Below are 143,481 nucleotides of genomic sequence, written 5' to 3'. Positions count from 1 at the left end.
ACAGACAAGCGTCAACAATCTTAAGAAGTATGAACTTATACTTCCAAACATATGAGCCTTTAGAAAATCATATAGTCTTACCAGTGTATTTTTTTCTTGCACGTTATCTGGAGTAGAGCCAGAACCATATTTCTGGTTTAAATGGGCAAGAATAGCAGCATGTACTGACGGATCTCGAGCCTGAAATACAAAATATTTTATTATATCTAAAACTAATCATTTTTGACACATTTCTAGTAGTCGGCAGGAAATTAAATCGGATGGCAACTTACATATGAATATTTTTAACAAGTTTTAATGCAGATGTAAACAAATGCTTTTATGCTTAGTTCTTTGAAAAATTGTTAACCAATTAAGGTAAAACTTGAAATAGAAAAATCTGTTTGTACAAAAGAGTGGAACTTCTCAAATAGCGTATAATCAACTCTCTTAAATGGTTTCTTAATTCTTTTCAAAAATCCCTGGTAAAAACCGTTAACTGTACTAAAAAAAATAGATGAAGTATAAGATTCTGTCCTACAAGTACAAAAGGGCCATTTATCAATAATAAAAATACATACATACATTTGAAACCATGGTGGGTTTGCATTGCCGCCTTGTGAATGGGTCCATCTGTTGGTTCTTGGAATTTTGACCTTCAGCCTTAAAGAGATTCAGAAGAGGATTATTAGAAACAGCCATATCCAGAAAGACAACAGGCATCTTTGAAGCTTCAAGACCTGTCATCACTAAAGCAATATAGAAAACTAAGACACCAGACACAGTGTGCTTCTTAAAAAAACACAGTAGGGGTTCACATGTATCTTTTATTATTGTTATTATTACATGTTTACTATGAAACAATCCCTATTAAATCAAAAGGAGACGCTTATTTTTTAAGTGTCATTATCTTTAAAATGTATTTATTGCTTAGAGAAGTGGATGCATGCAGAAAGAAAATTAAAGAGCCAGCACATATGCAAAAGACAAGGTGATCTTGATTCAATAAGTAGTGGCCCAGCCTGTAGGAGTTGAGCAGCAATCAAACTTCCTTTCAGGTTTTTGATTAATTATTACATCTGCATTACTGAACATATTTCCCATTCTTCAATTGTTACAGATTTCTTGGCCTGCTTAATGAACAGACGACTGGTTTGAGGCATAAACTGATTTTAGCCATTCCAAAACATCATAATCTCTCCCTCTCGCTCATATATATTATATTTTATTATATAAAACCCAACGTCTGTCTGTCACGAAAGAACTACTTAATGGATTTAGATTGTTTTTTTTTTCTTCTATAGTTTGCTTGAACATTCCAGTTGATTTTGCGACTTCCCTCATCGCGCTAAAAATCATAGTTTGCTTGCGGCAGTGATTAATAAGCGTGAATCGAAGAGACAGGCTGTGGGCCGAGTGGAGGGGGAGCTAAGACCTCAGGAGTAGGGAGCCAGGAGGTGCCATCCACACTCAAGTGGCCGTCTCCATTCGAGTCGAGTCTGCATGTCTGTCTGGTTTTCACAAGAGAATTATTTAACGGATTTAGATCAGGTTGTTGCTTGAACATTCCGGTTGATTTTGTGACTTCTCTCATCGCGCTAAGTATCATAGTTCACTTGCAGTAATGATTTATAAGCGTGAAGAAAGGGGCTGCGGGTAGGTTGAGGCATAAAATTAATCAATTGGTACTCAAATTATTTGGCACGTTGTCTTGGACAGAACACAAAGATACAGTTCATTATCCTACAGAATTTTTAAATTCCATTAATCCTTCTGGCATGCCGCCCCACAACTTAGCATTGAAAGTAGGAACACCGATTACCTTTTTGTGAAACCTGAGCCCATCCAAATTTTGCAATGGTACCCGTCTCCAGGTCTGTCAACTTCAGAACAACATCATAGATGTGATAATCATCACAGGATGTAGCATTAATCCTGTGTGTTCCTCTAATTGCAACAGACATGTCCTTTCAATTCAAGACATTACAGTTCCAGGTGAAGCTTTGCCTTCCAATGTCAATTAACAAGGCCCAGGGACAGACACTGAAGTTGGCAGTAGTTGATCTTAGCTCACCAGGCTGCTCGTATGGTCAGCTTTACATTGCTTTCTCCCAGGTTAGTTCACCAAGAAACCTATATGTCCTCGCCCCGATAACAAAACCAAAAATATTGTATATCAAGAGGCCCTTAGATAGGAAACTTATCAATATAAATTGTTCTCAATACAAATTACATTTTATTTTTTTTTTTATTGATTTTTAAAGTTTGTTCCGTTTCACTACTACGTGGGCAGAGCCACAGGTGACAGCTAGTACATTCCTATAATGCTTTTTTGTGGCCAGATTTGGTGTAATATGGATTATGGAGGATCATCATCTAGCTGGAGGATGTATTTTTTAATCAAAGTCAACTTTTAGTCAAAGGTGGTTTAGCTCTGGGAAAAACAAAGCCATGTATAGGTCCATGGGCCAGAAAAGAGACGTAATCCTCGACACTGCCATTATCATGGTTATCAACCCTCTCATTAGCAAAAAATGGAAATGAAAATACTAAGCATCAGTTTACAAAGCAATTTTAACCTAATTTCTACAGGACACCATGAAAGTGTGATTTTTCAAATGACCTACACAAGATACACTATAAGTACTGCCTGATAGAAGGTTAACCAATGCCACATTTTCCAACTTGAAAGCCATCCTTAAATTATCTTTTATGTTGTATATTTACAGGTTTCCACTTTGGTTTATGAGAGTGTTTTCTGTAGGTCAGGGCTTCTAAAACCTTTTCAGACCAGGGACACCTTAGAAGTGGGTGCTGTAGATTATGGACTCAAGCCTCCCTTCCCATTAGGAAAACACAGAAAAATCATTTCTTTTCACAAAAGGTAAAACACATTTTTCATGTTTCTTAGATTTAGGAATGTACTACACCACATTTATGTAGAGGCTTGACCCAAGAAACTTTTTTTTTTTTTTTCTCCAATCTCTTAATTAGCTAACTATTTTCATTGTGACTGAGCAAAGAAGGGTAATTAGTGATTAATGCTCATGTATCTGACAGCAGTATATACAAAATGAGTGAAGCAAGGCTTTCTAATGATTTTTATTGGCTCAGAACATTATGGGAGTGACTGGCACAAATGTAAGCTTGTGTGCTTATGCTCATGCTTGGTGCAGTGGGTCTCAGCATGTGTTTAAAAGGTATGTCTTCTACATTACTGTATTCCCCCTTAAAAGTTGAAACACAGTACAGAGCAGCTAGTCAAGTTCCACTTGGCTGTAGGAAAATGTTTAGGATCTGTTGACAGCACACATGGCAGCACTGTCTGGAAACATCATCGTCGTTTGCCATTTTTTAACATTCTAGTCAGATATCTTGTGGTGACTATTTAAGTGAAACTGAGAATAAAGGAGAAAAGAATAACCAAATGGTTGTTACACTAAGTATGTGTCATTTATGAATTACATACCATATTTTACCAATTATATTGGAGACGTCCTTGTCATGTACTGCACTAGGTAGTTTATTTTATAATCTTTTAGTAAACACACACACACAAAAAAAAAAGTAAGTGTGTGGGACGTTCACGAAATGTGGATTATGTGACCCGAGATATTTTTCATATTGCTTTCTGTTGTCCAGTAATGTACATGTAAACACATTAAAAATTCTTGCCCACAACTACAAACCACAATGGGTAAACATATTTTTTCTTAAAATTCATTTTTTGGTGGAGTTTTCCTTTAATACCAAATATGGCATCAACAAAGCGAACCAAAGACTGCTGTTGAACACTTCTTTTAAAGGCAACAACAGAGATTTATACAGGTGTCAACATCTTATATAATGCCAAATGTGTTTTTGATGAAAGACAATGAAAAATAAAGGGAGAAGTAACAACAGACTACATCAAACAATGATGCATTCTTGGAAGCTAAGCTTTCAGACAACTTAAATGTACCTTTCGATTTTAATAATTTTTTGTGTTTCCACATTGTAGTGGTGGCCATTACATGGTTCATTTTGAAAGCTAAAACAAATACTGTTGCAAGAATTAGAGCTTTTTTTATTATTCATGATTTTAAAGAAATCTAAAAGTACACACCAAAATGCTGCACACCTTAATTGTCGAGTTCAGCCCTAAAATGGAATAATAAATGGTGGCTGGAGGCTTTAGAGTATGGCTGCATCTAATCTAGAATTTTCCACCAACTGAGAAACAAAGTGCACCAAGCAACTGTTAAATAAATACCCATGCTGGCTCTTTTGGAAAACATGCACAAGCCACAGTGGGAACATAATTAAGAAACATCTCACTTTTTACCAACAGCTGCACTACCTGCTCCCTACACCTTACTGTGTACTCTAAACAGAACTTTACTATTCTCTGGTACAGCATCAATAAGTACACTCTTTGATTTTCTAAGATTCAAAAACATGGAAAGCTATATGATCAATTCTGCATTTACATGTACAGGTGTGCATCTCAAATTAGAACATCATCTTAAAGTTAAATTATTTAAGTAATTCAATTCAAAGAGTGAAACTCATATATAGATTCATTACACACAGAATGATATATTTCAATCGTTTCTTTCTTTTCATTTTGCTGATAATGGCTTATTGCTAATGAAAACCCAAAATTCAGTATCTCAGAAAATTACAATATTGTGAAAAATTTCAATATTGTAGACTTCTGGTGTCCCACTCCACTCAACTAATTAACCCAAAACACCTGGAAAAGGTGTCCTGAACCTTTAAATGGTCTCTCAGTCTGGTTCAGTAGGCCACAGAATCGACTTGACAGTTGTCGAGAAAAGTGTCATTGACACCCTCCACAAGAAGGGGAAGCCACAAAAGGCCATTGCAAAAGAAGCAGGCTGTTCACAAAAGTGCTGTATCCAAGCATTATTAATGGAAAGTTCAGTGGAAGGAAAAAATGTGTCAGAAAAAGGTGCACAAGCAACAGGGATAACTGCATCCTTGAGAGGACTGTGAAGCAATATGAAGCAAAAGTATCCAGGACATGGGCTACAACTGTTGCATTCCTGTTGTCAAGCCACTCCTGAACCAGAGACAAAATGTCAGAAATGTCTTACCTAGGCTAAGGAGAAAACGGACTGGACTATTGCTCAGTGGTCCAAAGTCCTCTTTTCAGATGAAAGTAAATTTTGCATTTCATTTGGAAATCCATGTCCCAGAGTCTGGAGGAAGAGTGGAGAGGCACAGAATCCAAGTTGCTTGAGGCCCAGTGTAAAGTTTCCACAGTCAGTGATGATTTGGGGAGCCATGTCATCTGCTGGTGTTGGTCCATTGTGTTTTATCAAGTCCAAAGTCAGCGCAGCCAGCTAGCAGGAACTAGCTGAGCTAGCATGCTTCCCTCTGCTGACAAGCTTTATGGAGATGCAGATTTCATTTTCCAGCAGGACTTGGCACCTGCCCACACTGCCAAAAGTACCAACACCTGGTGCAATGACCAGGGCATCACTGTGCTTGACTGGCCAGCAAACTCGCCTGACCTAAATCCCATAGACGATCTAAGGGGTATTGTAACAGGAAGATAAGAGACACCAGACCCCACAATGCAGATGAAGTGAAGGCTGCTTTCAAAGCATCCTGAGCTTCCATAACACCTCAGCAGTGCCACAGGCTGATTGCCTCCATGCCACGCCGCATTGATGCAGTAAATCATGCAAAAGGAGCCCCGACCAAGTATTGAATGCATACATGGACAAACTTTTCAGTAGGCCAACATTTCTGTATTACATTTTTTTTTTATTGGTCTTATGAAATATTCTCATTTTCTGAGATACTGAATTTTGAGTTTTCATTACCTATAGGCTATAATCAGCAAAATGAAAAAAAAATAAATGCTTGAAATTTATGACTCTGTGCGTAATGAATCTATACGAGTTTCACTTTTTGAATTACTGAAATAAATTAACTTTCAATGATATTCTAATTTTTTGAGATGCACCTGTATGTGAGAAAGAGATCTCAGCTTTAAATAATATCTATATCTGAAGAATAATTCCAAGAAAGAGAATGTTTCAATCTGTGTTCCAGTCTGTAAAAATGAACACATCTTTGATTGTGACACACCTGAACACCTTCAGTTCACCTTGCCAAATTTTCTGTATCCAAAACTGTACTAGAGCATGGCAATGATACCTCCAAGGCAACTTAACTTCCACCATTTTGGAACATACATTCAGAACAATATACACTCTAATAATAAAAGTTCTGTCAAAATCAAGAGCCCCCTACAATCAAGACAGAAATGCTACTCCCTAGAAATACAATTTTGTAACATGTAAACTGTATTTAGTTTGTTTTGCTGAAACCATTTCAGTTGTCAGCTATGTACAGTGGGTACGGAAAGTATTCAGACCTCCCTCAATTTTTCACTCTTTGTTATATTGCAGCCATTTGCTAAAAATCATTTAAATTGATTTTACACACAGCACCCCATATTGACAGACAAAAAAAAAGAATTTTTGAAATTGTTGCAGATTTATTAAAAAAGAAAAACTGAAATATCACATGGTCCTAAGTATTCAGACCCTTTGCTGTGACACTCATATATTTAACTCAGGTGCTTTCCATTTCTTCTGATCATCCTTGAGATCACCTTCATTTGAGTTCAGCTGTGTTTGATTATACTGATTGGACTTGATTAGGAAAGCCACACACCTGTCTATATAAGACATTACAGCTCACAATGCATGTCAGAGCAAATGAGAATCATGAGGTCAAAGGAACTGCCTGAAGAGCTCAGAGACAGAATTGTGGCAAGGCACAGATCTGGCCAAGGTTACAAAAAAATTTCTGCTGCACTTAAGGTTCCCAAGAGCACAGTGGCCTCCATAATCCTTAAATGGAAGACGTTTGGGACAACCAAACCCTTCCTAGAGCTGGCCGTCCGGCCAAGCTGAGCTACCGGGGGAGAAGAGCCTTGGTGAGAGAGGTAAAGAAGAACCCAAAGATCACTTTGGCTGAGCTCAAGAGATGCAGTCAGGAGATGGGAGAAAGTTGTAGGAAGTCAACCATCACTAGAGCCCTCCACCAGTCAGGGCTTTATGGCAGAGTGGCCTGTCGGAAGCCTCTCCTCAAGACACATGACAGCCCGCATGGAGTTCGCAAAAAGACACCTGAAGATTCTCTGGTCTGATGAGACCAAGATAGAACTTTTTGGCCTTAATTCTAAGCGGTATGTGTGGAGACAACCAAGCACTGCTCATCACTTGTCCAATACAGTCCCCACAGTAAAGCATGGCGGTGGCAGCATCATGCTGTGGGGGTGTTTTTCAGCTGCAGGGACAGGACGACTGGTTGCAATCGAGGGAAAGATGAATGCGGCCAACTACAGGGATATCCTGGACAAAAACCTTCTCCAGAGAGCTAAGGACCTCAGACTGGGCCGAAGGTTTACCTTCCAACAAGAAAATGACCCTAAGCACACAGCTAAAATAACGAAGGAGTGGCTTCACAACAACTCTGTGACTGTCCTTGAATGGCCCAGCCACAGCCCTGACTTAAACCCAATTGAGCATCTCTGGAGAGACCTAAAAATGGCTGTCCACCAACGTTTACGATCCAACCTGACAGAACCGGAGAGGATCTGCAAGGAGGAATGGCAGAGGATCCCCAAATCCAGGTGTGAAAAACTTGTTGCATCTTTCCCAAGAAGACTAAATACTGAGCAAAGGGTCTGAATACTTTGGACCATGTGATATTTCAGTTTTTCTTTTTTAATAAATCTGCAACAATTTCAAAAATTCTTTTTTTGTCTGTCAATATGGGGTGCTGTGTGTACATTAATGATTTTAGCAAATGGCTGCAATATAACAAAGAGTGAAAAATTGAAGGGGGTCTGAATACTTTCCGTACCCACTGTATAATCACTTATTAATTGCTCATTTATAGAAAGTCTTGAAATTTTTCATTTTAAAAATTGATAAAGGAACCTGTAAACTAAATGTTACAGAATCAAACTTCCAACAAGCAAATATTTACTCATGTAGTCTTAAAAATACATGATAACATTTGCTGTCATTTCAAAGTAGGCTTATATTAAAAAGTTACTACTAACCACAAGTGCTTTTTCTGATTCAACAATGTTCCAGCTTCTGTTCCTCTGATTAATATAACTAAAAAAATGTAAAAATGACTAAAATTATTTCAGGTATCAACACAATCAACTTCATGAACTCTGCAAAAGCACTAAAATAAATTATTTAGATAATGAAAATTATAAATATTAATAAAGAACAGATTTTTGACATTTTAGGAAAAAAGAAAATAACTTGCTGGGTCTTACTACAACTAACTGTAGCTGACAGAAAATGATTTTAAGTACCGTGGTTGAGAATATCTTTCATCATCCAAAGGATGTGAATATCTGAAATTCATATGATCCTAAAACATTCTGTATATTTTCAATATCAAACTCAAAACAAAATGTGAACACATGGCAGATAAACTGAACCATTATTAAAATATAAATGGTAATCATTATTATTAAAAAAACAAGTACTTGAACAGTAGATTAGCTCTGTAACAAATCCCCAGTATGATTAGCAAGTGAATACACATAATATAGAGAAAACTCCAAAAAGTAGCACATAATGGCACCAGTTTGAGTAAAAATAACTTTGTACAGTGGCTATTTATTTCTTTTTTCAAGCATAATACAAAACTTGGGAGCAAGGCCAGAGATTAAATATCATCATGCTCTGCTTGAAATTTGCTACATATTCCATTCTTGTCTCACCTGATAGCAGAGATATTTTTTGTTCTTTGGCGGTCCAAAGCCTCAGCTCTTTCTTCGAGCTCATTAAGCTGATCCTGAATTTGCTTCACTTTTTCTGTATCTCCTGATTCTTCTGCCATGGCCTAAAAAAAAAAAAATTATTAATATCCAAAAAAAAATCAAAAACCAAAACACACACACACACACACACACACACACACACACAACCCAATGACAGAGCAAGCATTTAGATGAACCTTGAAATTACAGCTAGTGTCCATCTCTAAGAATTTAAATGAATGTCTCTGACTTTAGTCATTAGTGTAGTTAAAATACTGACATTTCCCATTTTCTCATAACTGTTAGAAATAAAAAGGCAGCAAACTCTATATTCATCAGGTTTTTGAAATTTGTTAATGTGTAAACTTGAGCATAAAAGCCGGCAGACCGCTATGAACCACTGTAAGAGTTAGACAAACTTTCTTCTGTCTGAATTTAGTCAGCGTTTAAACCAGGAAAAGTTGGTTTCCAAAACTTATTTTCAAGTAAAATGCTAAATCATTGATCATGTGGGAAAAAATTAATACTCAACATAACCTTTAAAGATGAGCAACATATTTGTTGCATGATAAGACAGACAACTAAATATCACCATGTACTACCTTCTCCTTTAACAGCTGAGTTTTCTTCATAGCATAATTAGGAGGTGCTTTGCGAAATCTGTCCTTCTCTTTCACAATCTTGAAAATTAAAAGAAAAACAGGGATGTCATTCAAATTATGGTAAAATTAGATATGATTTAGTTAAAGAAAGTTAAAAAAAGTAAATGCATTCCAACATATTTCAAGACAGAATAAAGCAGTGATGTGAAATTTCTATAGATTAGTATCATGGCCTGAGATACATGTCAAAATTGTATTACAAGTTGTTGTTGCTTCTGTTAAAGTTATGGCTGTATTTCATGGTTATAGGAATGAGAACATCAACAGTACTAGATTTTTAAATATTTTACTGCAGTTCCTTACTGCTAATGATGCAATGGAGAAAAGGAAATGTACATTTTCAACTGTTTTGTTTGCTTTAACAATGACACACATTTTATGAATAAAACAGTCATTAAACATATTGTAAATAACTCGAAATCCAATTGTCAAACCACAACGAAATAATGGTTCATATTAAAGAAAATTAAGTATTCCAGAACATCTTTTTCAATGTGGAGATGGGTAACTGTTCTTCAAACATCATCATTTTTAACTCAAAACTGTACTCTATAGAAAAAAAAACCTTTACAAAAGACAAATTCGCTTTATCTCCTACTATAAGGAAAGAGACCTTACATCTTCAATGTCCTTATCATTGAATTTGTAGTTTAGTGCTTCTTTAATGGCTTGTTCCTTCTTAGTGATTTCATCCAATGTAGGGACTTGCATTCCTGCCACCACCATCTATTAATAATAGTTATTTAAAAAAAAATTACCCACAGACACCCTGCATAAACAGCTTTCCTTATAATCAAGTAAAATCGACAACTCTGCTTTGAGTGCATAATAAACAACAAATTAGCACCCCATCCACTTCAACATAACATTCAACCCTAGCACAACCACACTCAAATCATGAAAAAACTCCAGTTTGGGATGTTAAAAGTCTATCACTAGGACCTTGCGTCTTATTTAAACTCCTTTCACTTACAAAACGTGCATGACAAGAGGTGCAAGCTTGAATTATGTCAAGTTATACAGAAAAGAATCCAGCTGTCTAGAATTCTCAGAGTAGTCAGCTATCAAAAAAGGAGGCTCAAAGACCACTGAGAATCCACTTTACAGTAATCTACAACCACATGAATATCAAACTAAAGTTTTTCTTTATTGTAAACAAAAAAAGGAGCCAATTAAGCAATTAAACCTTCATGTGTAATGCTTAATATGCCTCCTCGAAATATGTGATTTTTATAGTTTAATGCTGTGCGTCCCCAAACCAAAAAACACACACAATAAGAATCACAAGCAACAAAAATTCAAGGCATGGAAAATCTCACCGCTTCTTTCCATTTCATGAATTCACTTTCTGTAAACTCCTGGTTTGATACAAATTCCAGGCGAAAAACGCGTGTGTCATTACCATGCCTGAAATACAACACAGAGATTTTTCATTTACTAATGAAAATTTGTTTTCAAAGCATTAAGATCATATGCAATGGCTGAAATCTAAAGGCAATCATGTATTAATTATATGGTTCACTTTAACATTTTCTTAAATCAGTTCTTTTAACATATTTTTAGCACAAATTGGCCTAACTGGTGAAGATGACTACTTTGATTTTTGGGTCTACCACTTGATTGAGGCAGCAAGATCTCCCATATGAAATTCACAGAGATGTGAATGTTAACAATGTCTTTAATGTACAATTTCTTGCACAATTAAAACTTTTTTTTCTATCCATTCTTAATTTCAAATCTGATTTGCTAAGGAGTGATGAGTTAGCATTTTTGTTTATATAGGAAAAATAATGTTAAGTATTAGTATTATTAAGCATTAAACTGCCTTTTGCAAAACAGTCTAAAATAATGTTCAATACAGTTTGACATTCCATTATTCAAACTACATTTCAGATACACAAATGATACCTGCGAAAATGCCTAGATTATCATTATTCATTACGTGATCTATAAAGCGTACACCAAATGTGTATAGAAAATAAAGGGCACGATAAAACACAGTGCCTACCTCAACTGCAGACCTTTGTTTGTTCTCGTTGTTCCCAACTGGTAAACTTTCGCCGTTTCCACCACATCTACTATTTCAGCCACCTAAAAACATATGATTTGCAATTACAACCAAAAAAAAAAAAAAAAAAAAAAACATTTCCATTGAAAACTAATTACTAATACCAGCAGCTATCTTGGCACTCAAATTATTTTTTCAATTAACCTTTTATGGTATCCATTATTTTGCATCATTTAATTACACTGGGCAGTGAAGATTTTTCTTCCTGAACAGTTTTGGGTGTATCTTTTGGCCTGCCAATCACACACACACACAAAAAAAAAATCACTTTAAAATTTTCCTGTCACATACCATATATAGCAGTTGACTAATTTTGTGATTTTCTCTCATGTTCCAAGTATACATATCAGTGCAGCATCCACACCTGGAACATCAGTGCTGATCTAAAAGCCGTAGCATTGCTACTAGGATTACAGCTCAGATATCCCAAATACTGCAAATGAGATAGCCGCGCTAAAGTGTCCGATTATATTTTAAAAACTGGCCGTTCAAGTAAGCATTTGCTTCCACTATTGAACAAAATCCACTTGCCAAAGCAACAAAGATATGTGTGCTTCCTAATAAGACTTGAACTGATGAAAATTTTCAAGCAATGAACAAGAAAGGTGAAGGACTTCAATATTTGAGACAGTTTTTCCAAAATAATTGAAACTAAGACTAATAAGGAAGGCATTTTTGTTCTTCCACAAATCAGTCACATCAATGACAAACAGCTTCAAAGAACTGTTAGTAGGGTCAGACGAAATCTTACAAAAGGCATTAAAGGATATTACTGCAAATTAGCTTGACAGCTACAAAGTACCAAAACTACAATCAGCTGGTTGACAGCAATCTTCAGACATAAAAAACCATGAAGTACAACATGTCGCCGAAGATTCATTTTCTGCATTCACATTTGGACTTCTTCCCTGCTAATCTTGGAGCTGTCAGTGCGTGCTGAACATGGGGAAAAGTTTCACTAGGGCAGTGCAACAATGGAGAAAGTAGCATCAAGGCAAGTAGAATACATTAGTGGTGACTGACTACTGAAGGACACTGAAATGAGAAGCAGTCGATGCAGAGTACAAATGATAATCAGCAGCAAAAATTTTTAGTTCAGATGAACTAATGCAATGTGCCAGCATCATTACACAATTAAAAATGCTTAGGCCAACAGAAGTTAATGTCATATGCCATGCCTTTAATCTGAAATCTTTGTGTTTAGCTTGAAGCTGTACATCATAACCACCAAAAACATTTCAGGAAGCAAAACATTTGAAAAAATTTAGCATCTAGAGTTGTTCATAATTGTTCTCTAACCATGTGTGCCTTTCACAACACGATTAACACACTAGAGAATTCAATAGAAGTGCATCAAAACAGTTTTTGTAATGGCAGGAAAACACTGATACAAGTTCTGATCTCCCAATTATACACACATACCCTATACACTGGTTTACTGCTGCTGTTTCCAATTCCTATCCTAACAAAACAGCCCGTTACAGTCTTCGCAAAAAATGGCATGTGACACCATCGTTCAAGTTTGTGCCGTGATAAGCGAATCCTGTTGAGCTCTTCTGGAAGAGATACTGGCAGGGATTTGGGAGGACTATCTTCTGCCCTGAAATAAAAACAGTACATCTGAATCAAAATATTCTAACCTACTGGTACTCTTCCTTTACCAGTTCATTTTGTGCATTTTTTATGTAAACAATTTTATAATAAAAAAAAAAACAATAAAGGTAATGAAGCATCACTTGTCCTAATGATAATTTGCCATTTATGAATTACAAACAGCAATAATGAACTCCATTTGTTCTAAAGTATCTTTAACAGTAACAAGTAGTTGTCTCTAAAATTGACATACAGAAACTGGGAACTCAAAATATCCCACTGACATTAAGTAGAGCTGACAGTATGCTTATCAGTGGTAAAACATTCTTGATAAATGTGTGATCTGAATAGAAGGTTTTGTATTTTTATAGTAAAGAAAATAACATTAAATTGTAATTTTATTTTGCACAACTAAAAACAAAAAGTTATACACTTTCACTTAAAATATGACCAGATACATACTCCTCTGCTTCATCAGATGATGATGACCTTGAAGATCTTTCTGACTTCACACTTGATTTATCTTCATCCTCTTCCTCTTCATCATCTGTGTACACTTCACTCATTTTTAAGGGTTGTTTTTTTGCTAAAAGCTCGGCTGAAACAAAAGATAAGACATTTTGAAAGATAGCTTTTACATAATATATTAACAATAAAATTGATATGAAAGTGTGAATTAGTAATGGAAAGAAAAAGCAAAAACAAGCAACAGAAATGTTTCACAGTTAATCTCAGTTACACTGTAGCACAAGTGAAGACTACCATTTAAAAGTATAAAATGTACAAAATGTATAAAATGTAAATTACAATATTACAGAAAGTCAGCAGTATTCATCTGAAGTTGGTACTTACAGCTGTGCTTGACCATATGTCTGCAGACTATGTGTGATATGACAGCAAGGATCTTAAGTCAGCAAAGGTGAGATTTGAAAAGTTTTCAAAATTACATTTATAAACGCTACTACAAGGAACTGTATACAAACATTTACAGGTTCTGACCATAAGCTATGCATAAATAAATAAAAGGATGGATGAGGAGCTAGGATACTGAAAAACTGCATATAATAAATGTGTTACCTCTCCTGTCATATCCAATGAGCAACAAATGGAATGTGGCTGTGCCAAGGTATTAAGAATGATAAAGCAATGTAGAATCTAACTGCCTCACCATTTAGTGCTGCAAATTTACATCACTGAAAAAAGGTGTCAAATGTAAAACAACTAAAATGTCACCCACCCAAGTTCAAAAATAATTGCCATCTCTGTAAAAGGGTATGCGCTATTCAATACTTTAAAATATTAACAATATAGAACAGGGAAAAAGTTAATAACCTGTCTTGTTTTTCTTTTTCTCTCGCTCTGCTTTTAATTCCTCCATTGCCTGAGATTTCTTATCTAGCTTTTCATCTCGTTTAGACCGTCTCTCTTTGTTATGAGACATCCCCTGAAAACAAAAGATTAAAACATAAACAAAGAAAGGTTGACTGACATTTAACTACACCTATAGCCAAACTGCCACAATCCCTCTCATTTCTTAGAGTTTCATACAATTAAATTTTGCAAGGTGGGGATAATAAGCTAAAACAGTCCTCACAAGTCAAGTTTCTCTTGGGTAGACATTTCCAAAATTTTAAACAATTTAAAAACTAACCTACCAAATAAACCACTCCTTACTTCATTTTGTAATAAACATATTAAAATACATCACCATTTTAATTTAAAGAAACATTATCCTTGTTTTTTGAGAGTTCAGCATTTATTTGTATCATCCAGTGCTCTACATGATGTCCTGTTATATACAAAATGCTTAAAATTTCAACAACAAGCCGCTGACATGTGTAGTATTTCTAAAACACAATTCTTGTCTAATGGACTCTTAATACTGTGAGTTTTTTAGGTTTTGACTTGTTATACATAGGACACTAAAACATACTACCATGAAACTGACAATACATTTTATCAAATCCATTCACCTATACTGTTGTACTTACTCCCTGAACATCTTGAATCTGAGATTGCTTCTTCTTCTCCTGCTCCTCCTCTTGTTTCTTTTTCTTCTCTTTTTTCTTTGCCATTTTTAGCTTTTTCTTGATTTCAAACCTAGAAAATTGGTAATCATCTATAACAAACAATGTGACATACACCTATGAAAGTCCATGTATTGAAAATGTTTTCATATCAGTATTTAAAAATGTTTCTGTTCCAGTGAGTAAACAGTTTACCACTCTGTCATAAAAAATGAAGGTAAACGGAAGTGATCCTGTGTGCAAAATAAAAAGCAAACACATAGAGGCTAATTAGGAGGCGGCCTCAACAAAATTAACACTTAGATTAATTACATTAACTCTGGAATGCCATCATATTCACATTCTGTACCCAACTGAAACATAACCTCAAAACATTTTCAAGTGCTGACTCAATGCTGTGCTTTCCAAGTCTTTTTCACTCATCTCTGTCATTTGTGCTCTGGATGTCAAATTTTTCACCCTGAACCTTTTGATAGATCATCTTAAATTGCAGCATTGAAGATCCTATGTTACATAACAGATGACATTTAGGATGCTGTAATGGGATGTTAACAAACAGTATCCTAAATAGAGAATAAAACCTGCTAAAGCAGACAGACAGACAGCTAGTACTTCATTTGTCTCACGGGGAAATATAGCTTTTGTATAATCTCAAGAAATAGAGAACTAGGATGGGTCAAAATTAAACTGAAGCACAGGGCAAGGTAAAAAATTTTTTAGAAGAACTACACATTATAGGATTTTTATTTATTTTTTTCTCATTCATTAAAATGGGGAAATGCAAGAAAACCACAAAAAATTAATCTGGAACAGATTATATTTAGAGTGCTTTTACAGATTAAAAAAAAAAAAAAAATTTCAACTTTCACACAAATATACTTGTCAGGTTTCAACTCAAGGCCTTCCCAAAAAGCTCCAGGCTCAAAAAATTCACAAAGCAAATTCCAAATAGTTGGGGTCTAAACATTAAGGCAGCACCTTAATTCAACAATTAAATTCATGTTAACTGTTCCCATAAAAAAAAAAAACGCACATAATTGAATATGTAAAACAGGGTGTGTACACAAAATAAATCATAAACGTATTCATTATGAAATTATCCTATCCCATTTTTTAAATACCCAAACAGTTTTCTGGGTGCATACATTATACTCAATCAGAGAAAGACAATTTAAGGAAGACTTAAAGTTTGAAATGATACAAAGGCATTCAATCTTAGAAAAGAAAATTTAAAAGGCAAGTAACCAGCTCACCTCCTTTTCAACACGTCTCGCTTCTCAATTCGATTGAACAGCTCCTGCTCTCTCTCCTTCTCGGTCATTTGTTCAAGACGTGCCCGATCCTCCTCATCTCCCATTAGATCCTCTCCATACCCATCATGAAACTCCTCATCTTCTGAGGAGGACTCTGAATCTGAACTAGATGATGAGCTGTTACTTTCAGAGTCTGATACCTCCCCTTTAAAACAGAACACCGGATTCAAAGAGCACAGGTTAGCGCAAATTCAATTAGGCTACATAATTTCTTGAAACAAATTCTTGCATTTTATGAGGTCTTCCCCACCTTCCTCTGGAGCAGAGCTTTCAGCTGAACTGTCTCCATCGGAACTGCCTGATGAAGCTGCTTTGTTGATTCGTTTCTTTGTGGCTCCTTTCTTCTCTCCTTTTCCCATTTTAGTCTTCTTTTTAGACTTTGTTCCTCCCACAGTCCACTGCACCAAAAAAGACATATGAAGCTACTATTTCTGAAAAATCTAAAGATACAAAGGAAGTCATGCTCATAGACGATAAATGATCCGTTCCCTATTTTAAATTACTGCTTACTTCAATGCAGCAATTCCAGGAATAATAAACATTATGGGACTATTAATCCTTTATCAGCAATGTTGTATGTTAGACTTTAAGCAATATTATTACACTTAATAATGAAAACATCTATCTTAAGTTTTATTAACCGATCCATGCCTACGCCTCCACTTGCTGATTTTAGGGCACATCTGCATATGCATGTAATGGGTTTGACCCCTGAAGTACCCATCATAGGAACAGAACCTATCAAAGAAAAGAATCAAATCCAGTTGACTTTAATAAATTAATTTTGACTGTTACCCAACATTACAATAGTAACAATAAACTTGACGAAAACTGGTTGGATTCACGGAGGTTTAAGTACTCACTGAAAAATACTTCTCTGATTTTAGAAAGCCATTTGCTCCTGACTATTTCAGGAATTTATCAGTAAATTTCTGAATAAAGCCACTTTCTTGTTCAAGCCTTGATAAAAATCTCAGAAATTTAAAAGATTGCAAAGGTGTAAGTAAAACTGGAAAGGTTAAGGAACCAAAATGTTACAGTAGCCATATTCAAGATATTAGAATATTGATGTTGAATATTTGACAATGTTGGTTGCAGACCTCTGGATCTGAAGTGCATCATTCAACATCTCCATCCTCTTACATTTATGATTGTGGAACTTTAGTGTCACTATGATGGGTGAACAAACTAATCCCAATAGTTTCCTAGAATGGTTCATGGAGTTCTTTCCATAATGTTATATTTAAAAGGGGCTTTGAATAAAAAAAAAAAAAAAGTTGATGAACTAGCCCTCAAGTTCCACCTAGTGATAACGGATTTTATAAATACCTCTGTTCTGCCCCACATCTTGTTAGTTGAGGCTGTTATTAGTTGAACTATGCTCCCCCTTCATCTTGTCATTTATTAACACACCAGTCAGTCACGTCCCACACTCACAGTGGTGTTATAAAAGTCTATGAAACTCACATAAAGCATGTATGTCCCATAATATACATTTGAATACAATACACCCCATGTGTCTCACGTAGGCACCCCTTTAGCTCTTGTTTCGGTCACGTCCAAAACGTATCTTTAGGGTATATAAACCTCTGTGTCTGGTTAGTTGTGGTACGCAGCAATTTGAACCTCTGTCTACACACTTCTCTTTGTCTTGATCCAGCTGTGGAAATCACTCGCCTTGCTAGTGTCTTTTAAAGCTTTATTGTTTAATGTATACTGTGCTATGTATTGCTTTGTACATCATTCTTTATTGTCTTTGATTGTACACCTGTATATACCTGTATGTTTCTTGTGTGTATATATTTATATTTCAGTTTACAACGAGGTACGTCCAGTAAAAAGTCTTCAAGAAAGCTCGCTCACCTCTTGTCATTTTTTATGTGGATGTGCCAAGTTGTTTAAGCTCTCTGTGGCCATGTTGCACATAGAGCACGGAGTGAGGCAGAAAAACCTCCACTCTATTTTTTTTTCAGTCTGAATGTATATTTACTCTTGCACAGTATAACTCAAATGACTATAAATACTACTTATCAATCTAGTGTGTACCTATGAATCGAACAAACAATGTTAACTTATTGGTTATACCAAAAATGATCAAGGCAACAATACCTCATCATCACTGTCTGACGTTTCCGAATCTGTAGAAGCTGCAGGCTTGCTGACTGGCTCCTGTTGTTCTTCCGAGTCATTCCTTTTCCGCTTTGCTAAAGACAAGAGCTCCTAGAAAAAAGGAGAGAAACAAGCACAATGATGGGTGAGTAGACTTTTCTTTAAAACAGCAGTTGTAAAATATTTAAAAACAAGATTAAATTCTCTACTAACATTACTATTTGTGACCTTTCATAATAGTGAAATTTCAAGAGAAGAATAAGAAATAAAAATCCAGATAAGGGTGAGATGTCTGTAAAAAGTGAAAAAGTACTTAAACTAAATGATAAATATTTCTACTTTTTATATATAGAATTGACAACAAAAATCTTTAAAAGGTAAAGCTACTTAATTAGCAATCGTAGCTTGTTTAAAAAAAAAAAAAAATGCAGTAAAAACACCATTATGCTTGAACCTACAGGGTGAAGAGAGTTTGTGGAACTGGGCACAGGGCAGCATAAACAACTGTAGGCAGGATACCAGTCCATCACAAGGGTCATTCAACCACCACTTATGGAGAACTACCCATATCTACTTGTCATATAATACCAGCGTCTTGCTTCATTTCATAATATAGAAAAAATATGTCTGCATACAAAAGCTACATGTTGCTGTTAAATTGCTTTTGGAGGAATACAAAACATTCCTAATGCATTTCCTTTGTTTTCACATGCAAAAATATGCAAATCTCTTTCTTTGGTGTGAACTTAGTAGCACATTAATAGTAGCCAATTTTTTCTGTCATCAATTTCAGAAGCATGGGAAGTAAATAAAATGTGATATCATACATGGAAAGTCTGAAAACTCCCAAGCTACACAAACACAGCACTGAAGTCAGTCACAATATTCACACGAATTCCAGCAACACAGGAACTAGCTCTCTGCTCAGCTCCAGTAGTGAAGTCTGTATTCCTGCTGCGGGGAAACAGTAGAGTGCTTCCACATAAGATTACTAGGCGGCGAAAGTTAACACAGCTCCGAAACAGCAGACGAGACATCTTACTGCTCTGCGGGAGTAGTTCTGTTGCAGCTGCCCATAAGAAGGCTTCTCACATTATGAAGGAGAATGGGAGGAAAAAGTCCCCAGGAGCTTTAACCCTGGAAGAGTTTATATAAAAAAAAAAAAAAACAACAACCAACAGAGCCAATGGGGTCAGGCCTGTTGGGGATCGAAACTAATTGTGGTGCAGAGGCATCAGCCTCTACATGGTAGCACTCCAGTCCCAATTTGAGGCGGCCTATCCAGGTGGACCATATAGAACTCCTTTGCTATCTGCCATGATGATGATCTTCTGCTGTTGGAGGAGTTTCATAAACTCTGCATTTCAATAGCTACACTATCTGGGGTACACAGACCTGGGACTGGCTAGATCTCTGTAAAAGGGTACACCTTTTATTTTTCTTGTTTCTCTGATGTCCTTCATACTCGGGTAATAGCTGTTGCTGTGGAAGATCAGCTCTTTCTGATGGTGTCCAATGTCAATCCTTTCAATGAGTGTATTATGAGAATCAGATTAAGGCACTCACTAGGTGTCTTGTCTGTTTCAGTGTATGCGCCAACTATGGAAAGAGTGATTCGGTGAGGGAGGCATTTTATTTGCAACTGCAATCTGTGGTTGATGGGTGTCCACGAGGGGACACTCCTCTGGTCATGGGCGACTTCAACGCGACCACTGGCACGGACAGGGCTGTCTATGAGGATTGTGTCAGTCCCCATGGATCTGGCAACCGTGGTGAAAGTGGCTCCATGTTCCTTGACTTTGCAAAAGGTCAGGGGCAGTGGATCGCTGCATCATTGTATTTGGTACACCAATACCAGTGCGGCAGTGAAGATCGATCACATCCCCTGGGGTAGATGTTGTAGACTCCTACAAAACGTCAGGGTCTACAGAAGTGCCCAGTTTGTAAATTATGATCATGGACTTGTTTCTACTCCAAAGATTCAGTACCACATACTAGGAGAATGAGGCTGGATCTGGCCACACTCCAAGATCTGGCTGTCTCTAATGAGTTAACACACAGTTTGTGTGAGGAACTTACAGACTTAGCTGTGACTGCCAATCCTAATGTGATGTGGGAGACCTTCTGTGACAAGGCCCAAAAGGTTGCAGAAGGTTGTGTTGGTGTTGCTGGCGATCCCAGAAGGAGGCGTTTCATCTAGCAGGACACCCTGGATATAATTGAGAGGAGTCGCAGTGCATGGCTTGATGGCAACTCTGGTCCGTACCATGAACTGAGAAGGATGGCAGCAGCGGTTTAAAGCTGATCCCCCAGCTAGGATGCTGGACATCTTTTGAGGCTGATGTTCCAATTAGCTGTGAAGCAGATTGCACAGGTGGTGAACCAGCGGAGGATAAGGAAGGCTGCAGAGATCTATGGTATCCGGGGTGAACATATCCAGGCTGGTGGTAAGGCTGTCCTCCCATTATTGCAAGCAATCTTTGTTTCCATTTGGGAGACAGGCATCATCCCAACTGGCTGGAAAACGGGACTTGTCATCCATATCTGGAAAGGGAAATGTGAATGCCAGGATTGTGGCATGGGATTCACGAGGTCACTGGAAAGGGGTGTGAGGCGCTCCTGATATCTATGTAAAAGGACGAAGATCCAAGTTTTGGTGTTCCCAGTTTAGCTATACAGTTGACAGTCTAAGACGCAATCCAGTGACCTGAGACGATGACTGGACTCCTCTGGTACTGTGTCTCTTCAGAGAAACCTTGGGTACCACCGCTGGTTTGCACTGGACTGTGTGTCTGCCTGGTGGTTGTGTGTTGCTGTACCAATGCATGTTCCCTGACCTGACCAGCCAAAGTCATTTTCATCTTTGCAAGTTTCACACTTTCCTCTGAGAACTTCTGTAGTAGTTGATCAACAAGAAGATTCTCCTTCCCTGTCTGGAAAACTCCTGCAATCCTGGCAGAGGACAGAGGCAAACTGGAAGTAACAAAAGAAAGGTGAATTGTGATAATGGAGATGTGTGCCACACCAACTGACAAGCATGAGGTTCAAATGCTTGTGGGAGTAAGCCTAAGTCTCACAAAATCCAGCAGTTCATCATTTATTAAAGTTACAGAAACAACATGGGACACATTTGTCTGTTGCTCCCGTACATAATAATCACCTATTGTAGCTTTCTTTAACCTATGTAAACTGCTCAAAAAAATTAAAGGAACACTTTGAAAACACATCAGATCTCAATGGGAAAAAGAAATCCTCCTGGATATCTATACTGATATAGACTGGGTAATGTGTTAGGAACGAAAGGATGCCACATCGTTTGATGGAAATGAAAACGATCAACCTACAGAGCCCTGAATTCAAAGACGCCCCAAAAATCAGAGTGAAAAAAATATGTGGCAGGCTAGTCCATTTTGCCAAAATTTAATTGCAGCAACTCAAAATTGTACGCAGCACTTTGTATGGCCCCTGTGTTCTTGTATACATGCCTGACAACATCGGTGCATGCTTCTAATGAGATGACAGATGGTGTTGTGGAGAATCTCCTCCCAGATCTGGACCAGGGCATCACTGAGCTCCTGGACAGTCTGAGGTGCAACCTGGTGGCATTGGATGGACCAAAACATAATGTCCCAGAGGTGTTCTATTGGATTTAGGTCAGGAAAGTGTGGTGGCCAGTCAATGGTATCAATTCCTTCATCCTCCAGGAACTGCCTGCATACTCTCACCACATGAGGCCAGGAATTGTCGTGCACCAGGAGCCACTGTACCAGCATAGGGTCTGACAATGGGTCCAAGGATTTCATCCTGATACCTAATGGTAGCCAAGGTGCCTTTGTCAAGCCTGTAGCGGTCTGTGTGACCCTCCATGGATATGCCTCCCCAGACAATCATTAACCCACCACCAAACTGCTCATGCTGAATGATGTTACAGGCAGCATAATGTTCTCCATGGCTTCTCCAGACCCTTTCACTTCTGTCACGTGCTCAGGGTGAACCTGCTCTCATCTGTAAAAAGCACAGGGCACCAGTGGTGCATCTGCCAATTCTGGTATTCTGTGGCGAATGTCAATCGAGCTGCATGCTGCTGGGCAGTGAGCTCAGGGCCCATTAGAGGACATGGGGCCCTTGGGTCACCCTCATGAAGTCTTTCTGGTTGTTTGGTCAGAGACATTCACACCAGTGGCCTGCTGGAGGTCATTTTGTAGGGCTCTGGCAGTGCTCATCCTGTTCCTCCTTGCCCAAAGGAGCAGATACTGGTCCTGCTGATGGGTTATGGACCTTCTATGGCCCTCTCCAGCTCTCCTAGAGTAACTGCTTATCTCCTAGAATCTCCTCCATGCCCTTGAGACTGTGCAGGGAGACACAGCAAACCTTCTGGCAATGACACATATTGATGTGCCATCCTGGAGAAGTTGGACTACCTGTGCAACCTCTGTAGGGTCCAGGTATCGTCTCATGCTACCAGTAGTGACACTGACTGTAGCCAAATGCAAAACTAGTGAAGAAACAGTCAGAAAAGAGGAGGAGGGAAAAATGTCAGTGGCTTCCACCTGTTAAACCATTCCTATTTTGGGGGTCATCTCATTGTTGCCCCTCTAGTGCATCTGTTGTTAATTTCATTAACACCACAGCAGCTGAAACTGATTAACAACCCAAACTGCTACTTAACTGACCAGATTAATATCCCATAAGTTTCATTGACTTTATGCTATACTCTGATTAAAAAGTGTTCCTTTAATTCTTTTGAGCAGTATAGTTATCAATCAATGGAAGTCAGTGATGCTCAGATTGATTGATTGGCTAAAAAACTAAGCTGGCCCATTTTCACTTGATCTGGGATAAGTAAATTGGCGAATAACAAAAAAAAAAAAAACTTTTTTTTTCATGTGCATTTACATTTAAGCAGTAGCTCACTGCCAATTTGGGGTATGCAATATTGGCAAAAACTTATATTTTCTGGGAATTTGATGGTAATAATCAGACAATATTTTGCACCCTTTAAAAAACGTGTTTGTAAAAGTCTTATTGATCTAACTTGTTCTTGTTAATTGTGGCTTACTAATGAGATTAGTGAAAACAGTTAAGGAAAACGGGTCTTATTTTTCTACTTAAAACTGAAGTAAAATAACACAGAAACATTAAAATCACCAAAGTATTACAGAGATCAAACAGTGGAAGTATGAGTAAACCATTTCACAGTGGCCTACCAGATTTACACAAAAGACCAACAAAACTATTATACTGAGAGCATTTTATATAGGTACTTACCCTTAATGTAAACAAGATATGAATCCAAAGGGAATAAAATACTAATCATAACTAAACTAGAAAGGCAAACACACTGCACTGCAGCATACAAGCAAGAACAAAAATATCTAATATTCTGTACTATTGTGAAAAATCCAAAGTTCTGTCAAACACCGCAGAGGAAAAATAAAAATTATAGCATTTGTAAACAAGATCTGTCATATATTGCATGAAGATACAAAAAAACTATAGCATTTTTTAACAGATTACTAACTTAAAGTTCTGTCCCATATTTCACAACGAAAATAATTTGTAAAATTCTACTGAGGAAACTTCAAGTTGTATGACAGAAACACCTGTCTGTCCACAGCATTGGGATTTATAGGCAGGCTCAGCGTCTCTGTTCCACTTCATCATTGCTTTAACATTGTCGTCATTATTGTACATAGCAGGATAAAGCTGTCCTTTTATGTTACAAGGGGCAGTGAATGTGAAAGGTATGTTTTTGATTGTTTTTTTGCAAAGTGAGTGACATATTCATTAATTTCAGCTTACACATTGTTAAAACAATCAATTAAATCAATGTGTCAGAATATATATCTTGCAATAGACAAATGATGAAAATTATTATTATTTTTTTTTTAAAATTAAGCTTGGTTTCAGTTAAGTACATTATAGAAGAAATTAAACAATAGGACAGCTTGTAATATTGAAAAACCTTTTAATTTCCTTTAAATCCATTTTTTACTATTGATAAATATTTTCTGTACATTTTATTAATATTTATTTTTAAGAAAATTGCATTTTAGTACTTTATGGTCACTGAACAATAAGTCTACAGAATTTCTTTTTCTTAATAAAAATGAACAGTTAATACCCATGGTCTACAGTTTAATTATAAAAACACCAAAGTTAGCACTTTAATATATAACATAAAGCTTGGAATTGGCCGAGGCAGAAACATAAATTGGAGAAATTAGAGATTATTAATTCTTCAGTGATGCACTTTTTTTTGTATATGCAAAAATAGAAACTTCAACAAAATCAAACTACCTGACTTCTCTCACCTTTCACCTATATAAATCCTGGCTAGTGTGGATCAAGATTCAGTGTGTCTCTCCAAAGGTGTGGGTGTGTGCATAAGAATTATAAATTCATACGAATTCACCCCTTATGGTCTTAGTAATGATGGGAAGGGGACCTCGTATTTCAAAAAAAGCAAAGAATGTAGTAATTTATAAAATGTACTGTAACATATATCAAGCATGACATTAATTCAATTAAAAGTCTTTATTATTCATGTATATCTATATATATATATATATAAAGGGCTAGACCTAAACTGTCAGCAATATCATCAAATTCATGCATTGCTATGTCACATTTTCTGAGAATGTCCTAAACACAAAACCTACTTCACACATACCCTTGGATTCCAAATCACTCCTAAAACCATAACAGGATCTGCTATTACTACAAATATATGCTATCTCATTCCACACTACTTCCACAAAGACTGCTTTGATCCTCCATTCATAACTTGGATGGGAAAGTGATATTCTATTTCATGATGGGTTGCTAATCTAAATCAGCCTCTTCTTACTCCAAGTGACTCTATCAGTGATTGGAACATTGTTTCTTTTTTTTTTTATTTCTGCCAAACGTTTTTCTTGGCACTTTAGCTTTAGTGCTTCTTTATGCAAACTAGTACTTGAGAATGTGCTTCTGAATTTTTTGCTGCAGAAAGCAACCAGGAAGGAGAGACATAAGACAGTAACACTGGCGTTTACATTAAAGAAACTAAATAAATTGAAAAAAAGGGAATCTGGATTTTTCCAGTGCATGGAGAAGAACACCAAACATATATGCTGTCCAGCTGAACTAGGAGTGGAAGATAAGGAAATCTTAACAAACAGAGAGTTTAACCTTTAGCAGAAATTAAGAGATGCTGCTTTAATTAGTTCAAAACTGACATTTATTGTCTGAGTGTGAATAGTGAGCAAGCTTGTGTTTAGTAAGCAGCTCACAATTTTAATCAGAAAAAGAATAGATAAAGTATTTGCCCTGACTGTTTGGTAAACAAAATACTTGTTGGCTTAAGAGCCAATGTGTTGATATATTATGTGTAAACGTCTTAAGAATGCTTGCATTTTATCTGTATAATGTAAATTTTATTTGAAGTGGGGCTTCTAATTTATGACAAGCAATTTATTTTTCAGCATACGTATTATGGATATCTATACTAATAAAAGGCAAAGCCCTCACTGACTCACTCACTCACTGACTCATCACTAATTCTCCAACTTCCCGTGTGGGTGGAAGGCTGAAATTTGGCAGGCTCATTCCTTACAAAAGTTGGGCAGGTTTCATTTTGAAAATCTACGCGTAATGGTCATAAATGGAAGCTGTTTTTCTCCATATACTGTAATGGAGTTGAGCTCGAAAGCCGTGGGGGGCGGAGTTTCATGTGACATCACGCCTCCCACGTAATCATGTGAACTGACTGTCAACGCAGTACATAGAAAACAAGGAAGAGCTCCAAAAAGCGCTGAAGAAAACATGCATTATATAATTGAGAAGGCAGCGAAACAATAAGAAGCGAGCAAGTGACATATACAACCATATTCATGAGTGCTGCTACTTCGGAAACAAAGTACAGTGTAAACCTAAAGTTTAAATTAAGTTCATAGACAGGCTGCCGCTGGCGTTTGTCATGCCCACGGGTAATGCGGGATACAAGTTTAATAAGAGGACGCAGGATATAAACGAGAGTTTTGATCACTTTGTAACTAAGTTAAAATTGCACGTGAAGGGCTCTGCTTATGCAAATTCCGAGAGACTGTGTTTGTGGGGGATTGACAGTTAAGGCGGGTGGGGGAGTCACGTCATCATCTCCCCTCCCATTCACCTCATTTCGCTCTGTGCTGAGCTCCTCAGCTATCTTACGGAAGCGACTTTGTGACGCTGCCACCAAATACTCACAGAAAAATCCACAAGTTAATACACACTCTGAATCCTCCAGGCACTACTTACAAAAGGTTACATTGACAATCGTGCTACGTTATTTTTAAAATGTTTCCTTAGCACAAGCACAGCTGAGAAGCTTCGATGCATGTGCTCCATAACGCGTTAAAAATAATGCATTTAATCACACTTTGCTTTCCAAGCAAAGGGAACTTCTGTTAATGCATGATTTCCTGGTACACTGATTACATTGATCAGCGCTTCCCGATTCATTTTACCCTCGCACCCCCTTGGTTTGAGAAGTATGAAAAAATATGAGGTTAACACAGAAAAACAGATCACCAATTGAAGATTTATGAATAATCGATACTTTATTCGCCATCAATTATTGTTTTTGTAAAGCCATACTCAGTGTAATCCTCCTTCCATTTAATAACTTTTCCGCCACTAGCCATGATTAAATGAATGGTAAAAAAGTAATAGCGAAGCGAGGGTGACTTATTCAGGCAGGCAGGCAGGCGACAGCTCAATAGCTCGAATTTGGATATAAGTAGGTTCTATTTAGTCGCCAGAAATATATTTGGTAGGAATGGAAGTTGAATTTAGTCTTTAAATTTCTATGGTGAAGAAAAATGTATGCAATGATGACTAAATTTAACTATATAAAGTCAAAACTTGTATGTATAAAGTCATTCCGGTATATATAAAGTCAAACCTTGAATATATAAAGTCATTCCCAAATATATAAAGTCAAAAACTGAGTATATAAAGACAGCGTTGGAATATTTAAAGTAAGTGCTGGAATATATAAAGTCAAAACTTAAATATATAAAGTCAGCGTCGAAATATACAAAGTCAGCACTGGAATATCCATCCATTTCCCAACCCGTTGAATCCGACCACAGGGTAACGGGGGTTCTGCTGGAGCCAATCCCAGCCAACACTTGGCGCAAGGCAGGAACCAATCCTGGGCAGGGCACATGCATCATTTTCAAAACATTAACCGAACAGTGTTTTTTAATTTATTTTTCTGAATACGTTTTTGTTAACTTAGTTCAGTTCAGAGTCGTTTCAATCAATATATTTTGACTTTGACTTTAAATATTCAAGAATGAGTTTATATACTCCGATGTTGACTTTATACAATCAGGAATGACTTAATAAATTCCGACGCTGACTTTGTATATTCCGGTTTTGACTTTATATATTCCGACTCTGACATTATATATTCCGACGCTGACTTTATATATTCAGAAACAAGTTTGACTTTATATATACACCAACGCTGACTTTATATATTCAAGTTTTGACTTTATATATTCTGACGCCGACTTTATATATTCAGAAAATCAATGTATTTGCACCCCATAGTATATGTGTGTGTGTATATATGTACACATGTATGTATGTGTGTGTATGTATATATATCTCTATCTCTATATAGATATAGATATTATATAGATAGATATTACCAGCAACACTCATGACAATGACAAAACAATTACATTGTCAATCATGTTACGTTATTTTTAAAATTTGTCCTTTTCTTTTTCATAACTTCTTTAACACACTACTTCTCCGCTGCGAAGCGCGGGTATTCTGCTAGTACTGTATAAGACGAATGTTTAAACACACACGTATTATAAGGAGAGTTTAGCCATTTATATGGTCACTGAACAATACACCTAATGAATTTTATTAATAAAAAATTAACACCTTTTGCCTGCAGCTTAAATGTAAAAATATCAGGAATAATACTTTAATATAGAACATAAGATTTCTACACATCTAGTTATGCAGGAATAACAAAAATATACTAGAATGAAGAAAAACTAATCTGAATTAACCCATTCTAGTAACATTAGATCGGTGATTAATAGGACACCCTCCCCCAAAAATGGTCATAGTCTACCTAGTTCTATCTCAAATTAGAAAAAAAAAAAATTCTTGGCAAAGAGATGTTGAGAATTTTTTTTACAACTTGGCAAGAATTCATTTAAGCAACTCTAAAGTGACAATGTTGGACCTGTTCAGAATTTTATTTGCTGTTTTAACATTTGCCAACAAACATTTTAGACAGGGACCTCTACTCATACAATCCGCCCAATTAACATAATATCTAGTGCAGCATTTTCATGGATTGACCTCAGTATGCTTACTACAATTATTACTAAACTAGCCAACCCGTGGCGTACCATACACCGCATAACCAGGCTGTTTTTTTTAATGATTTTTAAGCACAGTGAGAAAATTAACATTTGAAAAATTGGTAAAGTAACAAATCAGCAAAAAAAGCAACATTGTAACAATGCACGGAACGAACCCACACACAATCGTCCGTGACTGAAACTGGCGGACCGCCATCGCGCCTTCTCCTTCCAGACGGAGGGATGGGGTGGACGGCGCTCAGGCACGGAGGGTGGAACGGGAGGAGAGGAGAAGGACGTCCATTCCGCTCCCTCCGTGTAAAACAGTTTGCTATGGTGCACGCGGTTGTGCGTCGTAACCGAAAACTCGTTTTTTAAAGACTGCTTACTACATTGTGTTTTAACCTCAGTTGTAAAGGATTGTTTTAAGGATCTCATGGAATACCCCTCGCAAACCGTTTTACACGATGCATGTGGCGATTCACCTCCGTGAGAAACATGCCTCTATGAACAGTCAACGTGGCCTCTACGACAGACGAATATAAATGACGCCGTTTTTTCTGTGTCGTCGCGTCTGAGTTGGTAGGTATGCATGCATGTATGTATGTGTATTGTATTATATATATATATATATATATATATATATATGTATATATATATATATATATATACACTAATAAAAGGAAAAGCCCTCACTCACTCACTGACTCATCACTAATTCTCCAACTTCCCGTGTGGGTGGAAGGCTGAAATTTGGCAGGTTCATTCCTTACAGCTTCCTTACAAAAGTTGGGCAGGTTTTATATCGAAATTCTACGCGTAATGGTCATAACTGGAAGCAATTTTTCTCCATTTACTGTAATGGAGATGAGCTTCAACGCCGTGGGGGCGGAGTTTCGTGTGACATCATCACGCCTCCCACGTAATCACGCAGTACATAGAAAACCAGGAAGACCTCAAAAAGCGTTGAAGAAAACATGCATTATATAATTGAGAAGGCAGCTAAACAATAAGAAGCGAGCAAGTGACATATAGAACCATATTCATGAGTTCTGCTACTTCGGAAACAAAGCACGATGTAAACCTACACTTTAAATTAAGTTCATAGACAGGCTGCCTCTGGCGCTTGTAATTTAGTGCCTGCCCATATAAGGCCGTCCGTCAGCGGCAATCCAATAGCAAACTGCCACGGGTAAATATTCACGGGTGAAGGACTGTGCTTATGGAGAGGAAGATGAGATGGTCAGGGTGGTGTTTGACACAAACTCAGCTAAACTGCGAGAGAAAGTTTTAAGTGCCAGGACTAAGGTAACATTAAATACAGCTATGGACATAGCACGAGATGGCACCAGCACAGCTGGGAAACTTCGATGCATGTACACCGAGTGGCTCACGTGAACTGACGCAGTGCACAGATAAAAGCAACAGTTCCAAAGAGCTGAACAAAACCGATTACACAATTGAAAAGGCAGCAAAAATATGAAGCGTCTGATACTTACAAGCATATTCATAAATCCAACTACTGCGGAAACAAAGCACATGTTGGAAAAGTTAATGTCCCGCTAAAGGAAGACAGTGTAAAAACCCGTGCATGCAGTGTGTCAGGTCTCAGATAAAGAAGACGACGAGCTGTTTATTGATGCAGTAAGAAACGAATCGATGAATGAAACCGTCATCTTTACAACGATTGACAAACACGGAATGTAACTTGAACACAACACATCCTACAAATACGAACCTGATTGAAAGAAATAATGATAATCAAATCCTTGATGACAGCAACACTCAGTAACACTCACAAAACAAATACTGTATATTGACAGTCATGTTACGCTATTTTTAAAATGTTCCCTTTTCTTTTCTAGCTTTTTAACACACTACTTCTCCGCTGCATGCGTATATATATATATATATATATATATATATATATATATATATATATATATATATATATATATATATATATATATATATATATATATATATATATCCCCTATCTACAATAGATACTTTAATCGCCATCAATGATTGTTTTGGTAAAGCCATACTCAGTGTATTCATTAGATGAACGGTAAAAAAGTAAGAGCGAGGGGAGGATGACTCATTGAGGCATGCAGGCTATAGTGCGCGTCAACTCTATCTGAATTGCGCGATCACATTTGAAAAATACATCTTTTCAAGTTCTATTTAGTCCATATGTGTCAAACCCGCGTAATTATATCCGCCCGAGATCATTTTATATACTGTATTATTGTTATTAATGGCCCGGTATATGAAGCGCTGGTAACACAATAAACTACAGATCCCATAATGCAGCGCTTCAGCTGCAAGTTATTGCGAAGCTAGAGTTATTGCGCACTGAGTTTGCACGGCGCTTTGGTGACTTTGAAGAACAAAAAGTCCGCTACATGCGCTCGAACCTTGTGCATGTTTGGTAGCACATATCTGTGTGAGAAGCTCTTCTCAGTGATAAAGACTAACAAAACAGCACACAGGAGTAGCCTCACTGATGAGCACCTGCAATCCATCCTGAGAATCTCCACAACACAGAACCTCACACCAAACAGAAACGAACTTGTGGCCAAAAAGATGCCAGGCGCCCAGCTCTAAAATGACATATGAGCAAAGACAACTGAATGATTTGATTTGTTATTGCACGTAAGAGCGGGAGTCAACCGTTTTAACAAACAGCGTATTGCACTGATACGAAATAGCTGTGTGTGTGTGTATATATGTAGATATGTATATATATGTTTATATATGTGTGTGTGTATGTATGTGTATATATATATATATATATATATATATATGTATATATGTGTATGTATATATATGTAGATATACATATGTATGTATATATGTGTATATGTATAGATATGTATATATATATATATGTTTATGCGTGTGTGTAAATATATATATATATATATGACAACAACACTCATCACTCACAACAGTGACAAAACAATTACATTGACAATCAGGTTACATTATTTTCTCGCAAGCTGGTATTTTGTAGTATATATATATATATATATATATATATATATATATATATATATATATATATATATATATATATATATATATATATATATATATATATATATATATATATATATATATATATATATATATATATATATATAAACTGCTCAAAATAATTAAAGGAACACTTTGAAAACACATCAGATCTCAATGGGAAAAGAAATCCTCCTGGATATCTATACTGATATAGACTGGGTAATGTGTTAGGAACGAAAGGATGCCACATTGTTTGATGGAAATGAAAATGATCAACCTACAGAGCCCTGAATTCAAAGACGCCCAAAAATCAGAGTGAAAAAATTATGTGGCAGGCTAGTCCATTTTGCCAAAATTTAATTGCAGCAACTCAAAATTGTACGCAGCACTTTGTATGGCCCCTGTGTTCTTGTATACATGCCTGACAACATTGGTGCATGCTTCTAATGAGATGACAGATGGTGTTGTGGGGGATCTCCTCCCAGATCTGGACCAGGGCATCACTGAGCTCCTGGACAGTCTGAGGTGCAACCTGGTGGCATTGGATGGACCAAAACATAATGTCCCAGAGATGTTCTATTGGATTTAGGTCAGGAAAGTGTGGTGGCCAGTCAATGGTATCAATTCCTTCATCCTCCAGGAACTGCCTGAATACTCTCACCACATGAGGCCAGGAATTGTCGTGCACCAGGAGCCACTGTACCAGCATAGGGTCTGACAATGGGTCCAAGGATTTCATCCTGATACCTAATGGCAGCCAAGGTGCCTTTGCCAAGCATGTAGCGGTCTATGTGACTCTCCATGGATATGCCTCCCCAGACAATCATTAACCCACCACCAAACTGCTCATGCTGAATGATGTTACAGGCAGCATAATGTTATCCATGGCTTCTCCAGACCCTTTCACTTCTGTCACGTGCTCAGGGTGAACCTGCTCTCATCTGTAAAAAGCACAGGGCACCAGTGGTGCATCTGCCAATTCTGGTATTCTATGGCTAATGCCAATCGAGCTGCATGCTGCTGGGCAGTGAGCTCAGGGCCCATTAGAGGACATGGGGCCCTTGGGTCACCCTCATGAAGTCTTTCTGGTTGTTTGGTCAGAGACATTCACACCAGTGGCCTGCTGGAGGTCATTTTGTAGGGCTCTAGCAGTGCTCATCCTGTTCCTCCTTGCCCAAAGGAGCAGATACTGGTCCTGCTGATGGGTTATGGACCTTCTATGGCCCTCTCCAGCTCTCCTAGAATCTCCTCCATGCCCTTGAGACTGTGCAGGGAGACACCGCAAACCTTCTGGCAATGACACGTATTGATGTGCCATCCTGGAGAAGTTGGACTACCTGTGCAACCTCTGTAGGGTCCAGGTATCGCCTCATGCTACCAGTAGTGACACTGACTGTAGCCAAATGCAAAACTAGTGAAGAAACAGTCAGAAAAGATGAGGAGGGAAAAATGTCAGTGGCCTCCACCTGTTAAACCATTCCTGTTTTGGGGGTCATCTCATTGTTGCCCCTCTAGTGCATCTGTTGTTAATTTCATTAACACCACAGCAGCTGAAACTGATTAACAACCCCCTCTGCTACTTAACTGACCAGATTAATATCCCATAAATTTCATTGACTTTATGCTATACTCTGATTAAAAAGTGTTCCTTTAATTCTTTTGAGCAGTATATATGCCTCCTTCATCTTGGATGTTCAAGGAGGAATTGCATTTACAGGTATTCTTATTACAAAAAAAAAAAAAAAAAAATCAATGATTTGCCTGGAGGTACTGCTGTTGGATCCATGCTGGCACCTTATGTCATTTTAACCAACATAAACAAAAGGTAAGAAAGAAGGATCAATGGGTGCATAACTATCATAGTCCTCACTATATTAAATGAAATCTACAGAAAAAATCACTTTTGCTAGATAAAAACACACTGACAAAGTTGCTGTAAAACCTTATAGAAATCACAAACTAATGCAAGACTGCTCCCGTCATCATCATCGCCATCTTGTGACTCAAGAAAAGTCAAAATTCCTAGCAATTCTTGACTGTCTTTCCCAAGCACAACAGTTAATATCCCAATGTGACTGACTAGTGGAGGATCAGATTTACAAACAATTCTATGATACTAGAAAAAATTCTGATCAAAGTGTAACAACCCTAAAATATTGGATATTCTGAACCCATGTTATACTGCATGTGCTGATTAGAGAGCAGACAACAAGTTACTGAATGTCTTGATGTACATTGCACCATAAAGTCATATGGGAAGCTTTCTGCTCTTTAGAACTGACTGGGGGTCACTTTAGGTTTTAATTTTATGGTGATAACACAGACCATTGGCAGAAACAGTAATGCATAAAAGGCCAAACAAACAGTCACAAATAAACTGAATCAATATTCTAAAACTGTAGGATTAAATTTCACACATGGATATTATTCCTACCACTGTGATTACATACTTAAGGATTAAAGCTTTAAATCATTAATCTCTTGCCATTTCTTTTAATTTATAATTCTCTGGGAATTGAATCCCTTAATTGTACCCAAAAGCTGATACTCAGTAGTAAAACAGTGTTGGATGCTAAAGGGGAACAATGACTTCAAAGCCACTGCCACTTGTCTGCTCATTAAGAAATATTTCTTGCAAATTAGCAGACCAGTTGGTATGGCACTGAAGTCACTTTTCCCCTTTATAGCAGTCAATGTTGTCAGCATTTGGATACAATTAAAGGAGCATATTCTATACAAAATGACAAATTAAAAAGAAACTGTCAAAGGAAACTTTACAATACAAGCTTTGATCAAAAATACAAATACTTTGGTCAGATACCTAAAATAAAATCTAATCTTTTAAAAGTAAAAATAATGTACAGATTGTGAAACAGGTTAGAAAAAAAAATGCATAGCAAGATGAAACTCCCCAAAAAAAAAAAAAAAAAAAAAAACCACACACACTGGTGTAACTGTGTACAATATAAAGAAAGAAAAGATGATTAATGCCTATTTAAAAAATAGAAAAAATAAGCCTTAAAAGATATAAAATAAATCACTTAAGTTAAAAAAAACACTACATTCAGTGAAACCAACACATTTACTACGTACATTTTTTATTCTGTGTGTATGGCTATACTACACGAGTTAAAAAAATAAAAGACACATGAAATGGCTTTGTAAGTAGTAAAAAGTAACCTTGCACATATTTCAAACTTTAAATACTTAACATAAATAAAGATGAGCTAACACTATGACAAATTAGCAGTAATTCCAAAAAGAATTCTCACCCAAGGCTCTATGTGTAACAGAAGACCTGCTTGTGTCATTTGAAAAGTGATCCGTTAAACAATACTTCCTTGATTAGTTGCAAGCAATAATTTAGAAGGGCTGACTGTAACATTTCAGTCACATGTTTCAAAACAAGACAAAGTAAGACCAAAGTTAATTTAGGACGCTGAACATTCTCTGAACATGCCTATAAGAAAACCCTCCTTGTTTTACAATACTGAATCACCGTGGATTGAATAAAGCTTTTTTGTTTGGCACTAATTAGTGACCTTCGACAGTGGCCAACCAATGAACACAGAAAACGTAAAAAAAAAAAAATTCCTTAATTAACTTCTAGAAATTTGTTTTCACTTTTACATTTCATAGGCGGAGCAGTGGCTCTGAGGCTAGGGATTTGTACCGATTGCCGGTTCAAATCCTATAAAAAGGGCCTACTCCATTGGGCCCTTCAGCAAGTCCCTTAACCTGCTCCATCGGGTGGTTCACCGTGTGGTGGGTTTTTTTTACATTTCATAATCTATTTCTAATGAAGATTTTTCAAAAACAAATTAAATCCACTATGATTCAATATTATAAAACAAAATATAGCTACAAATCCAGGTGGGTGGAATATTTTTGGTGCTATATATCTACTGTATATCTCTCTCTATTATAGAAAAAAAATCTTGGCAGTGAGACAAGGTGATCTTCTTGGAAGACAATTCGACATCCCGCAAGAGACACTTTAACGTCACGAGAGACAAGGCAGTGAGACACAAGGGCAGCTGCTGTACAGGCTTTAAATCATCAACGCACAACGCAACAAGCAGAACACGCACCAAGGCAGCAGCAGCTGATCTGTCCGCATCTCCTTAGCGTACATTCAGCTCCCCCTTTCACAACGCGAGCAGGAGAGACACAAAGTGGCAGGAACGTAGCGCGCCTCCAGGGGGGTTGAGCAAAGCGATCGAGACCTGATCATCTCAGAGAAACACTTTGACGACACGCGAGAGTAGACATTACAACCTTAGGAAGCAAAACCCCTAAGAGGGTGACTTTTTCATGACACACCCTAATTACAAACAGTTTAAAACAAGTTCACAGACATCTAACCTAGCAGTTATTGGAATGCTTTTGGCAGACACTTCATGTGCTCCCAGCTCTTAAAACAATGACAAGCAGAACACGGAGATCACCAGCAGCAGCTACAGCAAGCCAGCAGATGATCCGAGCGCATCTCCTTAGCATGCTTTCAGCCCCTCCCTTTTACAACGCGAGTGGCAGAGACGCAAAGTGGCAAAGGACAGCTGCTGTACAGGTTTTTAAATGATCGATGCAAAGCATGACAAGCAGAATACACTGCTTGCCAGCAGCAGCAGAAAGACAGCAGGTGATCCAAACGCATCTCCTTAGTGTGTGTTCAGCTCCCCCCTTCACAACGCGAGCAGCAATATACATCCCGCAAGAAAGAGATTTAACCATGCCCGGGGCAGGAAATAAAGGACAAATCTTGTTTTTTATAAAAGTTTTAAAGTAAAAGTGAAAATAATGCACATGTAACAATTCACATGAAAATTCTCTTTAAATTGTATATCCATGAGACCAAACCCGGGGGAGGACGAGTAAAGCAAGCAGAGGGCGGCGCCCCCTAGTCTATATATAAATAAAACACATGCGTTCACTCTCCTGGCAATTTCCCCTTGAGGATTAATAAAGTATATCATCATTATACATAAGGGGCAATCAAAACGTTTGGCAGCTAAACCTTAGAGGCCTTAATTTCTAAGTGCCCAAAGATTACTACTTCCTGTGTACTAAAATATGTTACCTACCTTTTGTAGTGTATAACCTATACTTTGCTTCAACCAAATTAAGATTGGGATTTTGAAATAAAAATTGAATACTGTGCTACCATTGAATTTCCAGTGCTAGAGAACAACATACCTATAAGATTTATTACCACCTAGTCATCAAAAACCAGGACCATCACACTCCACTCCACATCATCTAGAGATGGGCTGCTCAAATGTGCCTTGCTAGGACAACTCTAAACTAAACTAAACCAAATCAGATGTTTTTCACTAAAAAGACATGATCTAATAAATTAGTAGTGGTAAATTAGCCACAAAATCTGATCTTTGAGTTTCTGCTTCTCTAAGGTTTATTGTAATTTAGTCACAGTGTTCATTTGCACAATCTATTATGGTAGTTGAGCCAGTGAGCTTCACTATTTTCTTTTGCAGCAAAGTTCCTGCAGTGTAAACAAGTCGAGTCTTGTTTTACCAGAGAGCGAGAGACGATTGGAATATTAGCATTTACATTAAAGACAGCGAAGTAATAAACTGAGAAAAAGGAAACAGTGAAATCATCCTGTGCAATTAGACAAACGACAAGAAAGGCTACTTTAATGAATTCAGACCTTTTTATTTTGTCCTTTAAATTTAAATGGACACCGCTTTAGTTTGGACAGCAAGCTTGTTTTAAGTCCAGCAGCTTACACTTTTAAATTGGAAAAAAAACGATAGACGAATTTGAAATACTGCTTAGTAAACAATAGGCTTGTCAGCTTAACAGCAAAATGCATCTTTTACTTATAAACCTGTTAAGCATGTTAGTCTTGTGTCTTCTTCATAAACAACTTATGAAAGAGTTGTATTGTGTTTATTATGTGCTTCTTTGTGTTATACAGCACAAGTTTTGGTAAGAAACAAGTACTGCATTATGAAAATGGCAATCCAAATTTATAAAATTACACGTCAAGAATTACAAACGCTAAGCAGGTACACAGAAGGAAAAAAAACATTTATAAATATAATAAATGTGTATTTTAACAGAAAATGCTGTAGTGCAATCAATAACTAAAAATTATTAAAACCTATAAGAGCAGGTATATTTACATTTAAGCAATGTATAACTGCCGATACCAATTAATTGTATGAGAATATATATATTTTTTTTGCTAGCGAAATGGTAAAAACTGCTTTTTTTAATAAGTCTTGTTTCAGATAGGTATACTACAGAAAAAACAAATATGACAGCTATTAATGGAGTAGCATTTAATTTTCTTTTATGCTGTATAGATCATGGATATATAATTTTGTACATATTTTAAGGAAATGTTACTTATGATATTTTTATGGTTACTTAACAATAAGCTTACATAATTTTATTTTGTTAATAAAAAATGAACAGTTAAAATATGTAGTTTAATTATAAACATACATTTTAATGCAAGTCCTAAGGCTTCTATGTGGTTTATATAAAGCCTGACACACACATACACTCACATTTCTACACAATTTACCTTTATAAATCGCAATCATCTTGTAAACGTGTATTTGAATGCACCTTAAACCCCACCTGGTTGCAGCCCTGAAGAAAACATATGATTCATGCTAATCAATCTTGTACATGTACAATCTTGCATTATCACACCTTTATTGGCTGGTAGAGAAGCCTCTCTCCTGAACCATCATGCTGTGCTCCACAACTGAGTGTGCCAAAAACAAATGTGGCATTATAGCGCCTACCCTCTGTGTTCCGAACATCAGAAAGGCTGAAGGAGCCAGCGTCTTAGTAGGAACCCATTATAACCTTACTCTCATAATAACATAATTGCTGTTACAGTGAATAACATGGGCCATGTGAAAAACTGAGTGTTCAGCCAGTTGCATTAAAAACAAGACAACCACCACATACAGCACCATTAGCAAGGCATTTGATCAATTATCTTTTCCTTCAAAATAAATTAATCACAAGATGACTCCAGCCCGACAGCAATGATGTTTCTCAGTCTCATCTTGGCATTAGGGCAGCACGGTGGCACAGTGGGTAGCGCTGCTGCCTCGCAGTTAGAAGACCTGGGTTCGCTTCCTGGGTCCTCCCTGCGTGGAGTTTGCATGTTCTCCCCGTGTCTAAGTGGGTTTTCTCCGGGTGCTCCGGTTTCCTCCCACGGACCAAAGACATGCGGGTTAGGTGGATTAGCGATTCTAAAATTGGCCCTAGTGTGTGGGTGTGTGTCCTGCGGTGGGTTGGCACCCTGCCCAGGATTGGTTCCTGCCTTGTGCCCTGTGTTGGCTGGGATTGGCTCCAGCAGGCCCCCGTGACCCTGTAGTTAGGATTCAGCGGGTTGGAAAATGGATGGATGGATCTTCGCATTACAGAGGACTTTGGCATTAGGCATTTGTGGACTGTCACTGTCGACAGTTAATAAAAGAAGCTTCATTTTTTCAAGATGCCCTTAATGCAATCTGAGTGGTCAGTAGAACCAGACACTGCAGCAAATCTCCTATTTATATTGTCATTTTTAAAGCACTTACAGCTACAAAGTATAATCACCATTCAGCGGAAGGTGTGTTTGAGGACAGTTTAGATAAACAAACTAACATTTAATTTTTTTGGACAACTCTGCAGTGTTATAACTTCTTTCAAATATTTTTTTCAAATATACATTTGACCTAAAATGGGATTGTATCGTCAGTTAAGTGCTGAAACAGATTTATCAGAAAAAGCAAAACAACATTTTCAGTAACTGGTGTGCCCCTTTGAGCAGAATGGTTACATGCTGCATGTTGTTTAGAACAAGTGAGGAAGTATTTCACTGCACTCCCTAAATGTGACAATAATAACCCTATAATCCTAGAATTTAAGCGAAACATTTACAGTAATGACTCATCAGTCCCATGCATTGACTTCCCTGCACCCCTTTACGGATTAGGGCTCTTTCCGGTAATCAAGGTAGGGTGGTGCAGTTGATCTCCATAATTCTAAAATTCTACAGTTTAGGGCAGTATTCCTGAATCTTATGGAAAACATCACTTTCTAGTGCATTCACTCCACAATCTGTAATGTTACAGTGACTGATCTCAAAAAAAAAGAATGACCAGATATTAAGATTAGAAAAACAAAATGAATTAGTGATCTAAGTGAAAAATGATTCACGTAGAGATCACAACAAGTAGACCCCTGTGACCCTGTAGTTAGGATATAGCACGTTGGATAATGGATGGATGAATGGAATGCTCATATCCATCACATATTAAATTCCAGTCTTGCATTGTAATTTGAGATTTAGGAATACCAATACAAGTTTACTTAAATGAAGGCTGGACAACTACTTGATGGATTTACATTTTTTTTAAATTTACTGCCACTATTATTGTTTTATGTATTTTACTATGCAATGTGGCACATTATTGTCCAGTTGAATAATGGAACTACTTTAAACTAAAATAGGCAATGAAAATGATTTCCGTTTTTGTGATTGTAATAAATAAGTACAGTACAATCCCTCTTAACCGGCCACCCCAGAACTGGACCCATGGTCGGTTGCCGTTTTGGCTGGTTAATCCAACGCATACCTATTTTCATGTAGAAAAATATTTCTAAGGTATGTACTGTACCTCTTCGACATTCCTGAACAAACATTATCCACAAGGCTTCATCCACGATTTCGAACATGGGTTTTTTTCTCGTACAACGACTGGACAGCGAGGTGTAGCGGGTCCACAGCTCAAGTCAAAAAGGACACTTTTTACATAAATAATTGCCACACTCGCGGCTTAGCAAGGGGGTGTGGTATGTGTGGCCGATCGGTTCCTGGGGAATTCGTGATGCGGGCGATCATAGCTTAAGTGCACAGGCGAGGAGTCATCCGCATCCGTAATTGTTCCCGGGAACTGCTAATTGCCACATCTGATCCACGTCCCCATGATAAATAGAAGCGAGAGGTGGCTAGGGGAAGAACAGGAAAGAACGGGAGTTTAATGGAGAAGGAAGCAGGCAGAGGAAAGCCGGTGCAGGAGAGCGAGCGAGAGAGAGCAGATTCGATGGAGCAAAAGCAGGCAGCTGGGAGGTGAACCCCTACAGAGGAATGTTTGGCCGACACTCGGTGGGGCTGAAGAAAGCGGTCGCTCCAGCTGAGCGATCACGGAGCTGGAGTTACCGGTATTCAAGACGACTGGCCGTCGAAGGGCAGTGGCAGTCGTGCAGGCTTTGGGCTGGTTTAGCCCCAGTGTGAACGCCCTGGCCACTGGGGAAAGAACCCAAGTCTCGGTCTGGATGGAGTCCGACGTAGCCAGGGATCGGAGGGCCACCGGACCAGTGTGGAAAGCAGCTGCACCTGCAGGTAGGGCGACTCCCCTGTTGCGAAACCCGATGGGAGAAGCAGGGGAGACGCCAGGTAGAAAGAAGGCACCGTGCTTTGGATTTTAAGAGACTGTTTCCAGCCATTGTTTTAACTTTTTTTGCGTTGTTTTTAAAGGACTTCTTTTTTTTTTTTACTAATGGATTTTAACCTCCACTAATTCACTTGTTTTAATGGATTATTTATTTAAAGAAGACTTTTGATACACTGCACCTTATTTAATTTGAATACTGTTTTGTTGTTTGCTGGTTTTAAAATACCTCACACCTTCCAGGAAAGAAGGAAGTGCATACATATAATATAAAGAAGAACTCAGGATTATTTATTTAATTTTATTTTAACAGGCCGGTCAATCCGTCAACTGGTTAATGCGAGGCCAGTTAAGAGGGATTGTACTGTAATGTAAAATTTCATTTGTACTGGTGTCAAATACAAAAATTATGGTAATGTGTGACATGCCTAAAGTAAATACAGTACATTAAAACACACCTAGAATTGTTTCAAATACAGAATGACTACAAACATGGACAGCTTATTATCTTTTTATTTTATAATATCAAATGAGGTGAAAGCTCGTTGTAACGTCACAATTCAGCTACACTGGTAACAGTTTCTCAGAATTCTTCTGCTAGCAGTTACCACTTTTGAGGGGCATTCATGTGAAATTACCCAATTTAAAATTCAAACACCACCAACTTAAAAGAATTATTTTTGAGCTTAAATATTGCTTTGCATTGGGAGTATGTGTTTGTAATCGTAAATACAGTTCTTTTTTTGTTTTGATGTCTCTGTACGATCTTAACTTTCTAGCGGTTTACTCTGTTGCTATTACTTTTACAATTTCATCTAGACAGATATATTCCAAGTCAAATGGATAGACTAAATAAGGTAACCGCTTCACTTACAAGTTGCAACAGTTTGACTGAAAGAGCATGACGTTGAGTAAAGTATCTGGCTGGAAACATTTCTGCACAGATACCCTGAACATTTGGGTGAACGACTCCTAACCTATTAGCAGCTCTGCTTGGTGTACTTCCAGATGAGCTTAAAGTGGAGAAGGACAAATAGATTGTAATTGCCTAAGCCTCACACTGGCACATAGACTTATCCTGCTTAACTGGAAGAATCCCAACACACCTTTGATAAGTATGTGGTTAATTGAAGTTCTATACTTTTTGAAACGGGAAAAATCTAATTCTTGCTTAGAGGATCTGTTCAAACTTTTTAAAAATATGGCATGCCCTAATTAATAAAATTTTAGAATAAGCATTTTATATTGGGGAAAGGGATTTTCTCCCTTCTTTGTTGTTTTTAAAGATTTGCTCTTGCTATTGGATCTCCTCATTTTATCTTGGGTGGGGGGTGCATTTTGGCATGTTAAGCTCTACTTGATTTTATGGAATGCTATTTTCTTCAAATGAAAAAAAAAAATGGGTTGAAAGTGGAAAACAACCATTCAACAGGCACAAACAACGAATGACAGTTGAGACTTTAAAGCCTTGCCGAAAGAAACAATGTTACTGTATCAAATTATAATTTAGTCATTTGTTCTGTCATGCTTTTACACATACAATCAGGACCATAAGTATTTGTACAGCAACATAATATTCATAATTTTAGTTTTGTACATCACCACAATGGATCTGAAACAAAGCAAGCAAGATATGATTGAAGGGTAGACTTTGAGCTGTTCCATAGCCAGGTGGGAGCTGTTCCCTCATTATTTCATTAACTAATAAGCAGAAAGTAAAGTACAAACAGTCCATCAAAACAAATCCTTCAGACAGATAGCAGAAACAAAGCATTGTCAAATCAACCATTTGGTAACACCAGAAGATCTGGAAAACCATAAAAGACAACTGGGATAGATGATAGCAGAATTCTGTCCTTGGTGAAGAAAAACCCTTGACAACATTAAGCCAAACCAAGAACACTCTCTGCGAGGTAGACCTATCATCGCCACAGTCTACAACCAAGTCAAGACTTCATAAAAATAAAGACAGTGGGTTTACCACAAAGTGCTAACCACTGGTAAGCCACAACCATAGGAAAGAGATTAGACATTGCCAGAAAACATTTTTTAAAAGCCTGCCCAAGTCTGTAACAGTTTTCTTTGGAGAAAGGAAACTAAGATCAGTAAATACCAGAACGAGGGAAAGAGAAGAAATGGCTCATGCTCCGAAGAATACCACATCATCTGTGAACCATGGCGGAGGCAAGGGAGTTTTATGGCATGAAAATGCATGGCTGTGAAAGCAAACCAGTGACTGGTGTTTACTGCTGTAGTACAGTAATCCTTCACTATATCGCGCTTCGACTTGCGCGGCTTCACTCTATCGCGGATTTTATATGTAAGCATATCTAAATATATAACGTGGATTTTTCGCTGCTTCACGGGTTCTGTGGACAATGGGTCTTTTTACTTCCTGTACATGCTTCCTCAGTTGGTTTTCCCAGTTGATTTCATACAAGGAAAGCTATTGGCGGATGGCTGAGAAGCTAACCAATCAGAGTACGCAGTTAAGTTCCTGTGTGCTGAATGCCTCAGCGACGGAGTGCCGAATTCGATTCCGCGGCATTAACCAGGAAGTCTCATCTCGCTCATTCAGCATCAACGTGTTTCGCTGTGTAAAGAGTTAACTTTTGTGTTCATCTTTGTGCATGGCTCCAAACGATCTGCTCCTGCTACTGCTTCAGGGGCTGTGCCCAAGCACCAACGGAAGATGTTAACGATTGCTGAAAAGGTAAAAGTTTTGGATGTGTTGAAGGAAGGGAAAAACTACACCGCTGTGGGACACCATTACGGCATCAATGAGGCTACGATTCTTTTTATTTAAAAAGTAGGAAAGGAATATAAGATCTACGGCTGCAGTGTCCTTTGAACCAGGGTGCAAAACGAGTTGTAAGTGGATGTAATAAGGTAGTAGTCTGTATGGAATCTGCTCTAGGGATTTGAATTGACGACTGCAGGAAGAAGAACAATGCCAGTGCTACACAGTCGCTTGAAGAGGCTCCTTTAGAAGAGCTGTAACGCTCTTCTTTGTTGTGCAGTAAAACTAAACTCATCGTTATCGGACAAGTCATCATGTCATTGTTGGTGAGTAACCATAGTTAATTTTCTACTTACAGTACTTAGTACATGTACGTATGTTTAGTGTCACTGTACACAATTTTTCTTGCATAGTACGTATTTATTGCTGGTGGCCTGTCTATCGTAATGGCTTTAACATATGTAATATCGGAGACACTCGATATCTTTAAAATAATATTTAGGTTTTACTGTATATAAACAGTGTGTTTACATACATAATTTCAATGAATCTTACCTAATATCTAAGAGAATACAAAGGGTTTATGCTGTATAACTGTGCAGGGAATATTTATAAACAGTGTGGGAGAGTTTATAAGGGCTTAAAATATACAAAAATGGACCAGTGGACCATATATAAAAATGCCCCTCTCTTTTAAACAGCTCATGTAATATTTTTGTTAGACCCAATGAATTAAGGATGAAACTCTACACTTCAATCACATCTTGAATTGTTTGTTTATAATTCATTATTGTAGTGTACACAGCCAAAATTAAGAAAATTGTGTCACTGTCCAAATATTTATGGAGCTGTATATAAAGTGTTTTTTTAGAAAGTTTATTATCTTACATGCTATATGACCACCCTTCACGTTTACTTATTGGGATGATGATACCCAAGGTAGCTCACAACATTTGAGATAGACCTAGTTTTCTTTTGGTTTTCCTATTACAGCACATACAACTTAAGTTACTTGCTCATGGTAACTCAGTGTTAGCACTTGCATTTGAATCCATAACCTCAGGGTTTAACTTGGGCGTTAACCAATAAACAACAACTCCTCCACTAAGATCTGCTATTACACATTTTAACTAGCAGTCTGTTGATACCCAATCATTCCCTGAACGGTAATCTCATCATTTTAACTGGTTTGTAAGAGACCTAGGATTGACACTACATTAAAGTACAGAATGACAAGGATAAAAGTTAGACGAAAATGCAATGATAATTCACCTCCTCATCCTCGCTTGACAAGCTTAGACATCTACAGCAAGAACCAACTCAGTCCAAAGGCTCCGTTCGCAAATGTAAACAGGAACTGTTCCAAACTGCTTCCGCTTTCATCCACTACTCTACACCGATGCACCTACCCAGTAACCGATTCCCTTTAGCCTGCAGCGACCATAGTAACTGACAGCCCGATCTCCCGCTGCGCTATCCCCAGTCGGTAAACATTACCTGCTACACCGACGTTCATTCCGGGATCGGTAGCCCATTACACACCTTTCACTTTACCCCTCGTGTTTTGTAAAGTTTGCGCGCCCGCTGGGTCACTGATGTTGCGGCACACACCGCCCACTTCACAGCCAACACTGGCGTCTGCCTCGCTCACTTATGTAAGCCACACGCTTCAGCACGCAAGCCGCCCGTACGAACCCTTTAGACAACCTCCACTCCAAAGTGCACGCCACATCCAAATCAGTGCTCGGAGGTATCGCAGCATCGACACACTCCTAGGCTTCAGAAAGGCCCGGAGGAGCTACGCGCTTCACAGCCAGCTAGTGCTGCTGCGCTCCCCACATTGCGGCCACGCCAGTGCGCCTTCTTACCTGGTCGAGATTGTCGTCACTAGCACTGTCCTCGGAATCGGAATCAATCACGACCCTTTTCCGCTTTTTGACCATGGCTGAGCCAGTCGAAGGAGCCTCCAGCGTTAGCGTAAAGCAGCAGCACAGGCCGCCTCACACAAAGGAAACAGCGCGTACGCCCGCCCCGCACGCAACTTCGCGCCCGCGTCTTGCTTATTATTCTCCGTCCGTCACGTCAGCTTCGTCACGCCGCTCCGTAGGCCCTTGGCCGGCCTCGTGTTTGTCAAGTGAGTGACGTCTACTCGGCGCGGGAAAATGGGCGTTCCTAAATGGTGCCTGGTGACGTCACGACGTCGACGGAGGCTACTTTATTTTCCGACGTCTATTTAGTGCCTTGTTTAGTGCGTCGCTGCACAGCAACCGCGTCACAACCAAGGACGACAACCGTAGTGTGATTTTTCTCCTCTAACTTGGGACAGTGGCTGGATGACTAGTGCTCCGATCTCACTGCGCGGCACCGTGTTACCCTTGGGGAAGGCACCCAAGATTCGTGCTATTCTTGTTCGCGGTGCTGAGGGTGCTGGCGACTAGGCAGGCCGTATGGATTTGGAAGGATGTGGTTTACTCGACAGGAGGCGACTGCAATTATCTTCTATTTTCTGCAGCCCTGAAAAACACCTGAGAGAATAAGGGTCAGGGGTAAAGACTTGCTGGCACACATCAGCCCACCCCTTGTCATTTCTGATCCAGTGCGTTCTTCTTTCGACTGCTTACGTTAGGGGTCGCCACAGCGGATCACCTTTTTCCATATGTTCCACTCCTTTGCGTCGTGCCCTGTCACATCCACCACCTGTATGTCCGCTCTCATGACATCCATAAACCTCCTCTTAGGTCTTCCTCTTTTCCTTTTGTTTGGCAGTTCCATCACTAACATATATATATCCAGCATTTCTCCTCTGTGGATCTAATTAAAAGTGCACCTTCCATCTGTGAGACAGACATGTCACGGAAAGTTCTCCTCGGGGACAAAATTCGTGTGCTGGCTCGGCTACAGAGTGAAGAACGGCTCCACAAAGACAGACTTCGCAGTTGAATGGATGTCCTCTTGGGAAACTCTAGTGAGCACATTGTTTTTAGACTTGCATTTTGCTTCATTCTGACCTGACAGGAGGCAGAAGAAAGTTATAGACATGTAGACAGATAAAACTTTATTTATTCCCCGAGGATTTTTTTTAAGAAGCTCAATAAATAAATCGTCATTTTATAACAAAACCCTCCCAAATACACATCAGAATGGCTAAAACGAAAGAAAACTTATGACCTGGCAGTCGAAGTCCCAATGATATATTATGCAGGCATATTGCCTTTGGTGAGAAGGAGCCGCAGTAGCCTTTCTTTGTGCAATCTGTTAAATAATTAATTGTCTGAAAGTCCGCAGCAGTTACATGCATACATAAAACCAGATGAGGTATGAACCTGCTTTCTTCAAAACTACCCATTTACATGATGGTATGCTCCCTTAAAAAACACACTCATGTCATAAAATTGCTCTAATAAAGATTAATCATCATCAAAGGTCACACTAAATCTGAAAATAAGCACGGAGCCTGTATCTCCCAAGATGTGCCATCAAGCTTAGCACTGCACGTTCAACTGATCGACATAAATGTTAACGATTTCTGAAATACTGAGATACATATATTATTTCAACCAGGAGAAGGAATAATGTGATAGCCCCGACATCTTAATGTGCGCTCTGGTTTGTAAGTCACAATAAGTTCTGGCTTACTTGTCTGAACTTATCATGACTTACAAACCAGAGCACACATTAAGATCTCAAGATGCCAGTCTGCTTATGATTCCAAGGATTAATGAAATAACATTGGGAGGTCAAGCTTTTAGTTACAGGGCCCCTAAACTGTGATAAGAAATGCCCCTTCGGTCTCAGCTTTTAAATCCCGGCTGAAGACTCACTACTTTAGTTTAGCATATCCTGACTAGAGCTGCTGATTAACTGTACAGACTGCATCTCTGTTGTTAGTCATTAGCACTAAAACATAAGTAACATGATAGTTATAATTTGTTACTAACCCTCACCTATTCTGCTTCTCTTCTCGGTACTCAAATGTGGCACTCGGTCCCACAGCACAAGTTGTTTTGCCTGCCTAAGGTAAAGTCATCCCTGATGGAGGATTGCAGGAATCATGGGGTAGAGGGGTTCTTCCATTGGCTGGCCAAGCAATGTTTCAGCTGTGGAATGGCCAAATGGGGGAGGCAGCTTGATGGCTGAGGTCTCCAGGACTCTAAACAAATCCAAATCATATTATGTGATATCATCTACTGTTAAATTCTGGTCTGCACTTGTAAAATTTTTATTTTTATACTGTATTGAGGATTTGTTCTGATCTGTGTATTGTATTGACCCCTTTCTTTTTGACACCCACTGCATGCCCAACCTAACTGGAAAGGGGTCTCTTTTTGAACTGCCTTTCCCAAGGTTTCTTCCATTTTTTCCTTACAATGTTTTTTTTTTTTTGAGTTTTTCCTTGTATTCTTAGAGAGTCAAGGCTGGGGGGCTGTCAAGAGGCAGAGCCTGTTAAAGCCCATTGCGGCACTTCTGGTGTGATTTTGGGCTATACAAAAATAAATTGTATTGTATTGGCCTCGGGATGTTTATCTTTATGGACGCTTCTACAATTTTCTGCTTGTGGCTACAAGATGTGTGTGCAAAGGTAAGCTATAAACAGTCTAAGAGAGTGCAACGGAAATGTGCAGACTATGAATTACTTAATTGTAACCCGGTTCAGGGTTTACATTGCCACATAGTGATTTCTTTAAGGAGAAACCTACCTCTGCTGACCTCATAGGCCAACAAGCCAATGTTTCAAAACGGAATACGGATTTACATGGCATTTTTGCAACATGGGTTTCTGTGAATAAGCAGGTTATTGACAAGAGCAGCTCTCTGTTATCCAAACCAGACATTCTTGTGTGTGATGGTGGTGGTGGTTGTTTTTATTATAATGTTTATATTTTTTGAGCTTCTGTAAAATTTTAAATTCTACTTTGGAACAAATTTTAATGCATCCTCTCTCTGTCTACTAAAATAAAATGCATGTAAATGCATTAAGTTTGCATGTGTCAGAGAGATATACAGCATTGTTCATAAAGGCACTCAAATTTCCCCCTGAAGACAAATAAAATTCTACCCATCTACCTCTGGTGGTGGCGATGGTATTCCAGAATGGGTCCTTTAATTGAGCAGGCCCTTCTAGTTAGCTTGGTGATTTGGCTTGAAGTGATATTACCAGCCCAGAACACCACAGCATAAAATAATCACATTGGCCATCACAGGGTTGTAGGAGATGGGAAAGATGTCACTACCCACATTAATGCAGTCCCCAAAGAAAAAAAGTTCTGGCTCTGCCCTTTCTTTTACAGTTCCTTTGTGTTACTAATAGGCCAGTTTAACCTGTCATTGATGCAGATGCCGAAGTACTTGTAGGGGTGCATCACCTCTGCATCCACTCCCTGAACAATGAATGGACATATAGGCTCCTTGATGTGGTGAAAGTCAATGTTCCTTGGTTATCTGATGTTGAGCTGAAGACAATTCTTTTTGCACCAAGAAACAAAGTTCTCCACCCAACTCCTTTGATTCCATTAATTCAAAGAGATAAACATCTGTTAAAACTTAGAAGACCACGTCTCTACAGCTATTCATCCATGCATTTGATTAAGATGTTTTACCTTACATTCTGCTGGCTGTACAGTGCAAATCATACAATCTTTGTTATGTTGTATGTTATGTGGCCACTAGAGGACACCAAAGAGCCCCCAACGCCAGACACAAGGCCTGTTTATAAAGACTCTACACCTTTCAGATGAACTTAGTCCTCCTCCTCCTCCTGAATCTTACTCCTCTGGATGAGGTCAAGGGGCTTCTTTTATCCCGGACTCAGGAGTACTTCCAATGCTAGGGCATAGCCTGGTGAAGTACTTCCAGGTCAAACAGAATAGGAGTCCCTATAGCACTTCCTGGCAGCCCCATCAAACCCAACAAGGTTGTTCTAGAGGACTACAATATCCAGTGTGCTTTGTGGGTATCTGTACAGGTACAATTGTCCTGGGAAGCTGCCTCTTATTGTGTCAGGGGAGTCTGTAGTCCTGCCAGGTTGTCTCCCCCTGTCCTTTCACTATACTGTCCTTCCGGCCGGGTGCTGTTCTGGGGTCCAACCCAGCTGGAACAGGTGAGACAGGATGATCTTCGCCTTGTTTCTTGGGGTTGCATAGCGCTGGCCTCCTGTACAATTAAGGAACCATGCTCCTTTCCAGCTGGGATGTCCGCCAATATGTGTCGTTCATCACAATTATTATTCTATAACATATATCTCTTTTTTTTAAAGGGTTAAAGGTATTGAGGGTGGCAATACAGCTTGTGGTTTCAGATGCTGCCTGAAGGATTTTGTGTGCAGTGGTCAAATCGAATGTTTTGTGTCTGCAGTTTGCACTTTCTTCCACATCCCCAAAGACATGTTGATTAGGTGATTTCAAACTCACCCCTATGGGACTGTGGGTTGGTATATAAGTGGGCCCCTGTGATGGGCCATCACTCTGTCCAGGGTTGTTACTGCAGCCCCCCACAAATTTTTTTTTTTAATTGACAGGAATAATAAAACAATCTGTATATACTGTATATATATATAAAATCCAATGTCTGTCTGCCTGTATGTCTGTCCGCTTTTCACGAGGGAACTACTTAACGGATTTAGTTTAGGTTTTTTTCTATAATTTACTTGAGTATTATGGTTTATTTTGCGACTTCTCACAACATGCTAAGAATCATAGTTCACTTGCAGGAGCAATATATTCACACTAATCTGAGACAGAGGCTGCGGGACGTCAGGAGTGGGGACCCAGGCAGGACCCTCCTCACTGTCCTGTTTCACTACTCGCGGATGGAGCTGCGGGGGACGGCTAGTTGTTCATAAAATTCACATCAGTTCTATACAAAGCAAATTGGCAGATGGTAAAAAGGAAGCTGTGCCATGTGGCAGCCTTTACAGAAGCTATCACTCTTGTTTTATAATTATTTTTAACACTTATTAATGTTTTTAAGTGTTAATAATTATTAATGTTAATGTTTACCCACTGGCTTGTTACTATACATTTATGAATTAATTTTTAAATTAAACTAAAGACATTCTACTGTTATTGTGGATCCAAGCTTTAGCTAATGTCAATTGCTTTTTGGCAAAGCTGTGAACTTAACAGATGTCACAGGGTGAGCATAAAGCATTTGATGGCTACTTATGTCTATAACATCTGAGAATGTAAGAGGCTCTGAGAAACGTAAAGTGGGATACATTAGACATTTCCATATTCACCTGGTAGCACTGCCATCACTGCCACCTAAGGAGCTCTGTTGCACCCTATTGGAGGAGCTGCTAGTCCAGACATGGAATACGCTGAAGATTCAGAGCAAGGATTAAAGTTACAAGCTCGTCCTTGGATATAGGAGATGAAGATCCGAGAGTGAAGATAAAACTAAGGTGAAAAGTACTTAGAACTGACCTGACTCCATATAATGAGACATGCTTCATTGCTTTCATATAAATTGTATGAGCCATGGCATCTCTTGGTACAGGTACTGCTATATTTTATGTATAGCGGAGAACCGCCTTACACCACTTATTTAAGATGCTGTTTTAATGCTGGACCAGGTTCATCACACTGAGTGGAAAAATCTTTTGAGAAACTGGACAGGGGTGTCATTTGGATTTGCAGAGATCAAGCTCTTAGCTTGTTCTGTGATTTTCTCGTATAGAAAACTTTGTTTTGTGGTTGTTTGTCAAACATATACATTCAAGAAGTGAAATCAGGGCTGAATCAAATAACACATACACAAAAAGACCATAACCTGTCAATATTATTCTTGTATATTCAAGAAAAAAAAGCTCAGAGGCAGGGCACATCACATCAGTGGCTAAAGCATCTGATGCCCAAGCCGACAGCACTGGGACTGGGGATTTATGTGAATGAGCAACAGTCAAACACTGAAATGTGGACTAAATTTGTTCACATTACAGTCCAAGAGATAAGTTACATCATCATGGCTGACTCAGCAACAAGAACATTAATTCTAATCAATATTTTAATGATGAGTCATTCTGAATGCTAGTGACTTCAGAAAAACAAAGGTTTTATCAGCATGTTCCATTCATGAGCATTACAGGCTGAACATGCTCTATTCAAATGTTAATGATTTTAAATATAAAGGTTTGGGACAATCTGAGCAAGTCTGACCTCCTTTTACTGCCACCTAAAAGCCTCCTAATGACAGCAGTAACTTTAATATTATTCAAGGCAAAAGTTCTTATGTGTGCTTGGCAGGAATACTGTTTATTTTACAGTAGTATATTTAAATAAATATATTTTGCATATTTTATATATGCATATATATTTTATGAAAAAGTATATATATATATACACACATATATAAGTGGAGAGAGAGCTTATGTAAAGTTTTAATTTCCCCCAGTGACAAAGTATCATCTATTTAACAATTAGAACATAAGAAAAATTTAGAGGAGAACAGTCTTATTCACTTAAATCTCCAAAAATAACATCCAAGTCAAGTTTTGAAAAGTCCCTGAAGTTCTGTTGTCTTCCATACTACTTGGTCATTTATTCCATGTATCTATGGTCCTCTACTTCCTAATGTTTGTGTGAAATTTACCCTTAAATTTCCAACTGTGTACCCATGTTCATGATGAACTCACTTTAAAATAACAGTCTTGATTCACTGGCATAATTTCCTTCATAATTTTAAACACTTCAATCATGTCACCTCTTAATCTTCTTTTGCGTAAACTGTATAGGCTCAGCTCTTTTAATCTTTCTTCATAATTCAACCCCTGTAGCCCTGAATCATCCTAGTTGCTCTTCTCTGGACCTTTTCTAGTGCTGCCATGTCCTTTTTGTAGTCTGGAGACCAACACTGCACACAGTACTCCAGATGTGGCTTCACCAGAGCATTTATAAAGCTTGAGCAGAACCTCATGTGACTTGTACTCCACACATCAGGGTGCTATATAACCTGACATTCTGTTTGCCTTCTTAATGGCTTCTGAACACTGTCTGGAAGTCGATAACTTAAGAGTCCACTATGACTCCAAAATCCTTCTCATAAAGTGTACTCTCGATTCTCCAACCACCCATTGTGTATTCAAACCTAACATTTTTACTTCCTATGTGTAATCCTTTACATTTACTGACATTAAATTTCATCTGCAACAAATCTGCCCAAACCTTGTATGCTGCCCAAGTCCTTCTGTAATGATATAATGGATTCCAAATTATCTGCTAATCCACCTATCTTGGTATCATCTGTAAACTTAATCAGCTTGTTGCTTATATTCCTATCTAAATCATTTATATATATTAATAATGGCAGCAGACCTAGCACTGCCCCCTGTGGACCACCACTCTTAACATCGGCCAATTCTGATGAGGTTCCTTGCACCATCACCCTCTGCTTCCTGTGTCTTAGCCAATTCTGTACCCATCTACAAACATCACCCTGAACTCCCCAATTAACATATTAAAAAATAATGTAATTAACATAATTTAAAAAGATACTACAGTAATTTCAAACAGTCACCTAATGTGAAGGATGTGGCAACGTGCTGTACCAGTGAATACTCCTAACAAATATAAACTGCAACCGCCAATCCAAAGGGTTTTTTTTTCTTTCTTTTTAGTCAATGTGCTGTATGTTTGATGGGAGTCTGGAGTTTGTTGTTTGTCGTATTATAATAATATTATTAATTTTTTGAGCTTCCACAAAAAGCCATATCTCCCCCATTGATAGGGTGCCATCTATCTATAAACATACAAAACACTTTATTATACTATAAACTTTTGCAGACTTCTCGCATTGTGGTTTGCAGAGAATCTTAATAGTTTTCAAATTAATTCCATAATCCCGATATAAAAACAGATCAAAAAGAGTTCTTTTTGGGAATTTTACATCTACGTATGTGCATATTTGGCCAAAATTAATATTCGGCTAACATTATAAGCCTGCTCTCAGTATTCCAAAAAGCACTATATAAGGTACCAGTAATAAACTTCGAGATGTCTTGCCACAGCTTTTTCGTTTTCTGCAATGCCCACCTTCGAAAGGGTTTGTCACCCTCCTTTAGGTTGCTACTCTAGTACTACCGTCTGGTTCTAAAATGCTAAACCCTCGGAACGAAAGTGTAACGGGAAAGCTTCCGACGGGAGCGCTTTTGAAGACGGACACCTTGATCCTGCCCCGGCCACAGCTTTAAAAAAGTGCCCGGCGAACGTAGACCGATTGGAGTCTTATAAGAGGAGCTAATTGTTTAAAAAGTAAGATACCTACATACTTTAAGTCTTTAATATTAAAAGCTTGCGAAACCTGGATTAAACTTTAAGCGGTGCTTAAACACGCGGGACTTTTTCGTTCATTAAAGCAAATGAGTGTACCTCAGCGTCTCGTCCTGTTCAGTTACAAGGAGAGCTGCACATTCTCTTGGATTGCGCATGGCCTTATCACTCACACCCTAAAAGAGTAGCGACGTTGCCGAACTGGAGTGGAGGGTTTTGGAAAACGTTAGGTGACAGTATGTCTTTTCTTTCAGGGCCATGTCGTGATTTCCAAATAGCCTCGAATGTCCGGGATTTGGCAGTGCTTGGTTGACGCCCGTTCTTAGAGTATTTGCATTGCTTTGAGTCTTCTCTGCAAGTCTAATAAGGTACACTTGCACAGTTTCTCGAGTACGTCCTCCCATGCATTCACTGGTCAAGCTGACAATAGAGCACCTCCATGCATCACTCCATTTACAGAACTCGTGACTAATATCACCGTAGTTCTTTTTACCGCTGTACCAACTGCATTCAGTTCAGTGTGTATACATGCGCTTTAATAGACCGCTTTTGGGGTTGTTTTGTGCATTAGGCTGTGGATACCATACATGTATTGGCTGGAATGTAATTTTATTACAGTAGTCTTAGTTTTGATATAAAACTAAACACAAACTTGATCACAAAAAAGCGCTTGCGGCTTGTAATTGCACATTGACTGTACAGACTGCTGTTATTGGAGAGAACCAATCAGCCATTTCATGAGATCTGCTAATAGAAAGGATGCAGTGACTGCAGCTGATGGTGTTTTTGTACTTGATGAAACATTAGTTTTAAGGGTTTATGGAGATCATGTAGATTTGTTTCATAGTGCCTCATTCAACCTGTTTTTTTTAACAATCAGTGTGGACTACTGCTAAATTCTGATGAATGTAACTGCCTTCATTTTCTCCTCAGCTGTTAATTTTTCCATGTTAAAAATGCAGTTAGCCTTTGATTTTATTTAATGTCTAGCCAATATAAAAGAGAAACTGCAAGCTTACAAGTATTTTACAACTTGGTAAGAAGCTAAAATTGATAAGTTGTTTAGAAAAAAGTAATAAGTATTAATTAATTTCAAAGTATATTTAATGTTCAGTATCTCCAACCGAAAATGGGGCAACCTTGAATGTGTGACTGAGTGCCTTACAGTCTCCACCATCATGAGGGACAAATACAGTAGCAGAGAAAGTAAAAGGCGGGAGAACCCAAAATGAAACATGACAGTTTAAATACAGCAATGGCAATAGATTCATTATAATAATCAAAAGACGATCTTCAGTAAATAAACAGGTGCTAACACACAGCTGAGTGAAATCATATAGTTTCTTTAATTCGAAGGAGTAAATCTTTTTTCCTGACATTTTCTGTTTATATTTTTCCAAGTGGGCTCCATGGTATTGCAGTGGTTCTTGCTCCCGCTTCATTGCCTGTATTCCTCATATTTGGTCAAATGTTATGTAATCTCCGGAGAGATCTACAGGCCAAGGTTTGAATAGCATACCTTGATGTTCACCATGTGACGTTTGCTCATCTTCCTGTGCATGTGTGGGTTTATGTGCCATTAGCCAAATGTTAATTATGAGTGATGTGGATGTTTGTGTCTGACAGTGGGCCCTCTGATGGCAGGCCTTTTCCCTGTTGCTTGACCAGTGCAGCATTCCACACGATAAAGCAAGTTTGAGAATATGATTTTAGATTTTCATTTAATGGTTTTAATTCAAGTCCATCTCCACCACAGTTTCTGCTCGAGCTTCTCTCTGTGCTTGTGCTTACGGCAATGCTTCCTTGTTTGGTGGTAGCGGGACATGGATTCAGGGTCTAGGGATTACAGAAGATCCCTTTCAGTCAGTGGAGCTTGAAGAGAATTCTCATGTTTGCAATGGCTGCTCGTGTTTCTGACTGCTAGGGTGCCTGTTATATCGCAGCAGACGATTGCTCTAAGCCTCAATGCCCTCATCCTGGTTTAACTTGAGCCAGTCCAGGTAGATAGGAGCCAACAGCTAACTGAATCTCCTAACAAAACTAGCAGCTTCTCTATAGGCCGTTGGATGAGACCAGTATAGTAGTAATAATACATTTTATTTATAAAAGTTCTTTCTTATGTTCATAGCGCCTCACATAAATTCAAAATAAACATTAAGGAATATGTAACACTGGAAACAAATAATATCTGCATAAAACACTAACTAAAGACACATGCAAGAAATGCAAAGCTTTGAATTAGAGTAAGAGACAATAAACTAAAATAAAATATATAAAATACTACAAGATGTTTCTTAACTTTAAACATTCATTTATGGATTAAATGCTTTTGATAGATCTTTATTGTCATTGTCACTTTTACAAAGGAACAACAAAAGTGAAGGTGCAGTCGACTCTGTGTGAGGCATAAGAGTTAAAAAGACAAGAAGAGAGAAAATAATAACAAACCAAATAGTAATAAAAGTACTTTACAAAATATTCAAATTGCACTTGTTATATATAATATATACAAATTGCACTGGTTGACTTAAGGTCTATATTGCACATTGGCAGAATGATATGGAGCAATTTTATTTGAGTTCAGGGCTATGATTTCTTTTGAATAAAAGCTGTTTTTAAGGAGGTTTGTTCCTCTCCACAAATCCAAATAACAATGTTACCCCTGTGTGTGCACTTGTGCTTTTGAAGTGCTGGCTGGTTTAGCGAGTCGGCCTTGAGACTAACCCGTCGGCATCCTAAGCGGATAGCAGCCCCACTCGACGCTTTACAGTTTCCTGTTAAACATGGAGAAGTCACTGCTCATAAGTTGACTACACTGATAACCTGTTGCTCTTTCCACATATTTAGCGAGTTTAAAATTTGCACTCTGAATGATACTGAATGCTGTCATAAGTTATAAGTAGCCTTCCTCTTGTCATGTTTGTCCTTTTTTAGCTACATATAAACAAAAACAAATGTGTGGTTAAAACCTTCATAATGCCTGTCAGAGGCAGCGGTCTTTTAAAATCCTGTGCTTTTATAGTACATTTATTAAACATGCAGTCGAAAAGATGTGGTCACTGTCTCAACAGAGTTTGCGCATTATTACTGTTAGTGTGGACTTGTTACAAGTTTCTTTCGCCATCTGAGGTCTTCATGTTAGGTTTAACTGACAAGTCTTAGTTGACCCATTATTATCCAGCGTGCCCTGCAATGGACTCGGAGAATCAGGCCTTTGTCCAGCAGAGTTCATGTCTTCCTTTCTGTAATTCTGTAAAGAAAAAGTAGATTAAAATATAAACATATGAGTACAAATAACAGTAACTGTTCATTGGCATACTAAAATGTTTTGTCTTATTCCTATTATTTATATCAGTCATCTAAACTATTTCTCTTTCTTCTTGCAGCAGGATTATAAAGAAAATGTGGAAGCAGCCATTGTAGGTACTGTTAGGAAAGGATGTTCTGCTTAAAGAATGCAAGACTCCATCCAAAAACAATATGGCACTTCACATCCTATGAAATCTTGCCAAAACTGTGCTATCGCAGACCAGGGGTGCCACCTGATAATACGCCTCCCTGGAAAAAAATTGACTTTAATTTCAGTAAGGGAGTACAGGGAATTAAAAAACACTTTGGCCTCCTAAAGAAGGAAATGTTTGAAAGATTTGAGGGGCCACAAGGAAGGCCCATGCGGGAAATCATGCTGGAACAGACTCGGGTAGTCTGGGAATTCCGGAATCAGGAAAGCCTGGAGCAGTGGGTAGTGTCCTCAGATGAGGCGATGGGTGGCAAGAGTAAAATTTATCTGAGGCTAAGCCGAAACAACCAGACAGCTCTGCTCTATGGAAATCTGTGCACTGAGGTTCCAAAAGATGGAGAAACTAGGTACAGCGGCTACTGCACACTGCGTTCTAAGCAGCTACTGGTTAGTATAATTTGAGTTTTGCATTTCACCAGGTATTAAGATCCTTAAGCATGCACATACAAACAAGTCATTACATGCAGTAAGTGTGTTTCATCACTGAGGGGCTGTAATCCGTACTGACATCTTTCAGAATTGTAAACTACATAATACCATGTTTGCCCAGGAAGGACGATCAGTTTAATGTCCTTGAACCCGAACATGTTTTGTCATATCAGACATTGACTTCCACCAATTTAACCATTAAAGACAAAATCTAGAGATTCTTCCATTTTTCTCATACATCTTGTATAGCACTAGTAGCTACACTATCGTATGAACAAGTGCTACAGGACGAAAATGTTTTTGCACACAGTGTCAAGGGATTTTTGTTCAAGTCTTGCCTCAGGCAGTGTCTACATCTGTTTTCCAGTATATCTCAAACATATACACGTTGGGTTAGCCAAATTCAGTCAAACAATCTTTATTTTTATATAGTACTATTCATAGAGTAAACAACCGTAAGGTATTTTAGAAATCAAACAGGGATACATAGTTGGAAGAATACCCTACTGTGGTCTGAGCCATTATTCAGGATTGGTTTATAACCTTCGCACAGTGTTGCCTGGATAGGTTTCAACTCCCCGGGCCTCAAATTCTAAAACCAGATTTATTTTATATCAACACATCTAGGCTCTTTATGAAAGCGCATTATTAAATGTGTCACAACTAATGGAAACCTGAGTGGTGGTGTGCCAGGTAGGTTGAGGTCTGACATGATGAATATTAAGCTGTGTGGCTATGTGACTGGACTAAAGTTCAGCAAGTTATTGCTTCAGAGTTTGATAGTGTCTCTTCCTGTGCCCCTATTATACATGTTAGAAAGCAGAGTTTGTTAATTAAATCACAAAATAAATGTGTGTTTGATGTAATGACCAGATTTTTTTCATAAACAGGGTGCTTTTAATGCGAAAACACACCACGACTGGAGTAATTTTAATACTCTGTACCTACGCATTCGAGGAGATGGGCGCCCATGGATGATAAACATTGCAACTGAGACTTACTTTCAACATCAGAAGAACGACATGTACAACTACTTCTTGTACACTCGAGGTGGACCTTATTGGCAAGATGTTAAGGTACTGGAAATTAAGTAGGAGTAGTAGTCATACTGTGACATGTACAGTGTATAGTTAATTTCTTACCTGCATATCCGGCCTATCACACATTTCTATTCTCCAATGCTGTGAAAAGAAGAATTTATGAAACCCGAGAATATCATTTTATTTGAACAGAAAGCAGCATTCACCTTACCTGACATATTCTGTACCCCTGTCCAGGTATACTTCCAGTTTGCCTGAGCAAACACTTCAGTATAGTTAAGATACATGCATGCATAGGAGACATCAATTATAAACAGTTTCTTTTTAAAACTTTTTGGTAACATGACACTATAGATAATGTGGCTTTAGTCTTGTACATCAGCAGTACATGAAAATGTACAAGTTTATACAATATCGGCCATTGTTATTTACCAGAGCCAAACTTCTCTGTAACTCAAGCAATCCTGAGTATCCACTTTCAGATATTGTCTTGTCCTTTGATGTTCCACTAAAATAGTTATTAAAAAAAAGAAAAAAGCACACCGTGAATGCTGAGCTCTAGTGCTCTACAGTGGTGCTTCCATTACTCATATCATGTTACGGAATCCAAATGTACTATTTGCATAGTTGTGTGCGTTAGGCTCACACTTTCGCAAAACTACAGTTCCCTTTAAAATTTACTTATAGGCTTTTCAGTACCCCATGTTCTTCTTGTACATTATTTTGTGAGAAAAATATCACATACAATTTAATACAAAGGAAAGTGCTTCTGCAGCAAGAGCTATAGTGAAGCAGGTACACTGAAAGCAGAAAAGCTGTAGATCGTCGATTATTCTGTAAAATATGTCCACATTTTCAGATTCCCTTTCCCATAACGTATACTTTATTGTTTTAATTTGAGTAGGTAAACACTGTGTCATTTTTTCGTAATCATTTTAAATTTAAAACTTCCTAAATTGAATTTGTTTAAAAGGGGAGGGGGGTTGTAGGACAGGCCAGGTTTAGATCTACAGTGCATCACTTTTTCCACATTTTGTTATGTTACAGCCTTATTCCAAAATAGATTAAATTCATTTTTTTCCTCAGAATTCTACACACAACACCCCATAATGACAACGTGAAAAACGTTTACTTGAGGTTTTTGTAAATTTATTAAAAATAAAAAAAGGAGAAATCACATGTACATAAGTATTCACAGCCTTTACTCAATACTTTGTCGATGCACCTTTGGCAGCAATTACAGCCTCAAGTCTTTTTGAATATGATGGCACAAGCTTGGCACACCTATCCTTGGCCACTTTCGCCCATTCCTCTTTGCAGCACCTCTCAAGCTCCATCAGGTTGGATAGGAAGCGTCGGTGCACAGCCATTTTAAGATCTCTCCAGAGATGTTCAATCAGATTCAAGTCTGGGCTCTGGCTGAGCCACTCAAGGACATTCACAGAGTTGTCCTGAAGCCACTCCTTTGATATTTTGGCTGTGTGCTTAGGGTCGTTGTCCTGCTGAAAGATGAACCACCACCCCAGTCTGAGGTCAAGAGTGTACTGGAGCAGGTTTTCATCCAGGATGTCTCTGTACATTGCTGCAGTCAACTTTCCCTTTATCCTGACTAGTCTCCCAGTTCCTGCCGCTAAAAAACATCCCCACAGCATGATGCTGCCACCACCATGCTTCACTATAGGGATGGTATTGGCCTGGTGATGAGCGGTGCCTGGTTTCCTCCAAACATGATGCCTTGCATTCACACCAAAGAGTTCAATCTTTGTCTCATCAGACCAGAGAATTTTGTTTCTCGTGGTCTGAGAGTCCTTCAGGTGCCTTTTGGCAAACTCCAGGTGGGCTGCCATGTGCCTTTTACTAGGGAGTGGCTTCCGTCTGGCCACTCTACCATACAGGCCTGATTGGTGGATTGCTGCAGAAATGGTTGTCCTTCTGGAAGGTTCTCCTTAACTCCACAGAGGACCTCTGGAGCTCTGACAGAGTGACCATCAGGTTCTTGGTCACCTCTCTGACTAAGGCCCTTCTCCCATGATCGCTCAGTTTAGATGGCTGGCCAGCTCTAGGAAGAGTCCTGGTGGTTTCGAACTTCTACCACTTACGGATGATGGAGGCCACTGTGCTCATTGGGACCTTCAAAACAGCAGAAATTTTTCTGTAATCTTCCCCAGATTTGTGCCTCGAGACAATCCTGTCTCGGAGGTCTACAGACAATTCCTTTGACTTCATGCTTGGTTTGTGCTCTGACATGAACTGTCAACTGTGGGACCTTATATAGACAGGTGTGTGCCTTTCCAAATCATGTCCAATCAACTGAATTTACCACAGGTGGACTCCAATTAAGCTGCAGAAACATCTCAAGGATGATCAGGGGAAACAGGATGCACTTGAGCTCAATTTTGAGCTTCATGGCAAAGGCTGTGAATACTTATGTACATGTGATTTCTCAGTTTTTTATTTTTAATAAATTTGCAAAAATCTCAAGTAAACTTTTTTCACATTGTCATTATGGGGTGTTGTTTGTAGAATTCTGAGTCAAAAAATGAATTTAATCCATTTTGGAATAACGCTGTAACATAAAATTTGGAATAAGTGATGCGCTGTGAATACTTTCTGGATGCACTGTATACATGGAAGAACAAACAATGGTCTAGAATTAAAAATGCATATTAATGTAAATTCTAAGCAAACACTTAAATGTAGAAGAAGTAACACATTAAAAATAGCTTGCCTTAATGCTACAAGTATCAAAAATAAGGTAAGTGAGTTGGAGTTGTATGTAGCAGAGCATAATTATGATATTATAGCAATAATGGAAACCTGGCTAAATAACAAAGATGGGGATGAGTGTAACATAGAGGGATACACATTTTTTAGGAAGGATGGACAGAACAGAAAAGGTGGGGTTGCTGTTTATGCCAAACAGGGTTTAAATGTAAGACATCTTCAGTTGGATGATGAGCCCGATCTTAGTGAGGACATGTGGCTTCGCCTGGAAAATATTAGGGAAACAGGTCTTATTTTAGGAGTGTGTTATAGACCACCCAATTCAGACAGTAATTTCAACACACATTTTTAGTAATATCAAAAAGGCAAGTTTCCAGGGAGATATTATAGTCATGGGGTACTTTAATTATCCAAGTATTAACTGGGATAGCCTTGCAGATGGAGGAGCACAAGAGCAGGAGTTTTTAGAAGTAATCGGTGACTGTTTTTAACACAGCATGTTAAAGCACCAACACGGGTGAAGCCTTTCTGGATTTAGTGTTTTGTAATAATCAGGATAGATTTGAGGGTGTAGAGGTGATTGAACCACTAGGGTCAAGTGACCATAATGTAATCTATTTTGTAAGAGTACAGATGCAAAGACTAAAATTGTTAAGTTGAACTTTGGTAGGGCTAATTTTGAGCAGATGTGACAAAGTCTAAGTAGGATAGACTGGGATAAGCTTTTAAATGTGGAGACAGTTGAGGAGCAGTGGAACAGGTTTAAAAATGTTTTACATGTAATGCAGGACAGATACATACCTAAATTTGGAAGTAATAGGAAACTAAAAAACTCCACATGGATTAATAAAGATTTAAAAAGAAGTTGCAAAGGAAAAACTGCTTATAAGGCATATAAGACTAATGACTGCAAAGTGAATCGTAGAGTGTATGAGAACATGAGGGCAACCATTAAGAAGGATATCAGGGAGGCTAAAAGACAGTTGGAGAGGAATATAGCAGATAAGGCGAAAGAAGACCCTAAGAGATTCTTTCAGTATTTTAGTAGTAAAAGAACAGTTAAGGAGGAGGTCAAGTTCATCAGGAATAGTAAAGGGGAATTAAAAGATACATACAATGAAATAGTGACCCTAAACTTACATTTTTCTGAGGTGTTTACAAGTGAGCAAGTGGATAACCTCCCAGAGGTAAACGCAACTACTAAGGAGGTACTGAGGGATTTGGAAATTGTAGAGGGAGAAGTGCTGCTCAGATTAAATAAGATGAAATCAAACAAATCACCAGGACCAGATAATATTTATCCTTGTGTTCTTAAGGAGGCTAGTGAGTACATATATAAACCCTTGACACATTTTTAGGAAGTTACTGCACATTGGAGAAATTCAAAGAACTGGAAAATGGCAAATATCATCCCATTATATAAAAAGGGTGACAGGGCAGATCCAAGCAACTATAGGCCAGTAAGCTTAACATGCATCACAGGAAAATTAATGGAAGGAATTATTAAGGATAAGATTGAGCAACACATGGCAAGGACAGGAGTTATTCTGAACAGTCAGCATGGGTTCAGAAGAGGGAGGTCGTGTTTTACTAACATGTTGGAATTCTATGAGAGGCAACAAAAGGATAAGATCAAAGTGGAGCTTATGATATTATTTATCTGGACTTTCAGAAAGCATTTGATAAGGTGCCACATGAGAGGTTGGGCATCAAGTTAAAAGAAGTGGGAGTTCAGGGTGATGTTTTTAGATGGGTGCAGAATTGGCTCAGACACAGGAAGCAGAGGGTGATGGTGCGAGGAACCTCATCAGAACTGGCCAATGTTAAGAGTGGTGTTCCACAGGGGTCAGTGCTAGGGCCGCTGCTATTTTTAATATATATATAAATGATTTAGATAGGAATATAAGTAACAAACTGGTTAAGTTTGCAGATGATACCAAGATAGGTGGATTAGCAGATAATTTGGAATCCGTTATATCATTACAGAAGGACTTGGATAGCATACAGGCTTGGGCAGATTTGTGGCAGATGAAATTTAATGTCAGTAAATGTAAAGTATTACACATAGGAAGTAAAAATGTTAGGTTTGAATACACAATAGGTGGTCGGAAAATCAAGAGTACACTTTATGAGAAGGATTTAGTAGTCATAGTGGACTGAGCTATTGACTTCCTGACAGTGTTCAGAAGCCATTAAGAAGGCTAACAGAATGTTTGGCTACAAAAAGGACATAGCAGTGCTAGAAAAGGCCCAGAGAAGAGCGACTAGGCTGATTCCAGGGATTGAATTGTGAGGAAAGATTAAAAGAGCTGAGCCTATATAGTTTAAGCAAAAGAAGATTAAGAGGTGACATGATTGAAGTGTTTAAAATTATGAAGGGAATTAGTACAGTGGGCCGAGACTGTTATTTTAAAATGAGTTCATCAAGAACATGGAGACACAGTTGGAAACGTGTTAAGGGTAAATATCGCACAAACATTAGGAAGTTTTTCTCTACACAAAGAATGATACACACTTGAAATAAGCTACCAAGTAGTGTGGTAGACAGTAAGACGTTAGGGACTTTCAAAACTCGACTTTTCTTGGAAGAAATAGGTGGATAGGACTGGCGGGCTTTGTTGGGCTGAATGGCCTGTTCTCATCTAGAGTGTTCTAATGAAAACTTTCATATTTAATACAATAAAATATGTCCACAAGCATTACACACTTTTAAATGACATATTCTAATTATTTTATAGATTCCATTTTCAAAGTTCTTCCTTACAAGTCACGGAAGAATTCAAGATGATCAGCATCCACTCTGGCTTGACAAGGTAAAGTAATTGAAATATTTTGTCCATATTTTTAGTGCAACAGAAAATTGAAAGGTTAGGGGTTTATACAAACCTGTAAGTGAAATGTATTTGACATAGTTGCACTTACATTAGGTGCAGGGGTAGGTTGAGGTATTCTAGAAGACCAGAAACAGCAAATTGAAGTATTGCACTGCTACTATTATTTGGGGTTCCACATGAATGACTGGCTGGACTGGTGTCTTAACACAGAGGAACTATGTTAAAAATGGAAAAGCAGACTCTTCATAGGAGACTGTGCTCCATTCACGTGGGTAGTGACCTCCTTTTCATGTTCTGCATCTCTGAACTGGGCTGGTAACATCACTTCAGGAGAGGCCCACTGACTCAACAACATGATCAAGAAGGTGGGCTCAATTATAGGTCACACTCTGGAACCTCTGGAGGTGGAAAGAATTAAAACAAAACTAAGTGCTACAACACTGAGGACTTTCAGCCAATGAAGTGTTCACAACAAGTGTGACAAGAAACACTACTAGGGCTCCTTTATACCAAAAATAATACACCTGCATAGTTCTACACTGGGACTGCTCTCTTATTATTAGTCAGGTCAGAGGTTTATTTTAAGTAAGTATTTTCTGCATATTGGGTATGGTTGCTATAAGCTTTATTCATTGAGCTTCTGTAAAAAGCCAAATTTCTCCCTTTTGACAAAGCACTTTCATAAAAACCAAATGAGATTTTCAGAAACACAGTGTGTGTTAATGTTTATTTTTCAAATACATCCATTTTATCTGTCTGTTTCCATTTCTATTCTGTAGTTTTGGAAAATATTTCAATATAAAAATTTGTTAGTTAATTTGAGTTGTGTTTAGTATGTATAAATGAATTCACCAAAGCTGGCCGGCTACCTAATATGTCCTTACTATACTTATTTCATTCCAGAGAATGCAATAAGTAAAAGATTTAAGACCACTGTGTGCATTACATTTCATTTTTTCTTGGAGCGTATACCTGTAATAAGTATAAAGACAGTGTTCACAATGTTGGGGGGGAGATGTCAAGGATCCAGCACTAGTTCAGCATTGTTCTAGTGTATGGAGTATTATATCCATTGATGTAGCAGCAATCCCCCTAAAGGCAGAGCCACAACATTGGCATAGCTATGCCAATCAAGATTAAAAACGCGTATACTACACAGTTATAAAACACGATTTTTAAAATTTGAGATTTATGCAGAATATTTACATTAGTTTTTAAATAAACATAAGAAAATACATCTTATTTGTTTTGCATATTCTTTTTAATCTGTGTTATTTAATTCATGTATTTGAAATTTACTGAACCACCCCATCCCCACTGCAGAATTGTTGACCGTCATTATCTCTTAAATCTGTCTTTTCTTTCCTAGATCAACACCCTCGGCTTTACCCTGGGTGACAAGGTAGATGGGCCATTTCACCTGGAGATTGACTGCATTGGAGTGTGTAACGACCACGCACACACAGAAATGTTTGCTTATGAAAAATACAAAAAGAATCCATAGGTGTTGCCAACTTCTTTAGAAAGAAGATAGTGACAAGTGTATTTGAACTGGTCTCAAAGAGCACAAATGTCATTCTCTCTTTATGTATTGGCAAAAGTGTTGTCATGTTTAGGTGGAGAAAAATGGAGGTTTCACTTATTGGAAGTTTTATTTAAAATAAGTGGAATTTATACTGAATGTGTAAATATGAAGACCAGAACAACACATACTACAAACATTGACCACTGTAAGAAAGAAAGAAAGAAAGAAAAAAAAACACACACATACTGGGTAATCATATACTTGAAAATATACTAAAGATATTTAAGCAAACCTGTCTGCTGGTGGATTTATTTTTTTACTTGAAAATTCCAAAGTTGTAATTTACCCTGAAGACATAGTGGGTGGCTACATAGAAAAGGAATAAGCATTAATTACTTTATAAATCAGCTTGCCCTCAAATTTGATGCAAGTCTAAAGGTGTATACTTATTAAATATATTAAAATGCATATACAGAGTCCAGTTTCCCAATGACAAATATCTGAAATTTTTATTAACTTGGAACAATGGTAATAAGATTTTTTTTCTCTCCTAAAATTAGGAGATGCTGTTAAGAAATGTGAAGCTTCAAAATGAACATTTTCAATAACATTATTTTAAAAACATTTTACGATATAAAAAGGTAACTATTACAGTATTTTTTTTCTTCTCAGCTAAGCATTTTTGAAAGGTTTGTGCTTTAACAGATTAAACTCTCAATGAAAAAAATCAATAAAAAGACATCTAAAGCAAAGTAGAACTAGACAAATGTAATAAAAACAAAGACTTGGTCAAGGAAAGCTCTAAAAAGACACTGAAAACACAGACAAATCTACAATAATTACAGCCAAACTGCTTCGATTTTACATCTCAGTTTAGCGCCAAGCCTCTTCGAGCTTCAAGCAGGTGGTCTTTCTTATGCCTCCTTTCTTCAGTATGCTTATTCCGTCGTTCCTCCCTGTAAAAAGAACATGACGATTTATCAAAATGTGTTAAAACTAAACAAAAAAGAGGTTATTGGAGTCATTTTATTGATCAATCATAACGATTTTATAGATGTCTTACGTACAGAAACCTATTAACCCAAAACACATTCATCAGAGAGACCTATGTTAGGTAGGTGGTGGTACACTTTGTTAAAATAAAAAGAGCACTGCAAATATTAAAAAAAAATTACTATACTCTTCTTGTTGGTTTCCAGAACGAGATCAAGTCATTTGGCCCAGCAAAGCTCATTGTTCCTATTTACTTAATTTTCCAAAATAACCACTAAAAGAACAATGTCTGTCGTCACTTACTCCACATTTGTCCTGTGTGTTAAGAAAAATATTCTCAAATGTTTGTCTTAAATCTGCCATTGACCATTGGCATTTATGTCCCTGTATTCTCACAGCACTAATTTTAAAGCCATAGCTCTGTTATACCAATTCCTTTTAAAATGTTTAGCACTTCAATCATCTCACATCTAAATCTCAGTGTTCTGAAATTAAAGAGTCACTTTCCATGGTCATTTTGAAAACTTCAGTCTTGTAATCTCATAATCTCCATTTGCTTAAGGTTTAACTGCTTCAATCTTTCCTCAAAACTCATCCCTCTTATGTGTGTGTGTTTTTTTATGTATACAGCTTTATATAGCATAGGCATAACCTACCTTGACTACACCCAAAGTGCACTATATAACCCTAACATCGTGTTAGTTATCTTTAATTGCTTCTTTAGGCCGGAGTTATACTTCACGCGACGCATGCGTTGTAGTGTTCATACTTGCGTGCGTACTTTACGTAAATCTGGAGGATTCCACCAGGTGGCAGTGCGAGATATTATCACGGTGAGAACATGTTCGGCTTCTCTGTGTTGTGAATTGCCTAGAACACCTATTAAATTCTGATGACACCTTACCGCAATATCTCTAAAAAGGATGTTTATTGATTAAATCCATCAATCCAGGGATGTGTCCATTCCAGCAAGCATTAGGCAGGAGTGAGAAACAGTCCCTTGACAAGGCCTCAGCTCATTGCAAGGTGAATACAAGCACACACATACACTAGCGTCTTTTTAGTGGCACCAAATCCCCAAATCTGCATCACTTTGGAAGGAAACCGGAGCACAGTGTGGAATACAAGCAGAAAATACCACCAACATAACTCCCTGAGAGACAGCAGTGCTATCGCTCCACCACCGTGACACCCCTATGTGTGTAATTAACAGTATTCATTATTTAAACGAAATTACAGTATATGTAAAATGTAACATACACACTTTAATGCATTTCATCATGAAAGTGATATCAAGTATAAATCTAAAGATTCTAAATGTGCAGAGAGTTGGAATATCATACATGTCACGTGTTCTGTGTGGCGATCTATTGCTGCTTTCCGCTGCTGTCAGGTCCAAGAAGCTCGTAGCGATTAAAAACTGGGATGATGTTTACGATGGTCTGCTTTAATGATAAAGTAAACTACGAGGTTAAAGTGGACATTTGGAGATTAAAACTGAAATTTCCACTTTTAATCACAAAATACACGTTTTCACCGTGTCCTTTATTTTTTTCTCAGTGGATCAAATATAACGCTATACATTATGTTGCTGTTGTTAAGTTGCAAAAATAAAAAAGACGACACAAAAGATGGTATGTGAGACTTTTAAAATGTATCGTGTCATTACATTCGGGAACTATCTACATGTGACAGAAAGCCTCTATGCAGATCCTACGGGATGAATGGTTCGAGATGGTGAAGCAAAGTGCCGACATACAGATGCATTCGTGGTGCTTTTATATTCAAGCGTCACATGTTCCCGATCATAATGACGAGATACATTTTAAAAGTCTCACATACCATCTTTTGTGCCATATATATATTTGCAACTTCACATTGGCAACATAATGTATAGCGCTGTATTTGAGCCACTGAGAAAAAAATAAAAGACACGGTGAAAATGTGTATTTTGTGATTAAAAGTGGAAATTTCGCTTTAATCTCGAAATGTCCACTTTAACCTCGTAGTTTACTTTATTATTAAAGCAGACTATCGTAAACGTCATCCTAGTTTTTAATCACTACGAGCTTCTTGGACCTGACAGCAGGAAAAATAAAAAATAGACGGCACAAAAGATGGTATGTGAGACTTTTAAAATTTATCGTGTCATTACGATCGGGAATATGCGACACTTGAATATAAAAGCACCACGAATGCACCTGTATGTCGGCATTTTGCTTTACCACTTTGAACCATTCATCAAACAGCAAAGTGCGCATATCGATCCCCGAAGGATCTCCATAGAGGCTTGCTGTCACATGTAGATAGTAAACAGAGACTCTGACGTCACGTTCCGACTTTTAGCACACTGCCCCGACTTTTGCTGGTACTGCAACTCGCGCACGTGTCGCGTTAATTTCTGAGGACCTGCTCAGAGGACACGTGAAATGAACGCTGGGAACGCGTGGCAGCCATGATGCGGGCGCGTTCTGAGCGTGAAGTATAAATCGGCCCTTAGACTGAACATGAACAGTGAAGATGCACTTTAAAAAGTTCAGATAACATTTATGCATTAAAATCTAACCTTTTCACTTCCTGTGTCTAAAACTTACATTTCATTTGCCACAAATCTTCCTTGGTCTCCATTTTCGATTTGAGTGATTTTATATTGTCTGCCATTCCACTGAAGTATCCACGTTAAACTTAATGAGCCTGCTACTTATATTCTTTGCTGCCAGATTATTAATCTCTCTATTATAAAAAAAAAAATCTTTGGAAGGGAGACGAGACGTGATGATCTCGGAAGACAATTTTAAGTCCCGCAAGAGACGCTTCAACTTGATCCCAGCTCTTAAAACAGCGACAAGCAAAACACACAGCTCGCCAGCAGATTATCTGACCGCTTCTCTCTGGGTGCGTTCAGCCACCCTACAACCCATTAACCCCCCATCGCGAGCGGCAGAGATGTGAAGTGGCAAAAGGACAGCTGCTGTACAGGCTTTGAAATGATTGGGCAGCTCGCCAGCAGCAGAAAGACAGCAGATGATCTGACAGCATCTCCGCACCCCCTTCAGAATGCGAGCAGCATTATATGTCCTGCGAGAAAAAGATGTAAACACGCCCGGGGACGGAAATAAAGGACAAGTATTGTTTTTACAAAAGTTTTAAAGTAAAAGTGAAAATAATGCCTATGTAACAACTCCCATGAAAATAATCTCTTTAATAATTGTATACCCGGTAAACCAAACCCAGGTGTGGGCGAGCGAAGCAAGCAGGGGGCGGAGCCCCCTAGTCTAAATTAAAATACAGTATTGACCACATCATTATTTGATAAGGTACACCACTTTTTATAACTCTTAAGCCATATTTTAATTTCCATTTCTGCATTTGATTACAAACCTCTCAGATGAGATCTTCAAAAGTCTCCTGAAAAATCAAAGTGTGTGCATTAAGTGTATTATTTATGGTTAATAAACACAAAAAAATTTAATAAAACCTAAAACACCTTACAAAGTAATCTCCCAAGGTTCATCATATACCATCCATACTTCCACTCACCTTGTTTGTGTCTGGTGCTGCTTATAATTTTTCTTATGAGACAGTGTGGTGTTTGCTGCTCCGGCATTCTCTTTAGAATCCAAAAATGGTTTCAGCTTGCCTTTTTATAAAATTAAAAATAAGTTGGTTTATTTAAAGAAGAAAAAAAAAAGATTTTGTTAACATTTATCATTTGGATTTGATTTATAAAGCTACAATTTCCTAGTGGTTGAAAAGAAACACAAGGGTAGCAGAGAGACTCGGTGAGAAGATCGATACACCTGGCACCCCGGCAGGCTGGTCAGCTCACTCAGAGTTCCATAACTAAACAGAGGTGTGGGCTGATTCTGTCATGGAGCCTTGTTAATGTAGGACCATTACACTTTATGGATATTTGTGTAGTACGTTAATTATTTTCTTCCTCAAAGAAGATTAAAAATGCATTGTTTTTAGAAGATCGCATAAAAAAGAATAACGTACAAAGTGGCATTTTGAAGTACTTACCTTTATGGGGCTGGTATGCAAGAGGTCGAGCAAGACTGGCTTTTAGGTCAAATGTAGGTTTCTTATTTGTTGCTGGTGTGCTGACTGTAGCCTTGGTGGCATTACCTTCAAACTTGAAAGGAGTGACCACTAAGTAACAGGGGAGAGGAAAAAAAAAAAAAGTTTGACTAACTTGATAAAAATTATAAAGCACATGCCGAGATCCAAAAATATGTAGCCATGTACTTAATATTTTAAAATTGTCATCAGTCTAAAGAACCTTAATACTCATTTCACACTACATGCCCATTCTACTCTGACAACATTGTGAAAAACAATAATACCTGGGATCTATTAAAAATAAAACACCCCTGCTGCAAACAGAGCTGAGCTCTATGGGTACAAACCAAAATATAAATGTTGAAAAAATAAACTAAAAAGTGTTAAATACTAGATGACAAGAAGGTGGTAGTTTCTGTACTCAGTTGCCCAGTGTGCATTTCTGTATATGACACAAAGAAGATTTCTTTGCAAACACATTATTATAAAGAATATAAATGATTCACATGTGATTAGAAATATTTAATGTGATTTACACACTAAAAATATACCTATGGTAAGAAAAGAAAAAAAAAAATTGGTCTTCACTTGTAAGCCACTTCTTCACAGCATCAGAGTAAAAAAGGAACTAGATTTTATATTCATTGAATTGAAGTAGCTTAGAGGGTTCTCTCTTTTTTAAAACTACCTCTGAATTCAATCTGTTTGTACAAAATCTTTCAGTAAGTAAATCACAAGTACAATGCAGGAAGAGGTGGGAAAATAACTCCATAAGAGTTGTACAATTACCAGACGTTTTCAACTTCTCAGTGTAGTTTTACCACATCTTACTGCTCCCTTGAACTCACTGTTGGTTATAAACACTACTCAGAAGTGATGGTATACTTTATAAATTTAAAATTATTTTTAAGGCATTACCAAAACAAAACTCTTATGTTCAAATCTGTGTCACTCAACAACAGAACAAAGCGGGGGTATCCCACAATTTTACTATAAACGAGCCATTGGGTAAATTAATACGGACAATTTATGCAGACACTCGCCTGGAGTGCTTGATTCCTTTATCTTAAGGAAGGATTTTACATAAGTTATTGCATGCTGGTTGTTTTATGTTCAAAACACATTAACTTTAAGAGCCTTGGATTTAAGAAAAATTTAACCACAGAGAACCAAATATGATATCTACTTCGTAGCAAGATTAGTGGCATCAAAAAATAACCAGCCAGCCACAATGCTGAAACTTTTCTGTCATATTTAAAAACAATAAAACAAACCTAATTTAATTACTCCTTTCTTCAAACCTTCATTTGAAATGCCACATATTTCAATTATAAAAATGAAAATTGAAGTTCTCTATTACCTGTTTTGCTGCATGATCCCGGTGGCACTGGCTTTTCCACAGTGCACTTTGAAGTCCTTGATGCTCTAGTTGCTGAACTGTGTTTGCATTTCTCAGCAGATAGGGACATCCTTGCTGGAGTCTTTGCCAACGAGTACTTGTACTCATTATTCTTAGTCGCCTCAGAAAACCTGAATAAATATGTCACAAAGATTGAGAGAGAGAAAAAACATTCATGAACAGATTTCACCTAAGTAGATCTCAGTTCCAAGAGAGACACAAACACCCGATTTCTTCTTTTCCATTCCTATCAAAGAAATGTAGTGTATGGTGATTTTTTTTTTTCTGACAGTCAGTGCACTGACCTGGTTGTTCACAGAAACTCATGTAAATCATTATCCTGGTTAGAGAAACCAGGTTATTGTTCTCTGAGAAAGCTCATTAAAAAAAAAAAGAGGTAAATATCTCTGTGAGTAATTTGGTCATTTGCTCAAGTAAAACCCTTAGCCAGGTTACAGTTAAGTATTCGGAGTTCCGCACATGTCCGTTGTACTCTGCTTACCTGATTAGCTTTGCACTTGCTTTCAGCAGCCACAGGCAGAAGCATCTACAAATACAAACTTCCTACTTCAAATGTTTTAGTGATTGCATTACTGCTTGTGGTTGAAACGATCCGTCTCAGTATTTCTGAAATCACTATTATGTCGATGAGTAGAACAGACAGTGCTAACCTCAGCAGCACAATCTCAAGAGCAGGAGGTTAATTTGTAAAAAGTAACGTGCATTAAATAGTCAGATTACTTTTGAAAGTAAAAATTATCCCGACTCTAACGCAATAAATTGTTACTAATAATATGGAGCATTTAAGTCAGAAAATGAAAAATAAGTGCACAATTGTGTGCAAATTTCTTGAGCTATTTTTTTTTTACCAATCTGTTAAAATTCAACAAATAGTAATTGTGCATTGTAATTTTCAGAAGTACGTCACGATTAAGTTCTCTCATCTGAAGGGGATGTGCTCACTTCCTTTCACTTAGAAAAATCATGTTCATTGATCAGGCATGTCCAATCTTTTGCCCACAACCATATTTCAAAAATTGTGCCTTTCTCATGGATTTGAATTTTTAAAAGAAAAAAAACAGAGATGCATTCCTTGTTATCAAAACATTTTTTTACACGCTATTAATAAGAAACAAATCTCTGTTCTCTGCATTTCCTCAAAGGTTTGCCTGTCCGCTGAAATTACTTTGTGCTGGAAATCAAAGAAAAAGCTAACATCTCTTATACTACTACTACTACTACATTTTATTTACATAGCGCCTTTCCCATGCTCAAGGCACTTCACACAGTGTAAGAAGAACGGCAGGGGATACAGCAGGCATGTCAAACTCACTACCATTGGTGGGCCACTTCGACTGCCATACTGTACGTGTGTCAATGGGCCGCACTGTAACAAATACTATTATACAAAGTTACTGTAGCTTTCTTTCCAATACTGAAAACTTAAAAAAAATGTAACATTTAAAGAAAAGCAATTTATTTCCATACCTCTCCATACAATAGTGTACAATTAGAGTCTTAGCCTATTAGCTAGGTCCTTATATAGGAGTCTTACAGTGTGAGATCTATTTCTTTTGTCCCGACACTTGGCATCTCTTGTTAGTAACCAGTTCATCAATATCAGGCTTGAAATCTTGTGCAGCTGCAACTTTTATGAGGGATGAAAGGTGCTCGACGGTAAGTCTTGAGCGATGTGGGGTTCTGGTAGCTTTCATTAACGAAAACAATTTCTCACAAAGGTAAGTGCTTCCGAACAGACAGTACTCTCGATGACAACTTACGGATCTGCACATACGAGGGTGGCAGGTAAGCATACAAGCCTGGCACACCAACTTCGTTGTATTTTGCCTTCAGAATAGAATCTGACTGCAGTTCAATCAATTCCATTTGGATGTTCTCAGGCGAATTCTTAATGTTGTAAGAGAACAGCGCAAAGTCCTGTTCGTGTGAACTGAAATCACGAAAACGCACACTGAATTCATTGCTCAGTAATTCAAATTGGAAAACAAATCCTCCAAAATTCGAATTTTACTTTACTAAGTTTACTTCAAAGTTTATATTGTAAAATAAGCCCATATGCAAAAAGCCACCTGACCTACACTTATTTTACAAACTCAAAATCACAAAAATATGTTAATAACCAACTCACCAACTTCTCACGTCCACTTCAGATCTTCAGCTGTAGTCTGCACTAACTGTTCGTTACAATACTAGCACAAAATTACATAAAACTAGAGCAAAAAATGTGAAAATACGCAAGCTATTACTACTCGTGATGGTCAGTTCTGCCCAGTGGCCAGTCTCAGCAGCCCAGCCAGTAGTGTAGCCTAGCAGGGGCGGCTCTAGGCTTGTTGGCAGAGAAAGAATCGGTGGCCCCTTCGCCCGCCAATGTCAATATGGTATCTTATGCATGGCGGATGGCCACGTCAGTTGCGGTGCTGATGACACGCTGATATATGCGTGTGTCCGTAACTTGAAAACCAAGTGGCGGCCCATGATATTCTCATTACGGCAGAACGTTATAATACTACATATAGCTTACTGCTCCGACTCTAGCGACATTAGTAAATACAGCGTACTAATTAACAAGAAACGCAATGTTTTTCGGCCACATTGCCGTCAGCTATGTCGTTACTTTCTCTTTCTGTTTTATATTCAATATATATTGGCATGACGGCCCTGTGCAGGTGCACAGTTTGCACATGCCTAAGGCCGCCCCTGCTGCAACCTAGCACGTCAGTTGTGACGTTCAAGGCTCATGGCTATACTAGCAGATGACGTTTCCGGTATCGTAAAGCCATGGGAAAACATGCTTTTGTCAGAAAGCAGAAGTAAGAAAAGTCAATAAGTAACGCTGAAGATGCAGAACGATTCAATCACAAAAGATAGTAATCATTTTGTACAAGTTCAGTGCTAACTAGGATCTGTCATGCGGGCCACACAGATTTCTGTTGCGGGCCGCGTGTTTGACATGCCTGGTATACAGTATATAGCATTATACTAAACCAGATAAATAAATAAAGAAGAGTAAGATAATAAATTCGGAGAAAGGCCTAACAGACAACATAATTGATGGTCTAGCACACACACACAGGTTACATGAGCATCTTGACTTAGAGGTAAACTGAGAGAAGGGTAATAAAGTTAGGTAGAGTTAAAAGTATTCCTGAACAGATGAGTTTTGAGTTGTTTTTTAAAAGAATTCATGGAGTCAGCTGACCCGATTAATTTCGGTAGGTCATTCCAGAGTCTGGGCGCTATACAGCTATAGGCCCTGTCATCCATGGAGTGTAGGTTAGTGTGAGGCACAACAAGATTACCAGAATCAGAGGACCTTAGTGGGCAGACAGGCACATAGTGATGGAGGAGGTCATTGACATAGTTTGGCAGAAGGTCGTTTAAGGCTTTGTAGGTTATTAGTAGAATTTTATATTCAATTCTGTAAGACACAGGGAGCCAGTGAAGGCAGAGCAGGATGGGTGTGATGTGCTTGCTGCTGCTGGTTCAATTCGAGCCAAGTTTTGACACTGGAGCAGTGATATAAGATTAGAATGGGCACCTGCCAGTAGAGAATTACAATAATAGATGCAGAATGTGATAAAAGCATGGACAAGTTTCTCAGCTTTAGAAAAGGAGAGAAAGGAGTGAACACAGGATATGTTATGAAAGTAAGACAGTTTCTTAATGTGATTTACGTGGGTGGAATAAGAAAGGGAGGAATCAAAAATGACACCAAGATTCTTTGCAGTAGAGGCAGGTCTGATGAGATCACAGCCAAGATGGACTGGGAAGGAGCTCATTTTATTAAGTTGCACTTTAGTCCCAATTTGCAGGAGTTCAGTTTTGTTGCAATTTATTTTAAAGAGTACTGCTCCATACAGGTATTAATTTCACTGAGGCCGGTTGTGAGCTGAGAAAGCACTGACGAAGTTTCACTTTTAACAATGAAATAGAGTTGAGTATTGTCTGCATAAGAATGACAACCCAGTCCAAAACTATGAATAATAAGGCCAAGAAGAAGCATATAAATACAGAAGAGAAGAGGACCGAGCCCTGACGAACTCCTTGTGTGACTGGCGCAGAGCTGGATCTGCTGTTGCCAAGACTAACAAACTCTTGCCTATCAGTGAGATAGGACTTGAACCACTGGAGGGCAGTGCCAGAGATACCCAGCATGTTCTCCATTCTGGACAGTAGAATGTCATGTATGACAGTGTCAAATGCTGCACTGAGGTCTAATAGAATTAATAGCCTGGTTTGTCCAGAGTCTGCTGCCATAAGCAAATCATTGGTTACCCGTAGCAGAGCAGTTTCACAGCTGTGCTGCACCCTGAAACCAGACTGAAAAGGGTTCCATCAAATTATTAGAGGTTAAGTAATTGGTGAGTTGGAAGGCTACAACACGCTCAAGAACTTTTGACAGAAAAGGTAAGTGGGAAATAGGCCGAAAACTGTTAAGATTGTCAGCATCAAGACCAGACTTTTTAACATTGGGGTTACAGAAGCGATTGTAAACGTGAGTGGCACAGAGCCAGTGTCAAGGGATGAGTTTATTATTGTGGTAACAGTTGGGATTATGGCATGAAAGCAGGATTTAAGTAGTGTGCTGGGGATGGGGTCCAGTATACAAGAAGTCGGTCTCATCTTACAAAGCAGGTTATTAACAAACGCAGATGTGACTGGTGAGAACTTAGAAAAGGAGCTGGATGGAGTGGGAAAACAGGGAGAGATATAAACAGACAATATATTTATGTTAGTTGAATTTAGGTCTTTAAATTTGGGCCATATGTGGGTTTGAGTAGTTTATTAACTACAGAAAACAAAACCCTTGGGTTATCGTGGCCACTTTCTATTATTCTGCCATAATGGGTGTTCTTGGCAGCAGTGAGTGCTTCTCTGTAAGCTCGTTGCTGGTCAAAGAAAGCCTGGATGTGCACAGTAAGGCCAGTCTTACATGACATTCTCTCAAGGCGTCGGCCAGCTGCTTTCATAGATCGCAATTCTGAGTTGTACCAAGGAGCTGAATGCTTAAAGGAAATCTCCTTATGTTTTAAGGGAGTGGTTTTATCTAAAGCTGAATGAAGGGCTGAGTTATAGTGATCAACAGGACTATCTAGTGTTGATGGAATAGGTGCAGACAGTAAACAATCAGAAATTGATCCAGAAAGAACACAGGGACAGATATGTTTAAGATTTCTTTAAGAAATTTGTCATTTACAGGTAAGAGGAGGGAGAGATAATGAGACAGACTGCTTTATGGTCAGAGAGTCCCAAATTAGTGCTGTAAATGTTGGCAACAGAGAGTCCAGAAATACAGATCAGATCCAGTATATGACCATCAGAGTGGGTGGGAAAATCAACATCATGTGTCAAGTCAAAACAGTCCAGTAAGGATAGGAATTAATTTCTCAGTTTAGAGGAGGTAATGTCAATATGGATGTTGAAATCACCAAGAAGGATAATTCTCTGGGAGTAAGAGCTTAAGTGAGTTAAAAGTTCAATCAGATCATATAAGAAGGATGCATTGCATTTTGGAGGATGATAAAGAACAATGAGTGATTCTGTTCATTTAAGAGCCAGGCACTCAAGACAATGGACAATCAATTGGGATTCTTTTGATGTTTAAATCTACTCTGACAATTACTGCATGTCCACTTCCTTGTCTTGAGCTGTTAGGCTCTGTGTGGAAATCCAGGATGTATCGCCTCTGTGAGAGACGTAAATTCATTCAGTTTTTGTCAAGTCTCCGTTAAACACAGTATACAGGCAAAATTCCGTTATAACGAATATCTTTACACCGAAATTTCCATTACAACAAAGTATTTTTAATGGTCCCGACAGTTTCCCCATATGACGCGAGTCTATAGAAATCTCGTTAGTACGAAGTACATTCAGCAGATACTTTCATTACAAGGAAGTGCACAAAAGACCTTGAAATGCCTGAATGAATCATCCGCAGAGCAGCTAGTTCTCAGTTCTCTAGGCCTCAGCTCAGTTGTGCACACTGATCCCCAAACTGAAACACTAATTTTTTTTTCTTTCTTCAAACTTTCCTCGTACTGTTTTTTTTTTTTTGCCCTTTTTGTTTCCTGCGGTTTTCAATGATACCTTTTGCTTATTGCTCATTGTCACCCTCCTATAGAAACGGCAGACACGAAAAAACTTTACATTTTTGCAGCTCTCGATTGCGGCAAAAAAAAAAAAAATAAATAAATAAATATTCGGAATTTCACCATCTACGCTGTCAACTTTCTTGAAAATCTCGGGTTGCAAACGTATGTGAACTGCTGCATTTAAAGACGTCAAAAAAGCAGTTTATGTGGGTCAGAGATGCTCATTCAAGAAACATTCCTATTAATGCGGCACTCATTCAAGAAAATGTGAGGTTTGTGAACTCTCTTGGGACCTCCCCTAACTGGACGACACACCGAACAGTGTCGCGAAGTCCGATTTCTGTGTCTATGGAAGACTGTTTATCTGTTGCTGGGGCAACAGCTGGCTCAAAGATATTCTGCGTCTCTCCGCCAAAGCAAACAGAAAAGATATCAATGGGTAATGCAGCCTGACTGCTGTATCTTTGTATAGCAGAGTGGAAGGTCACACTACAATAAATAAGTATGCCATTCCTGTTTCAAGCTGAATAAAGTTAGTTTTCCTAAAGTACTGAGTCTCAGCCTTGTGTTTTGGGGTGCAAAATATGGACTTATAGCGCAACCCTGATCTTTTATGATTTGCTTATGGTTCACTTCGCTGCAGCGCTATGAGCCTGTTTTTGCCCTGCCCCGGCAAAGGACAAATAATCTTCCACAGACGCTGCAATCGCGCTTTGGGAAAGTGTATTATCGCAAGGAAATGCTGACAAAAATTCTCGTCAGCATGACTTGTAGACAGGAGGAGATTAAAATTAACACAAAAGAAGCTATTGAAATGATTACAAACACCTGGGCGCAAGTTAAAGAAAGCACTATAGTAACAAATACAGAATCTCATTACAACAACATTTTTGTTATAACGAAATATTTTTTAGGTACCTGGGAGTTTGTTGTAATGGAAATTTTACTTGTATCAAGTTTGTTGTTAGTGATGAATTTTGATAGCACCAATGCTTTGCCACTTATGTACCTCAAAACATTACTTGTTTCCACTTCTTTTCATATATTGTTTTGTAAAAGAACAATATAATAAAATATTATAATTATGCAAATATCTGTAAGATTTAGGTTATTACCATTATTACTGCAAAATAGCTGTTTTCTAAATCTACAATTTCCCTCAAAGAAAGTGAGCATACATTTCCCACCACTCTCAGTGCCTTAGATTTCTATGTAATACAAATACAGTACCTTTGGAGGACATAGCTCTTTTGCACAAATAACATTTGTTATTTAATTTAACATTACAAGTCTCTTATACAGAAACTCTCTCATTCATAGTAAAAAAGTAAACATAGATTAACTTTTAACAAAAAATTACATTAAAAGTTAATGTCCTCATTTGAAAAAAGACAAAATATAATTTTACTTGTTTTTAAACAAAATCAAAGATTTGAAGCCACATAGCAATAGAACAAAATACAAACAAGTGCCTCATATTGACATATACTGTACTTGTTTGCAAAATACTAAAAAATTTAGGAGTTTGAAGATGAAGCGAATTATATAAAGACAAATGATTGTGTTCAATTTTCCCTGTTACACATCATACAAGGGAATGTTATTTACTACATATAATTAAATATCAATAAACATGTAAACTTAAATGAGAAATAACAACAAACTGCTAATTTGTTATAAAAAGACTAAGTAATGCTTAGCAGATTTGGAACTGGAGAAGAAACCCAGGCCCTCACTATCTGCACAACACTGAGCAAGTCACTTCATCACTTCTAATGAATATGTCATTTATTTGTGTAACACTACAGCTTTCATTAAAGTTTGCAATGTACCTCGCCATTTTGGACTGATGTCATAATCTGAAGTCAGACAAACTTGGACTTGACAGACCAGGCCAGAGTTTTAAAGTTTGAAGTCTGACTTGTGGAAATGTTCCAATTGAAAATTCTGAATTTCCAATTTAAGGTGAATGCAGCAATACTTTTCTATTTTTCTTTACTATACATAAAATGTCTTAAAACAGAATTAGCTGGGGGGTTTTATAGGGGGGTTGGGGGAGATGATCCAAATTTAGGTTTGACGGATGTCCAAACTACAAATCTCAGCATCCTCCAGCACATACCTCACATTCATTTTCTTTGTTGAGAAAATGGAAGGTTTAAATCCACCAGGCGCACCTTCTTCTGTCTGAATGGCAGAGATATGTGACGATTTCCTCCTGAATGAAGGGGTGGCAACTGTGCGCCTCCTTTCCAAAGGAGCTGGGCTGAATATTGCACTGCGGTTTTCCGGTTTCTGTAAAGAAATAGAAAGACATTTAGTAACTCTGCTTATCCAACTCACTGTCAAAAAATGCACATCATTTTTAATTGAAAAAAGGCTTTACAATCAAAGATTTAGGACGAAATACTGCAGTGCTTCAACTTAAACGGGTGTAAAGAAAAATGCTTCATACACTGCAATTCTCAAAGTTCTTTACTTCAAACAATATGTTAAGAGGACCGCAGCAGAAAAGTTATATTAATACATTTAAATGTATTTTTACTCTAAAACATCCTTTGCAACTTTACATTTAAAGAATGTGTAATGGAAATGTTACATCATGTAAAATGTCAACACTGGTTCTGTTGTACTAAAAACTAGCAGTCATGAAATTACCAAAACTGTGGTTTGTTTATTTAAGCAACATAATCGGTAGTTTTCACAATGGTGTGCATTTTTCTAGTAAACAGCACACTCAGCAGTAACATCTGCCTACAATTTATTTTCTTTTGATATCATATGTGACTGGTACCCATCTTAATACAGTGCTTGTTAATTCATGGTACTTCTTTTCTTAGACTGTCAATACAGTTGGAGCAAATGTGACTGAAAACAGAAACAACTACACAGATTTTTAAATATTTATTAAGATCTGAAAATGGTTCAGGTACTTTATTATTTCTACCACTACTACTACTATTGCATTCTTGGAATATGTGGTATGGAAACAGGGAGACAGAGTACATCAGGGAAGCTGATTTGGCTTTTCTGTTAAGTAAAATGGGTTATCTTAATACATTCATGGTGCTACTGCTGTCATGTTGCATGTTGTTTAGACATGCAAGTAAGAATTTCATTGCATTCTGTACTTGTAAAAATATTACTACATCTTAAGAATGCAGGGACATTGTGTACTTGCTAAATAACATGTCCACTAGAGTTGTGGGGCAGCACAGATATCCAATGCACTCTCAAACAAGTAGATATACCATTTAAAGAAAGAAAAAAATAGAATTATGAAAACATCTATTGTGCATCCAGATGAAAGAAATGGCACCGCTTTCCTTTTCTAAAACACCTAGTTTGTTTGAGTTGGATACCGTAAGTTACAATAAAACTCTTGCCCCCTCACAAAACACAGTTTATATGAATGACGTTAAAATATTGTAATGCTAAAGTTCAGTCAAAGTAAAAATTAGTAATTAAAACAGTTTGTTTGTTTGTTTTTTTTCACCATCATAAAGCACAGCTTTAAAAACATACCTTTATTTCTTTTACACAATTTTTATTTTCTTCCAGTCTCTTCTTTTTACGTTCAATGTATGAATCAATAGACTCCATCTTTTTAAAATTGGCTTCATGTAGCCTCTTGAAGTCTGTCATTAAAATGAAAAACATTTTCACATTTAGGTAATTAAGCTGAGTATGTATCTTACAAACATAGGTTTTTTTAATGGATACTCATGATTTTTTTTAATGCTTACGCGAGTCTGCCATTGAATTTAAGTGAAAATTTACTTTATCAGGTTCTGTTCATCCAAGAGCAATACTTTAAGTAGATGAAGAAAGCGTAAAAGCTCATGCTGTATGCTTGATTTGCCAATATGCATTATGTGCATCTAACCCATACCACATAGAAAAATTTGAAATAGTGTTTGATACTCAAATTCAAAATGAAATGCACAACTTGGTAATGAGCACAGGTTAACACATTTATTTTGAAATTCTTAAACGTACTTATGTTTATCTTTATTCTAATACTTCAGGACTGCAATTACAATATGTAGAATGAGCCCTAAACTTTGAAATACTCATTAAAGAAGCAAGTTTCAGAATGTTTTAATGTAACTACAGGGTTACAGAATACAGAGTCTTTATCAGCAACAAGACAATGCAGGAAACAAAACTGGACAGGCCATGATCCCTCTCTACACAAACATTGACCAAACCAGAATTTAATCCTACCCTTCAGGAGTGTCAAACTATGTATATAATTCTTAACATCAACTTTGAATGCCCTTCTTTTTTGATGGAGGATATCAGATTTTGAAGGTGCATTACAACATCTTCTACAATGCACTTAATTGAGGGGAAGGAGGGAGTTACAGCTCTTACAAATATAGACACACTCATTCAACTGAACGATTATAAAACATAATTGCATTTAAGCTACAGTATTCCCAACATCAAAACTTTGTGTATATATAACATATACAGTATTCATAAAAGTATAAAATTGACTGATGTTCATCTCAATGACCACAAGATAACTAACAATTTTTAAGCCAACATAATCCAACACTTGCATCAAAGACGTAGCTGAGCACATTCAGGCTGCATTGAATCTTAAACAGGGGCCCAAGTGGAATACCAATACTTTGAATTTTTGGGTTCACAATTAATAAAATTAGTTTATGGGGACTGTAGTATAGTCCCCAATGCCAAAGTACTAGCTGATTATCCTAAATAGATTTTTATGCCTGTGCTCAAGGTAAAATACATCAAAAGGTATGTCAACAACGGTACAAGAGTTGTGTGACTGTAAAGCACCAAACAATATCAGCTCTCACAGAAATAACTGTGCTATACCGAAGGATTCACATTTCTACATGTAAACTGCTAAACAGAAATGACATTTTTTCTCATTACAATAGCACATATTCTGACATCTTGCTCCATCTCTAAATATTTATAGTTACTTTATGGAAATAAATTCACAAACTAAGACAACTTAACTGAACCTATTTCTGAAATCATTTAATACATGACTAAAGCCGAAAAAACAAAATACTAATAATCAAAGCCAAGTCATTCCTGAGGCAAACAAACACTTTAGCTCAATAGTTCAACTTAGCTAAAAACACTCCTCACTGATTAATTGAGATTACATAATTGCATTTAGGCTATCCTTCACATTTCTTGGTTCATTTCAGTAATAAATATGGGCATAAAAGCAAATGCTTCTCACAGTCCTACAAACCTCTGTATCCGTATCCAAAATGTTTTTATTTATAAAAAAAAAAAAAAAATTTATACCACCTCCATCTATTTTTACATACAGTATACTGGCCATGCATGAATCGGCAGAAACAGGAAGATGAAATGTTCTTCTTCCAGGGACAGTTAAACCGCTAGCCAAAGGATGTCTCACAAACTTATAGCGATTAGATGCACATATATGCAGCATTCAAACTGTACAAAACCAATTTAGATGTTTACCAGTAAGTAACACGATAAAAACCAAAGAAAGCAACTTGTTTATGTCCACTATGTTGGAATATGTTTTTTTCCATGAAGAGTGAACGGTCAGAGCATGAATCGTTGCAATAAGTAGAATCCAATCAGGGAATGACCAAATAAGTATGGACCAGTCAGAGTGCAATTAGAGTCTATGCTTTAAAAACTCATCATTTTCACCCATCCATATACTGCAGTGCTGAGCCTGTGTTTTCAGGGGTATACAACTCTGGTGAGAATTTTCAAAACTCTCTATTTTCATGGTTAAAAACACAAACATATAAATAAATTGGCCTAGCCTAATTGGGTGTACAGAAATTCCCACAAAAGTTAAATTGTTACTGAAAAGAATTGTGAGGAAACCCCACAATCAGCATTGCACAATGACAACAATGATGATGACGATGGTCACCACCACCACCATTGTTTCTTTTCTATATATCCTGGTAAGTGTCAAAGTAGCAACATGCTGAGTTAAACAAACCAGGTCACCATAAGCTCAACAACTTCCTTCAAATTCTCCAGAGGAAAATTTCTAGATGTTTCCAAACTACTCCAGACTCAACATTCCACCACAATCTCCTGGGTCTACCCCATGACAATCCTTCAGTGAGCCATACTTTGCAAACCTCCAATAGGTGGCACCCATGAGTCATCCTACCTACATTCCTGAACAACCTAAACTGGCTCCTTTTGATCCCAAGAAATAACTCTGAAGATTTCCAAAGTATACACTTTTTATAATGTTTAATAAAGCATGCTTCTAAATAAAACTATAAAATAGACATTGAAATCAATTTGTAAAAAGAACAAGTTTCTTACTTGGAGTGGTTGGTTTGGTGGTCGATTTCTGCATATTACTTAAAAGCCTTGCATTACGGGGGATCTTTCCAGAGAAGCTCACAACAGATTTTTCACCTAGGGCAGCAAAAAAAAAAAAAGTATTTTATATAATATATACAGAACTGTACAAAAAATTAAGGCAGGTGTGAAAATAATGCTTTAAACGAAGAATGCTTGCACAAATAAAAGCATTAATAGATTGTTTTTATCGATTAATAATGCAAAGTAAATGAGCAGAAGAGAAATCTAAATCAAATCAATATTTGATGTGACTACCCTTTGCCTTTAAAACAGCATCAGTTCTTCTAGGTACACTTGCACACAGTTTTTGAAAGAACTTGGCACATAAAGTACTGTAGGCTGGTCCTAACATCTTGGAGAACTAACCACATGTTCTGTAGATATAGGATGCCTCAAATCCTTCTGTCTCTTCATGTAATCCCACACTCGATGTTGAGATCAGGGCTCTGTGGGCCATACGATCACTTGCAGGACTCCTCGTTCTGCTTTACACTGAAGACAGTAGTTCTTAATGACATTGGCTGTATGTTTGGGGTTGTTGTCCTGCTACAGAAAAAGTTTGGGGCCAATCAGACACCTCCCTGATGGTATTGCAAGATGGAGAAATACGTTTGTATTTCTCAGTATTGAGGACACCATTAATCCTAACCAAATTCCATTTGCAGAAATGCTGCCCCAATCTTGCAATCTACCATGCTTCACTGTTGCCTGCAGACATTCATTAACGTACCGTTCTCCAGCCCTTCGGTGAACAAACAGCCTTCTGCTACAGCCAAATATTTCAAATATTTTCAGATTTTGACTCATCAGTCCAGGACACCTGCTGCCATTTTTCTGCATTCCAGTTCTTATGTTTTCGTGCATAACCGAGTTGCTTGGCCTCATTTCCACATCGGAGGTATGCCTTTTTGGCTGCAATTCTTCCATGAAGACCTCTTTTGGTCAGATTTCTCTGGATAGTAGAGAATGGTTCTACTGAACATCTTCCAGTTTTGAAGGGAAGTAAGCATGATGCGTCTTTCATCTGCCAAACTAAGTTTCCTTGGCTGACCACTGTGACTACAGTCCTCAACATCGCCCGTTTCTTTGTGCTTCTTAAAGAGAGCTTGAACAGCACTCTGCTTTGAAATCTTTGCCTGGGAGAGACTGTGCTAATGTACTATTGTTGCTGTGCTCCTATGACCTGTGACATGAAACAATCTTCCACAACCTCACCTTGGTAGCAGAATTTGGCCGTTTCTCACCCAGTTTTAAGCCTCCTATACAGTTGCTTTTGTTTCAGTTAATGACTGTGTTTCAACCTACATGTGAAAATGATGATCATTAGCACCTGTTTGGTATAACTTATTTAATCATACACCTGACTATGCACCTATAAGAAATGATGCTGGTTTGAAAACCTGTCTAACACACACATACATATATCCATACATACATACATACATATATCTCCAGCAAGTCTGGTAAAGCCAAACAGTTATTAGCTTTTCATTCCATTCTCTTTTGTCTCATTTGCAAACTGCTACTAAATATACAAAAATCACCTTCAACTGGGAATCCAGTGGCATATACCTAAAACAGACTTTAATAATTTACACAGCATTTACATCTATTCCTTTACCCTGTCTAAGTATTAAGCTTCAGTGACATCCAAATTACTGAAGTGTAAATGGTCCCCTGAATAATTACATAAACAAACCATATGATGTGCAGGGCCTAAAAAAACAAATAAAACCCATTAGTCAGAAATTACCCATTCACATGTGCAGCCTTATCCCTTCAATTCTAATAGCACATTACCTTTGTTTTCTTTTTCCATGGCCTTATCAAGAGTCATAATGTCAGCATTCACTTCATTATTCTGTATTTTCTGCATAACTTCTGAAGTTTGCTGCCCCTTTTCCTCTTCTATAACAACCTAAAAAGCAAACACATGCATACATAAAATTAATTTTACTACTTAAAGCTGCTATGAGATTCTTGCTGTTATGTCAATGCCCACTATACAATTTCAAGTAAAAGGTACACCAAAATGAACCAAATCTCAAGTGTATGGCTTTGAAGGGGTTAAACCAAATATTCACTTAATTAGTCCATACAACCATGCCATAGACTGACTCATTTTTGATTTGAAATTCCTAAGCAGACCTCTTCTCTGTTAACTCCCCCATACTGCTCAGCGTTTTGTTTTATGGATTTCAATAGCAGTCACATAATCTATATACTATGTGAATTCTAAAATATAATGCTATGGTTACTTTCTTCATCACTTTTTTTTTTATAACATGTTACATTATTACAGATCTATAGGTTAGGGCAATTTCATATCACAATACACATGTAAGAAAGGGACATTAGTTGACTTGATCTTATTGTTGTTTTTTTTTTTAATATTTGATGCCCGGTTTACTTTCAGTGTCAGCTCCAACTGATGCTCCTCAAGCACTAAGGTGGGACCCTGCTCTATCATGCATGTTAAAACTAATGGTTTCATTTGCATGCATCTTCTTTCTGGCTTAGTGCAAGAATGCACCAAACTAACAAAACTGGTGTAAAAATAAAGAGACAGCAAAACAACTATCAACCAAACATTTTAGATAATCTCATAGGCTGCCAAACACTCCAGTCCCCTGAAGTGTCCTCCATATTTTATTTTTTTAGAATTTAGAACGACAGTTGTGCCTAACATACGTGTGCTTGTGATGTTGGATGAAAACTAATAATGTATACGCACAGAAAAACCCAGTCAGACATGGAGAAAATTTACCAGTGCCTGGTTATGGGATTTAGTTTGATTCAAGAAGCAGCAGTGCTAGGCATTGTGGCACCCAAAATAAATAAACATCTTATACTTGCTTGCAAAAAAAAAAAAAAAAATTCTTGACCTTAAACTTTAGTTTAGAAAATGGATGGCTAGGCTTTTGAATGACTGTTATGATTATAACATAATCCATGAAACCTTTGTAATTAGCATTAATCTTTACTCAGAAAAGTATAACTATACAGCAATTGACTTAATTTACACATTTATTCACTTAATAAAATGACTGGACCAATCATCAGCTATATCTGGCAGTTACCAGTTTCACAAATTACTTTTATGTAGTTTAATTTTCTAGCAGCTCCAAAGTGGAATTCATATTTATTGTGAATCACTGCCCGACACCGAGGCCCCAAACCTTTAGTAATCACCTTCATATAATTCAGACAAATATAACAACATACTTAAGATACTAACCTGCATGTCTTCTTTTTTAAGTGTTCCAGTGGTACGGCCACGTCCACGCCTTTTAGTGACAAAGGTCTGAATAACTGGATCTTCCTTACCAAACTCATTATCATTCTTGTTGGCTGAAGTCAAGTGATTTGATTGGTGTTCTTGTTTCTGCCAATTCAAACACTTAATATCACGTTCTTGTTTTAATCCATTTTCAAAGTAATGCCAATATTTAAAAAAATGCTTATACATTTTAAAATATTTCAATTTCAAAAATTAATACATATTTCAATAAAAATTGAAGAGATATTTGATCTAACATCTGAAAGGCATTTTTTTAAGATAAGAAGCAAATCTTAAAAAACGTATTTACTAAAAATGCCTTAATTGCAGTTGGTGACTAGAGCTGAACTATGCACAGGGCTCTTGGTTAACTATTATCAAAGCAGCATTGTTTGCAATGGACTCTCAAGTGTCATCCTCACAGACTTTTAACAGCCAGATCTGAGAAACACTTGTGTTAAACACTGCTTATTTTAATAGCAATGTTTAATTGGTGTAAACAATGTTAAGAATAAAGCATGCCTTGCTAAACATGCGGCCCCCTATGAAGAAGCCAGTCAAACAGATGGTTATTGTAATAGACACAATTAAGACATATACTACAGAATGTAGATTTAAGTGAGCAGATTTGCATTATTAACTGCATAACATCCCAGCAAAAAAGGTTATTTTTCAAACTGTCATTCATTTGTTTTGTAGCTAAAACTTCATTATAAAACATCAGACAATACTTATATTAGTTGCAAATGATGTTTATATATTTTTTGTCTGGTAAAGCTTAAAATTTATTATGACTTACCGCTTTACCAATCAGTATCTACTGCACAAGGTTGCAGCACCAGAAGGATAAGCAAAAACATTTTATGCAGTACTGTAGGTTATAATGACAATACATTGAACTGAAAAGAAAAGACATTGACTTATTACCTGTTCATGTGAAGGGCCATTTTGCAGCTTAAAGTGTTGCTTGAGTGCTTTAAGAAGTTTATCGGCCTATGGAATTAAAATACACATTAGTTAAATTTAGTTTGTGAAGTCATTAGGTGTCTTTTTAATATAACCACTTCATTATATTACTGAAAAAACATATTAAAACACAAACAGGGCCACAAAAGTAAGTGTATTCTCACATTTGACAAGCAAGCACCACTACCACTGTACAACTGTGTGGATTAACTCACAGCAGACCAGCCTTCTTTTAAATGCCGAGTGGCACAAACCACAAAGTCACAGGATATTAAATGCATACTTTATTATATGACTAAAAGCCTTTATTATTTAACCAGTTTCTGTAGGATTTCTAATAAAAACACAGATACACACACATTTAAACACTATTACATAGAAACAGATATGTAAATAGATAGATAATGCCCTTTTTACAGCCATCATGTTTTCCACCACCTGTGATTTATGCGAATGTTTAGATTTTGAAATACAGAAGTAGATGCAAAAGGCACAATATAAAATGCTAGATAGAAATGAAGAGCAATAAAAAGAAGATCGATATATACTTAAGCAATTAGATACACTGTTCAGAGACGTTGCCTTTTTCAGTGGCTGTGATTTATGCAAACTTTTAAACAACAGGACCTGTAGGAAAAGTAAGCATTATACGACATGGTAGACAAATATTAAATAGTTCAGCAATTGAATACTCCGTTCGAATTCCTGATTAAGGCCGTTTTTTGGAGAAAGTAATACAAGCCTCCAATTAAACACACACTGGGGTCAGGGTTACCTCTAACAAACTAGTATTCAGCGAATCAGATTAAAGATACTGGAAGTATCAGAACCGCGTTTACACCCTTCCATAAATGTAGAAACATAAAACTGAAAAATTATGAACGTGTTTTTAAATAACATCAGTGCCCTCATCAGTGTGATGCTTGAAAAAAAGCGCATAGTCTGATGACAAATGCGTCTCTGTATTTCATTAAAGTCATACCTCCAACTAGAACGATACAAATCGAAATCAAATCATACCCGTTAATAAAACTGGGAAAACATTACATCATGCTTTTCTAAAGCACATACACAGAGAAATGAGCTCTGCAAATTCTGGAAAATAATCTGTTTCGGAATTGTCTCGTGGAAGAAAACAACAAGAAGTCGAAGTTTATCTATGTGATCGTAATATATCAGAGCCACCCCGTAAAGGAGTGACAAGTTCATTTTTTTATTTCAGACATTTTTGCCTATTATAAAAGAAGCTACTCGACATCACTGCTGCAGCTCAGTGCCAACTTATCCTTTGTTAAAAGCCTTCGAAAACATAACCGTAAAACACGTTTACCTTCATATTCGCCTTCAAGCCTACATCCTTCGCGAGCTGCTGTAGCTCCGCATATTTTAAAGATTCTAAATCCAGATTCATTTCTGTCAAATCAACAAATCAGTCACAGAAAGCAAACAACAAAAACTCTTGACGTTTCCTTGCAAGGTCTGCACGATCAAATCTGCGCGCCGAGCCGTTAAGCAAAACAATTTGAAATTTGCGCTCGGCAATTGGCTTCGCTTAAGCCCGCCTTTTTGCGTCGCAACGCCTAGTAGTAGGCAGAGAAGTGGGGCGTGTCTTTATTGTGTGGTACGGTGGCCTTAATGGGTCAAACGTGAACTCGCTTTAAAAAGAATGAAATGTTTAGTTTCAACGTGGTGTGTCATTACATTAACGTGTAATCCACATGGACTTTATGACACACATCTGGGCACTTTTAAGTTCAGTATCATATACTCTAATAAACACACTTTGCACATGTGTCAGAGGGAGAATATTTCTGTACATTGGGTGTTTTTCTTTTTCATTAGGCAAAAAAAAAGTCAATAGATAAAAGGCACCCTTTGTTGAGACCGGAGTGATAAGTGAAAAGGCAAAACTCCTGAATAATTCCGGCAACGGATTATTGTTGATGTCTGTGTGCAAGACGTAGATTTTTACTGGTCTTGTTAAAGAGTCGTGTGCTTTGAAGATTAAACTGCTTTGGATCTCGTCAGCATACCAGATTGTGGTAACTAACAGAACTGCCTGTTTCCTTAAGTTATGAGAATTAACATTGTTCTTGGATCATTGGTTTCTAATCAGCATACAGAGGTATATGTACTTCTTGATAGTGGACAACAATACTCTTTTTATTTTTTTTTTAACCAATTAAAATATGTTCAAACTGTTGATAACGTAAGGAAACTGGTGGAGACTAAAGCAGTTATATACTGTACTTCTGCAGGCAGTGGGTGGTGTTCGGATGCTGCGAAAAGAAAGAGTGCCAGCATAAGGGACAGTTTTGCTGAGGGCCCTCTTTTCCTGCAACTGCATCCACAGCACTCTGACGGAGTACAGTAATGGCCCATTCGGAAATGCCATGTCCTGCTTCTTCCTCCTGCCTGTTTGGAAAAGGCTTGGCTGGGACAAGCAGGGCAGCTCCTACCATTACAACTGGGACCCCCGCCCCTTACCCCCAACCCCAATGGTTCTACACGGACGTCATCTGGTTCATAAAATTGTGGTTCATAGATTGGAAGGAGTACAAACTCAGCCACAGGGTATGCACAAACCAGTGTGTTTCTTCGTGCCGGTCCCAGGCCCGGATAAATGGGGAGGATTACGTCAGGAAGGGCATCCGGTGTAAAATTTTACCAAATCAATATGCGGACAACAATACAAATTTCCATACCTGATCGTCGAGCCCCGGGTTAACAACGACCGCCACCAGTACTGTTAGCCAATAAGGTGCTGGTGGAAATTGGGCTCCTGTTTGCCGAAGAAGAAGAAGGAGAACAAGAGGAGGGAGACGTGTCTGGAGGCATGAGGAGAGGAGGAAAGTAAAGAGAGTGGAACTGAGGGTAGTAACTTTGAATGTTGGCAGTATGACTGGTAAGGGAAGAGAGTTAGCAGATATTATGGCGAAAAGGAAGGTTGATATATTGTGCGTTCAAGAAACTAAATGGAAAGGGAGTAAGGCCAGGTGAATTGGAGGTGGATTCAAATTGTTCTATCATGGTGTGCATGGGAGGAGAATTTGGATAGGAGTTATTCTGAAGGAACAGTATGTCAAGAGTGTTTTGGAAGTGAAAGAGTGTCAGACAGAGTAATGATTATGAAGCTGGAAAATGGAGGTGTGAAGATGAATGTTGTTAGTGCATATGCCCTGAAAGTTGGGTGTGCAATGGATGAGAAAGAAGATTTTTGGAGTGAGTTAGATGAAGTGATGAACAGTGTACCCAAGGGACAGAAAGTGGCGATTGGAGCGGATTTCAATGGGCATGTTGGTGAAGGGAATAGTGGAGATGAGGAGGTGATGGGTAGGTATGGTGTCAAGGAGAGGAATGAAGGTCAGAGGATAGTGGATTTTGCCAAAAGGATGGACATGGCTGTGGTGAATACGTATTTTAAGAAGAGGGAGGAACATAGGGTTACGTACAAGAGTGGAGGAAGATGCATACAGGTGGATTACATCCTATGCAGAAGAGTTGATCTGAAGAAGATTGACGACTGCAAAGTGGTGGCAGGGGAAAGTGTAATTAAGAAGCATAGGATGGTGGTCTGTAGGATGACGTTGGAGATCAAGAAGAGGAAGAGAGTGAGGACAGAGCCAAGGATCAAATGGTGGAAGTTGAAAAAGGAAGACTGCAAGGTTGAGTTTAGGGAGGAGGTGAGACTGGCATTGGGTGGCAGTGAAGAGCTACCAGATAGCTGGGAAACTACAGCAGATGTAGTAAGGGTGACAGCAAGAAAGGTGCTTGGTGTGACATCTGGAAAGAGGAAGGAGGAAAAGGAAACTTGGTGGTGGAATGAGGAAATACAGGAGAGTATACAGAGGAAGAGAATGACAAAGAAGAAATGGGATGGTCAGAGAGATTCAGAAAGTAGACAAGATTACAAGGAGATAAGGCCCAAGGTGAAGAGAGAGGTGGCTAAGGCTAAAGAAAAGACAGAATACATGTGTGTAAATGAGAGGGAGGTCAGTGAAATGGTGAGGATGCAGGGAGTAGAGTTGGCAAAGGTGGATGCGTTTAAATACTTGGGATCAACAGTACAGAGTAATGGGGAGAGTGGAAGAGAGGTGAAAAAGAGAGAGCAGGCAGGGTGGAATGGGTGGAGAAGAGTGTCAGGAGTGATTTGTGACCGACGGAAATCAGCAAGAGTGAAAGGGAAGGTCTACAGGACGGTAGTGAGACCAGCTATGTCATATGGGTTGGAGACGGTGGCACTAACCAGAAAGACAGAGATGGAGGTGGCAGAGTTAAAGATGCTAAGATTTGCACTGGGTGTGACGAGGATGGATAAGATTAGAAAGGAGTACATTAGAGGGTCATCTCAAGTTAGACGGTTGGGAGACAAAGTCAGAGAGGCGAGATTGCGTTGGTTTGGACATGTGCAGAGGAGATGTGCTCAGTATATTGGGAGAAGGATGCTAAGGATAGAGCTTCCAGGGAAGAGTAAAAGAGGAAGGCCTAAGAGAAGGTTTATGGATGTAGTGAGAGGTGACATGCAGGTGATGGGCATAACAGAACAAGATGCAGAGGACAGAAAGATATGGAAGAAAATGATCCAATGTGGCAACCCATAATGGGAGCAGCCGAAAGAAGAAGAAGAAGATTGGAAGGAGTACAGGAGTACACGAATATCTACAAGGTCATCAGTGCCAAAGACACAATGGAAACTGGCAGGACCCTCCCACCTGCTACAGCCACGATGGTCTGGGAAAGCATAATATCCGAGAACTTACCAACAGACACAAGGATAATGGCATGAATGGCCATACAATGGTCACTGCCTCTCCGGTCATTCATGCACGCCAGGATATTGTGCAGATACACTGTCCATGATGTGTCCTGCGGGGAGAAGACACACTGCACCTCTTCTGGGAATGCACAGTTGTGCAATCACTGCTGGAGATGCACTGAAAGGGGAACTGAAAAAGTTGGTACCAAGAGAAAATGTCTTGTACCCATTCTGTGGAAGCCACCAAGGAAGCATGGTAATAATAATAATAATACATTTTATTTATAGGCGCCTTTCAAACACTCAAGGACACCGTACACTTTACACAACACCCAACACACAATACAGTACAGTGTTTACATAGAGAAGGCAAGTTTAAAAAGATGATATGCTGTGTGAAAGATGCTCTCCGGGTTGCCAGGAACCATCTCATTCTCAGAAAAGAAGGGGTTAACAATCCAGGACTGTTGCAGATATTGTACATCCTCAGCCTACTCAGAGACTACTCTGCCCTGGATACTCTGAAGAATCATAGCCATACAGACCCTGATGGGGGAGAGCTCCAAACCCTAACATAAGGAGGGCAGGACTCATCATTCATCCAAAGGATTCAGAACCACTGTGTTTTCATATTCTACTGTAACTGATGTAATAGATTTAAATATATGGTAATAGTGTAATAAATTTAACATATATGTAAATAAAGTATACAATGTAATAGATTGAAGACTGTATTAGACTGTATTATAGTTAATTATAATTGATGACATAGATTGATATAGAATGAAATAGTGTCCAAGTTTTTGTTTATAGTATATTATATACATATAAAGCACGTATAGAAGGAATCGAGTGCAATCCAGTGTATAAATTATAATCAAGAAGACAGACCAACCCCGGCTCATAGATCGTCACAGTGCAAAGAAATGTCCATATAGGTCTCGTCCATTGTGCCACAGAAAGATTTGGTTGTCCCCGAGGCTGCAACCCCAGTCAAGGCAAAGTCCATAAAAGTAAATCCAAATCAACACAGTTCGAGTGAATTGCATCCATGCACTATACATACTATAAAAAGAAAGTGAACAATTGCAAAAAGTTTAAGTTTAACGCGAATTTTAACGAAAACTGTACTGTTGATAACAGTGAACAGCGGCAGCAACATGCGTGTGCCAGCGTCCCCTCCCAATTGCATGGATATATATTATATATATTGCTTGGATGTTGACATTGCCAAGAAGAATTACTCTCTGGGAAAGTAAACTTAAGTGGGTTAATAATTCAGTCAGACCAGATAAAAAAGATGCATTGTATTTCGGGGGACGATAGACAACAATAAGTGAGACAGGACCAGATTTATTAGCTTAAGAGCCAGACACTCGAAAAACAATGGACCGTCAATGGGGATTCTTTTTGATGTTTAAGTTCAATCTATCAATTACTGCGACTTCTCTTACTTGTCTTGAGTTGCGAGGCTCTGTGAAGTGAATGTATCCAGGTGGGGTCACTTCCGTGACGGATGTAAAATCATTTTTGCCAAGTTTCTGTTAAGCATAGCAAGTCAAGTAATGAGTCTGTAATGAATTCTGATAGCATCAGTGCTTTGCCTTTAAGAGATCTTGAGTTAAACAATGCAATATTAACTGATGTGGGTTCGTTGTGCGCAGATCAATGACCAGAGTTTATTTTAACATATTGCAGATTTGGCACACTGACACTCCTATTTCCAAAGCCATGAGTAGGGCGGCATATTCCTGAGCAAATGCTGCCAGTGAACTTTTCATTCGCAGCCCGGCTGTGGCGGCGACCTGATCCACGATGTAAATATTTCGGGCGCCGCACTATACCATTGTCTTTTAGGACATTCCAGTCTAACCATTTGCTCTGGACAAACTGTTTAATATGAAGAAGTTTGTCACGAGAGTATTTTAGCATAATAGAGAGCAATACTTATCTGATAGCAGCAGAGAAGCAGCACAGCACAGCGGACAAGGTGTGACAGGAGGATCGGGTGGCGCAGTTGAGCGACAAGCAGCAGAAAAATCATAGGAGATATTACAAAATGCACACGAATATACCAAAATTCGGAGGTTCCAACATACAGCCACATACATATAATGCTGTGTATTACAGGCGGGATCGCCCATATAGATGCATACAGTATATAAATACTTATAACCTAAATATATGTAAATAAATTATGTTAATATTAAAAAAGTGAGTCAAGAGGATGGTGTGAGAGGGCAGATGGTGCTGGAGGGTAGATGGTTCACCGAGAATGCTGTCAACATCACTCACACTGAGCGCAGGGGCTCGCAGGCAGAGAGGGTACGTGGCTGACAAGATGCAAGGCACACGGACGGTAGCTACCTAATTCCAGAGAGAAAGAGACAGTTTCATCAGATTTGGCTTGGAAATGCAAATACAAAAAAATAACATGTGGTGTACGTGGAAACATTTAAAATGTAGGTGGTAACGATGCATATTAACGGGGAGTCGGGTGTCTTGTATCACCTGAACTGACTTTAAAAGAATATTTATTTATATTTGGCAGTATAACAAACAGTGTCAGTGGGTGTGTTAATGTTATCACAATTCTATTCAATTTCATTGTCCCAGGAGAAGATTTTTTGTCAGCAGGCTTTACAAAGAGACCACAACATGACTTTAAAAACACATCAATGAATGACACAACAATCAAACATGAACTTTTTACAAATAAATATAGCAATGTGCATAATACTGTTCTTATATTGAAACATTGGATAAAACATAAAAATGAAACCAACATTTAAACCTGACTGATGATATATGCAAACGATCTCTGTTCATCCTGCGATTTAAGCTTGTGGATTTTATTAAATTTATTTAGACGATTAATAGCAATTGGGATGAAAGTGCATTTGAACCGTTTGTTTTTTATCCTTGGTACCTTGGACCCTGCATGACCTGACAGCAACAACTGAAATTGAGACTGTATTGGGCGAGTCCTGTCTGACAGAGGACATGCTGCATTCTGTAATACTTGCTTATTAAACAAGTCTGTCATATTTGACTGCTGAGACCTCGTCCATATTACTGCTCCATTTTCCATTTCAATTATTTTGTTTTTGTTGCTGACATTCAGATGTCCAAACCAGGCCAGCAGAACATAAGTAAATACAAAATCAGTACAAGACTTCTTAAAAGAGTGACATAACGGCAAGACTCCCATTAAAAAGACTTGGTAGTCTTAACAGTATATAAAGTAGAAGTGGTGGTCATTATTTTAGGTTTACAGTGGGTGAAGGAAAATCATCCAAATAAAGCTGTTGTAAGAGCCAGACTTAACATTAAATTTACATGTATTTACTTAATTTGAATAGATTATAAGATTCACTTTTGTACACAAGTAATTATAGATTTTTTTAATCCCCCATTTAACTCTAACCTGTAATGAAGTATCCTCATTGCTCAGCAATATTTGTAATGTACGAGGGACATTTAAAAAGTTTCCACACTTTTATATTTTCATTGGAAAGTGAAGATGCATTGCAAATGAAGGTGACTATGTAGAAACATGATGTAATTTGTTTTTGAAATTCTTAATTAATAGAGTTAAAAAAAAGTGCAGAAATTTTTTGAACATCCCTTGTAATAGCAAAATGTTACATTAGTCAATTGGTTAGTTAAGCAGAAACATGGCCCATAATATTTGCCTGCAAATAGGAAGATATAAAAGAATACTCTGCAAGACACATATGTATGTACACATGTGATGATGAATAGAAACTTAAAAAAAATGAATAAAATATGTAAGCTTTGAACAGAAAAATCATATACAAGAAGTTATAATTTTCATGTATTACTAATTTTTCTCTTTATTTCTGTGTAAGCTGTTTTTGCTTTGAATTTCACAAAATACATTTGAATCAAAGATACTTAGGACGGTGAAATTATCTGCATACTGATCACACTCATTGCCTGAATCTTTCTATGACACTAGAGCTACAGAATTTTGGAAACCCTGAACAAACAGAACTACAGCAGTGATATGTTCAAATTCTTTTCCAGTTGTGGGCAGTCTTTTATAGGCATTATTTTGTTTACAAAAAGTGCTTTATATAACTAATATTTCTAGATTTTCACACATAAATGTATTGAATTGGATGAGTGAGTTGGGTGCTTGGCTCGGAAAGACCAACATGTCTACTAGAGCCGGGCTGCCAAAGTCAGATCCTGGAAAGCCACAGTGGCTGTGGGTTTACATTGCAGCCCCTTTCTTCATTATAAGTTTATAGAGTCCAGTGAAATTCATACTTGCATGTGCTAATCAACATGCAACTCGCTGACACTCTCTGATGCCATGATTTTAATCTGAAAGGTTGACTACATTTAAATTGATTTACATTTTAATACATTTTTCTTGAACCAATAGTAAAATAACATGAGATGCAAAGTAAGCCAAAAGATGAGAAACTAATTTGATCCCATATACATATATGTCCCTTGTGATGTATGGCTGGCTGTTCATCCCGGCCAATACCCCCACGCCGCTAGGTGGAGTCCTCCCTGCAGTATGGAGGTGCCCCGAAGACCTGCAGGGCATTATGGACATTGGAGTCTTTATTCACAGCCCTGCTGGATACCATGGGGGCCGCCAGGGGTCGCTGCAGGGAGGCCAAGAGACTATTTGCCTTACACCCAGGAAGTACGTCATAGTCACATGGCCAAAGAGAACGATGTGCTTCCTGGGTGAAGAAAAGAGAAGTTTTTACCTGACCCGGAAGTGATAGAATGTCACATGGACTGAGGGACAAACACTTCCGGGTCAAGGACTATAAAGGACTGTGGGAAATCCCAGACGGACGAGCTGAGTTGGGAGGCAGGGTGGCTAAGCGTCTGGAAGATTGGAGGATTTGTTTATTGTATATTTGATTATTGGAGTATTTGGGAGTGGAGGGTGTTTTGTGCACCTATTATTATAATAAATAATAATTATTTGGACTTTTACCTGGTGTCTGACGTGGTGTCTGAGGGTACAAGGGTGCAAGGAAACCCTTATCTGTGACACCCTTTTATACAAAATCTGTCTTTTTTGAAAAGAAAAAAGTGAAAATCTAAGAAATAGTGATCTGCTCTGGTCCACAAAATCTAGAATGGTAATCTTAGAAAAAAGAAAATAAACAGTTTTAAAAACGCCTGTGTTATGGTATGGTGAGAGAACTAAGAAACAACAGAATTAAATAAACAGGAGTCATTAATAGCATGGACTTCTAGGACTGGTTGAGACCGCCAAGGTAGCTGGTCATCTACTGGCTCACTTTGCCTCTCATTTTTGTGTGGCTGCCAGTTAAGGTGCAAAAAAATAAAAAAGGGTTCTCAATCTTAAAAGGCAAGTTCTTTCAAAGTAAGGCAGAAGAAGCACAGTCATTAGTAGTATTGGGTGACTAATGAAGAAAGTGGCCAAACAAAAAGCCTCCAGGGTTTCAGTTTGACACATCTAGTAGACCTGCCAGCTCTCAGATGATAACCCAAGGTGGATGGTAGTGTCAAGAATTGTTGGATTGTGGCAAAACGTGTGTGATAATGGGCAGAAGTGGAGACATCTTTAGGAAAAACATCAAACTTTTGGGTTTGTGGCAACAAATAAAATAAGAATTGAAGGAAATCCTTGACATGTCTTAAACACTGGATATACTGGGCTTACTGATTTTTATATATATTATTGGAAAGCATCATTCAGAGTTATGTACATATTATGCATTATGTAGTTTTTTATTGGTATTATCAATGGTGTGTGTGTAACAGCGGAACATATCATGTTACAGTGTGAAACACATAAAACAGGAAGAAATTAAATTCAGACCTCTTTACAGTCATTAAACATTAATAGTTTTTACTTTTAAAATCTGATAAATTACAGAAATAAATGTAATTTGAACAACATGATTATATTTTGTCTTACAATTTATATTTTTTGGAGCTTACATTTTAAAGGAAGAAGGAGGACTATAGGTTGGTATGTTTTTATTAACTTAAGCTCTCCACCACACTCCAGTCCAGCTGGTGGCAGTTCATTTTCATTTCACAGACAGGGAAGAATTCTGTTAAGAAACGGTCTGAGGTGTACTATTTGGAGTAAAAGAGGACCCTACTCTGAAAAACAGGGCACAGGCCTGTCTGAAGAACTGAAACTTTGCTGTTTTGTTACATTTAAAAAAGCCAACCATGTTAACTGGAGAGGTCAAACATTGTATTGAAAATAATTTATGGATTGTCTTTGTGGACCTATCAACTGCAGCTTTAGATAGACACATTCCTAAGTCTGGAGTGAACATTTTATTTAAACCTTACATTATCTTTCAGCGAAATATGACTTGATTTTGTGTTTGTAACCAGTAAAAAAACAGCCATTGCTTGGGGGATTTCACCAATTAATGCACAGCAAAACAAAACAAAAAAAAAAATGAAAAGCATTCTATAATATATACAACTTCTAAAAAATTCTACTTTACAGTGTCTTTTTTGGGGCAGTTTTTACCCACCTTTGATGTTCTCAGTATTTATGTTGCACTAACCTTATGGCTGCTTTAACTGCACATTCTAATTATTTAGCATCTCTCTAACACTGTAATTTATTGACAAAGACTGACAAGATGCCACAAGCCTATCTGGGCTATTTTTCTAACTGCATTATGCTGTAAAGTGAAGTCAAAAAGCAAGTATTAAATGCAGTCTACTAATAAATTACAATGCACTACAAGTAAAATGGTATTCTGAATAACAGAATAATGGTTCTGAAAAGAAAAAGAAAGGACTGTCTGCTCCCCAACACCACATGACATACCATTCACTGTCTGCTGGTCCATCAACGAACAGCCCTTCTGCTTCTTACTCATAGAGACACTTTCTGTACTCAGATTCACTGAAGCCAAGTGAGCCTCCGGCATCAGCACATCCAGAATGATGAGAACTCTGTCGATCTTTTCAAAAGTGCCTACAGCTCTTGACAGCACTTCATCAGGTAGTTGTAGAGACCATCTGTCAGCTCCTCATCTTCTAATGTATAGAGGTTATTACCCGGTGACCTTTAGGATCGTCATCATTTTTAAACCATTTGGATGACACCTTTTCAGACACAACAGTCTGTTGGACAAGCAAATACAACAGTTTGGTGCTATAAAGGCACCATAGCTCTTTGCTACAGATTACAATAACAAAGGTTTACTTTACTCTGAACTAAGTTACCAGCAAGTGATCATCTGCTCCATGGCCCTTTATGATAAACTCCATCTATTTTTCATGTTGAGTCCTCCTGGAGGCCCTGCTGATCTCTGCAGCCTCATTAACCCGAGCCCCTTGTTCTCTAGTCAGCTGCCCCTTCTGCAGCCACACAGCCAGTCTGCTCTCCTACACGGTGGACACACAAAAATAAATACATCAAACTGTCATATGTAGTATTTGTCTTGTGTAAGCAATCTGGTTTTGGTCTGAACACTCTTGTTTTCTCATAAAAATGGACACACTATGAGAATTCCTCTGTGGTTCACTACAAAAACTCTCGTCCATGGTTATCTCAATAGTTTTTTTTTACAATACATCAATTTCAGAGTATTATGAATATCCCAATCTGGACACTACCTAAAGTAATATGCAAGTCACAGGCATGTCATTCTAAGATAAAAAGGATAAATACAATGCTCTCCACTATTATTGGCACCCCTTGTAAAAATTAGTACGAAGGGTTAGAAAAACAAATCCCTGTTTGCTTAAGAAATGTCACCTTGCACTGAAAAAATGAGAAACATCTGACTTTTAATTGAAACAATTTCATTCAAAGAAAAACAAAACCCTCATCAAGAAATAAATGTTTTTAAAATTAACATTTTTAAAAGGAGTGTCATTAATAGTGAAGGGCATGTTAAATGAATGCCACAATTAAAGGTATGCCACACATGAAGAAAAAAAAAATATTATCAGCATCTTTAAAAGACTGACAGTGAAATCAAAGGGTTCCTCCATAGTCAGATAAAGAGCATACTGAGAGAGAGTAAGAGAAAAAGTACTGAAATCCTATACAATCTAAACACAAATGCAAAGTTACATAAAGCCTACAGTTCATATTCAAATACCATCAACAGGTCTATTCCACAGTCTACTGAACCAGCAGGGATGTCCTAGGAAAAGAAGGAAAGAAAAAAAAAATACACGTGAAAGTCAAACACTACAAGTCAATTACAAGTTTAAGAAATGGTTGTTTGCAATTTACCTGATTTTTCTTTAACATCCAATTTCCAGAAGATATTCTTGTAGCAAGCTGGCTGAAAGGAAAAAAAATATAAATGTCATTTGTAATTAAATTGAAAAGGCTCTAACATCGCGACTGTCAGTCTGAGCCATATACAATTTAGTGGTGCACTGCCCATTGCAGGAACGTCTTTTAACAATTTAGAAATGGCAGAAATCATCTGCACAAAACTACCATGAAATTCTATTAAAATTGACGGTACAAAAACATCGCAGATTATTTGGTATTACCATTTAGATGCATTACTCCAACATAAGGAACTAAACCGAAAAGAAAAAAGGTAATACAGTATTGTGCACCACTGTAGTCAATCTGAACTTTATCAAAAGCCTACTTCACGACAGAATAACCGATCAAACGTTTCCTAGATGCTTGTAAAAGTTTTTTTCGTTTTCCATGCACAGTCAAGGGAAACTTGCCTTATGGAATTTGAAGAGTTGTCGATACCGCTGAGTGCCGGTCCACTTCAGCTGGCTAAAATGATAGCTAGCAATTTTCAACCATTTTCCATTGTGGAGGACATTGGATTTACAACTTTTGTACAGGCCTTAAACCCCATGTATGTTCCTGGCCTAAAAACTTTTATTCAAAGAGTCATAGTGTTGTGTTGTTGTTGAGATTGGCCTTTATTTGTTTGCTGACATTTTGTGTTAAGTTGTTCATTTAAAGCTTTTATTAAAATGTTAAATAATAGTAACGGTGTATTTTTTGTAATGGAAAAAATGCATAAAAATAGGTAATGTCTGAAAACAATGAATAAGAAATTGCTTATACACAAACCATTCATAATTGCTTAATTAGGCTAAAATATAAGCATCCAAGTGATACTAAACGAAGAGCCATTTGGGAGCCGTAAGAGCCGGCTCTTTAAAGGGAGCCGATCCAAAACAGCCGAAGCTTTGAAAAGAGCCGGAGTTCCCATCACTAGAACATTAAGTCTTTAAATGAGAAAGTAATCTAGGGATAAGCATTAAAATTCTACACCACTTTATAATAAATTATGTTTTCTTATTTAGCCGGTGAAGTAGTGTCAAATGATGTTGCTTTTAAGAAAACTGAGAAATTAAAATGCTTTGCCCAAATTGAATGTTCAGAATTTGGTGCATTAGTTAACAAGTCTAAATCTTCCTTTATTTTCTTACTACATTTGTGAAAGATCTTTCACAATTTAAGTATTATAAATTAGTTTTTTAAATCTTGGATATGTACCTACATTATTTATACTGGCTAATAACCTCTTAAGTTAAAAAAATATCTGTGATCTATCAAATTATAGACCAATTTTCTAATCTTTCTTGTATTTCTAAAATTTACAGAAAGGTGTAGGTAAGCGGTTCTTTATGTTTTTGCAAATAAAAGTAATCTCTTGTAACATTTTTACTCAGGTACTGCTTAGTCAGTATTCAATGATTTGCACTCCACTGACCATGGTTGCATTTTTAGGCCCATAGTATTCCATCTACAGTAAGTGCCACATTTGATACTATAGACCAGGGCTATTCAATTGGCGCCCGCGGGCCAAATGCGGCCCAGAATCAACCTCCGAGTGGCCCAGGCGGTGGTTCCGCCCATAGATAATAAATTAATATATATTATTCATAAATTGTTATTTAATATAATTTAATATAAATATATATATATATATTATATTAATATAAATATATAGTATATTAATATAAATATAAAGTATTTATGTCTATGGTCCCGCCAAAAACGCGCATTCCTACGTAAATTACGTAGCCTGCAACACGCAAACAATGCAGAGCGTGCCGGTAGTAGCTTAGATTACTATCAATATGTCTTTCTCAACACTGAAACGTAAAATTGCCAATGAAAACCGTAAGTTTAACCCTGCCTGGACTGACAAATACTTGTTTATTTTACCGCCACATCCAAACGCCAAACCGATGTGTTTAATTTGTAATGAGTGCGTTGGAGTATTTAAAGATTACAATGTGCGGAGGCATCATGTTGAGAAACACCACACTTTTCGCACCAATTTTCCAGAGGGATCTCAAGAGAGGGCTGCAAAAGTGCAGAGTTTGATTGCATCTTACAACCGGAGTAGTACTACCATAGTGCGGTCATTCACAGCCCAAGAGAGAGCTACTGCAGCATCCCTTCGTGTTTCCTGGATACTGGCAAAAAAAGAAAAGGCCATTCACAGACTCTGAAACAGTGAAGGACTGTATGCTGGCTGTCGTGGATGAGGTGATAAATGGCGATAAAATTAAAATGAGCGTGGTATCTGCTATAAAAAAACGTACCCCTGTCAGATACTTCAAACATTCGTAGGGTTGAAATTCTTGCTGCAGATGTGTATGAAACGCTGTTAGGAGACCTGATGAAAGCTGATACTATGTCTATTGCAGTAGATGAGTCCACAGACAAAACTGATACTGCTCAGTTGTGCATATGTCCGTTTTTTGATGGCAAATGCTTCCGAGAGGAGCTGCTCCGCCTACTGCCGTTAGAAGGACACACAACTGGCGATATAGTCTTTGGGAAAATTTCCGCCTTTTTTAAAGACAGTGGTCTGGATATGAAGCGTGTGTGCATGCTTGTGACAGATGGGGCTCCGTCCATGACAGGGAAAGTGAATGGTTTGGCAGCACGTTGGTCCGCTGTTGCACCTCAGTTGATCTCCTTACACTGCATTGTGCATCAGGCGGTGTTGTGCGCAAAACTAAGCAGGGCGCTCAAAACGACAATGGACAGCGTTATGGCTATAATTAATTTTATTCGCTCCACATCAAGCCTCCAACACCGCTTATTCCGCATGCTGCTGTCAGAAATGTCTGCTGAGCACCACGACCTTCTTTTGCACAATGACGTGAGGTGGCTGTCCAAAGGCAAAGCACTGGAGCGTTTCTGCGGACTCAGAGAAGAGATCATAACTTTCCTCCGCGGCAGCAAGCAAAAAAAGGCAGAATCGCACTTGAGTCGCATACTGGACGACAACTTCATGGCCGATGCCTGCTTTCTGAGCGACATATTCAAACACCTGAACGATCTCAATTTGGTACTACAAGGCAGAGACAAAACTGTCATCGACCTTGTGGAACAGATGCGCGCATTCTAAGTTAAACTGAACCTTTTCGCAAATGATTTGAGCACAGGCCGAATGCTGCATTTTCCGACACTCCGCAAATACATCTCACCCCCCCGCACAAATCACGGATGTGATGACGGATTTCATTGCGATGTTGAAAAATTACTTTGCTGGTCGATTGGATGGACTTGATCTGCCCACAGAGTTGGCCGTTTTTGTCAGAGACCCGTTCACTGTTGCAATAGAAGGGGACTTATCCGCCAGAGCTAAAAAACTGGTCTCTTCCATTGACGAGGGGAAATTCACACTCGAACTTGTTGACATGCAGTCGTCTGTAACCATGGCACAGGAGCTTTCCACTAACGGGCCTGCAATGTTTTGGACTGATGTCAACGCACATCAGTTCCCTAACATTAAGAAAGTAGCGATCGTCATGCTCAGTATGTTTGGATCAACATATACATGTGAGTCAAGTTTTTCACACATGAACTCTATAAAAAGCAACTCTCGTTGCTCCCTGACTGACCATACTCTCCACCAATGCCTTCGAATTGCATTGACAACTTGACAGATTATGAGCCTAAAGTCACTGCTCTCGTTCAAAACAAAAAAATGTCACTTCTCCCACTAAGTCAGCAGGGTAACTGTAGCCTACAATACATCAATATAATGTGGGATGCGTAACAGAGGCATGCCTAATCACACAAGGTGATTTAAAATATGTTCCCTCAGTGTTGTTATAGTTGTGAATACTGTGCACTTTTTATTTTATACACTTTGAGATGTTCCTGTGTCAAATGTGTGCAAGTTGTTTATTTTGTTTCAAAAGGAAACAATGTTATTTCTAATAGCCTACTACTGTGCACTATTTTGTTTTATGCACTTTGTCATCAGATAGGTCAGATATGTAGCCTAGGTCAGTTTTTTTTCTTTTGTAAGTGGAAAAAATAGGAGCTACCTCAGATTCTGTTAATTCAGCTCTTTTTGTATGCACCTTTTGCTCTGCAAACTGACCAAAGTTAAAAGAGAAACAACGAATAAACCTTATGTTTTTCAATAAATTTGTTTGTGTTGGTTTTAAAATTTGTAATTACGAGCTGCTTTGCTGCTAAAATGACTGGCCCAGCTAACCTTCTTGGTTTGGCAATCTGGCCCAACTGAATTTGTAATTGAATAGCCCTACTATAGACCATGATATTCATCCGATCAACTACATGAACCATCTCAGTGTTCTAAAATAGAGGTTTGCCTGTTAGAAAGTAGATTCCTTGAAATTTTCATTTGTTGAATTCTAACAAAACACAAGTGTTGTTATTGTTTCGAAAGTTGCTAAAAATGTCAATCTGAATGTAACATGTCTGTAGATGGCACCCCTATCACTCACAATAGACTAATTCTAAACTTGTGTATATCTATAGTGAATACACATACTTATTTGATACACATACTAAACATGTATCTAGAGTAGCCTTCATTTTACTTAAGAAATTTAGCAAACCTTAGATTATGTTAGCATTACATGATGCTAAATAATCTGTGCTTTTATTACTTCTACATGGATCACCGTAAGGCTTTGTGGCTGATAACAGACTTAATTTAATTCAAAATGCAGTGGCTGAAGAGCTTACAAGAGCCAGGAAATATGAACAGTATATATCACCCCTGTTTTGCTTTCTTTACATTTTCTTTCTGCAAATTTTGTATATCGTATTGAATTATTAGGTACTGGTGATCACCTGTACCACGTTGCATAGTTAAGGATCTCAATATTTGAGTTACCTTTTAAATTCTTATAATCACTCTTACAGGAAATGGGATATCTTGTTGTCTCTAGAATAAAAAAAAGCTGTAGCTGGAAATAAAACTGTAGTTTGTAAAGCACACTGTTTTAGAAATAACCCTCCCAAAGTGGTATGAGATTCCGACAGTCTGTCAGCCTCCAAATCTAGGATAAAAATGTATTTGTTTAGTCAGTCCAATAAGTAAAATTTACAATGAATCTACATTCCTATTTGTTATTTGTCTTTTCTTTTTAAACTTGCTATATTATTTTTATTTTTTGTAAAACAAAACAGACCATTTTTTATTTTGTTCAATAATAATCTGGTACTGACACCAAGATTTTTGTCTCTGGGTTTATGGCCTGGAAATATTTAGAGCTGTTTTGTGACAATACTAATTGTAAAATGCACAAAATAATTCAAAATTGATTGCTTGATTAAAACAGTTATTTAGTATTGTGAGTGATTACTGTAGATACAGAACTTAAACTTGCTAAAGCAATCCTGCTTTTTTTGTTATTTTTTATAGAAACACATAACTATTCAATTGGGAGAGTCAGTACCACTGCTGACTCAATGCAACAGATGGTGCCCCTTGTTCCATTGTCCTTTTTGTAATGGTAATGTTTTTAAGCCCTCCAAACTGGAAAAATTAAAAAAACATTTGAAGAGTCATTTCAAGAAGGCAGTTCTCCATGAAGGTAAGTTCATTTGAGAGTTTATTTTTAATGTATGTGCAGTACTGGTACATATACTTTTAACTTGGTATTCTACATTATAGCAACTTATACTGTTACACATTTAAGGTTTCGCCATCCACACATGTGGTTTAGACTGCAGGCCATCACATCATTATCACTGCCTCTACTGCCAGACTACAATATTTAGGAGAAGTGACTTTGAAAATCACTTGCTTATTTGTAAACACAAACTGAATGCTTTTTCAACCACCAAAGAAATTGCAATAAGTAGAGTGTGGACTGTACTGTATGCAAATAGATTAAATATTAATTTGAAATAATTATTTTGTGTGCTCCACACTATGCTCTGCACCTTACCTTGGATGTGCCATTTGACTTCACAGCTGTAAGCTTTCACTTATGTCTCTGATTATTTGTTAATATCTGTTACTGATTTTAATGTACTTTGTTTTTTCCCCTCTGCATGGCAGTGTGATTTGCCCTTGATCAGGAGGTGGTGGTGGTTTTTTCTATTGGAGAATTTTGCTTTTGGAAGGTCTCTCTTTCTCTCTCTCTCTTTCTCTGTCTCTCTCTCTCTCTCTCTGGCTAACGTTAATATTTCTTACAGGACAAAGGTGTTCACTAAAGGGGCACTGGAGAGTGTGAATGAGACCCAGAGCAGTGAGGAGGTATATATGTAATATCTAATATTATTTAAATAGGCATGTAGAAATACATGTTTTGTTTAATTATCTTTGTGGTCTTTATCTAAAGGAACCACTAATAAAAAAGGACCTCCACACTGCAGTAAAATGGTTGCGCCAACATAGACAGTTGTTCAGAGGTGCCATGTCTGAGCCCCATTTTCTGGAGATGGAGGAGGAGGAGGACCAAAGCCAAGCTCTCCAGGACATCATCAATGCAGTCGAAACTGAAGATTTAATTTTGGCAAAAGAGCCCTTTTTATTTATTTTTCAGTTTAGGGATGTTATGGAACTTTTCACTCAGGAATGTCAGGATAAAATGAAACTTAAAGTAAACTGCATATATAATTAATCAGTATAATTATTGTCTGTTGCTACATTGATTGTTACTTGTATTTTATTGTGCATTAATGCTCTGTTAATTTCAGTTTATAATACTTTGATTTTTCTGTTTTCCTTTGATGGTGGGTAGTTTTTGAAAATAAACAATTTAACTGCAAGTCTTTTTTTGGGTCTGCTGCTTATTTTGAAATATTGGTATTTATCTTTTTACTTATGTTAGTATTTTTAAAGCCCACTTAGTGCTATCTAAAGGCTCTTTTAAAATAATTTTCAAAAATATTTCATCACAGAACAAACACGAAAATTAGTAAAAATATCTCCTTTTTTTTTGAGGGTTTTCTTGGAGGACAGAACATTATTTTGGTACAGCAGTGAAAGATTTGAGGTCTTGGACATTATGAAGATGCTGCTGTGCAATAATGTAATATTGTGGTTTTCTAAGTCACTACACACATTACTGAAGTACACTCAATGATAGTTTTAGATAGCCCCACACTCCAGTCCTTCACAGATACAGTAGTTTACAGACATCATATTTTAATTTCTCTTTGAGAAGCTTGAAAGATAATTGTGGTGAATCTCAATTTATGATTACATTTTTTCTATTTATGTACTATTGAGGGCCTTTTTTTAAATCAGATGGTCACTTTATTTTAACAAGCAATGTAAATAACCCGTTTACTCTTTACCCTCAGATCACATTCTGTGTGTTTATCAAGCAGAACTGAATATTTTCATTTTCTACACAATACTGTAATAACTGTACAGTTCATACAGTGAGACACACAAACACACTCACTATGCATACACACTACAGGTACCCTCATTGGTTCCTCTGTGAATTGGACTGTTGAATCAACACAATGGCTGTATATACTGAGGTCTTTGGCACATGTCGTCCCAGTAGTATGTGAGGTGTCACCAATGATTTACCTTGCTCCTCAAGATGGCTCTGTCTCCTCCCTGTTCCTGTGTCAGTTCAAGGTTGTCCAGATGACAAAAGTATTTTTTATGAGATGTTCAATATGTTGAAAAAATTGCCTGTGGCCAGCATCCAGCATAATGTTTTGTCTAAGTTCTCCACTCCTCTTTTTGTAGCATTAGCATCCATTATCATTTCTGTCCATGGAATCTCCTATCTCTGTGCAGATCACATTGTTCACCAAGGATGTGTCATTTGTTTAGGCAAACGTGAAGGTCTTCACTGGCCTATTCTGTGTGGCCAGCAGTTGAGATGGGAGCTCTGGCTTATTTTTCCTTATTGTGCTAAGCATTGTTACCTTCATCTTGAGGAGCTCCTGTCCTAGTTTGTGTAAAAGTTATTGCATATGGTGTTGTGGCCATGCAGCTTATGTTATGTCCAGGGTAACCCTCACGCCTTAATTTCTCACAGGATTTCCTCCATCTGACTTCCCTTTATTAATGAAATGACATCCTCGGCTCTTCTGTATCTCTGTGCTTCCCCTTGAGCATGTTATTCATAGCTTTGGACTGGGTTATCATTTTTATGCAGATGATGTTTAGATCTATTTCAGTGTTCAAAGTGACACTTCATCACAGCCTTCTCAGCTCACAACTTGCTTCAATGAAATTAAAATTAAAACCTGAACAGAGAAAAACTCTTTAAAATTAAATTCAACATAACTGAATTCCTGCAAAGTGGCACTAAAGTGCAACTTAAGAAAACAAACTCCTCTTCAACCATTCTGGGTGATGATCTCATCAGACATCCTTTTACTACAAAGAATCTCAGTGTCACTTTGATTCCTACTTTTCTTATTTCACCTATGTAAGCCATATTAAGAAACTTCCACCTGTGTCACCTTTCTTATGTTTGCTCATTCCTGTCCTTTTCTAATGGTGAGAATCTTGTCCCTGCTGTTATCACATCCAGCATTGATTATTGTAGGTCACTGCTGGCAGGTGCCACTTCTAATCATATATCACAGCTCCAGCTGATTCAAAACTCAACTGCAAGAGTCCTGACACGGACCACCGACAGCGCGCACATCCCAGCCATACTGAGAAAAGCGCTATATAAATGTAATGAATTATTATTATTATCCTGCTGTACCTTCATTGCTCCCTGTGTCTTACAGGATTGAATATCAAATTCTGTTATTGACCTGCCCACTAAGGTCCTCTCATTCTGTGCCCCACACTAACCTGCACTCTGTGGGTGACAGCAGGGCCTTCAGCTGTATATAGCGCTCTGACTGTGAAATGACCTCCCAAAATTAATGACATCAGCTGACTCCATTTGTTTTTAACTCATTTGTTTAAGAAGACATTAATCAGACCTGACATTCTGCCCCTTCTTTCAGTTTACCCTCTCTATCTGTCCAGGTACTTGGGGTTTGCATTATCACAAATTATGTTATTTGTTCAAAATTTTGTTGTAGTATTATATGTTGTATTTTATTCTGGATTATTGTCTTTTATTCTATTTGAATATTTTGTATATCCTGTATTTATCTTTATTTAGTGGAGATATTTGTAGTCAATGTTATATAGGTCTTGTTCTTTTTGAATTCTGGGCATAGGAAGGGTGCTATATAAATAAATTAGGGTTATTAATAGTATTTTTTGGTGGCTTATAATAATAAGTGACAAAAATGTTTAAATAATAAGTGAAAATAAAAGTTTATTCTAAATTGCTTTGGAACAATATTGCACGCATGCATAGTACATTTTAAAAAATGTAATCACTTTTATTATTAACGTTTTACTAAAATCTAACGTGGTGAAAAGATTGTAATTATATTGTATATTTCGTTTCATGAATGTAAACGAAAAACTATTTTCAAATAACACAAATCTTAACGATTTTAATTTTGTCGACATGTTAAATATGGTTCCCACAGACCCGAACACAACGTAAATGTTAATAGTGTATTTCACAGAAACGATCCTTATTGTTTAGTTTGATATATGACACGACGTGATGGCAGAAACTCTCCGAACTTCACAAGGATATGTATTATTTAGTTTGTTGTACTGTTTTTCCTTCTCAGTTTTATCTTTAAAATTTCAGAAAGGGTCCTTGACCCGACGTTACTTTCCTAGCTTTGCCGAGACCTGCCGAAACCTTCCGAAAGTAATGTTACAAAGTCAGTCCTGAAACGTCACTTCCGGGTCTACAATTGCGGTGTCGCTACCCGATCTGCGGTGCCTACCCGATTTGCGCGCGCATGCGCACGCATGCGCAGAGCTTTACTATTACGACCCTGTCCGATCTGCGTTCTAGCGACATGTGTGTCTGAAACTGCGGTGACGTATGGTGCTGTGGCTCTGCAAGTGGATAGTATTGCCGGTCTGCAGCAATACCCTTCGACAAGTGGATACACTACTCGAGAAACTACCGGAAAACGTATCAATCACTTTTATCTAACCAATCGTCTACAGAAAACAACTGTCAATCATTCTCCCATCATGAACTGCGCACGCGCCTTCCGCCTACCTCCACCATTGGTTAATTTTTAGGGAGTCAGTTGAAAGCTGGCGGCAGTTTGTGAAGTTGAACAGGACACACTTTAAGCATGCAGGCACCATCCAGTTACGAAGGCAGATTCCTGAAAAAGTCGCTTGACTTCGGTGAATGCGTTTTCGAACACCACACCACCGATGTGGCGTTTATCGGTATGTCTACGGACTCGAAGGAATACATGGAGCAGACAGCGGTTTCTGTAGCGCGCAAAGCGGAAGACGATGAAGTGCAGAGCGTTGGCGAAACCTTTTCCATAATGAACAGAAGTGCAGACGAGAACTCTGGCGAGCACACACTGCCCCTTGAAGACAAACTCGCGACCAGAGACAATGTCATCTTCCTCTGCGCACAGTGTAAAAACATATTTGGGGATTGCCTGGCTGTGTGCGGGGAAGAGAAGGAGCTGCGGGTTATCATCCTTGTTGGTAGGCACCCTCACGATGTATTTGCCTTGCCCCCTTACACTTTGATAATTGCTTAACATTAATTCGGTTTAAAGAACCTCTTCTACTTACCCGCGAAAGTAATAAGCCGACTGTACAAGTGTCCGGTCCAGCTGAAGTGACAACAGATCTGTTTTGTATGCCAAGTCTTAGCCTGTGCTGTCCGATGCTCAGACTCTACTTCTGGGTGATGTGGACTTAAATGTTTAGGTTATGTTCACACAAAAGGTAGGAGATCAAAATTGTTTTAAAAATCAAATGATCTCAAGTACAAAATGTATTTTACGACGACAGAAATGTGTACGTGTAGTGCTGTCAGTAACGAGACTTATAGGTAAAAAGGATGGATGGTAGTACTTTTGAGTACACGTTTTTGGGATAAATTAACTCGCAAAAAAGTGATTAAAGGCAAAAAACAAAGTAATTGAGAAATGTGCATTTTGAGATCTGTAAGGGAAAGTGTCAATAATGAAGCTAACAATTAGTATGATACTGATTAATTTATCTGTTAGTTTCTATAATTTTTATAATAATAGTAATGTTTATTTATTTAGTGCCTTTCCCATGCTCATCTTAACAGAAATTCAAGGCAAATAACTGAGATACAAATGACATTGTATTGTGTAGTACCAGAAAACGGAAAGAGGAGAGGAAGCTGGAAGAATGCAGAAAATTTTTGGAAGATAGAGAATTAAAGATAAATGGGAAGAAGACAGAATATATGAGGTTTAATGATGATCAGGATTCAGAAGTTAGCCCGTAGGGAGAGCTACTGAAAAGAGTGGATAAACTTAGATATGTAGGCACAGTGGTGGCCCAAAATGGAGAATTAGATGCAGAAATAACCCATAGAGTATAGTGTGAATGGAGCAATTAGAAGACAGTATCAGAAGTGCTGTATGATTGAAGAATTAAGGTGAAGGTTAAAGGTAAAGTTTTTAAGCAGTGACATATGGAGCTGAAACATGGACAGTAAAAAGAGCACAGGAGAAGAATTTGAATAAGGCTGAATGAGAATGTTGAGACAGATGTGTGGAGTTACAGAGTTAAAAAAGGACAGAATAAGAAATGAGACATTCAGAGGTGTAACAAAAGTGGGAGATATATCTAAGTAAGTACAAGAAATCAGGTTAACATGGCATGGACATGTTACGAGTAGAGACAATGAAGATGTGGGCAAAAGAGTGACTGACATGGAAGTACAGGTCAAGAGAAAGCAAGGGAGGCCAAATCAGAGGTGGATGGATAAAATAAAAGAAGATCTGAAGGAAAATAGCTTGACTAGAAAGGACATGAAGGACAAAGGTGTTTGGAGACGTTTGAGCAAGCACATCAATCCCACATAGAACTGGGAAGAGATGAAGTGGAAGAAGTCAGGATATAAAACGCTTTAAATTAGAGTAAAAGACAATAAATCAGAATACAGTACAAAAATAAAAATACTATAAGAAAACCCTGAACAAATAACATGATGTGTGATACAAACACAAATGTTCCTGAGCACCTGGACAGACAGTAAACTGAAAGAAGGCTCGGAATGTCAGGTCAGTTCAATGCCACCTTGAACAAATGAGTGTGAAGTTGTGTTTAAAGGAATGAATTGAATCCGCTGATCTTGTTAATTTAATGAAGTTGTTTCAAAGTCTGGGTGCCATAGAACTGAAGGGGCAGTCGCCCACAGAGCTCAGGTCAGTCTAGGGGACAAGAAAATGGCCAGAATTGGTGGACATGAGCCTAGTGATGGAGAAGGTTACTGATGTAGTCCAGTACTTTATAGGTTATTAATACAATTTTGTATTCAATCCTGTAAGACACAGATGGCTGTTGTGTGCTCACTGCTGCTGGTCTGCTGGTTTGAATGAACTGGAGCTTTGATATCAGATTAGGAAAGGCATCTGCCAGTAGGGAGTTCCAGTAGTTGATTTAGGGTGTCATAAAAGTACAGGTGAGTTTCTCAGCATTGAGCAAGGAGTGTATACGGGACATGTTAGAAATTGGAATTCAATGGAAGTCAATTAATGTGATTTTATGTGAGTGGAATAAGAAATGACAGGAATCAAAATGACACTAAGATCTCCCGCAGAAGAAGAACATCTGATTGCATCATCACCAAGAGTGATTGAAAAGGAACTCATTTTCTTAAGCTGACCCTTAGCGCCAATTAGGATGACTTTGCCTTTGTTGCAGTGTAGTTTTAAAGAGTTCTATGCCATCCAGGTTTTAATTTCACTGAGGCATGTTGTGAACAGAGACAGCTGTGATTATATTTTACATTTAACACAGACATAGATCTTAGAATCATCTGCATAAAAATGATAACCCAATCCACAGCTACAACTAATACAGCCATGGGGTATGTATGTACAGTATGCAGAGGCCTGTGAACAGGGCCTTGAGGACCTGCTATGGACAAGACTAACAAACTTTTGCACATCAATCACATAGGACTTAAACCACTGGAGGGCCATGCAAGAGATACTCAGAATGTTCTTCATTCTGGACAGTTGACTACCATGCTTGACAGTATCAAATGCTGCATTGAGGTGTAACAGAATTAACTGGTTTGCCCTGAATCTGCTGCCATAAGCAAATCATTAGTAACCAGAAACAGGGCAGAATCTGAATCTGAAGTTCTGAAACTAGACTGAGAGTACCATCAGCTTATTTCATGATAATTTATTACATTATTATTTTTTACAGAATACTGCTTTCAGTTATAAAGAGTTGTAGGAAAACATCAGACCATTGAAACAAAGGCTTGCATTAGTACTTTGAATGGACTTTTAGGTTTAGTCAATGTGTAAAATGTGATGAGAGAGTAAAAACTTAAAGGTACTTGAGATCAGAGATGTACATTTTGACACATGAATAGAAAAAGTGTGAATAATGTAGCTTACATGAGATTGAATTGTACATCTGTTAGTTTCTCAAATTTTTATATTTACTAAGTAATTATCTAGCTCATACACTTTCATTTTTATGCATTAACATTTTAATGGTTGTTATTATTAGAAAGTATAAGATGTATTGACTACTCTATTCAAAAGTTGTACTGAAAATCTCATTACACACAAATAATTAAGTAAGGCAAATGTTTATGCCATTCTGCACGCTGGCCATCAATAAATGTCTGGGAACTGAGGAAAGCAGTTGCTGGACTTTTACGAGAGAAATTTTGACCCCTTCTTTTGTTGTAGATGATTCTAGCTGCCCAACAGCCTTGGGTCTTCTTTGTCATATTTTTCATTTTGTGATGATGAATGTTTTCAATTGGTGAAAGTCTGGACTGCAGGCAGGCCAGTTCAGCACCCAGACTTTTGTACTACAAAGCCATGCTGTTAATAGATAACAGCAATCAGCAAGAAAACAAGTAATAGATGTAGTGTGCAGTTTAGCATTGTCTTGCTGAAATATGCAAGGCCTCCCCTGAAAATACGTCATCAGGATGGGAGCAGATGTTACTTTAAAACCTGTATATACCTTTCAGTATCAATGGTACCTTTTCCGGATGTGCAAGCCGTCCATTCCATAGGCACTAATGCACCCCCATACCACCAGAGATGCAGGTTTTTGAATTGAGCACTGAAAACAAACAAGATGGTCCCTGTCCTCTTTAGTCTGGAGGACACAGTGTCCATGTTTTCCAAAATGAATTTCAAATTTCGATTCATCTGATCACAGAACAGTTTTCCACTTTGCCTCAGTCCGTTTTAAATGAGCTTTGCCGAGAGAAGACAGCGGTGTTTCTGGATTGTGTTCACATTTGGTTTCTTCTTTGAATGACAGAGCTTTAACCTGGATCTGTGAATGGCATGCCGAACTGTGTTCACAGACAATGATTTCTAGAAGTGTTCCTGAGCCCATGCAGTGATTTCCATGACAGAATCAGGCCTGTTTTTAATGCAGTGCTGGCTGAGGCCCCAAAGTTCACTGGCATCCAGTACTAATTTTCAGCCTTATCCCTTCTGTACAGAGATTTCTCCAGATTCTCAGAATCTTTTGATGATATTATGTGCTATAGATGATGTGATATTCAAAGTCTTTGCAGTTTTAATGTTGCAGAACATTATTCTGAAATTGTTCCTCAATTTGTTGACACATTTTTTGAAGATTGATGAACCTCTGCTCATCTTTACTTCTGAGAGACTCTGCCTCTTTAAGATGCTCTTTTTATACCCAATCAAGTTACTGACCTGTTGCCAATTAACCTAATTAGTTGCAGTATGTTCCTCCAGCTGTTTCTTTTTACTTTTGTTGCCTCTGTCCCAACTTTTTTGAGATGTCAAATTCAAAATGAGCTAATAGTTTTCATGAAATAGTAAAATGTCTCACTTTAAACATTTGATTTGTTTTCTATGTTCTGTTGTGAATCAAATATGGGTTTATGAGATTTTCAGATTATTGCATTCTGTTTTTATTTTCGTTTTACACAGCGTCCCAACTTCTTTGGAATTGGGGTTGTATTACAAATATCTTGAACAAGGCTGCTTAACTAATTTCAGAAGTTTTTACATAATTTCCTTCATTATTGCTGTAATGATGGGCTTTAGGCTAAAAACTGCAGATTAAAAGTATCAACAGAAAAAAAAAATGATTTTGCTCCATGTCAGAAAATATTAAATGTGTATTGTTTTCAGTATAACCTTGAAGTAAGTGCTTTGGACGTTGACTGCAATACAACTATAAAAGTGTAGTAAAAATTAGAAAGCTGGTCCATCAGATAAAGGGCCAAACGACTGATTAAAAATTTAAGCTTTAATACCATAGAAAAAGAAAGTTTTAACACTTAATAGAAAGCATTATTCAATTTTCCTTCCATAAAAAGCATTCTGCTCTTCCTGACCTTTCTGCCCTCTCATACTGAGCAGGACTTCTTTATTACGGTTTACCCTTTATGGTATCCAAAATTCGAAGTACCATCTTTCATATTGTTTTACCTTAGTGATACAAATTTAGCTGTGATTTCTTGGTATAGTTATGAGCTAAACTTCAATATTTTTAAAAACACTAGCTTCAACATTAAATTAAGTCAGATTACTCAAATAGGTTTAAGAGGTAAAAATAGATTTAACATTTTTCTGCTACTACCCATTAAATTATAAACAGGTTTAATTTTTAAAATGGTAATTGTTCATTTCATTCACATTCTGCACTTACAGAGGTGAACTGACAGTCTATTGTTTTTTTTAATTTATTTAAACTGCCTATTTTCAAAGGTAACAATAGCATTCATTTTTTCTAAGAGAGGAAAATAAAATCAAATAACATTCAAAATGAATGGTTTCATGTAACTGATTACAGTGCTCAGTGTGCTTAAGGTAAGTACAGTGGAACCTTGGATTGCGAGAAAATTTTGAATAAATTTTATTTGATAAACGAGAGAGGTCTTGCAATACGAGAAGTATGTATACGCTTTGTCTGCCATGCATCACATGATCAAAACTGAGCTGATGGTTCTTCTCTCTCTCTCGCTGCGGGATTGTGGGTAATCGTCAGTCGGCATGCCTCACTGATCTAGTCAACATCCGTACGAGTGTATACTGTTTACTACAGCATTGTGACCACGTGCGCGTGTGTGCGTGCTGTGAAGTGCGAGTCCTCGTCTTGCACCCCAAAACACGAAGCTGAGTCTCAGTATTTTAGCGACACCAGCTTTATTCAGCTTGAAACAGGAACAGTGTGGTTATTTATTGTAGTGGGATCTGCCACTCTCCTGTATACAGACACAGCAGTCAGGCAGGGTTGTGCTCAGGTTAATAGCCAAGTAATACTATGCCCTGCACATTTATAATGTTCCTTGTACCATGTATCACCCATCGATGGCAGGTGCTTATGGCATGTCCGCGATCTTTTCGGATTTGCTTTTACGGCGAACTGCTACAGCGCTGGGAGACTGCAATTGCTTTGGAATGCTCTTCCGCGTGCCGTCCCGTTGGGTGGAATCCCACAAGAGTTTAGGAACTCACAGCAGCCATGATTCTTTTCAAAGGTAAAGTGCAGGTTAATTTGCTTTATGTGTTTTTACTTTAGATTTTGTATTAATCATTTTTATATGAATAGTTTAGGGTTGTGGAACGAATCATCTGAGTTTCCATTATTTCTTATGGGGAAATTCGCTTTGGTATATAAGTGCTTTGGATTGCGCGCACATTTCCGGAACGAATTATGCTCGGAAACCGAGGTTCCACTGTAGTAATTTTTGGTGACACAAAATGTTGCTAATGGCCAAACTGTACACCTCAATGGGCACCATTAACTCACTGATGTGAAAATCATTCCTCTGGTTGTATAAATATTGTTCTCTGCACTATAAAAAAACAAAAGCAAAACAAGTACATTTATGGACTGCTTAATCCGTGTTTTTTATTGTTTTGCAGCTGTGACAAAAAATGTGAAGAAAGACTCCGTGCTTCAGTTTGGAGTTAAGGGAAGACTCTTGGGATGGTTTGTATTTTAAACCTTCTAATGAGAAGGGTTTAGGTGGAAAGAAAAGTTAAATGGTTTCCTCCAGGCGCTCTGGTTTCCTCCCACAGTCCAAAGACATGCAGGTTAGGTGGATTGGCGATTCTAAATTGGCCCTAGTGTGTGCTTGGTGTGTGGGTGTGTTTGTGTGTGTCCTGCGGTGGGTTGGCACCCTGCCCAGGATTGGTTCCTGCCTTGTGCCCTGTGTTGGCTGGGATTGGCTCCAGCAGACCCCTGTGACCCTGTGTTCAGATTCAGCGGGTTGGAAAATGGATGAATGGATGAAAAGTTAAATGGCCCAAGCACCACTGTGCTTTAAAATATTAAACTCTTAAATGTTAGGGCAAAGCTGGAAAGTTAGGAAAATACAAAATATACCATTGTCACAATAATGAGACATACTCTGATAAAGGTTTGGGGCAGCCACCCATATATTCTGGTATCTTGGCTGCAAAGTCGTTTTTTATCAAAATAAACAATACTGATGTGCATACAAATGAGTCCAAAACAAGACTGAGGATTTAGGGAAAAGGGACAGGCTTTTAAAGTGGGAGACAAGAAGTGAGGTCATAAGGATCAGGCTCATATTCTTTAGCCATTGGTTCGAGCCCGGACGTGACATCACAGGGGCCGGAGCCGGTAAGGTCTCCTTCCATTGGCTCGGTCCCAGAAGTGACGTCAAGAGAGCCAGATGGAATCTCTTGGGAATGGTCTACAGGAAAGAGAGAAAAAGAGTCGGTGTACTCTGCCAGCTCCCGACATGCCTCAGAACTGCTGTCCCTCAAGCCCTTTAGTTGCCTGTGACAACCATATTCATCTTAATAATACTAATTCAGTTAATAATTTTGAAATATAAATATTCTGAATTGTATAAACGCAAACACCACTATAAGTATATTGTGTTGACGTACACTTATACGCAGATTGCTTTCTCATAGCTCAACAAATAAAATGGCACTTTGATTGCATTAGACATACAGTGTAGCGTATGGCCCATGGGTGGGTGTCAAATAACTTAAAAATACAAATTCCTGTAATGCAGCTGGGCTTTTAAATTCTTAATTGTACAGACGACCAACATGGTACAGTACACTTTGTTATTCCCTGGTGCAGCAGTATACTACAGTGTAGTAAAATACAAACTTTAGTTTAATAGGAAACCCGCATCTGCTTTCATGATCTAATCCTTACCCCCATTTTGATGGTCTTGTTGCCTGAAACTTTATGGAGGAAGCTCTCATCATTCCTTTTTTTGCATTTTTATTTCAAAATAAAACTGCATATGTTCTGCTCAATTGTATCAATTGAGAAAGTATGCCACGACCAAATTTATATTTACCCTTAATGTGTATTGTTTTGTTCCATCCTTCTCCTGTCTTTCTACACATTAAAAATCCTAACATATACTAATGAATATGGAAGCATCATGGAGATGCAACCCATGTCTTGAAAATAATGTAAGTAGAAACATCTTTGTGTCGAAGCATATCTACCATGTAAATAAAATGTTACAGCTCTCCTTCATATTAGTCTGGTAAGGCCACTGTCATTATCCCTTTAAATGTCATGTACTGCAGTGTTTTGTCAGAAAATGCAAATCTTTTAACCCTACAAGCCTGTGTAATGTATAACCTAGTGGGATGAGCAGAGCGCTTCAAATTCAGTATGCAGTCTAACTAAGCCACGTCAATGAGTTCGTTTATAGGTACACACACAACCAAGATAAGGTGAGTTACCCTGTTAATGCAGAAACCTGTTTTTTTTTTTTTTTTTAATCTGTATTTACATGCACAAGTCCACTGAGCGAGTTCTTCTTTGGCCAGACTCTCTACTGTCATAAAAATGTGATAAAAAATATTAAAACATCATCATCGGCATCCGTGAATCTGAAAGTAAGCATGGAGCCTGTGTCTCCCAAGAATGCCGCTTAGCTTAGCACTGAATTTTTCAGCTTATCAACAAAATTTTGAGACACACTGCTCCAACCAGGAGAAGGAATAATGCAAATGGATGCCTGTGGACACTTCCGTTTACTACCTGTGGCTGCTGAATGCATGTTCAAAGCTAATACATGCACAGGCCAACGGAGTGCAGTGGACATGTGCCAACTATGTGATCCTTAATTGTGACCTGGTTAAGGGTTTCCATGACCATATAAGTGGGATAACTTGTGGAGAAATCTGTGTGTGTTAACCTGGTTTATCAGAGACCAATGTCTCAGTTTTTCTAATTGGAAGAAGGGTAGTTGTAGCAGTTTTGAAACTGGGTTTGTGTGAATAACCAGGTTATTAAAGTGCATGTTGACACACTGAATGGCAGACTTTCTGCTTTTAAAACAATAACATTTACTGTTTTTAAATTGAATGCATATTAAAAAGTTAGTGTCAGATGAGTGAATGAGGTACAAGTAATAATGAGGTATACTTTATTTCTAATGGGTAGTAGTTTCTCTTTTTTTTTTTTTTTTTATAAACCTTCTTTTCAAACCCAATTGACCTTTTATTTAATACAAATGGGATCTTATGTGTTATGGTGAGCCACACATTTTACTGTGCACTATACAGTATATAAAAAATAAAAGTACATTTTGTGGCTGTGATTATTAATCCTATTAAGTTAATCTGCAGTTAGTATGCAAGGAAAGCTGCAGCTCTTTGGAAACTACAGTGGTGTTTACTTACTTTTCACAGAAGCACACATACATTTTAATAACATGTTATTGTCCATTAGAATATTTCAAAATTTTACAAGGTAATTAATATATTAGGAATGACAGGAACTCACTGTTATGGTGTTTCTGCTTCTTCCCCCAGCGTGTACAAGCATCTTGTGTGTTCTGGCTGCGGTGACTATGTGGGAATATCCATTTGTTCTTCGACTGACACACTTGCTCAAATCAGGGATTACTTTCTGCTCTTCAAAGAAAAAGTTAATTGGTAAGAAACATTGTAGTATTACAGAAGCAGCTGAGATTTAATATTTTCTAATTTATTCTAATCAATATATGGTCAAAAAGTAAATCCGGTACAAATATTTTATATATTGAGATTTCTATAGTTAGAGAGAAACCAATTACGTTTGCACTCATTATATTGTAGCTTTCTTGAAGACTATTTCGGGATCACAGGGGGCTGAAGGTTACTCTGGTAACACTGGACATAAGGCAGGAAGCAGCTGTGGAGAAGGCACCTCCTATGCATACTCACACTGGGCCAATTCAGAATACACAGACAGCCTGACATGTGAGAGAAATGCCTACAGACACGAGGATGACACACAAGTGCCACATGCACTTTGAGGCCAGGACGCAGTGACACCCTGCAAATTAAAATGTATAACAGTTAACAGCAATGCAGTACTCTAATATGTAGTGCATACCTGCCGAGAATTATCTCTGTGTGATGAACAAAGTAAAGGGTTGTGTATGGCACATCTCACTGTGACCGCATCACCTGCTTTGTCTCGTGTTAGCCTCTGCTTATGTAATATAATGAAGTAGAAGAGAGTACTGTATATATTTCATTACTGCCTCAAACATTTCTCTTTTTGAGAATTATATCTGTAATTAATTTCTAGTGCTAGTATCTTTTCAAGATTTTTCAAGGTCAGAAACCTCACAACCTACTGTAGTGTGAGTCAGTTCTCTTCCTGACTTGGTCATGACAGACACGGCAAGGTTGTGAAGTGCAGTTAATTGATTGTGTATTTTCATTTCACTTGTTTCTTGTACATAATATGAGAATTTGCCATGTGCACAGTAAACAATCAGACACACACAGTACAATGAAAATCTTGTTTTGCATGCACCACTTAAACACATGACAGTACAAAGTGTTAATAGTCATTTACCAAGAAAGACAAATTTCCACAACAATAACAGTAGTGCAAAGTATGCATATAAAGTTCAAATACTATAAATATAATGTAAACATATACATCAGATAGTGAGATTGAAGCATATTCTTAAAAAGACATGTAATCCAAGTACTGTATAATAATTCAAAATGCAAATTACTAGTTGGTTGGCAGATACTGTAGGTCCAAGTCTGATATTGTGATGAGAAAAAGTAATGGACAGGAATCATTCACTAGTTTCCTTGTCCTGGCAGCATGTCACCAGATTTACCACCTCCCTCCTGTAGGCATTCTCATCTCTCCCGGTAATCAGTTCAATGACTGGGGTATCATCTGCAAATTTGAGATCTCTACTAAATAGGGGTAATCTCATGGTATGGTACCAAGTGCCACTGCATACCATCTTCCTGGCACCTTTCCAAGACTGGTCATCTGCTAGTGTTACCCTGTAGAAAAGGCTTGTTTTTAATGCCCATATGAAAGGATGTGACTATTGTTAGACTACGTTAGATTAGATACACTTTTATTAATCCCAAGGGGAAATTTAGATGCATGCAGCAACAGAAACATAAAGTCACAGGCTCACAAGACAAATACAATTAATCAATAGATGAATTAATAAATAATGAGTGTACACTTGTGCAGAAGTATTTAGTCTGGTCAGGAGGAAGTACTGAATTGTTTGATAGCTGCGGGCAGAAAAGACCCCCAGATACGCTTCTTAGCACACTGTGGAGGAATAACTCTGTGGCAACAAGTGTGCCAAGACAGCGCCTCCTGAAGGGGATGGAGGGAATTTTTTATGAGGATGTGTAATTTCGCCATCATCCTCTTTTCCACAACAGCTTCCAGCATTTCCAGGGTTTGCCCTGTGATGGAGCAGCTTTTTCTGTTAAGTTTGTTCAGGCATTGTGCATCTTTTGAGTGCAAGTTGCTTCCCCAGGAGACTGCAGAATAGAATACCATACTGCCTAATACGGACTGGCAGAACATTTCCTGCTGCTTGCTGCACACATTAAAAGATGTGAGTCTCCTTGGGAAGTACAGTTGGGTCTGGCCCTTCTTATAAAGAATCACTATGTTGCCCTGCCATGGCGGTCCAGTTTGCTGTTTATGTGAACACCCAGGCACTTCCACGCCCTCCCCCTGAATGGTGACTGGTCTGAGATGTTCTTTGGCATGCTGGAAGTCCAGCACCAACTCATTTGTCTTTCTTATGTTGAGTTACAGGTGGTTCTTCCTGCACTATAAGATAAAAGTTCTCTACATGCCTCGTATACCCTGATTCATCTGCATTATTAATGCAGCCTATGATGGAGCAGTCATATGAGAATTTCTGTTGAAGGAAAGCACAGGTTTTGTACTGGAAGTTTGTTGTGTAGAGCGTAAACAAGAAGAGAGACGGGATATAATACATTACAATTATATATCCTGTGCCATTTAGACGTTGCTGTATTCATTTCAGAGGACCCAATTTGTGGTGTGAAAACCACCCACCCACCGTTGCAATGCTTCCACCAGGCAGCACTTGTGACCATCGCTGGATACACGCGTTTCATTTCTCCCTGTATCTTCACTTTTTTTTTAACTGGGTGTTGAGCTCCTTTGCTTTATCTGTGAGAAGATCTTTATTTGTGTGTCAATTTTGGTACTGTTACTGTTATTTGGCTAACTGGAATCCATCTGTTCACCTCCATTTCCAACCAAGATAAGGTGAGTTACCCTGTTAACGCAGAAACCTGTTGTTTTTTTGTTTTTTTTTATCTGTATTTACATGCACAAGTCCACTGAGCGAGTTCTTCTTTGGCCAGACTCTCTACTGTCATAAAAATGTGGTAAAAAATATTAAAACATCATCATCGGCACCGTGAATCTGAAAGTAAGCATGGCGCCTGTGTCTCCCGAGAATGCCATTCTGCTTAGCACTTCATTTTTCAGCTTATCAACAGAATTTTGAGACGCACTGTTCCAACCAGGAGAAGGAATAATGCAAATGGATGCCTGTGAGGGTACTCCCCTGCCCAGAGGGGACTGGGCGGTCTCATGGTCTGGAATCCCTGCAGATTTTATTTTTTTTCTCCAGCCATCTGGAGTTTTTTTTTTTGTCCACCCTGGCCATCGTACCTTACTCTTATTCTATGTTAATTAATGTGTCTTTTATTTTTCTATTCTTCATTATGTAAAGCACTTTGAGCTACATTTTTTTGTATGAAAATATGCTATATAAATAAATGTTGTTGTGCTCTGGACACTTCCAACATTTACTAGCTGTGGCTGCTGAATGCGTGTGCAAAGCTAATACATGCACAGGCCAACAGAGTGCAGTGAACATGTGCTAACTATGTGATCCTTAATTGCGACCTGGTTAAGGTTTTCCATGGCCATATAAGTGGGCTAACTTGTGGAGAAATCTGTGTGCATTAACCCAGTTTAACAGAGACCAATATCCCAATTTGTCTAATTGGAAGAAGGGTAGTTGTAGCATTTTTGAAAACTGAGTTTGTGTGAATAACCGGGTTATTAAAGCGCATGTTGACACACTGAATGGCAGAATTTCAGCTTTTAAAACAATAACATTTACAGTTTTTAAATTTAATGCATATTAAAAAGTTAACAATAAAGTTAACTTGGACCCTTGTTGACTGACATCTTTGGATGATATCCCATTGTAGATATATAAATAGCAAGGCCATGCTCCAGTGCCCCATCAGTGTCACTGTTCCTGATGTGCTCAGTGCCCACTAACATTCATGGTTCCCTTTTGACTGCACTCGCACACATGTTCTCTGCCTGAATTGACCAACCCAACTCGTGTAGCATTGTCTATAAATAATGAACCATCAATTACCAGAAAAAGGGTAACTAAACTCAATAAAGTATATATATATTCCTTTTACCCCCGAATTATCACAACAGCAGAAACAAATGTGGCTGAAAATAACCTGCTGCCCAGTGCTAGTGGCAAAGAACTATAGGTGAACCTAGTCTCATATCTACCAAAAGGCATCAATAATCATTTACATCTTGATACTGTACAATGTCAACACTTTAAAACTGCCCCAGTTTCATTATGTATTTTTGCTTCTTCAGTTATGTTTTTCAGTTGAAGGAAATGGTTCCAGCTTCTGATATGGAATTTTCAGTTCAGAAATATAAGAATGTTCTGGCAAAGGTACTGTATGTGTTCATTGTTCTTATGTACTCTTAACTTGAGCAAGTGATTTGTGTGTTTCTATCAAAGTGCACAGGACAGTTGCTTTGCTCGTCGGAGCCAGGCCGATATTTAGAGTGCCTCATTCCAGTGGTGAGATGGAATTTCTCAAGAAGGACACAGCCATTTTGTGTTCATAAGGATTCATTTTGAATGCTTTGAAATCGCCTTAGTTTTTATTTATTTATTTTTATTTACACCTTTACAATAAAAAGTAAACAAATGGGCATCTTCAGCAAAAAAAAAGATTAGAAAGACTGGTCAAAGTTTCTCCTTTTCACAAAACTTTAAAAAAAAAATGTGAATCGATAATAAACAGGTGTGTGGAGTGTCATTTAATGTGATTTGGAGGTCACTGATTACAAATCTGACCAATTGTTTTGATATTTGATTATTAATTGGTGGTCCTAGAAGATTAAAATAACAAATTTCAAACATAATGTGGGGATATCATTTTAGAGTATTTCAAGGTCTATGATTACGATTAGGATATTACTTTTGATCCTTTAGTCATAATCTAGCAGTCTGTGGATATCTATCACAGAGTGAAAAGTGACACATTTTGATTACAATAGAGAATATTTAGAGTTTAAACATTTAAATTAAAACACACATTTTACATTTCAAATATTTGACTCCTCTATTCTGGTCTTGTATGTACTTATTCCTCATGAAGTTAATCATTCCATTTCTAACTAGAGTCTAAAGGTGTTTTCACACTCCAAGTCTGTTTGCTTTGTTTCATGCGAGTGGATGATTTGAATTTTGTTTCAATTTCAACTTAGTTCAGTTGTAATTCACACTGCAAACTTTCAAGCGACCTAAACATATCAATAAACATGTTGATGGCATGTCATGGGCTTCTTTCATTTTTTTTTTTTCAGGGAAAAATGATCAAATCAGTTCTGTGTGTGCACTGTCACATTTTCCATAATCACCTGGTTTATTTAGCAAACAAACCTCTATAAGCAAAATGCCTATTATCGAATAACTGCAAAAATACTTCAAGTATGTGTAATATGAAAAGGACACATTACATGTTTCAAATAGATGAGTGTATAAAGAGAAGGCAAGCTCTGCTGAGAATACACCCTGATGTGTTTCAGTTTTATAACAACAGACATGTCAGGTAAGTTTCATTTAACTGTGTGATATTAGTTATTTACTCTCCAGCACCCATCGTATGAGGGCAAGCTCAATTAAGTCGCTTGTCTAATACTTTATCTCCTACAACTATTTGTTAATAATGTTAATTTTGGACTGCTATATTAACATTTACGGCCTATGCCAAAGTTAACGTACCTACATCATGCCCAAAAAGCTATTGCACTGGGAAGAAACCCCACATGCATGAATTGCTTTAATGGTGTAGGATTAAGGGGGCTACAGGCACTGTTATTTGTTTCTTGCCACCCTGGCATCTACACCTTCTTGTTCTTGTGTGCAGGGGCCATGTATTAGCATTAGGCTTGCTTTGATTGACAGGTAATTATACAAGCTGATTTATGTGAATTGTGTATCATTTGCACCTATGTGCTTAATTAATTTAACCCTTTAGTTGTTTTTAATGTTCCGTGTTAACCCTTGAACCTTCAGTATAAATAATATTTCCTAATTAACAATAGGAAATATTTAGCTTCACTACCACAGCACACACAATTTCACCCTTAAGACACAGTATTGCTTCTACTTGGATCAGTCCCGTGTCTGATTGGACTCATACCTCATGCAAACTGCCAGCTTTCACATGGTATGGCACACTGACCACCCTTTACAAAGGGTCTTGGGCCGGTTGTTATGGTCTGTACCTAAGTGTGATTAGCATGTTCCTATTTGCCTAAACAAGCTGGACTTTCGGGGAAATTACACTAGAGTTTGAAAAAAACCACTGCAAATGAACTAGGCGTGAAAACACCTTTTGATGCCAGTAAACCTCCGATTCATTAGTTTAATGGGCAGCCATGAATTTGGCCTCAGAACAGGCAACTTCCTGAATCAAAGAGACATTCCTGACAACTTTTTCCCAAGCTATCTTTAAAAATGTGTGAACGTATCATACAGTAATTAGGCTAAATGTGCATCAACCTTTAGATTTAAATTTTCTTTTTGCTAAATGGTGTGTTTCTTAAGATTTGTGTGTAGCACCAAATGTTCTAAACATGATATTTTAGACAATCTTTTGTATAAATAGCATTTCCCAATTTAGGTAGGTGCTAGAAAACATGAAGAGCTTTATTGTTATGTAAATGAGCCTCACCTCGTAGTAGAATGATGCAATAACCAGACAGAAAAGTAAAGGGTGCTCTGTCAGTTTTAAAGAAGGCATTAGTAAAACAAAGAGGATTGATCAGGGGTCTCATTCATAAAACTTTGCGTGGATTCCACAGTGAAAATATGCATGTGCCAAAAACAACGTAGCAAAAAATTTGAAAAAACTTGGTGTACGCCTATTTCTACACAATTTACCCTTATAAATTACCACCATTTTGTAAATGTACATGAATGTGCCTAGGGCCCTGCCTGAAACAATGTACAGTAATGGCCATATTAAAAACTAAGGGTTCAGCCAGTTACCTTACCAACAAGCCAGCCACCAAGTAAAGCACCAACACATCTGTCAAAGCTACTTTGCTACAAAATAAATGAATTGTGGGGTGACCCAGGTCACCGAGTCATTACGTTTGTCAGTATTATCTTATCATAGATCACTTGTGTGTTAATGGAAAGCGACTGCTTGTGGTAAAGTAAAGAAGCTTGACTGAATGCCCTTCATGCAATATGAGTGTAATAAAGTTGTAAAGGAAGCTAAAATACAGTCTGTACATCATATTTATCAGTGTTGGAGTTATTGTTTGCTACAACGACGCACATTCTAATAACGGCTCAGTGATACGATTTACTATTTGTGTGAGTCGTCATTTAGCTGATTTGGCTGCATTTTCCTACATAAATCCAGTGAAGTTGTCATTTCCCAGTTTCTCCAACATGTTGCGTATGGGTGAGTCTGTGTTGCTGTAAATACTATATACACGCCTTCCCCATCAAGTTTTCTTTTATCAATCCAGAATTTGTGTATGCACGTTTCAAGCCTCTCTCTGCTTATGTAGCCTTTATAAATGAGGCCTCTGGTCTTTTCAGATCTTTTCTGCTGTACTTTAGGAGAACAACTGCTTCTAAGAAATTAGACAGCATTACAATTTTGAGAAAAAATGCTTATTTTATATTATTTATTCATAAAGAAAAAGCTTTCCTTTTTAAATCTTGACATTGGTATGGAAAGCTGCATACGCACATTTAGAGCCTCTTTTTCTGCCAATGCATGTTTTATAATTCACAACCCTGGATTATTATCAAAGACAAAATGTAAACTATACACTAAAAAGTTCCAAGTCTTACAAAGGTTGGCTATTTACAGATTTGAGCTTAGGATTTATCCAGAGACCTGCAGCCTAACCTAACTTCTGGATGACACAAGATGGCAGTGGAAGTTGTTGCCAATGAAATGAAACCTCAAAATCATCATATCCGACTACTTGAAAAAACACATTACCGAAAAACAAATATAATGTTCAATTAAGTAGAAAATTCACAAAATAAGTTAAAGTAAATAATTCACAATACTACTAGTGATAACAAAGGGGCTGGTGGTTGTTGTAGTAGTACGTTATGGTGCAGAACTTCATTAGTACTTTTCTCAGTTTTCAAACTAAGCAACTCTTATCTTTGTCCTGTTTAATAACAATTAAACATCAGTAACATCTATTTCGATTTTTCTAAATTAATATTTAAAGTGTTCCCAGTCAGTCAGTCATTATCTAACCCGCTATATCCTAACTACAGACTCACGAGGGTCTGCTGGAGCCAATCACAGCCAACACTGGGCGCAAGGCTGGAAACAAACCCCAGGCAAGGCGCCAGCCCACCGCAGAAGTGTTCTTTGTATTTGTAATGATTTCTTGGCTGAACTATATAAAACTAATTTCACACGTAAACAATTCTTTTCAGTGATGTTTTTCTAAAAGTCAAACTCCATAGGTTTGGTGCATCTCATTTGTTAGCATTGCTTATTTAGTGCATTAGCAGCACGTTGGCTGATCTGTTACCTCAGCTGGCTTTTGTTTCCCACTCTGTGCAGCTCCAGTTGGAAGCCTCGCTTATGGAAAAAAGATTGACGGCTTTAGAAAAACGAGCCAACATAGTCATCTCAGAGCCTGCGGAGAACGACTTGAAAAACTGCCCATAACCTGCATATTGGTAAAATGTGAAGCTTTTCATTGAGAAAGTCTCAGTCTTATTGTATTAAATGCTGTTTGTTCACGTAGCTTTATTAAAAGAAAAACAAAGCACACATTTATGTAGGGAATCTTTTGCAACACTGTATTTTTAATACTGTACTTTGGATGGGACGTCACTGGAATTGTTGCCTCGCCTCTCAGTGTTGTGTTTCTCTTTTATTTTATTGTTCCATTGGCACAATCTGCTGTTTTTGTTTCCAACTAAATTAAAAAGTAGAAAATAAAAATCTCAAAACCAGAACCATTGGCTATACTTACTGTCTTGCATGGTAATAAGTGAGAGGTGAGAGCTCACAGTTCAATTACTAGGATCCTTGGTATCGTGCAGTTTAAAGATATGCAGCTGTAATCGCTCAAGTGTCATTGCCTGATCATCAGCTTGTGATCAAAAATAAAAAGTACAGCACTGGTCATTTCTTTACTATACAAAGGCCTAAGGAGTTCCAGCTTTTCCATAGCAGCTGCACTATAAATTGGACTGTTGGTCTTATAGTAATAATTGACCAGCAGCTGAATTTGTTTCATGTCCCAATTGACAACTGCATGAAATCTGTATTTTGGTTTAATGCAATAATTTACAAGCAGTTTGTTATTAAAGGTAGAACAAAAAAGGATAACCATCCATTATCCAACCCGCTATGTCCTAACTATAGGATAACCATAGATGTGTAATTAACAATTCATGACATTATTGTATGTGGTACAAGGATTTTTTAATTGAATAAAGCCCATATGGATATCTCCAAAATTTTTAGTAAAGGCAAAATATTAACCTGCATGAACTTTAGAACTGTAGATACTGGGTTCACTGAATTGAAAAGAATGACTTTAATTGATAAAATATACTGTGCGGCATTAATAGAAGGTGTCCAAAATCCTAGTGCTGGACTATCACTATAACAAAAATGTTTTTTTTTTTGCCCTGGCTATTTCTTTCTCAATTTCTAAACGTTGCTTATTGTCATCAAGAACCTTTACTGTTCAACGGTCAATTCAGATACCATGCACCAATGAACCTTCTCCATTTGTATTCAGCCCTGGCTTGATGGTATCAAAATGGCCACAAGCTTTCACTGCGAACAATTTGCTCATTATGTTTACTGTTTTAGAAATGTCAGATATCTCAGTGGCTTTTTCAGTCACTAAACTTGTGCAAGGCCAAGAATTTGACTCCCCTGTACAAATTAAGCATTTGTCTACAGTGCTGTGAAAAAGTATTTGCCCCCTTCCTAATTTTTTTTTTTTTGCATGTTTGTCACACTTAAATGTTTCAGATCAAACAGATTTAAATATTAGGCCTGGATGTGGCAAGTGAAATTGAACTTGGCTTTCCAAAAAATATGATTAACCACAGTTACTTCATGATTTAACAAGGGGGGCAATTACTTTTTCACATAGGGCCATGTAGGTTTGGATATTTTTTTCCTTAATAAATAAATTCATCACTTAACAAGTGCATTGTGTGTTTACTTGAGTTATCTTTGTCTAATATTTAAATTTGTTTGATGATCTGAAACATCTAAGTGTGACAAACATGCAAAACAAATAAGAAATCAGGAAGGGGCAAATACTTTTTCACAGCATTGTATAATTCCCAAATTATTTGTCCTTCCTTTCTTAGAGAGAAATCAGATATGGGTACAATTTCTCATTTCCTTCATCTGTTCCTCAAAACTGGGTCTAAACAGATACAGAAATCTGTCATCAGCACATAATTCAAGCAAATCACATGCTCACCTGTAATGCCTTCTTAGATCATTACTTTTATTTGCAGTCCACAACGGTTACTGCCTTTTTGCCTAGATTTGCTCCCTGGGTTTCATGTCTCTAAATGGACCCTTTTCTTCAGTGTCTAGAGAAAACCCAAGCAAAATGACAACTTTTATTGGCTAACTAAGAAGATTACAATATGCAAGCTTTCAAAGCAACTCAGGCCCCTTCTTCAGACAAGATGTAATACAGAAATTGGAGTTCCCTGTGTTTATATACACACTAGGACAAGAAACAACATTGGTAAATCTTTAAATGAAAAATCTTAAATTTAAAAAACTAATACATTTATTCAGGCTAAGATTAATTTAACAAGAGAGAGAAGATCTTTGGATAAGATAACTGTCCAACAAAGTCTTTTGAAGTTTGTAATGAGTTTTTCAGAACAATGTGGATCATTAGACAGGTTATCTGTGTCAGTCTGAGAGATGCAAGTAATCCTCATATCTGGCCATAAAACTCTTGTCTTGATTCAAGCCATGTTGTAATGTATTACATTTTAACATGAGTTTAACTTCCCATTCTTTTCTCTCTTGCTGTGTTTTGAAGTTGCCCATAAGCACTGTGACTTTAAGTCCCTCTCACAGTGTCCATGCCTGTTGAAGTGACCCGCTACAGGAACATCTGTATCGCCACGTTTAATGTGGAACCTAGATAGATAGATACTTTATTAATCCCAAGGGGAAATTCACATAATCCAGCAGCAGTATACTGATACAAAGAAACAATATTAAATTAAATAGCAATAAAAATGAAAAAATGAAAATAAAATTAATGTTAGCATTTACTCCTCTGGGTGGAATTGAAGAGTCGCATAGTGTTGGGGAGGAACGATCTCCTCAGTCTGTCAGTGGAGCAGGACAGTGACAAAAGTCTGTCACTGAAGCTACTCCTCTGCCTGGAGATGACACTGTTATGTGGATGCAGTGGATTATTCATGATTGACAGGAGTTTGCTTAATGCCCGTCGGCTCTGCCACAGATGTTGAACTGTCCAACTTTACTCCTACAATGGAGCCTGCCTTCTTAACAAGTTTGTCTTTATGCTGCCTCCCCAGCACACCACCGCGTAGAAGAGGGCACTCGCCACAACCGTCTGGTAGAACATCTGCAGCATCTTATTGCAGATGTTGAAGGATGCCAACCTTCTCAGAAAGTATAGTCTGCTCTGACCTTTCTTACATAGAGCATCAGTATTGGCAGTCCAGTCCAATTTGTCATCCAGCTGCACTCCCAGATATTTAAAGGTCTGCACCCTCTGCACAGTCACCTCTGATGATCACAGGGTCCATGAGGGGCCTGGGCCTCCTAAAATCCACCACCAGCTCCTTGGTTTTGCTGGTGTTAAGGTGTAAGTGGTTTGAGTCGCACCATTTAACAAAGTCTTTGATTAACTTCTGTACTCCTCCTCCTGCCCACTCCTGATGCAGCCCACAATAGCAGTGTCATCAGCGAACTTTTGCACGTGGCAGGACTCTGAGTTGTATTGGAAGTCTGATGTATATAGATTGAACAGGACCGGAGAAAGTACAGTCCCTCGGCGCCCTGTATTGCTGCACACAATGTCAGACCTGCAGTTCCCAAGACGCACATATTGAGGTCTGTCTGTAAGATAGTCCACAATCCATGCCACCAGGTGTGAGTCTACTCCCATCTCAGTCAGCTTGTCCCTAAGGAGCAGAGGTTGGATGGTGTTGAAGGCGCTAGAGAAGTCCAAAAACATAATTCTTACAGCACCAATGCCTCTGTCCAGGTGGGAGAGGGATCGTGTAGCATATAGATGATGGCATCCTCCGCTCCCACCTTCTCCTGGTATGCGAACTGCAGAGGGTCGAGGGCGTGTGGACCTGTGGCCTCAGGTGGTGAAGCAGCAGCCGCTCCATGGTCTTCATCAGATGTGACGTCAGAGCAACAGGCCGGAAGTCATTCAGCTCACTAGGACGTGATACCTTTGGGACAGGAGTGATACAAGATGTTTTCCAAAGCCTTGGGACTCTCCCTGTTCAAGGCTCAGGTTGAAGATGCGCTGTAGAGGACTCCCCAGTTCCAACGCACATGCCTTCAGCAGTCGTGGCGATACACCATCTGGACCCGCTGCTTTGCTGGCACAAAGTCTTTTCAGCTCTCTGCTCACATGGGCTGCTGTAATTGTGGGTGGGGATGTCTCACCTATGCTGGTATCAGCAGAAGGATGGTTGGAGGATGCAGTACTCGAGGTGAGAGTGGGTTAGTGGTCAAACCTATTAAAGAAGTTGTTCATTTGGTTTGCTCTCTCCACGCCTGTCTCATGGCGGCACCCGCTTGAGCTGCAGCCAGTGATAATCTTCATCCCATCCCATACTTCCTTCATGCTGTTGTTTTGCAACTTCTGCTCCAGCTTTCTCCTGTACTGCTCTTTCACTGCCCTGAGCTGGACTCGGAGTTCCTTCTGCACGCGCTTGAGCTCATGCTGATCACCACCTTTAAAAGCCCTTTTCTTCTGGTTCAAAAGGCCCTTGATGTCACTTGTAACCCATGGCTTGTTGTTAGCATAGCAGCGTACTGTTCTTACTGGAACTACAATGTCCATACAGAAGTTGATGTAATCAGTTGTGCATTCAACAGCCTCTTCAATGTTCTCACTATGTGACCCAAGCAATATATCCCAGTCTGTAGTTCCAAAGCAGTTTCTCAGAGCCTGCTCTGCCTCAGGGGACCACTTCCTGAATGAGCGTGTAGTTGTAGGTAGCGCCCTCACTCTTGGTTTGTATTGAGGCTGAAGGATTTGGTCTTGTCCGATGTGAGAGATGGACGTCTGAAGTGGAGCTTCGCTAGCAGTGGTGCTATTTTTCATATTATTTGCTTATTATTCTGAGATATCCTGTATTTATTCAACCCGAGAGGGACTGCTACAGTATATGTAAGCACATATAAACATGGCCAACAAGAAGGGAGGTTCGAAAGAATCGAAAACTAAAGCTACATCCAAGCTGCGATTAGCAAGCCCTAGTTCGAGATACGGCTACTCAGAGACAGACCTGGATCAGATGGGCGAAAGCACAGACTCCTCGGGACCACGGTCCGCTACATCGTAGCCGGCTGAGAGCAAAAAAGGGGAGCGAAGGTACGATCGTGAGTGCAGATGTGGATAGCTCGCCGATTGGAGAAGATTACCTGAAACTGGAAAGGGCCGGGAAGTCCGCGGATTCAATTACGCAATTATGCGGGACACCGGCTTCAGCAAAGTCTGCTGCTTCATCCACGGTACAAGAAGGCACAATTGAACTATCTGAACTGAAGGTGTTGCTCGCTGAGCTCACGCAAGATATAAAGAAAAGCAAGAAGACTAATGAGAAAGCAACGGCAAAGGCACTTGAGAGACTGAAACAGGAATTGAAACAGGAGATGAAACAGGCCAATGAATGGCTGCGACATGAATTCCAACAGGAAATCCAACAGGCAAATGAAAGGCTGCATCAAGAGGTGCAACTTGAACTTCGACAGGTGCTGGGTAAAAATGAAGAGCGCATTCAGGAAAACTCGGTTAAACTGAGCATGCTTGCTGATCAATTGGATCATCTTAAGGAGACATTCACGAATCGGATTGAAATGGCCAAACATTTAGCTGCCAGTTCCGAATGCAAAAAACTCGGAGAAAAACTTGGAGACAGACTGGCTGCTTTAGAAGATGGGAGTAGAAGGTATAATGTCAGAATTGAAGGTCTGCCGGAGAATCGAGAAAGTTCAAACCCTGTGAAATTCGCAGCTGAACTTTTTTCTAAAATAATCGGGGGCGACTTTAAAGCAGAATCTGAGATAGCAGCGCTTATACAGCGTACGCGGATCAAACACCGTCAGACAACGACCAAGATCTTTTATAGTTCGTTTTGAACGATTATCATTTAAGCTAAAGGTGATGGCACTCCTCAGAAACAAGGAAGATATTATTTATGAAAATAACCACATTCGTATCTTCCCAAACTTCTCTCCAGCAACAGCTATTAAACGCGCAGCCTTCTATAAATTTAAACAGCGGCTACCGCAAGCCAGTGTCAAATACAGCCTCCTGTATCCGGCAGAACTGAAAGTGGAATGGCAAGGTCAATTTTATGTCTTCGCTAGCAAGGAAGAAGCAGAAAATGAGTTAAGAAAGCTGATCCCGGGACTATTCTGATACACAATAGTGAGTCATGGCGGTAAATGATAAATCAAGGATTAATAATCTACTGTCTGATCTATTCATTTTAAAATAAAGTTTATTTGTTAGAGGTACGGCTTGATATTTAGATTCTACCTCAGTACATTATCCAGGCCACAGGTCTTGGAGGTGTAGCTGCCGGCTGGGAAGGAGTCGGCCGTTACAATACTGCCGACTTGAACATCACATAAAGGGATCATTTTCCTGCATATCATCTAATGTTGTCTACTTAATTCTCTGCATGAAATGTCCTGACACTGCACTCTATGTGGGAGAAACTGGACAAACACTCCGCCAGAGAATGAATTTACACAGATTCCACATTAAACATGGCAATACAGATGTTCCTGTAGCGGCCCACTTCAACAGCCATGGACACTGTGAGAGGGACTTTAAAGTCACAGGGCTTATGGGCAACTTCAAAACACAGCAAGAGAGAAAAGAATGGGAAGTTAAACTCCTGTTAACATTTAATACATTACAACATGGCCTGAATAGAGACAAGAGTTTTATGGCGAGATATGAGGATTGTTTGCATCTCTCAGACTGACACAGATTGTTTTGAAAAACTCACTACAAACTTCAAAGAACTTTGTTGGACAGTTACCTTATTCAAAGATCTTGACCATACATTGTTCTTCTCTCTCTTGTTAAATTAGTCTTAGCCTGAATGAATTTATTTTTTACATTTAAGATTTTTCATTTAAAGATTTACCAATGTTGTTTCTTGTCCTAGTGTGTATATAAACACAGGGAACTTCAGTTTCTGTATTACATCTTGCCTGAAGAAGGGGCCTGAGTTGCCTCGAAAGCTTGCATATTGTAATCTTTTTAGTTAGCCAATAAAATGTGTCATTTTACTTGGCTTTTCTCTACATTCATAATGGCTAACATGGTACAACACCCTAGTACTTCAGTATCTTTACTAACGTATCCAAGATGAAGTGTGTAAAAACTAAACCTCCTCCCCAGACAACATCTGCTATTAAAAAAAAAATACCAGGATGTATACGAATAGATTTGGAAGATTGATATTGAACATTAAGCTTTGCCAGGGTTTGAAAAGCACAAGTCTACAAGCTCAGCACATCTCCACGGCCATTTTGTTTTGTAGATGCATTATCAGTATGGTCCATTCTACAAATGTTCCACTGCCTAAAACTATTAACAGAAAATACATTTCTATTATATTTTGCATATCTGCTATATACCACCTTCTTGGGGATGTGATGGAGGAATGACACGTCTAGGAATGTTACTTACCTCAGCATCGTACCATTATGTCACATCCAGCCAATGGTGCCCTGCCGAGTTTTATTTAACAGCTTCAGACAGTACTATCAGCTGAAGCGACCCTTGGACGTCTTCATGTCTTCCTCTGGAGACTGCCTATATTCTGTTTCCATCTAAAGCCTTTGTTGCAGTTAGAGATTCTAATTATGCAGAGTATAGTACCTGGGCACCCACCTTCCCCTTCCTTATGTCCTGACCGATAATGCACAAGGTTTTCCTTTAAACTCATGTAACAAGACGAGACATCAGACATTGTAAAGGTTTGGGGCAGCTACCCGTATAATATTTTCCTTGCTGCAAAAGTAAAGAATTGTAAGACCAGAGTAGTTGACAAGACTGGGTCCAAAACAGAACTGAATTCCTGAGGAAGGCACTGAGGCTTAATAGGAGGTCTGGGGGAAGTGTTGTCGTCCTCGGGGCCGGAAGTGACGTGTCCCGAGTTGAGGCAGTGGTTCCTTGCGCGATTTCCCGGGAAAGTTCTGCATGGGACTTAAGGCGCTTTTCCACTGCATAGTACGGCACAGCACGGTTCAGTACAGCTCACCTTGGTTCGGCTCAGTTCGGCTCGGTTTGCATTTCGACTGCAGTTTAGTACCGCTTTAGAGTGGGCGGGATTATTCACGTGTCGTTATAGTTGCGCTGCCTCTACTGCCGTGACACTGTGGAACTTTTACAACAACACGCAGACAACGACAACACTTTAGCTCGACGACGCGCAAGGTTAAGCATCTAAAAAAAGCACATCACTAGCTAACTTTTATCACTGTTGCAAAGCATAAAATGAACTTAACTGCCAGTGTAACATTAAAATGCTGATTCTGTATATTACAGATCTTCCACATTTTTCAAAAAAGTCGCCGCAACAGACCATCTGTTTGGACATTTAACCGTGCTTCAGAGTGGTGGGATGTGATTGTTCCCGGTTTTACAAACACTCAGTGGCTGGAGAACTTTCGAAACTTCCGCGTGTGTGTACCTTTAAAGAAAAGAATAGCCAGTGACGCAGTAATGACGATTTTCTCCGGCCAATCAGTGACCAGCAGAGTTTACACGTCACATTTTGGTAACGGTTCGGCACGCTTGGAACCTCGGCTGAGGTGGTACTAAAAAAAGGACCAGGTACCAGGTACTGTTCCCAGTGGAAAGCCCCGCAAAAGTGAGCTGAACTGAACCGTGTCGTGCCGTACTATGCAGTGGAAAAGTGGCTTTAGAAAGAGACTTGGTGTACCCTACCGCCCCTTGGCCAGATGTGTTACCATTATTCTTTATGCCCTTCAGCTGCCTCCTATTCGCATGTGTGTGACACTCAGAAATGGCAAACATAAAGCTCATTACTGCAGAAAGATAAATAAATGTTAAAACATTTATAGTTGCTTTTTAGATGAAAACTCTTGCCCGGATGTTGACACAGAACCAAAATACTGCATGTTTTATCATAAAAAAGTGTTCACAAAAGGCACTTTAACCTGAAATGTTACCATACTGGTGGACAAATTAATGCTGGAAATGCCTAAATTGTTGGCGTTGATTTACATATAACATTCCCTCAATTTTCAACATAACCCCAATAGTTATACCCTATAGCACTTTATTCCCATGGAAATGAACACCTTAGCAGGGGTCTGAAACTGCTCTTCTCAGGGGGTGCACTCCTTCCAGGATTCACGGTTTAAGTACTGTATGGTCTGCCTCTGCATCGCTTCACCTTAAAGGGCTACATGTATGAATACCTTAGCAAAGGCCAAGAGCTGTGCTTCACACCCAGAGAATTACCTTTGACAGGGCTACACAAGTACTCTTTTAACAGTACCCAAAAGCTTTCTTGAAAAGTATTCTCTTCCTAAGTTATGGGCATGGACGTCCAATCACTACTCCTGAAAGAACTCGGCCTGATTGAAGACAGCTCATTACATTAACACTCATAAGTCACTGCAAAATGACCATAAATAAAAGACAAATTGAGTGAGTTAATACCCAAACTGTATTACTTATGTTTATTTGTGGGATAAAACAGGTATAAATGCTAGATATGAAAAACATAAAACCTGAATGATTTATATTGTGGTCGCATAGCGAGGTTGGTATCAAATGGCTACAGTATTAGTTGTTGCAGTCTTTGCCACGTGAGATTCCTGGGAGCAGAGGAATGGTGGGAGGCCGATCTTACTGAGTTGTCTTCTCTCTCAGGCGGTTGGGGCGTCTATGAAAGGGTTTTTTTTTTTTTTTAAATCCTTTCCATTATAGGGTGCCTTTGATATTTAACACAAGATCTTGGATCAGTCAAAAATCAAACAACTTATAAATTCCCATCATCTGGTTAGTTGTACGTGAGGTTACTTTTAGCTAACCATGAGAAACAAGTTAACTTACAAAGTTCCAAGCCCTTATTTCACATCTTCTTACAAGTATACAGTACCCACACTGGCTAGTTTTTCTAAGCTTAAACATACAGTATACACCGATAAAATAATATTTATTTCTACATTTATCTTGCCAGAATTCTTTAATCAATTTGTATGCATTTCAAGCGTTTCTTACCTTCTGAAAAACATCTTATGAGCTAACATTAGCTTTCCAGTATGAGCGCTGAGCATACACTTTATTCACGTAAGAGCTACATCTATCAAAATAATTCTAAATAAAAACACTAAAATAAATGCACATTCGGTATCCTTGTTACACTGCAAACATCTTTTCTTAAATATAATTCCTTATAATTTAGCATTTTTTTTAAAATTTGTCTTTGTAAAAACTATTTTTAATAACTAATATTTCCAAGGAATATAAAGAGCTACCATTTCTTTACTGGGTATTTTTAAAAAAGCAAATAAACATATCTGTGTATTGAATAATTAAAAACATGAACAAAATAAAAGCAACATCATATACAAGAAACGTCATATTTACTCATTTGTGGTATCTGCACTCTCGCAGTTAGGAGACCTGGTTCGCTTCCCAGGTCCTCTCAGTGTGGAGTTTGCATGTTCTCCCCATGTCTGCGTGGGTTTCCTCCCACAGTCCAAAGACATGCAGGTTAGGTGCATTGGCGATTCTAAATTGTCCTTAGTGTGTGCTTGGTGTGTGTGTGTGTGCCCTGCCCGGGGTTTGTTTCCTGCCCTGTGCCCTGAGTTGGCTGGGATTGGCTCCAGCAGACCCCCCCACCCCCCCCCGAGACCCTGTAGTTATGATATAGCAGGTTGGATAATTGATGGATGGATGATATCTGCACTTTCAAATTCATGTTTACCAAATGCCTAGGAAAAAAGTTTAATGTCTGTTGACACAAAAGGGTCCTTAATTAAATGCTCAGTACCATGCACCTTCTTAGACTAAGTACAATTAAAATGAAACAATATAGGAAATAATTGACTTGATTACTTTTATGTTATGATGATTGATCCCACTAGACAAAGTAAAAATCATGGAGTTATTATTGCAACGGGTAGTGTGACAAAACAGTGTAGCTCAACTCCTTTAAAAGTGCAGTTTTTACCACTGTGTCTACGACCAACACTTGAACAGCTTAGGCTTTGTTTCTTATTACCATTAAATAAACATTAAAGTTTTATGATAAACTTCATTAGTGCTGTAGTGACAATCACTAGGTCTCCTTCGATCGTATGCCTTCATGCTGTACAATTTACAATTACTACAGTACAGGTGCTGGTCATAAAATTTGAATATCATGACAAAGTTGACTTGTTTCAGTAATTCCATTCAAAAGGTGAAACTTGTATATTAGATTCATTCGTTAGACACAGACTGATGTATTTCAAATGTTTATTTCTTTTAATTTTGATGATTATAACTGACAACTAATGAAAGTCCCAAATTCAGTATCTCGGCAAATTAGAATATCAAATGCAAAAAAAGGATTTTTAGAAATGTTGGCCAACTGAAAGGTATGAACATGAAAAGTATGAGCATGTACAGCACTCAATATTTAGTTGGGGCTCCTTTGGCCTGGATTACTGCAGCAATGCGGCGTGGCATGGAGTCGATCAGTCTGTGGCACTGCTCAGGTGTTATGAGAGCCCATGTTGCTCTGATAGTGGCCTTCAGCTCTTCTGAATTGTTGGGTGTGGCGTATTGCATCTTCCTCTTCACAATACCCCATAGATTTTCTATGTGGTTAAGGTCAGGCGAGTTTGCTGGCCAATCAAGAACAGGGATACCATAGTCCTTAAACCAGGTACTGGTAGCTTTGGCACTGTGTGCAGGTGCCAGGTCCTGTTGGAAAATGAAATCTGCATCCCCATAAAGTTCGTCAGCAGCAGGAAGCATGAAGTGCTCTAAAACTTCCTGGTAGACGGCTGCGTTGACCTTGGACCTCAGAAAACACAGTGGACCAACACCAGCAGATGACATAGCACCCCAAACCATCACTGACTGTGGAAACTTTACCCTGTACCTCAAGCAACATGGATTCTGTGCCTCTCCTCTCTTCCTCCAGACTCTGGGACCTTGATTTCCAAAGGAAATGCAAAATTTACTTTCATCAGAGAACATAACTTTGGACCACTCAGCAGCAGGCAAGTCCTTTTTGTCTTTAGCCCAGGCGAGACGCTTCTGACGCTGTCTCTTGTTCAAGAGTGGCTTGACACAAGGAATGCGACAGCTGAAACCCATGTCTTGCATACGTCTGTGCGTGGTGGTTCTTGAAGCACTGACTCCAGCTGCAGTCCACTCTTTGTGAATCTCCCCCACAGTTTTGAATGGGTTTTGTTTCACAATCCTCTCCAGGGTGTGGTTATCCCTATTGCTTGTAAACTTTTTTCTACCGCATCTTGTCCTTCCCTTCGCCTCTCTATTAATGTGCTTGGACACAGAGCTCTGTGAACAGCCAGCCTCTTTAGCAATGACCTTTTGTGCCTTGCCCTCCTTGTGCCAGGTGTCAATGGTTGTCTTTTGGACAACTGTCAAGTCAGCAGTCTTCCCCATGATTGTGTAGCCTACAGAACTAGACTGAGAGACCATTTAAAGGCTTTTGTATGTGTTTTGAGTTAATTAGCTGATTAGAGTGTAGCACCAGGTGTCTTCAATACTGAACCTTTTCACAATATTGTAATTTTCCGAGATACTGAATTTGGGCCTTTCATTAGTTGTCAGTTATAACCATCAAAATTAAAAGAAATAAACATTTGAAATACATCAGTCTGTGTGTAATGAATGAATCTAATATACAAGTTTCACTTTTTGAATGGAATTACTGAAATAAATCAACTTTTGTCATGATATTCTAATTTTATGACCGGCACCTGTAA

At 38.1% G+C, this 143,481-nt stretch overlaps 4 protein-coding genes across 6 annotated transcripts in view; 2 read left to right on the top strand and 2 right to left on the bottom strand.

Moving 5' to 3' along the window:
- rtf1 (RTF1 homolog, Paf1/RNA polymerase II complex component) overlaps nt 1-46,240 on the bottom strand; it is a 54,752-nt gene extending 8,512 nt beyond the window's left edge. The window contains exons 1-16 of the mRNA XM_039741117.1: nt 45,982-46,240; nt 18,564-18,674; nt 16,705-16,852; nt 16,395-16,599; nt 15,106-15,214; nt 14,447-14,558; nt 13,577-13,712; nt 12,944-13,121; nt 11,462-11,544; nt 10,773-10,860; nt 10,072-10,179; nt 9,394-9,471; nt 8,753-8,874; nt 8,072-8,129; nt 565-642; nt 82-180 (exon numbers count right to left, since the gene is read on the bottom strand). Of these exons, the coding sequence (XP_039597051.1) occupies nt 82-180; nt 565-642; nt 8,072-8,129; nt 8,753-8,874; nt 9,394-9,471; nt 10,072-10,179; nt 10,773-10,860; nt 11,462-11,544; nt 12,944-13,121; nt 13,577-13,712; nt 14,447-14,558; nt 15,106-15,214; nt 16,395-16,599; nt 16,705-16,852; nt 18,564-18,674; nt 45,982-46,056 (1,788 nt within the window). The 5' untranslated portion in view covers nt 46,057-46,240. The remainder of the gene's footprint in view (nt 1-81; nt 181-564; nt 643-8,071; nt 8,130-8,752; nt 8,875-9,393; nt 9,472-10,071; nt 10,180-10,772; nt 10,861-11,461; nt 11,545-12,943; nt 13,122-13,576; nt 13,713-14,446; nt 14,559-15,105; nt 15,215-16,394; nt 16,600-16,704; nt 16,853-18,563; nt 18,675-45,981) is intronic.
- An 8,001-nt stretch (nt 46,241-54,241) lies between these two features.
- ndufaf1 (NADH:ubiquinone oxidoreductase complex assembly factor 1) lies at nt 54,242-66,680 on the top strand. 2 transcript variants are annotated; one of them, XM_039741505.1, is made up of 5 exons: nt 54,242-54,357; nt 57,765-58,282; nt 59,215-59,400; nt 64,827-64,901; nt 66,292-66,680. In XM_039741505.1, the coding sequence occupies exons 2-5, from the start codon at nt 57,815-57,817 to the stop codon at nt 66,424-66,426; spliced, it is 864 nt and encodes a 287-aa protein (XP_039597439.1). In that variant the 5' UTR covers nt 54,242-54,357; nt 57,765-57,814; the 3' UTR covers nt 66,427-66,680. The 2 variants fall into 2 exon arrangements, with proteins under 2 accessions (XP_039597439.1, XP_039597438.1); XM_039741504.1 differs by having other exon boundaries at nt 57,762-58,282.
- Nucleotides 66,681-67,120: 440 nt separating this feature from the next.
- On the bottom strand, nt 67,121-91,126 carry nusap1 (nucleolar and spindle associated protein 1). Of its 2 annotated transcripts, XM_039741502.1 has the most exons (12): nt 90,954-91,126; nt 89,585-89,650; nt 88,616-88,762; nt 87,178-87,295; nt 85,336-85,431; nt 82,540-82,652; nt 81,137-81,309; nt 72,863-73,032; nt 71,464-71,592; nt 70,981-71,080; nt 70,822-70,848; nt 67,121-67,403 (listed from the first exon to the last, which is right to left on the bottom strand). In XM_039741502.1, exons 1-12 carry the CDS (start codon nt 91,032-91,034, stop codon nt 67,316-67,318), a joined length of 1,308 nt encoding a protein of 435 aa, XP_039597436.1. In that variant the 5' UTR covers nt 91,035-91,126; the 3' UTR covers nt 67,121-67,315. The 2 variants fall into 2 exon arrangements, with proteins under 2 accessions (XP_039597436.1, XP_039597437.1); XM_039741503.1 differs by lacking the exon at nt 70,822-70,848.
- A 21,327-nt stretch (nt 91,127-112,453) lies between these two features.
- oip5 (opa interacting protein 5) lies at nt 112,454-132,197 on the top strand. Its single transcript, XM_039741819.1, has 5 exons — nt 112,454-113,137; nt 119,533-119,599; nt 122,431-122,553; nt 126,563-126,644; nt 130,819-132,197. The coding sequence occupies exons 1-5, from the start codon at nt 112,765-112,767 to the stop codon at nt 130,924-130,926; spliced, it is 753 nt and encodes a 250-aa protein (XP_039597753.1). The 5' UTR covers nt 112,454-112,764; the 3' UTR covers nt 130,927-132,197.
- The last annotated feature ends 11,284 nt before the right edge of the window (nt 132,198-143,481 follow it).

The sequence above is a fragment of the Polypterus senegalus genome, chromosome 18 (assembly GCF_016835505.1).
Source record: "Polypterus senegalus isolate Bchr_013 chromosome 18, ASM1683550v1, whole genome shotgun sequence".
NCBI lineage: Eukaryota > Metazoa > Chordata > Cladistia > Polypteriformes > Polypteridae > Polypterus > Polypterus senegalus.
This window is presented reverse-complemented; position numbering and strand designations above follow the sequence as displayed.

Bases quoted from the DNA above. Each gene is read 5' to 3' on its own strand.
- ndufaf1 (XM_039741505.1), top strand. From the start codon at position 57,815: ATGTTCTGCTTAAAGAATGCAAGACTCCATCCAAAAACAATATGGCAC. The intron at 59,401-64,826 runs GTACTGGAAATT...ATTATTTTATAG, and splicing joins CTTATTGGCAAGATGTTAAG to ATTCCATTTTCAAAGTTCTT. The intron at 64,902-66,291 runs GTAAAGTAATTG...TTTCTTTCCTAG, and splicing joins ATCCACTCTGGCTTGACAAG to ATCAACACCCTCGGCTTTAC.
- nusap1 (XM_039741502.1), bottom strand. From the start codon at position 91,034: ATGAATCTGGATTTAGAATCTTTAAAATATGCGGAGCTACAGCAGCTC. The intron at 88,763-89,584 runs GTAATAAGTCAA...TTGAATTGGCAG, and splicing joins ATGGCCCTTCACATGAACAG to AAACAAGAACACCAATCAAA. The intron at 70,849-70,980 runs GTGAGTGGAAGT...TTGATTTTTCAG, and splicing joins CAGCACCAGACACAAACAAG to GAGACTTTTGAAGATCTCAT.
- oip5 (XM_039741819.1), top strand. From the start codon at position 112,765: ATGCAGGCACCATCCAGTTACGAAGGCAGATTCCTGAAAAAGTCGCTT. The intron at 113,138-119,532 runs GTAGGCACCCTC...ATTGTTTTGCAG, and splicing joins GCGGGTTATCATCCTTGTTG to CTGTGACAAAAAATGTGAAG. The intron at 122,554-126,562 runs GTAAGAAACATT...TTGCTTCTTCAG, and splicing joins TTCAAAGAAAAAGTTAATTG to TTATGTTTTTCAGTTGAAGG.